The 120303-nt window shown below is 42.7% G+C and overlaps 1 protein-coding gene across 12 annotated transcripts; it reads right to left on the bottom strand.

Annotated features, from left to right (window-relative positions):
• Nucleotides 1-32403: 32403 nt before the first annotated feature.
• FGFR2 (fibroblast growth factor receptor 2) lies at nucleotides 32404-112548 on the bottom strand. 12 transcript variants are annotated; one of them, XM_082764984.1, is made up of 18 exons: nucleotides 112140-112548; nucleotides 107724-107980; nucleotides 92630-92896; nucleotides 91870-91944; nucleotides 85099-85268; nucleotides 78450-78573; nucleotides 62735-62925; nucleotides 61857-62004; nucleotides 57839-58035; nucleotides 49400-49551; nucleotides 46008-46129; nucleotides 45316-45426; nucleotides 44372-44562; nucleotides 40789-40911; nucleotides 39488-39558; nucleotides 37511-37648; nucleotides 36582-36687; nucleotides 32404-32923 (listed from the first exon to the last, which is right to left on the bottom strand). In XM_082764984.1, exons 2-18 carry the CDS (start codon nucleotides 107896-107898, stop codon nucleotides 32759-32761), a joined length of 2526 nt encoding a protein of 841 aa, XP_082621110.1. In that variant the 5' UTR covers nucleotides 107899-107980; nucleotides 112140-112548; the 3' UTR covers nucleotides 32404-32758. The 12 variants fall into 12 exon arrangements, with proteins under 12 accessions (XP_082621110.1, XP_082621111.1, XP_082621106.1 ...); XM_082764985.1 differs by lacking the exon at nucleotides 61857-62004 and adding an exon at nucleotides 60058-60202; XM_082764980.1 differs by having other exon boundaries at nucleotides 57833-58035; nucleotides 107724-107977.
• Between the last annotated feature and the right edge of the window lie 7755 nt (nucleotides 112549-120303).

Below are 120303 nucleotides of genomic sequence, written 5' to 3'. Positions count from 1 at the left end.
TATTCAAGTGATGGCCTCTAGGAATGAAAGAATAAAACCAGAGACTGAAGAGGCCTTATTTATTCTTAATGGCTTTGCATCACACTTCTTTCACTGGCTCACTGTTTGGGGATCTCATCTATTAATCATTATTTCACCTTGCAACCTACTGTGACTATTAATTCCTTGACTTTTAGATTCCTTTAATCTCCCTGGGTTGCTTCTCTGGTTGTCCTTTCAGAATATATTAAATATGGATAATATATAACTTTTATTTATTTTTCCATTCATACCAAATGATACATTTTAAATTGCTTTATTTTCCTGTGCTACTTTTATTTACCAGTGTAATTGTTCCATGGACTTACACCATGTAACACTAGGGCATTCGAGAATAGCATTAATCCATAAAACTAAAAATAGAGAACATTTCAGAAAAAGGTTTCAGTTCTGAAGAATCCAAATTCTTCTGATTTCCAAATATATTTCAGTAAACTGTAGATATGTTGTGGAGTCTGTCTAAGCAATTTTTCAGCACCACCTTCACATTGCACAGGCTAGCCACACATTCCACTTTGATCTTCTGAAATCAAAACTTCACTGGCCTCATCACCCCACTTAACTAACCTAGTGAAAACACACTGAGAAATTGCTTTGTTTTTGAATATTTATCTGTTGAGTCATATATCGAGGCTTAATTCTGCAGAAGGACTCTCAACTGATTAAGTCACCTTTCAGGATTTGGCACGGATCAGACAGAAAAGGACAGCTATATTTTGAAAGAGATTCAAAGAAACAAAAAAAAATTTAAAGAAATTACTTGGATGTGTTCATAGCAAGATGAGTATGAAAAATACAAGTTTTATAAAATCCCATTACCCTCCTTGCCCCCCCCCCCCCCCCCCCCCTTTTTTTTTTGTTACATTTAACGTGCCATATTAGGGTGATATGAACTGTGGAAAACAGATGGTACCCAGCCCTTGGTGTTCTAATTACTGGAAAATTTGCATAGCTGAAAGTGACATAATCCAGGTGAAGAGCTATTGTACATTACCATTCGAACATTATTCAAAATAATAAACATACTGAACAGGATTGTCTTCCGATTAAGTAACTAGACAGGAACTCAGGAGAGCATTACTGCTCTTCCCAGATCTGACACAGGCACCTTGTATCACTGGGCTTGCTAAACTTTCCTGTGTGCTACCAAGCATGGTGCAGCCCCAACCATCAGATCAATGTGGGCACTGATGCTTTATAATTAGCATATCACAGGGATTCAACATCATTAGCAAAGGTAACGACCATATTGACATGCAAAATCACCAACCACCTCCAAAAGCTTCACATCTCTTATTTTCTAGTCTGAGTTGTGTTAGAAAAGTATTGAGGGAGGCTATGTGATTTGGAAGGTAGCTCCTTAGCAAATATTTTGACTGTGCTCAGTAAGCAGATGCACAGACACAGCTGATGCAGGTGTGTGTCTGTTTTTCTGTGTTTTAAAATCTAAAGTCTGACTCACAAGCCTTTATTTCAACAGAGGAAATGTTGCTGAAATCAGAGTTTGGGGCATTGCTCTGTTGGGTTCATTTTCTTAAAGCCCTGTGTCCTAGATACTTTTATTCCTGGATCTCAGCACGTAACACAAGGCAGATAACCAGCTTTGACTCACATAGGCTGATATTTTGAGTACTTCTGAGCTCTTTTGTATTCGCTACGTTTTGCTTCACAGAATGCTATCTCTTGCTCTCGTTGCACCTCCTCAGGTGCAAAGTGTCCTGGACTCAGATGTCCTCCTTCATGAAAATGCTTCTTGGCATCTGATACCTCAGTGTATCTGTGTAATGGACACCGTGTTATCAGTACTGTTCAGCATAAAGAAGCCCATTGTTTTGACATAAACGACGTTATATATAAATTATTCTCCAAAGAAGGTGGCTCCAAAAAAAAGTAGTATATATGAACATAGTAACAAAGTACACATCCCATTATTTGGGGGTTTGTTTCAAGAGAAAACAGAAAATTGAAGATCATATCTAGACAAGAGTAAACTCTGGCTCTTATTATTGCCATAATCTCTGGCAATTATTAAAGAAAGGGAGGGGGGACTTTTCAGGGTCCATTAAGCTCTAATCATACCTTAGATTAAGGGGAGAAGGGAAAACCACAAGTCTAAGATTATTTAAAGGGTAGATTTCATACTATTAAGAAATTTAAGACAGACAGGTCAGGCTGAATTCTATTTAATTTAGAAGATATTCATCTCTTAAGTGTTAGTCAGAGGTCTCAGGGTACTGTGTACCCTTCTTATACCTACACACAGAAAAGTGAGCAGAAAAAAAATCAGAAGAGGAATACAGTCCTGATTAAGGCCTTGTTTCTTCCAATCCTCCTCTCCCCCAACCTCAACTTAATAGTCGAATTTACAAGTTGCTCATCCAAAACATGCATTTAAAATATATTTAACTTCCCCTAACTTGCCAGCTGACTATGCCAACAAACAATACATGCTGGGAAAACATTTACTTGAAACAGCATGGCTTTCCAGAGAACAGATAAGTTTTAAGAAATTATTTTAATGCCAGCTGCTGGGGAAAGGCAGAAATCATGTGGTCTTACATTGGTGCTCTGTGCTACTCCTCCAGAGAAAAATGTTTGTTTTCTTGCAGAGGGAAGAACCTCTGTCCGAATTCAGATTTATGACAGACAGAGAGTTATGCTTCAGTGCCCCATGTAACATTAGTCTGGGCAAGTTTTGCGGCTCCGTAGGAGTATTTGTCTTGCATTACTTCAGCACTTGTGGAGCTCAACCAGGCAGTGGCCATCTGCATAGGTACACGCTGCACCAGTGCCTGCGGACATGACCATGATCTGCTCCCCAGGGCCTCCTCTAGTATAAGATACATTGCTGTGCTGTTGAAGTATTGCCTCCTACTGAAAATAAACCTTTCAACTACTCAAAATTTTTTGCAATAACTTGCAGCGATGAAGTTCTTTGATCAATTTTTGTTGAACGAGATAAGCAGGAAAGTGTTAGAATTAGCCTGAGGGATTTAATGATTTAGTGTAAAAGGCTGGCAGCCTTTTCAGAGCACAGGTAGGTTACCCAAGGGCTAACAAGCTGACTGGCACCCTTCTCTTACCAGCCTCAGCACCAAGTGATCCCTTGGTCAGGCACCATCAGGTGCAATCCCTTGGTCAGGCACCAGCCCACACCACCTCTCCTGTAGGCAGAGTATTTAATGGCCTGAACCAACCCTCAGGCAGACCCACAGGTCTCTCTCCCCAACTCCCAGCCATGCCAGACCAGGCTTTGCTGCCACTTATCAAATCCCCCTTCTGTGTAAAGACCCAACCAACACACACCAGTGCTGGGACAATTACAGCTTTCCGTTCTGCGGGCTTGTTGAAATCATCTCAAGACAAGGTCAGAGAGGGAAATGTCGCCTCTGAAATGGAAGGAGGTTTCTGTAGCACATTATCACATAATGTAGACAACAATGACGGCACAGGCAGCAAAAGTTTGCAGCTGCGTTATAAACTCACTTCCATCCCCCCTGCCTAAGAATAAGTCATCCAAACAAGTCCTGGCAGTTTTGACTGCTCAAGAAACTTTATGGCTGAGAGCTGCACAGATGATTTACTGCTAGGTCCCCTTTCCCCCTTCAGCTTGCATTAAACTAGAAATTCACAATTGTTTAATGGACAACAGCATACTTGCCTTTACTTTTTTTTTCCCCCCTTCTCATGAGAAAACTTGTTTTATAGTGCTTGTGAAAGAATTTGTGATGCCCGATTACAACACAGAGCTATAAATTCAAGTCTTAAAAAAAAAAAAAAAAAAAAAAAAAAAAAAGCACAGTGTCTGTCTTTTTGTGCTCAGCAGTAACACTTGTTTTAATGAGCCAATCGTCTAGGTATGAAAACACATGACTGCTGAGAAGATAAGACAAACCACCCCACTGCATCCCTGACGTCGTCGTGATGGATGCTGTTCTAACAAAGCACATAGCTGATGCTCAAAGCTGTTTCTAAACTTCAGGGCAGCTAGCTTCTGCTTGTGAAACAGCCTGGAGTATAAAGCCAAAAGTAGGCCATGATGCACTAGGGTACTTCAGAAGATAACTGACTTCAAGAACACAAGTGCAATGCTTTCAGTGGTCAGAGATTTAATTATGGAATTATTATAAGGTTCTCTCTTACTTTATCATTCATTTAGCCAATAAAGACAATACAAGAAAAAAAAAATATTTCTTTGTTGACCTGAGTACAAGACAAAGGTAATGCAACCATCACTTTTATGGAAACAGGCACAAACAGTGAGAATCAAAATGTCACAAGGGAACATTAACATCTATTCAAAGGGAAGTCTGCAGGCTATGTACAGACCACCAGTTACAGACCCTTCTGTCACACAGGCAAGCTTTTATAGCAAGCACACTTCCAGAGAAGCCAACAAAAGCCAGCCAGGGTCAGCCCACAAAGAACTGAGTAAAGGCACGAGATTGATATTTAACACCATCTAGTAGGCATATCATTTCTGCTTTGGTTTCCTAAATCAATATCTTTTTCTTTAAGCCAGTTGTCAAAATAAGATTTAGCAATAACAGACTTAGGAAAAAAATCCCTTCCTACATTGTTATACAACAGAAACCTTGATAAACGTGTTTTAGGTGTTTTAGATTGAATATTAGGAAGAACTTTTTTACTGAGAGGGTTGTGAGGTATTGGAATGGGCTGCCGAGGGAAGTGGTGGAGTCACCATCCCTGGAGGTCTTTAAAAGATGTTTAGATACTGAACTTAGCGATATGGTTTAGTGGAGGACTTGTTAGTGTTAGGCCAGAGGTTGGACTCGATGATCTTGAGGTCTCTTCCAACCTAGACAATTCTGTGATTCTGTAAAAATTATATTGACATGTTTCCTCACAGGCATGGCAGGAATGAGCGTCCGGCAGCGCCGGGCACCTCCCCTCCCGCACAGCCTCATCCCCATCCAAAAATGTCTCTTCCCAAGCACTGTGCCGTCGTGGCACACGAGGAGCACAGTGTCCACAGGCTCCATCACCCAAATTTCTCTCCGCAGACGGCTCTGGGGGCTCCCACAGGCCGTGCAAGGGGAGCCCGAGGAACTCCGGCACTCAGGCAATACCAGGGGTTGTGTGGGGACTGAGGGCAGGGCCGGGGGGCTGTGGCAGGGCAGGGGTGCGGGTGCCAGCACATAGCATATGTTACAATAGGGGGACTGCTTTTAAGGCAGCCACGGGCAGCGCTGCTTCACTTTGTCCTGAGCCATTGGCGAGGTGAGTGAAGCAGCGGGGGGAAGGCTGGGCTGGGCCAGGGCCGGGGCACAAACACCAGCCCCCCGAGGGCTGCTGAGCCTGCAGCGAGGGCCCAGCCATTCAGGGCAGGGCTCGTGGCTGTCACCGCCAGCCCCGGGGGTCTGCGGCTCCTGCCCCGCCTCCCTCAGCCGCCAGCCAGCTCCCACCCAGCTGACCCCCTTCTCTCTCAACTCTTGCAGACCATGGTTTCGGAACTCTTCTTCGTGTTGACTTTCCTGGGCTTAATTCAGAGCACACAGAAAGTTGGCGATGAACTGGATGAGGCTACAACCGCGCACTTCCAGCAGCGTGCAGAGGAGCTGCAGGCTCGCATGATGCAGCTGCTGCTGGAAATCGAGCAGATGGAGCAGGAGAACGGCTGGGCGCGTGTGGGAACCCTGCTCCTGTCGCTGCTGCAGCACTGGCAGTTCTGGGTTGTGACCGGAGAGATCGTCCTGTTCTTTGTGCTCTGCCGCACGCTCATGAAGTTCTGCCGTGAGCGGCGCAGTGCAACCAGGAAAGACACCTCTGGAAGGAAGGACGATGACGACTCCGAGGAAGACCCCAATGACATTCTGGATGCCCGGAACACCTCCAATGAAAGCCTCTCCATCGAGCTCGTGCTTGGGGTGAAGCAGGACGATTCGGACACCTACCTAAGCTTCGAGTAGTCAGAGGCCAGCGTTCGCAGCAGCATGAGATGGCCCCAGAGCTGCGCTGTGCCAGAGATGCTGTTCTTCAGGAAACACCTCGGCATGCTCGGCACACCTTCCACCTCTGACATCTGCAGCTCTGTGTCTGTATGCTGGTAGGCACCAAATTTGCCACCCGTGCCTCAACGACCGCTGTCACCCACCTCCTGACCTAACCACCATCATCATGGCAAGCACGCACAGGAGGGATTTCACCAGCGATGATTTCGGTGGCTGCCAAGCTGAAGGAGTGACACCCTGCTTGCCACATGCCCCAGAGCTGAGCACACTGCCCATGGAGACGATGCTGATCAATTGGGAATTGCTCCTCCATGTCGTCTCCACAGCAAAACCACCCCTGGGGGAGGCACACCCCATGCAGCTGAAGACACCGCTGCAGGGAAGCTTAAAGCAGAGACTCCTCTTTCCACCTGGACAGTGACCATCTGGGCTCCTGGGGAGCGTCCACTCACTCCAGGAGCTCTGAGCTCTGCAAAAATTGCAATATATGTTGTAATTTGTATTATATTGTTTATATATTGTTTATTATTTATTGTAATATTGTTAATATTGTTATATTGTTGTAATATTGTTAATATTGTAATATTGTTATTTGAACAAACGCTTTGTCTGTGAGTGTCTGTACCACACCGGGTCAGTAAACACGGGCGTGAGGTGCTGACAGCTGGGCTGCCACAGCCCCGGGGAGCATTTAGCTGAGGAGCTGATTCCGTGGGCTCCAATTGCACTCCTGGAGCTACAGCTCTGCTGCCTGTCCTGGCTCCTCCAGCAGGGCAAGGAGAACAGCTCAGCGCACTCCTCAGTGCCACGTGTAGCCGGTGTGCTGCATGGAGTCTGAAGGGGAGACTTGTGCAACGCGAGGCGAACCATGCCCTGGGAGCCCAACGGCTCCCATCACAGTCCAAACGCTTCTTAAACTCCTGTCCCAGTGTGTGACCACCCTCTTGGTGAAGAGCCTCTTCCTGATGTCCAGCCCGAACCTCCCCTGCCTCAGCTTGACCCCATTCCCTTGGGTCCTGTCACTGGTCACTAAAGAGAAGAGATCTCACTAAAGAGAAGAGATCTGCCCCTCTGCTCCCCGTCGTGAGGAAGCTGTAGGTCGCCATGAGGCCTCCCCTCAGCCTCCTCTTCTCCAGGCTGAACAGGCCCAGTGGCCTCAGCCGCTCCTCGTACGTCTTCCCCTCTGGGCCCTTCACCATCCTGTAGCCCTCCTCTGGACACTCTCCAACAGTTTCACGTCCTTTTTGTGCTGTGGTGCCCAGAACCGCACACAGTGCTCCAGGTGAGGCCGCACAGCACAGAGCAGGGCGGGACAATCCCTTGACTTCTCTTGATGGACTGCATGGGTGATCTGATCAAAAAACAAAACCAAGTTTGTTAAACAGGACCCACCCCTCCTGAACCCATGTTGGTTGGGACCTATGACTGCACTGTCCCCCAGCTGTGCACCAGATAACTCCCAGGAGAACGTTCTCCATAATTTGACCAGGCACTGAGGTGAGACTGACAGGCCTGGAGTTGCCAGGGTCTTCGTTCTTGCCCTCCTAGAAAACTGGCACAACTTTTGCCAGCTTCCAGTTGACTGGGACCTCTCCAGATTCCCAAGACTGTTGAAAAATAATTGCGGGAGGTCCCGCGAATAGGGAACACAAGGTTATGACAGACTTCTGCTGGGTGCTCCTGCAGGCAGGACACTCAACATTGCAATCGCGAATAAAACAGCTTCACAGAAGATCCGGTCTGAAAAGTCGATGGGGCCAGATGGGATCTACCCGAGGATACTGAGAGAACTGGCAGAAGAGCTGGTCAAGCCTCTTTCCATCATTTATCAACAGTCCTGGCTATCGGGGGAGGTCCCAGTTGACTGGCAGCTAGCAAACGTGAAGCCCATCTACAAGAAGGGCCGGAGGGTAGACCCAGGGAACTGTAGGCCTGTCAGTTTGACCTCAGTGCCAGGGAAGCTCATGGAGCAGATTGTCTTGAGTGTCATCACGCAGCACTTACAGGGCAAGCAGGGGATCAGGCCCAGTCAGCATGGGTTTATGAAAGGCAGCTCCTGCTTGACGAACCTGACCTCCTTCTATGACAAAGTGACGCGCTTGGTGGATGAGACTTTCTAGACTCTAGTCCACCCAACTTCCTGGAAGCCCTGCACAAGAGCAGTGGTTGTCCTAACAGTGTATCTGATATCGCACAGACTGAGGCATCCCACAGTCTTCCTCTCTGTAAGATTTCCAATCCACATTTTCTGAAGTATTGATGTACGAGATTTATGAGTAATATTTTACAGTATAATATTCTTCTGAAGTTGTATGACCGAAGTATATATCAACAAAAAGCTAAGATGCAAAGACTCATCACACCACATATTACTAATAGCAGAATATTCCACCACCACCCCCAAACCCCAGAAGAGGTGCAGAAAGAATACACTCAAAATGAGGCAGTTGAATGAAAGTTCCATCTTACAAAATATTTTTCTCTATTAGGAGAAAATAAAAGAAGAAAAAGTATTGCTGTACCCATAGCAGACAGAGCTGCAAGGGAAAGAAGTTGGCAAACACCTAAAGAACTGCTTTGAAATTTTTCCCCTTCATTTTTCACTTAATAAAATGCTTCAATTTCAGCTCAAAATATTTCAGCTTGGCTTCTTAGAACTGAGAAATGTTATTTTTCCCATTTTCTGGTTTCAGGTTTTCTTCTCCCTCCTGTTATTACTTTCCCTTCTCCAGAAAGGGTAAAGAGGTATGAGATACTAGGAATACAAAGTCAGACTTTTTAATTTGTGTAAGATTTTAAAGCTAGAAATATATGTTTTATATATTATATATATATATATATTAAGCCAGTGTAAAATTAGGATTAAAGAAAAGGAGGTTTTAACTGTTAATCTCTAGATTTTTATTAAAAAAAAAAAAAAAAAAAAAAAAACACACTATGTACAGATGCCTTTCTGGAAAAGGGAAGATATAACCTAATCAATAGCATTCCCACCCAAAAAGAGTCAAATTGATTAATTTAGTTGATGAATATTTTATTCAAGTCTAAATATCTCAGAGGTCTTGGGGGAAACAACTTGTTTCTTTTTCTATTCATTGTGACAAATGCTTGGCTACATCTGAGTTTTTGCTGTTGATATTAACAATTTCTGTTTCAGACTCATATGCTACCGCTTTAAAAACAACGGGGTCTTTTCGGTCAAAAAATATCAGTGGAACAGTAATACTTATTTACAACCTCTTCTCAAATTTGCTTTACTCAAGATAGAATGGGACATCAGCAATCATTCACAAACTGTAGGTATGGATAAGCCTAAATGATTTTGAACAGCAGTGAGGTGTTCAGAGCAGAGATGATGCATCAGAGATGATTACTCCAGTAATTAAGATAGTAGTAGACTGTTTTCCTCTTACAGATAAGCCATTAGAGGCTGCATGGTCATATGCATGTAATTTTGGATCTGCATTCAAAACAGACTTTTGGCTGTGGTACCCCATATTTGCCCATATGCAGGAGTGACTGTAAGGATGCACAACAACATTGTCTCACACCTACAAGGTCAGGATGCTCAGACACTGTACTTTGCTCTTACCTTTTTATTCCCTCTCAAACACATTGTAAATACACATACTAGATCTGCACTACCTACTGGTCTCCCAAGCCAGCTGTACATGAAGTTAAGTCTTCTGTACTAACAGAGTTAGCATTAGTTGAAATAAAATCTAGGACTTCCAAGTCTTATTACCTCTCAAAAAATTTCAAAGAATTAAATATTCAAGGAAACAGAGAATGCCCTTTTTAGAAATGCATGAAGAAAGAAGAATCATGGCATGGTGGAGGAAAAATAGCATGCCTATTTGGAAGGGAAGCCATTAAAGTAAACAAGATACTCTCATTACAAAAGTATGCGAACAATGGTTAGTTTCACTTTAGTGAACTTTCAAAAGACTGCCTGTACTCATAATACAAGGTGTACCAGCCTTAGAAAGCCATCCATCAAACAAAGCAAGCTCAAGATCAAGCTCAAGCATTTGTTAGTCGAGCTTTTTGACTTCAGCTGCACGCTTCTGAACTAGAATCTGGTTTTAGCCTGGATCTACAACCTTTAAGGTTGAATATAATGTCCTGCAACCCACCACTCCATCCCCCCCACACCTCCTGCTTTCATAATACAGGCTTCACTTCTACTTGCGACTGGACAAATACTCTGCAGCACACATTTCTGGCTCCTAAGGAAAACATTAGGGAGTGGGCGTGCTTCCTTAAGATTGTATTGTGCTTAAAGATAAGCCAAGCAGAAAACAAAGAGCACATTATAAGCAACTGGAATAGTGGCTTCTGAAGTTTCCAACACTTAAATAAGTTTAAAGTATAGTGGATATTAATGACAAACTTTTTTGGTTAACAACTGTACCATTGCTTTTCACTGGATGAATTGGCAGGGGACAGACCTTTCTGATAATGATGCATTTAGCCAAGACTGTGCTTATGATACTAAGCAGTGAGGTGAAAATCAGTGATATTGTAGCACATGTCTACTGTAGGAAATACAACCTAGAATAGAGATAATACAGATACATTTACTTCGGTAAGCGAGACACCAAGTTTATTACTTTCCAATGCAGACCAGAGCTCCAGAAAACCTTCCAAGAAGCCCATCCATTGAAATGGAACAGTAGATAGATAAAATGGGTTAGACAAGGCATGCTCTAAAACTGAAGCACATCATTTACTTATTGCATAGTCATTATTAAGGAAGCCTAGCAAGCCCTTTTCAAAAAAAAAAAAAAAAAAAACACACACAGAACTCTGATGTTTGCGAAAAGCTTCTGACAGCTGGCAAGCAGAGCATCTTTCTAACTCAAAGAGCCCTTTTCTTTGTCTCAAATTCTTTTCTGTTCACATTGATATGAAATTCTTAAAAATCTCCATTTCCTTTCTCTAGTCTGCCAAAATAGCTATTAAATGCAAAGGTGGCTGATTAAGGTCTCAAAGGAACACAAAGTTTGGCATGATTTTAGTTTTAAGTGATAGACTCTGCAAGTTAAACCATTTGTTTTAAATTCCATTATCTGAAATATACTACCTTAGAACAGCTTGTAACACACAGGGAAGATAAAGAGCAGAGATTTTGGGAAAAAAAAAAAAAAAAAGAATTCTCCACCTACGAAGACTACATTCAGATCTGCTATTTGGAAAAGGAAAAATCTCCTCTATCTCCTCCTACCTTTCCACTGTACTGGTTTGTTTTTGTTGTTTTTTTTGTTTGTTTGTTTGTTTAAAGTTCACAAATGGAAACCATGAGGGACAAAATGGAGGACAAAAAATGTAGCTTCATAATTTGGTTACATGCCTTTGAAATGTTTAAAATACATCTCGTAATTCAGGTAATTATACATCAGATAATCCACACGGACTCTGTTTTGGGCATGTTATGGGGGTACTATTGTCAAAAGAAAGATTGAGAACAACTGACATGGTGTAATAGGTGGTTCTTTGCAGCCTGCCAATAAGCAGAGCAGGAAAAGACTCAAAAAAAAAGTCACATTTTAAAATTAATGGCAAAGGAAATTTAAAGTGTCATGGATTTAACTGTATTAGAAGGAAAAAAAAAAAAAAAAAAAAAACATTTCTTAAAACTTATGTTTCAAATGTCCACTAGACAGAGACAAATACTGATTTTGAGAGACAAGACATCACAGAGAACATGCAAAGGAAAGCACTGTGATTAGAAGCAAGACAGTTTTCCCTACTCCACCAAAACTGCATTGAGTCCAAACATTTATCACAGGCAATCTAGGAAGAATCTTTCTTGCCACCATACATCAATTCTTTTACAAAGGTCAAAATCACTGACAGGATACTGGATGTTGGATCTATCATTTTCAGCAGAAAATCCTGAAGAAAAGGTTTTAGATCTTTAAGTATAATAAAAAGGATCTAAGACTTCAGCTGGTCTAACACCTGGCTAAATGTTAGAGATAGGGGGGATGGACAAGATGTTTTATACATTCATGTTGAGCAGTACTGAACTGCAGTATTCATTTTTATCCTCAGAGGAGATAATGCTAACTACTACGCTGAGCACTTTAGATCCTTATCATGCCATAAGGCAACGTCCTGGCAAAATAAATAGTACCCTTTCAATAAGTACTCCTTCTGGGAACACACATAAGAATTGAAGTGATTATAAAGTAATTAAATATTTAAATCTAGTGTTCTGGGATTGTTTTGGCATTTCTTGTGTCAGTAAGAATTGCTCTGAGCTACTGAAAAATCTGGATTAGAAACAGGATATGAAAGAAAATCTATTTTGCAAACAAAGGCCAGGCTGGGATTTGCCACAGCTTGAAACTAGCCAAAATACTTCCAAATCTCACCTTGAAAGAAAATTGAGATTTGTCTGTCTGAGGAGAAGGATGAAAACTGTTGGTTTGCTTGCTACACACAGCCCAAACTCTCACCCTACCTCTCCCTGCATTTTTGTGCACCATGACAGCAATTCAGACCCCAGACACTCTTCTGAGTAACAGACATTCCCAATTTCCCTCTGCAGGGCCTTGTGTCCTCCAGATCTATGGGCAAGTTCCAAGTCCAGTTTCTGCAACAAGCCTGGTCAGATATGGCAGAGAATTTAAAGGCATGGCATGTGTGCACCTCCTCTGCAGAGAAAAAGTTCTTTGTTCAAAGCGTGCTGCCTCTTCTTCCTCTCTTCAGTTATCTTCATGTAGCTTTAAGTTATGGCGTATGTGCTCTTTGCACATTTCTTCAGCTTAAATATGTATTTATATCTGGCTGTAAGCCAGGTCTTTAATAATGAGATTTGTATTAAAAGCATCAGCCTGCCATCTAGAATCTAGTTTCTATGGCCCTGCAATGCGTAGTATAACCATAAGTAAGCTACTTTTGGTTTGCACTGTTGTCTTATTTCATCAAACTAAGACACAAAGTGAAGATCTCTTTTGTGCCTTGATACATGGGCTTCATTTTGCTGCCTATTTATTCCATGCCCCAGAGCAACACAAAAATGGTGAAAAGCAGATACATGGATTAAACTCACAGTATGGAAAGAAACGTTTGAAGCAAGATCGACTCAAGGGATGCTTTAAGGAAGCAAAAAGGAATGATCAAAGTACGTAACTTCCTCAAGTGTTATTTTGTTAATATTGTCATGGGTTGGAGAACTCAAGGTATTAAAAAGAAACAGCCCTTTTTAACGTATGAACAGATTCCAGGCAAAATTATCCTAACTGAGCCTCTGCACATTGCAGGCTTCACAGCTCCATGCTGCTGCTCCTCCCATGGGAAGCTTCAATAAAAAAAATTAAAAAAAAAAAAAAAGCTTTATAACCTCCTCCTTAATTGCCACTGCAAAGTTTTTTAAGGTGTTACAGTAACAGCATGGCATCTTCTACCACACTAGGGATCAGGCCTTTAGTCTAAAACCTGCTGTTTTACATGTTTAAGTGACAACTGCTTCTAGGAAGAGCCTCTGAGACTGGGGTAGAGAGAAACAACAGTGGTGATTTCTGTGTGTAAATCAGGGCAGCTTCATTCTTTCTCCCAAGCATGCTTACAGAAGTCTCTGTCCACATTCTCAGCTTTTTACAGAGTGATGAGGAGGAAAGGAGAGAGAATTTCATTAGCAAATCTACTCTGCAGAAGAATTTTAGGAGTTCAGACAAATATCCATTAGAAACCAGCCAATAGTTTAATTTGCCTCTTCATTGGAAAGGGAAAGAAATTGAAGTGTCCTAGATCTTTGTGAGGTCTCAACATCTCTCGAGCTTTCCAAATAACTGAACCTGAAAGACATGGGTGTCAAAATAGCTTGCATATTTTTCTGTTTACTCATAGTAAGTACAGACCACAGGAGCAAGTTGAAGTCCTGCTTTTTCTTTACCCAATTTTTCAAACGAAGCAAAAATTCTCTTTCCAAGGTGAATAAACTTAAGCCATAAGTAAAGTCCTGCTTAAATATTGACACAGAACAATATATTCTCTACTACCCACTGTTTAGTTAGCAATTAAAGTATTAGATAACAAGGCACATGTACACAGCTGGATGGAGAACCCTCAAATTTCTGAACAGTGTCCCAGTTTCAAGAGTCGGCATGGAATCAAAATGACCCGTATCTTGCCACTGCTAACATATTTAGATTAAGTACACAGATACTAAATTCCTCACATGATTTATTGACTATGTAATGCTAATTTTCATACCCACTCAATTTGTGCAGTCTCATTTTTTGCTAGGTACTGTGTGAAGCAATTTATCCAGCATATGACAATATTGAAGACGAACAGGGTCATTGACTTATTCTTGGTTTCTCCCCAGCCCCAAGAATAACCTGTGAATGTCCCAGTAACTGGACAAAGCATATGCTTTACTTTGCAGATCGATAGGCAGAGGACTTGAACAAGATGTTGGACTACAGAGTAAGGCCTCAGTCCCAGGGCACCTTCCAAAACCAAAGCCCTTTTCAGAGGTTCTTACTTTCGTGCCCCACACATGCACAGGCCTTCCCTATGCCCCTTGTTCATTGCTCACCACTTGCACTGGTGCAGCAACTTGCGATGCTATGCTGACAATTGTGTTAGCACAGTGATTAAAGTTAGAAAACTGAAAGCAAAATAAGGGGCAACTGTTGTACAGAGCTATTTCTGTTGAATGGGATTCTTAAGGAACAGGAGAGAGGTATCTATATTCCACTCAAATGCAAAGGGAACAGTTGATCTGATGCTTCACTACAACATAAAAAAGAACACAAATTTCAGCATAATTCACCCAATACTCTCATAATTGAAGTATTTGAGACTCAACATCAGAATATAACAATGCACTGAAGCTCTATTTCATGAGATATTACTCAAAGAATGGCAGCAAAGTTATAGTTAAAAATGACATATTTAGCCATAGTCACACTGATGAGGAGAGACAGTCGTAAATAACATTTATGCCCTGACAAAAATAAGGTTCTTAAATAATGTTCTTTCAGTGCTATTGAAAAAGCTAGCTTGCAGCTTGGAACGCACCAGGTTTCTGACTCATTCCTGTGAAAACTCAATAATTATTTTAAAAAATAACCAAACACAGGTTGTATAACAGAAATCATTGAAGTATACAATTCCCCAAATACAGCTGTGAGGTCAGGAGGTCAGACCCGCTCCCACTCACTTCCCTAGCTTTATACTGAAATATCTTTACCAAATTACACAGCAAACCAAGCACATAAGACTGTTTGATTATCAGTTGAGCATTTCACCAGAATTGCAGTGTTTAATAGGCTTGCGCAAGGGATATGAGGAGAAGCTGAGAGACTTGCTTAACATGCTTGTGTGGTGCACAAGTCTCTGAACTATGGGGTAGGCTTAGGGGACAGAATGACTGACTGCATGGGCCTTGCTGCCTCCAGCAGAAACGTCTGGTCCTCAAGGGAACATAAATTTACTGTTCTTGTTTTCATATCCATTTGTCACAGCAAAGAATGTATGTGGCCTCCTCCCAGTGCAGTTCAAAGCTACATGGACTGAGCGTGGTGTACTGGGGCTGCTACAATAAAGTTGGAATTGTTCATTCTCTGAACTCTGTGTTCACTTAAATAATTCGTGAAAAAGAGATCCATCACAGAAGAAGTCACAGTGTATGGTCCTATTTAACAGTGGGTCTTCCTTAGGATAGCATGAATTTCACAAAGCAGCACTTCAGGTATAACCAGGAACCAAAGGTAACACAGCACAGGATCAAAACCTGGTTTCTTCAGAACAAGAATTTGGCTTTCTGATGAGAAAATTACCTTGCAGCAGTGGGGGAGAACTTGAAAAGGGACAGCAAATGCTCCTCTACAGCTACGAAGGACATACTTTTGTTCTGCCCCTCCAGGAACCCTGAAGCTCAGGGGCAGCCCTCTCACAGTTTGCTCACCCTTAATCTTCCTTCAGTGCGGCAACACTTATTACACTTAATTAAAATCATCTACAAGCTACAGGGGTAGTCAGAGCAGATCTTTCAAGGCCCTGTGTGAGCTCTTTTCTGGCAAAGCCCCCATCCCAGGATACAGGGCTGAATGCTACTTTGACCTGGTAGCTCCTCACAGGACCACAGCTCTGAGAGCAACCCTGCTCCCTTGTCACCTACCAAGGGGACCCGTGAAGCAGCAGAATGAGCATTTCAAGCATGGCCCACATTCATGAATGGCTCTTCCCAACAGCAGTGGCCCCGGCCTGGCTTTGGCAAGCTTCCTTTGCTGTGACAAAGCAGCAAAGTTAAACACTTTGTAAGAGCCCAGCCAAGAAAGCCATTTGCAGATACGTGCCCTAGCAGTGAATCCCTAGCCCTCCATGCCCCCATACCTCCAGTCTCCAGCAGGGACAAACCCCCACACTGCACAAAGCCCTGGGGATGCAGTCTGTCACACTGACACAGAGAACACTGAGTTTACCTCTAGATGCTGCGTTGGCAGGAATAGTCAATACAAAGGGTTTGAATCTGCTCTCCCTCCTCCCAGTGAGAATCAATAGTAATTTAATTGGAATATAATGAGCCATTAAAGCCAGGATCAGGATGACAGGATGTATACAACAGAAAAAGCATAACATGAAATTAAATACTGTCTACAATTTATAATTGTTTGACAGGTCATCTTTGAATGAGCTCTAGGCACCCTAACCTGTGAAAACATATTTGTATGTATTACTAGAGAGCATGTCACAGCATTAGGTGCAAGCTTATAACAGAACACAACTGTAAAATACAAAGAGATGGATAAAAAACTGACTTAACAAAGAAACAGATCCAAACGGTACCTGGCTACTTGTAAATTCTGACTAGCTGCAATGACGCTTATCTGGCCATATCAACATCTATAACCCCATCCCTCAGAGAGGGATCAGATGAGCTATTCCCAAAGATCACTTGTTGTCTATCACGGTTTCACAGAACAGCTTGGTGACTAAACCATAGCCACTGCTATTGCAGTATTACGCCAGTTGCCACAGTGACTAACCTTCAGCAACTATCAAACACAAAATTCAGTTTTACTTCAGCACTAGTTAAAGGAATAAACTGATAGGAGCTTAGAAACATCATACTATTGCTACGCAAGAATAAAAGACCTATATTTATATAGCTGTTGTAAGAAAACATATTTACATAGCTTGCTTAAGTTTTCGTTCAAGAGGAAAATAGGTGGGACAAGAGGGTTTGATCACTTCACCGATATGAATATATAAGATTATCGGACATTAAAATTTTTACTTTCACATTCCAGAGTACTTATTTTCCAGCCCTGGGCCTCAGCAATATCTCCCACTTTTACAGAAATAAGTACTTCTACACAAGGCTTCAAGGGTCCTTCCCAAACAGGCGCCACAAAGCCAAGCTACTCAGTCCCCCAAACGAGCCCCCTGCCAAGCACCCACTCGGTGCCAACAAAGCAACACAAGATAAAAGCATCACGGCATGGAGCCAGCAGCCCAGCAGAAAGAGCACCTTAGGCAAACAGAGACCAAGCTCTCCAGAGCTGAAGCACCACCTCAAGTATGCAGAGACTTGCAGCACGCTCACGTGAGGATCTAGGGACCGGTGGGCACACTCACCTCACAGGCAGGTGGACGTGGTCCAGTATGAAGCAAAGCCAGTCCCAGGGCAGATGTGAGTCAGCCGTCCAGAGCCCCCTCCTCCAGGTGACCCCCTCCAACGTGAGGTCCTGCTTTCATCCCTGTTGGCATACAGCCACCACGCTTTAAATCTTGCAGCCCACGAGGCCAAGGCCAAAGCCAAGTTCCACTGTTACAAAGAAGAAAACAAGAACAAAAGAGACTGATCAGCTCAAGGAGAAAGCTCAGGTACATATATTACCACTCCTCAAGAGCCACTACTACACCTTACCTCCTGTGTTCCAGCACCACAGCAAGACAACGACCCCACAGAGGCAGCCCTTAGCCAGCAACATCCAACTGCAGCCCTTTTGCAATCACCAAACCATGCAACCCAGTGCACCTGCTCAACCTTATTGCCAAAACCCCCACCAAGGGGTGGCTGCTCTCTGCAGAGGCTTTTCACCCAAAATAAATAAATAAATAAATAGCTTTCATTTGTTCTTTATTTTACGTTTTTAAGAAAGTAGCTGAGAAGTGCTTCTTCTGAATAATAAATGAAGTAAAAGTAGACCTCTTTGTTTCTCTCTGGAATTTCAAGTTTACTACATAAAAGCATCAGCAAAGCAGCTGCGACCCAGAAAAATGAAAGACACCCCAACCTCTAAGTATTCCTAATTACACAACAGACCCTATTAAAGACACTAGGAACAAGCATCTGTTCTGAACACAACCTCATCCTGCTTTCAGCAAATACTTTTGATATCCATGTTGCTTTGGAGCTCCACATTGAGCTGGTGTTTTTCATTTGATTAATAGTAATAGATGCAACAACAGCTTTAGCATGTGAAAGATAGGTATAAATAGGATAAAAATCTAATCATGAGGAGAAATAAAGGGGTGTGACAAGGAGTTCACAAAATCACTTTTAATAATGGTTTAAAGCTCATATAGGGGAATATTATCAAACACTACAGCATGGCATCTGCAGTCCCTGAATATACAGATTGCCTCTGAGAGCACTGACTCAGACTGGCACTGAGGCCTGATTATACCATCTGGAAGACATCAGTAGATTGGCACTTGTTGGTTTTGATCTTTTTTTTCTCCCAATTAGCCATTTCCAGGAAAGACATCAACATGATTTTGCTTACAGAATCATAGATGCAAGAAAGACTTTACATGTAATCTAACATTAGTAGATGCTGAACTCTTCCTCAAACCCTGCACATTTAAAAGCTAGGTTAAAAATGTCTCTAAAAATAATCTCACCTCCCTTGAACTGTTTCAAAATGTACAGGCCTCCTGTTAGGCTGTCTTCCAAAAGCAAAAGCTTAGAGAAGATCTTGAAATCTATTGTGCTCAAAGTTATATTCAAAACTATGAAGTAATGATTTGCTTACTACTTGATATTTTCACAACAGAAGAAAATCCTGAACACCAAATACAGAATTTGTGTTAAAGACAGCTTTTTTTTAAAGATGGAATTAGTTTATAATCAAGTGGCCACAGACAGAAACCATAACAGCAACTTAAGCCTGCTTTAGACACAGAATGTAGGAGGTACAGCTGGTACTAAGTACTTTTCACAGATTCAGTGTGCATGCATTGATGCAGCCTTCTTTGTTATTCATTTATATAACTTTATTCATTCATACCTGCTGAAGCTCTCATTTACCTTGATAATTCAGACACTTAAATTGTTGGGCTTCCAGAGATTCCTTCCAACCCCAACCATTCTGTGATTCTCTAATTTTAATATGACCTCAGGATCCATGCCTTGCACATCCAATAGCTGATCAATACAATGATAACATGTGCATACATATTTCAACAGAGTACAGGTGAAGGCTTGTTCTTTGGCTCTGGGATACATTTGGTAAAGTTTGTGGGGTTTTTAATTTTTCTCCTCTGAAATATATACCTAATCTGGCAATTTGTGATTCTTGCTTCTCCAAAAGGATAAAGGAACACAGATTTACCAGACTGGAATTGGGATCCCAGCTTTTGGCCATTTGACAGTTAACTAGCTTTGAAAAGAATGCATACTTAGGAGTAGAACAAATTCACTGATTGCCCAAATGAATGCTTCAGATAATAAAGTATTTGACAGATTTAATTCACCTGAATTTAGAGAACCCATGGGCAGATTACAACCTGACTGGATGTTCTCATTATTAAAAACAGGACAGGATTTCTATTCTGACATTTCTCTTTTTCTCTTCTTTCACCAACTGTTTATAGAGCTGCTCAATGCTCTGTCCTAAAGCTGTTTCATCTGGCACTGACTTGTAAACACAGAGCTGCTCCCCACCCCATCTCCCCACCAATATTTTCCAGACACTGCGACCAGTTCTTCTGCCCCTCTCAGACCAATACCTCCAGGTGTTTGGGAGCAACCTTGGGAACCAGCCCTCCCCATGGCTTGAGACCAAGCACACAAAGGTTATCTACAGTAACCTTCTCCAGTGGCAGCAAAACTGTTGTCAAGGCCCTCTTTTCCAGTCGTGTGCCTGACATCTCCCACCCCTTTGATAGCACCTACTGATTTAAAAATTGACGCAACTGCTCTCTGAGTTGTTCATATTCAGCAAAAGAAAGGAGCAATTATAATTCTCTATAGTTTTCTTTTTTTTTTTTTTTTCAAAATTAATCTTGCGTTATTATTACAAGGGAAAATTATTGACATTAATCCCTTCCTCGTTATCACTTCAACACCTGTTGCAATCAGGCAGGAGTGCTGCATTCACATTTTTCTCTCTTCTTTTTAGGGAGCTGGGCAAGCATCCGCAATGCAAGCATGGCAAATGCAAAGCATAGCTTCTGCTGAAGCCACTGACTTTAAAGGTTGTTTTTCTAAATGTTCAGAGATGGTAAGAATTGAGCTCTCTTAGTGTGTGAGTGCCAAAGAGGTGGAAGCAAGGCCAAAGTGAATTCTATTCAAAATCCAAATAAATAATCCTGGAATATTTTGGCAAACAGTTGCCATGTCTAGTTCATATCTACATTTCACATTGCCAAACTGATGAGGGACTCCTGCTGTCTACAACATTGTCCAGGAAGACATCTTCATATATACTATGAAGATAGGAATATTCATATATTCCTATATATCTATAATATATATTCATAGGAATTCACATATATTATGAATATATATTATGAAGATGTCTTCCTGGACAATGTTGAATTTGGAAGGTGACTTGAAATTTACCAAAAAAAATAAAATAAAAATAAAAAAGGAAAAAATATCCAGAATTAATTGACAACCATTAAAATTTATTTCTCTATATTTGCTATGGAGCTTTTCCTCCTTGGGACAATTTTGGCATGAGCATCATTTGCATTGGCGTGGAGATGGGCCCAGGCAGGTAATCTAGGGCTGCAGGATGTCCTGCTTGCACTGGATTCATTCCTGTTCACAAGAAGATAACCCATTCCATGGCTATGGGTGGGCGGGGGGTTGCTTGACATAGGGCAGTCAAGATACCTAAAACCCCTTTCCCACAAGCCATCTCCTCCTCATTTACACAGAAGACACTAAAATAATACTGCTGATAAAGAATAAGCTAGATGTGTATACAGAACATACCTTATCCTCCAAAGAATGATTTATAGTACAGATAGGGTGTAGTGACTCAGAGCAAGGAGATAACCTTTCCCCTTCTACTTTAAAACATGCTAGCTCCAACTCATTCTCATAGCCATGGTTACCTTAGAATAATTAAATTGTTCTGTAATAGTTAAAATAAGGACAACTTCTTCAAGCTGGAAATCTGCTTTATATCCTTAACCACTTAGTTTTGCAACTACAGTCAGCTGGCATCACTTGTTTTACTTGTTAACACCACCTGATCTCAGTGTGTATGCCAGGTTATCAAAAAAAATAATAAATAAATAAAAATGCAGTCATGACTAAATTGCTTTGGATGTCTATTTAAACTTGCAGAGTCCTCAGCAGAGTTACTGCATTGTTGCTGGCAGAGAGCAGGATGCCTCATCCAGGAGCTGTGCACTGGCTCCTTTTAGGCTCATGAGGTTGCTGACATTTTTGCTGCACTATGTTCCAAGTTCATATTATTATATCTGTATTTTTTTTTTAAAAAGTCATAGGTATCCAGATATCCTGCTAGTCACTATTTGAAAGTGAACATCCCATGAGAAGAATTTATCTAAAGGCTGTTCTAATAACTTAGCAATCATTTAAAAATTTTGGAGTGTTTTTTGCATGTTCCTCTTACAACATCAGTGTTGAAACTACATTTTTTTATAAACTCATTTTCCTCTTTATCTAAAACAAAATGTTCTATGCTGATCAAATTGAAGAGCCAGTCTTTTCAGATACAAACAAGATGCTTCTATGCTGTGTGTGAAGATTACCTCCATGCAGAGAAGGCAATGCCTCCAGACAATTAATTCCATCCTTATCAATTAGCTGGTGGGGTGGAAGGAATTTTATCTGGTAGAATTGGAAAGGGAGCTGCTCTGAAAACTGGAATATTTTGCTAATTGACCTGACAGTAGGGACACTACTGTGTGTATACAAGATCTCAAACCATTTGAATAACTCCTCTGCCCAAATGTAAATAAAGCACAACAAAAAATGTCTAACAAGTCCATGAATGTTTATATTAATTTAATTAGATCTCAGTTTTAGGATGAAGTTAAGAGCCTAACAACACAGATAAAAGTATAAGCCCTCATCCAATGAAAAAGTCATCCAAAATATTTCTTTACACCATATCTTTCAGTAAGTCTCATTAGAGGAGCTGAGAAGAAAATAACTTCTCTAATAAAGCAATTATTCAGATATGGCAGTAATGGTAATGGTGTTCTGGTAACACATCGTATTCTTGAGGACCTTGTAGACCTTAGGAAAAGATGGAGAATTTCTTTTGCTCTTTGGCTATCTGCAGATCGAAGTGACAGATATAACAGCAGCATATGATATTGGTCAAAGAAAACTAGCCTCAAGTGGGTGCTTTTCACTGACTGCCAAAATGCAGCAGCCTTGAAATGTTCCTGTAAGAAGAGGAAGATTTAGAAGTGTCTCTCTGATTCCCACTGTTCCAGCTGCTTCTCAGACTTATGGCTTCAAACTACAATCCAGCTGCTGGTATTTTCATTCCAATTAAGTTCTGAGTGTTTTTTAAACAAAATATTTTCATAGAGTGACTATTAAGAGATTTCATCATGGTCTGATTTCAAACAGCAAACGCTTACTGAATTGCTGAGACTGAGTCTGAGAGATGAAGAAACGTATGTTTGGAGATTATAAAAATGCTAAAAGGATTTAACTTGGCAGGCAGAAGCCTGAGAGCTAAATTTGACTCAAGGGATGCCAAAGTATTGAGGGCTGTGATAAACAGTAACCCAGACCTCGTCTGTAAGCTGTCCATTAATAAGGGACCTGAGGGACACATTATGAAATTAATAATTGACAAATTTAAAACATGCATGCAGAGCCCAGGTTATATGGTCAACACAGTAGCAGTCTTTAGAAGATCATATTGCAGAGGCACTGGAAGGTGGTTATTTGTTCTAAAACAAAATTGAGATTCATTTTTAAGGAGGCCAAGTGGCAGCCAGTCTGGCCAGGAGGAAAGCTGCGTGCTCCTGCAGCCAGCAGCACTGACATGGGTCAGGTACATGTGACTTAGGGAGCTTCAACAAGAACAGGGGTCCCTTTGGGGGAAAAGAGCAAATGTGAGAGAATGCACTTCTACCCCATCAGCTGCTTCTTCCTCTGCTGCTGCTGCCGTAGGAAGAGCAGCTGTGGGTGGCTGGTGCTGGACCAGGGAACAGAGAAGGTGTTCACAGAGAAGGTGTATATTATAAACATTCTTCCAAAGGACTTGGTTTTGGACTTTTAGTGCCTTTTTCCAAATCCTCTCAGCAGCCTCTCTGTGGAGAGACAGCAGACATGCTTACCATATCATACCAGTTACCACAAGATTCCAGGAGAAACCAACTCTTAAATCTATTAAATCTGAGAGCCAATAACTGCTGCAGCAAGGCAGCTCCTTTCTGTAACTCCTGACTGTGATGCCCAGAGCCACGTTAGCTAGGACACAGCATGGCTGTCAGCTCTGGAGCATCTTCCACACAGCTGGGGGCATTGTGTTTCTGTAGGAGTGGCTGAATGTTTAAAAGAGGTCGTTCCTTTCATGTGAAGCTTCTCTGTAACTAATTATTATCATGAAATGGCCAAGAACATGGGTGATAAATACACAGTGATAATTTCCTGCAGATTGATGGTCTCAGTATTTAAGATGGCTCACAGCCATCTACATGCACATGGCCATTCCACCTTCAGGAGAAGTTTACTGGTATGTGATGCATGTTTTTCAAAATAGTGTGGTAAGAACCAAGCATCGCACCCTTCAAATCTTCTTTGCCTTTCAAAGAATAGCACAAAATGGGGATTTTGAGATGGAGACAACTTCCTTACTGCGTCATTCCAGCACCATAAAAAGCTTAACCATTGAGCTACTGGCAAAAGGCCGACTTCCAGTGGCATCAAACATACTGAGATTTTGCTGAGTGAGATCCTTATTACTTTTTGAAGTTGTCTTGATTACTTGCTTCATAGCAGATTCAAAACAGGAGTTCAGATAAAGATGGGATTATAATGAATAATACATTTTCAAGCATAACTACTGATCTTTCATGACTATCAACCACAGAACTAGGTGCCAGAAACACCAAAAGATTTATTAAGTGACCTAACACACAGATCAAGAAAAAGGCAAAGGTGTTTTGTCATTGTTGTTTTCTAACTTTCCTTGTTCGTTTTGGAAGTTGAGCCTGACCTTTCATTGTCAGAAAAGCACTGGTTTATTTCCATTGGGTTTAAAACCTCTTGGGATATCCCTTTCCCAGTGTGTGCACAGATATATTCTTGATCTCCTATATAAATTCAACTCAGTATATGTAGCCAGCATAAGGTTCACAGGCACTAATATTTCAGTATCTTTCCCTTTTGTACTATATGAGGAGTACATTTTAATTTATACATGCTTCTAACTGCAACAGATATAGCAACAGCAACAACGCTATTGACACTGCATTTGTTAATGCGTCTAACCTGAAGGAATACCAAGCATTTCTCCTCAAAGGTTGTATAATGGATGGAAGAATATAACCTAAAAATGCTTGGAAATCATTACATGACTATTGCAGCTAATTTGAGGAAAAATAATTGCATTCACTACTAGTAGTAGTAGTAGTGAAAGTAGTGAAAGTAGTAATTCTAATACTAATGTTACTTTCACTCTTCGGTATTTTTCTGGAAGTCTGTTGCTGGGGTATGGCTGTACACGGAAACACTGTGGAAATCAAGAAATCCAAAGCTATTTAAGAAAGTGTTTACAAATTCAGCGTGCTGCTTTGACATGTTGGGATCATATCTTTGCTATGAATTAATTAGGTAGGAATGTTCCCCCCCAAAAGGAACATGCCATTCATGCTTGCTGTTCCACTCAGAGTGAAAGCAGACATTGTGCCTGCAGAAACCATAAAAACGTAGTGACTTCCCACTTTGTCATTTGGTGTTCCTTTTACCCCCACTTTTACCCCAGGAGGGAAAGCAAACCCCTAGCTCTGAAATGGCGAAGAGATTCTTGGCCCTTTATTGCCTAAATAATACTGTTAGAACCATTTTATTTTATTTTATTTTATTTTATTTTATTTTATTTGGAGTGACTGAAACAATCTGGAAAAACTTCCATCTTTTGTTTTCACTCCATGCTTCTCGAAGCCCCTGCTCCAATGATGTTTGTCAAAGATTTCACTCGCAGTATCTGGAAACTTCAGCCGAAGCGGCTGATTGTGCTTAATTGCATTTTGGTTTCATAAACGCGGCGCCGTAAATCTACCGACTGTCAAACAGAGGGGGCTGATGAACGGAGCAGCGGCTGTCTGTAGTCGAGTTACAAAGAAGTCTCAACACATACGCAAGCCTTTGAGGCCGTATGTTCCCCAACTACTGATGTGGCGTGCGCTCTGGCAAGGGCTGGGCCTGCGGGTGTGAGGGCGGCAGGAGGAGGCTCCGCAGGAGAGACAGCAGGCCCAGGGCTGCGGCCAGCAGCTAAGCATTGCTGCCGTACTTCTCATCTGCCTGCAACCGGCGAAACAAAGCACGAGGAAAACCACAGCAGATTTTCTCTTCTTGTTTATTGCCCTAGTAAAAGGGAGTTCAGCTCTGGTATCATGAAGCTGCGAAGCCAGGTTGTATACGTGGAAAAATACCAATCGCAGGCTTTTAGAGAGGCCGGGGAATCGATGGTTTCCTCAAGCCTGGATCCGAGTGACATCCTTTGTCTTTAGGACAGTGGAGATTGAAAGGGAGACGAGGCACGAAATTCTGGGGTGATTTTAAGACTGGTTGGAACTGCCCTGTGTGTAACTGTTGTTTCCCAATTACTAAGCCAGATGAGGATCCGCAGAGTATTTGTGAACAATGATGCAAAAAGTCAAATGAGAGGAGCAAGCAAAGCACTGCCAAATACTAAGGGAAAAACTGCTTTTAACTTGCATAATAAAAACATTTCTCCTTCGGAATTTCTTCTGGTTAGTTACATTTTTATTGAATCTTCCAAAACCCTGTCATGATTATATCTATTATATGACTACCGAACATTTAAATGACATTAACATCATGATTTAGCAATCTATAGGGCTGGACCTACAAAAATTCTTATACAGATCCAGTCTTTACAGATAATTAGAGATAAATAATCCATTTCTACTGGAAAATAGCCCCAAAAGGCTACAGAATATTAAAAAACAAACTAATGGATCACACTTCATTGAACAGCTGATAAATAAGTAGTACATCTCCTCTCCAGTGAGTAAAGGCTTAGATTACATCAGCTGAAGAAGTCTGCCATTTGCTATAACATCAATCAGGAAAAAAAGCCTTGGAAATTTTAAATGAGAAAAATAGAAATTTAGGAAGACAGGCATATTTTTTGAATTTACAGTTCTTAGACGAATTCAATTTCTTAGCAGAAACCCTTGTTTTTCCCACAAATCTGTGATCTGAGAAATGCAAATACTTTTTCAAAAATCTTACTGAAGAATAAAGATAGCTACTAAAGCTTGAAAGAAGAACGTGGATTCATGAAAGAAAATGCTTCAGAAAAGTTGGATACAACAGGCAAGTTATATGCTTATTTTAACCCTGTTGGCAGTTCCACAGGAGATGAGCACAGAGGCACTCAGGTTGGTGGCTTCCCAGAGCTGGTGAGGAGGAAATGAGCAGTTTCACAGGGAAACACTTTGAATTAAGAGCCAGTAGCAGCTGTGCAAGGTTTCTTCCCTCACCTCATAACGTATTAGCTTTTTGCTTGCTTGTTGCTGACTATCACTCTCCTTCTAGTTGAAAGCCTCCGCATGTATCTTCTGCACCACTGGTATGATGCCTGCACCAAAACCATCCCTCATCTCCCAACTAGTTTTGTGCACGTGGAAATCACACACTGTGGGCCCTGTCTTCTCCAGAAATAACAGCAGTACTTGTAATAATTTTGGTGGCAGGAGGCAGCTGCTATTGAGAAAGCTGCTACAGAAAGCTTGGGTGGAGGAAATTTATAAGAAGTCAGCGAATGCATTTTGTGCGAAGAAATTCAGTTCTCTTTCAAGGACTCCAGGTATGATCCAGCCATTCAGAGTGAAGAATAAAGGTGTCCTCCTGCTGCTGTGCCCGTTTGCTCTCTGGGAAGCCTCAGCAGAGGCAGGCTGCAGGGCCACGTGGCCAGCGTTTCCTCAGATGCACTGGCACGAAGCCTCTACCATGATAAACTGTTCCCAAGTGCGACTGGCACTTAGGGCTTAACACATCACACTTGAAATCTTTAGGAATGATTGTCAGGGATGATGTAAGAAGATGCAACTCCATTTTCTCCAGTGGTGTCATGCCCTCTCCTTCCAGACGTGGATGTAGCCCTGACCATCAATCCCATCTCAGATCCCCTACCTTCTGAATTTAGTAATATAGCAGTATTCGGCTTTCAGTTTGTGCATCTCTGTGGCAACAAACCTTTGGAAAGGAAAGTAATGTATGCTGCTGAATAGACCAAAAAAATAAAAATAAAAATTACAGCTGTGGCAGGGAAACATGTCTAGACAAAATACTGCACCTTGGCTACCTTTTCCTGAGATCTCTTTAAAACTGTCCTTGGCAGTATTGATTTTTTTTTTCCCCATAAATTTTAATTCACTTTGGTTCCAGTATAACAGGCCATAGATTTCTCCAGAAAGCAGTGACACCAGGGCTCTTGTTTGCTGCTCTGTGTCTCCATTCTCTCCCTATTGCCTCAGACAATTCAAAGGCACGATGCCATAGCAGAAGAGATGAGTTGCTCCACTGCCTCAGGGAAATATTAGTCCTCCTTGGAAAGCCTCTGTGTCTTTGGAAAAGCTTGTCCAGTAATGCAGCACTGCCAGGGCACATGGTGATGGTACCAGGCTCCTCACAAACCCTCCCGAGGCACTGGCTGCTGCCCTCACTTCCATCAGGGGTACTGGGTATATTGTGCCACACCTGGTGCATCAGAAATTTCCTCAAGAAATTCTGGTACTTGGAGGGGGGAAGGGGGAACAACAACAACAACAACAAAACCGATCTTCAGCCTGAACTGGAAAGAAAACATTTTAAAAGCAAAATTACTTGCAGGACTTGCATGTCACTTTGAGTTAGTCTTACCATTCTGTTTGGACAAAAATCAAAATACTAAATTTTTACTTTGGCTTTATATATTATCATCTCCTATTAAATAATTTCAACATAAAGTGACATCATTTCCTTCTGACAAGATAACTCTGATAGAGTCATGCCATTCTGATAAGGTCAAAATACTTTATCTTTCTCAAGACACTCATACTTTAAAGTTTTTGACAAAAACTGTGCAGTTTTCCACTGCACAGGAATTCAGTCAGAAAGTCTTTGGCCTGCTGTAATAATCAAAGGCAAGCCAGGATCTGACTCTTAAAATTCAAGTGCCTTGATAGAGGACAATCTCAGTTTCATTAAGTGCATAACTACATTGAATGTACTGAACAATACATCCCCCTGACAAATTCAACACGAGCCATTCCAGCTTTCAAGAATTCCCCTGCAGACCTGGGTTACCTATAGCCAATAATGCAGATTTGCAGAATCAGAGAAAAGGCTAACCTGGAAGAGACCCTGGAAATCATCTTGGCCAACCTTGTGTTGAAAGCGGGGCCTTAGATGAGATTATCAAAGCCCTGTCAAGCCAAGTCTTGAAAATCTACATCGAGGCAGAATTCATCACTTCTCCAGACAGCTCATCCCAACGTTACATTGCTCCCACCGTGAATCTTTTGTTTTATAGCACCAGACAGAAATTCCCTGAACCAACTGGTGCTTCTTAACCCTTGTTGTATCTCCAGACACACCTGTAAAGGAAACACCTCAATCTTCTCTCCTTTTAGGAGTTTCATGGAAAAGATGGTTAATAGGAGCATTGTGTGGGTGGCATGCTCCATAGAGTCTACCACATTTAAGCTGCACGTGACATTCAGGACACACATTGGTGAACGTTCAGAAATATACAGACATGTTTACAGGCCCAGAAGGGCTGACAGCCTCTCCAAGCACAAACTGTTGGAGGTAATTTACGCTTTATGTCTCATCACAGCAAATTTATTACATTTACTTTGGGGGAAAAAGAAAAATCAATGAAATATTTTTATTATAATTAGATGAATTTATGCAGATAGAGAAAACCTCCTGACTACAGAATGGACAGATGACCTTCTAAAAGTACATGTTGGCTGGCTTTTTTTTTTCCTTCTGTAAAAAGCAACTTTTTTGTTTCAGTTTTTCTCTCAAGTCTGTAAGGATACTTAAAAGTAGTATAACATAAGCTTTCCTATCACAGACATGGAGGACAGGCGAGACCACTGCAGCCAGCTCACCCGATTTCTGGATTCTGCTCACTGTGGAACCACAGAGGACCATGGGGCAAGCTCAAGCTTTCACTAGAAAGATGCCCTCCAGATCTCAGAACCTTGCGGTGCTCTTTTCTGAATACCCTTTCATGGATAAATGGAAATTACTGGCTTTCTACAGTTTTACACGTTACTTCCAGAAATAAAATGATAAACCTACTTGTCCTTTGACAACTTTGAAACACACACATTTCAACTTACTCTTGTAAAAGCTTAACATAAAACAGACACTGAATGATATCACATCAACAGATAGCATGACAGAAGTTGTCTTATCTACTGAATATAGCCCATGCTACTTGCTGTAGTACAGTAAAACAGTGAAACAAAAACAAAACAGGCAACAGGAACTTATTCATGGACTTACGCCAAAATAAACCTGGCTTCTATGTCTATATATTCTCATACAAAAACAGAGTTGATTTGAATCAATACCTAAATGAGAGACAAGACACAATTAGATGCTGCAGGAAGCAGTGATTATACACAGAACATAATCCTTACTACCCACATCAATATAAACTCATTTTCTGACATAGAACTATTCTTCATTGTTGCTCCTATGTCATCAATGGCAACTATTTTTAGATGAGACAGCAATCCAAATTCCTAACCTCTCCTTCTCATGAAAGAGCCAAAGGTAGTCGTGGTAATAAAGAACGTATCTTCTTTGGATAAGCACAAATGCTGGGGTTTATTTTCTGCTGCCTAGTTTCCTCTTGCAACTCCATGTTCAATTTTCTGCTTTTCCAGCAGAAACTGAGTGCTTCTGTGCCCTACTCTCCAACCAGTGTATTCATAGAAGGAAATTAATCAGCAGGCAACAGAGAAGAAAATCTTTAGATAACAGAAAAGAATAAAAGCTTAATCCAGGGATTACACTATAAAATTGGAAAAGGCAAATGGTGTAATACACTTCAGCCAACGTTTGCAAAATTGTGGCCTATCTCCAAGGTGAAAATCTAACACTTTGAGAGCTAAAACAAATATGAACAAGGAAAAAAAAAAAAAAAAAAAAATACAAAAACCTATAACTAAACCAGCTCAACTACACAAACTTCCATTATTTAACAGCTCCTTTCCATTAGGTTTGTCTTTACATACTTTTATTTTTAAAAGATATGGAAATAGTAAGCTGCTTTAAAATTCATCTCAATATGAGCACAGCAAGATTTATGATCTCCTCATGCCCTGTAAGAGAACCTTAAAAACACCGTGTCATTAAGAATACTGAGGTTTCTGTTGGACAGTAGCTACCACTGCTGCTAATAAGGCTACAGCTGACTAAATAAACAAGGGAATATATTTTGTCTACACCACGAACACTTCCAACCTTTCAAAGCATTTTCCAGCAAATGCTGCCTCACCTCACAAATGCCAGAGATTGTACATATATTTACTCAAATAAGCCATGTTATTAATAAGTCGACATTTTATAAGGCAGAAGCAGAAATATTATTCCAGAAGGAATTGCTTGGCAATGGAAGATCTACGATAAGGACAGAAGGAAGCATTTCTGGATGTGTTCCATCACTTGGTGCTCAGGAAACCACTTTGTATGACACAAACGATTAGGAAAAATAAGCTGCATGACATTTATTTTGTAATTTTAACATTAATATTTGTAGAAACATTTTATTGTCAGTACAAAAGTTAACAGATTTTAATACTTTTTACCCAATTAAAAAAAAAACAAAAAAAAACATAAAACAGTGTAATTTGCATTCATATTGCATGGCCGTATCAGTGTAAGTGTTCTGAAAGTAAAAACACAAGACTTCCGTACAAAGATACAAACAACAGTGATATTTTAGCAGAGGCCAGTGCTATACCTACTGTTATGGAATGGATCAGAAGGAAATACTGGAGTCAGCATGAATTAATCCCTTAAAAAGATGCTGATATTCTATGGCAAATTGTCATTATAAACAACTTCTCTCTTTTTAACTTAAGTTACAATAGAGGGATAGTCTAAAATGCAAAAGATCCAGGCCAAAAGATCTGGAACCTATTATTCAACCCAGAGAAGAGAAATCTAGTTAATTTGATGCATGTGCAACTCAGGGTAGAAGCTCAGCTCCTTTTAGAGCAGTATGTTCTGCTATGGTTATAGACAAATTAATGACTTTCATTGCTTTAAAAACCCATTTTAAGTTTTTCTTTATTTTTTTTTTTTTTTTTTTTGGTGAAATGATTCTTTTTTTTTTTTGTCATTGCCTAAAGAGTTAAGTTGTTAAAGTGACAGGTTTTGAGAATAAAAGACATTCTTGTTAAAGGATTTGGTTCTGATAATAATCATTTGACACTGCAGTTTTTAAACACAAATAAATCAAAAGTTTAATTTCCCCAAATTAGTTATATACTGTAAATATTTCTTTAAAAAAAAAAAAAAAGATCTGAAAACTAGTAAAGTCTGAGCAATATATCTACTAGTTCTCTGTGCTGCCTGCATAGAAATGCCATTTAAATTACAAAAACACAACAACCCTATAAACGATTAATTGTTTTGTACATTACCAATTAGTTAATAAATTAATGATATACCATTTTCCCTGAAAGCAAAGTATTTTCCACCTTTGGATGGTGAAAATTAAGAAATTCTGTGTAAGAACAGCATTTAGCAAATAGCTGTTAAAAAAAGAGACTAATTTGCTAGGTGGATTGGGACATCCATTTTTAAATCAATACAAAAAATAATTCATTGTAAATATATATAATATATATTTATACATATTTTGAATATATTTACATACATCCAGCACCTATATACTGCATTTGTGCTCTGTAAGTGTGTGCCAACATATATTTTCTCCAAATATTACAAAATAAACAAGAAAGGCAGACACAGAGTTTGCCTCAAGTCCAACTTGTCCATTGTACAAAGTCTGTTGCAGCTTATGGTAAGCCAGAAAATTGAGAGGGATGAGGATCTAGATATAGCTCATAAACATTCTTCTTTGTTGGGAATATTTATTAAAAGTTGCAAATTTTGAGATTCTTCTGTAGGATCTGACTGCTTTCCTCCAAGTTTTCTTTTTTCCTTTTTTTTTTTTTCTTCCATATTTCATATGTACAAGCAGAAACATTAAGGTCCTGGAGAAAAGGTTTTGTTTAGTATATGGTAGGTAGCTTGATGTTCTTGTTCCTTTATTCCTCTGTATGATTCCTTTTCATGTTTTAACACTTCCGTTCATGTGTTGGTACTTGGGAAGACAAGGTTCGTAAGGCATTGGATCGGGAGAAAAAACAGAGTCATCACCTGAAGAACACGAACTCCTTGTGTCAGGGTAGCTAGGTGAATACTGCTCGAGAGGTCCACTGAGGTCCAGATACTCCTGCAACAAAATAAATTGCATTTTTAAACAGTGCATAAAACTGGCAAAAGCATGTAACTACTGCTCAGATTTGGCTTGATCACACAGTGGGTAAAAGAACAGTTTAAAAATGACAGACATTTCCTTAAAGCAATTGCATTCAAAACTGCCTGTTGCTCAAATATCTAATGAAACAAGGAGCTCGAACAAAGAAAGAAAACACAAACCAATAACACAGTACTTTTGTGAAGTCCAACATCACCCGCATTAGCCGCGTCAGTGGAATAAACATGCCAACCACATCAAAAGAGGACTTCTCACTTACAATGATAAAAATGAAATTTCATCCTAAATAGAACCATTTTTCTTTAGCACATGGTAATGATTTGGAGAGGGAAAGATACTTCCAACTTTATATTCCTTTGGTCAGTTTAAATATCTGTTTTATATTCTGTGATATTAGATTTGTGTTTAAACATGCAGTGGCATATGTGCAAAAAAGAATTAAAAGGAAAAGAAAATTAAATTCTCTAGATCTGCCTTCTTCTTGCTACATTTTCTTCTGTGTGTGTGCACACGCCTGCGTCCAAGAGTAGCCATCACCAAAGCAGTCATTAAAAAAGGAAATAATATCTGCTGAATCCAAGTTTTGGGTTAAGGCTCTTTTGCTAGAAACAACAGTTTTGGCAGGAGAATAAAGTTATTTTTCCCCTTGAAATGTTCCTTCTCTTTCAACTTCTAAAGGCAGCTGCATTCATTTAAATGCAATCTCTTCATTTGCTAAACCGCAAGTTATGATCATACAGACGAGACAAGTCTTCCACCTCAGTCACTGTTTTATGCTGCTGTGCTTAGGTTTGGGGTAATTTTGTTCTTCGGTTAACTTTTTTTTTCCCTAAGTCAGAAATTCAATCATTACCATATTACTCCCTAAATATGGGCATCATTTTAAAAGGGAGGAAAAATAGAAGTTTAAAAATGCTCACAAAAAAACAGTCAGCAGCAAGGGAAAGCAGTTCAGATCGATGATTACTTCTATCTTGCTGCCTAGACATTCAGAGATCCACAAAGCCAATCTTGGCATACATTTATGTATAAGCAGCCCAGTCTTATGTGACCAGAAATGATCGAGCACTTTCTAGACAGAAGAAAGTATTCCAGCATTTAAAGAAACAGCTTTCTCTTGGGCTCGCAGACACAGCTTGTCGTATCAAAAGACTTAATATAATCCAGCCATGAGTTCAGAACTCACAATGGGACCCTTATCTCATCTCCAGCCTCTCCATCCCATGTAAATGGCCACAGTCCCATTCAGGGGCATACGAAGTCCCCAACATCAGGATGGTTCCTGGTGCTGATACAAAAACACAGCCATGAGGCTGACTCTTGGTGACTTCTGCTTATGCAGCTCTTGGAAACGGTGGGTGCTACTCTGGAAACATGGGGAAGAGGGAAAGATTCAGCAGGGTGAAGAGCAAGACTCTTAAGCAAAAATAATCACTTTCAGAAATTCAGAAGATGCTGTTGGGTGACCAGTTTCAGAGTTGATGAGAGTTTTTCAGGCTGATGCTGTATCAACAGTGTCATTTGGTGGTGGGGTGGGATGCAATTGTGGAGTGGATAGGCAGTACGGTCACACCAAGGCATGAAGGAGCTGCCCTTCAGCAAAACTGCAGATTACTCAAAATCAGTGGTATCAAAACCGCAAAAGCTACAGACAATGGGACACACTGGAGCTCTCATCAGACACAGTCAGAACATGACAAGGTTTCAGGAACATCAAGTGTGCTGCAAAGAAAAGTGAAGTTGTTTGCTTTCTTTATCCAGCATAAACAGGACAAAAACAATATCTTAAGTTGAAGGCTTAGATATTAGGAAAAAGACTTCAAAAGGTAAAGCTAATGAAACAGAGCAAGGGACTGTCACGGGGTGATGCACAAACACAGCACTGGAGATCTTTAAGGACAGGTTACACAAACATGTCAGGGATGACAAACGTATAGTGCGTCCTGCTGCACTCTGATCAGATGGACTGGATATGTTCCTGAGGTTTTTCCAGTCTGTTTTCCTATGATTTGAGCCCAAACTAATTTACATAACCTTAAAGGCCTTTTCAGGTTACCTTTGAGATCTTTCCAGGTCTACAAGCAGTGCAAAATTGGGAAGGCAAGATGGTTAAACACACAAGAGGAAGAAATATCCTCTCCCAGGCTTAGAATTGCAGCCCAGAACCTCCCTCTTGAATTCACAAATGCAGATCCAGTCCAAGCCACCAAGCACTCTGCAGTGGCAGCCAGCCCACCGCCAACTGCCCTTGTGAAATCGTGTATAAATTAGGCAGAAAAAGATTCAGCTGGTATTGGATGAAGGGAAAATAAACTGTAATGGTACACAAGCTACAGGACTGGCTCAGTCAGGAGTATGTACTCCTGCCTCATGCCTGAGCCACTGCTGAAGGTGACACTTTTTGGAGTAAGCCTTAAAACAGAACCCAAATAAATTTATAGCTGCTACTGAAGCCAAAGAATCTTTTCAAACAGAAACATAAGCCTACTACACTAGGCTAATGATGTTCATACAAAACGGCATCTTCTTACTCAGGTTCTCCTGTCACGTCTATAGCATAAAGGCTTTCCTAAAGCCTCTTATTTTATTTTTGTTGTTGTTATTTTCTGACAATTCCGAAAAATCAGAAATTAATATTGGTGACACATATCATGTGATCCAAACCTTCTTTTCCCCTTTTTTCCCCTACATAAAGAAGTGCTATAATCACAGCAAATACAAAAAAATTGTTCTGAAATGGTCAAAGAATTTGTTGCAGTGCCTTGTCCCCCTCCTTCTCATTATCTGTCATTATCATTTGTCAGAAATCACAGGAATTTGTAACGCATTTCTGGGACACCAGGATTTTCTCTCAAAAAGTATCTACCAAAAGAATCAACATTTCCATTACTTGTGATCTTCCTCAAAGGTGCGTGTGATTTAGCGGTACGAGAGCCAATTCCTGTGTGAATACACTAATCAGCATGTTCATTGCTAAAACTAATAATATTCCAGACCTCTGTAAGAATGCCATTCAAATGAAACCTTTCTGCATTCATATATCCCAACCTGAAGCAGTGTGAGGCAGGACCTTTGGATAATTGGATGGCTGTTCACATGCTCCCTGTGGGTTCTTGTTCCCCGCTCTCCGCTGAGAGCTATCTCAGTGAACCTAATTCACTCTCAGACACACAATCTGAAATCTACCATTGACGATTTCTTCTCTTCTGACCTAGATATCATGGCCGGGAATCAGACTGAGCAGATAAATGAAAAACACCATGAACAACTCTCCTCTCCGTCACATGAAACTCATGTTGAAGTATAAACATTGCCTCTCAATCTGCCACGTGTATTCCTTGGATACTGCTCCACTAAAAACATCAAAAGATGCAAAGAGAAATAAACAAAAACATTTTAAAGATGTGTTTGTTTTGTTACATAAACCAAGGCATAATGGCAAGAGACTGAGTATTTCATAGGATGCATAGTTTAGCTGCGTGTAACCTTGGAGGACAGCAACAAACAGAACAAGAAGAGAACTTGAGCAGGATTTCATAACTGAATAAATTCCATCTGTCTCCTGAACCGTTCATCCTGATCAGCAGCTTATGGAGGGAAACAATTTACCTACCTCGTTAGTTGTGAGAGTGAGAATCCGATCCAAGTCTTCTACCAACTGTTTAAAAGTTGGTCTCTGTGAAGGCACAGCATGCCAGCAGTCTCTCATCATCATATAGCTGTAAGAAACGCACATTTTCTTGGGTTAATTAAAATCACACGTCCTTCTCATAAGCCTTTTCATATGCAGCCAGTGTTCTTCATCACAAGTAAGGCAGTGAGCAGCCCGCAGCCCTACACATGGACCACTGTCTTTCCCAAAACCATGCAATGCTGTCACTTCCCTTGAAGGTGCATTTCTATTTCTGTTTCTCTACTTGGCTCAGTGTCTAAATTTCCTCTTTGTGGACCCAATTCCATAGTCTTCTGTGACATTTCAATGGTATTAAATTACATGTGCTTAAATATTTTGTCACGTTAGGGATTGCAGCCTTTGTGAAGAAATTAAAATGAGGGGGGAAAAAAAGTAAAAACAGTCAAGGGCTATACTGAAATAAGAGAAAGGGAAAGCTCTCTCACATTAGCACTAGTAGATAATGCAATGTTAATGCAGTTCCCAACTGCATTTTGTTAAGTAAAAAAAACAGCCTGATGTAGCTTACACAGGATTAGTGGTGTGTGCGCCATTTCAGAATTTTCATATGTTATGAACTAAAACCAAAAATAAGGGTGTAAAACCACTGACGAAGTTTAGATGATCTCTTCTCTTTTCGAAGGGATACAGAAGGGTGTGTAAAGAATTGTCCTCTATCAGAGATTGCCTGGAGACCCTTCCACGCCGTTTCTTTATGTATTTATACACATGCACATATATCTACATGTATATGCTCATATATCCACAATTTCAGAGGCAACAATTCTGAAAATGCTAGGGGTGTGAAATGTGTGATTGCAGGACGGTTTGCACCCCTCGGTCCTTGTACAGCAAATAAGGGTCCTTACAGTTCATTGGTGCAGTTGGCAGGTTTATCCATTCGATGCCCTTCTTTCAGCAGCTTAAAAAGTTCCTCCACTGGGATTCCTGGGTAGGGCGATCCTCCTAACGTGAAGATCTCCCACATTAACACACCAAATGACCATCTACAAAACAAAGACAAAACTGCATTAGTGGATCTGCCTTACTGCTGAAAACAGAGAGGTTTTTTGCAACGGCTGCAATGACGGTCAAGACCTCTTCAAAAAGATCTAAGCTTCTCTTCATGCATCTGCTCAGCTCTGAACATCACGGATGGGACATCAACGTGTAAGCATATCAGGTGCATCGGCAGCACACAGGATAGAGACTGACCTGGGCACATTCTCAAACACATCCTTAGCCTCTGTCCGGTGTGCTCTGGGCACTCAAGTTTCCAGGCCTACTGCAAAGAACTACATCTTCACAGCTCAGCTATTACGGAACATCCATACTGTCGAGCTGGTTTGCAAGTATAAGGCGGGATATTTTGGAAAAAGCAAGCTGTTCAAAACTAAAATATTTTGCATTATTCTGCTCTTAAAAAACAACTTATTAATTTTAGTCAGGAAACAAGGGAGGGTTAATTTCAGAAAGTTTTCCTGCCTGCTTGCCACCTCCTCCACGCCTGCCCCATCACGTCGCGCTGGCAGCCAGGGGCTCTCTGGCAGGCTGCTTTGCCAGGTGAGCACAGCACAAAGCCTGCCCTGGCTCCCGAGCTCTGCAGCTCTGCTAGCTTTGCAGCAGTATTTTAGTAAACTGTTTGCACACACTTACAATAATATTATCCTTAGCTGCCTTCAAAGCCACCATGGGGCCAAAAGCCTCCCAGCTCCAGCCCTGAAATCCTTGTGCTCGGTGCCTGTTGTGTGCTTCAAGTCCTGAACCAGTGAAGCAGTTTACTTCACATTCACTTAAATATTTTGTCAAGATGTTATTTTAAAGCAAAAGTTTGATCCACCCTTAACGTGTGTATATAGTTCCCTTTATAAATAACATAAAGATGGCAGGAAAAGGCTCAGTAAATGCTTTTCTTAAGGAGAGAACAGCTTGGGAAGAACATCCAAGTTAAAGGCGGAGGAGACACCTCTTATTTTCTCCTTGCTGCTCTTTTCTATTTTAACTCTGTGCTGACTTACATAAGCTTTTACACCTGTGCTGGGCTGCATCCAGCCCTTTACGGTTAACAGCTTCTCTCAGAGAAATAAAAAACGTAAGATCTTCATCTGCACTGCATAAAGAAATACACATCTTAGAGCGTAACGCGTGCAAGCAGCGAGGATGGGCCTAGGGAACTTTAATGGGAAGCAGAATAAATCTGAGCTGTTGCATCAGCCAGCTACACCGCACACTTTAAAAGATTTTGGAGCAACAGAGTCCAATGATTTCCTACTACATGTGAAGCACTGCTGGGAAGCAACGACATCTCTAAAATCAGGGAAAACTCTTCTGGAAAACCCAGCCTATGTGTTACTGTAACTAGTCTTAGCACAAAGTTTGACAAGAAATGTTCAGGATCTTCTTTCTTTATTTTTTTCTTTTCCTTTTTTTTCCCTTTATTTCTTTCTTTCCTCTCTCTCCCTCCCTCTCTCTCTTTTTTTAACCTGTAGGAAGTGCAGACTATGTCAAAAGCCAAGCAAATTAGATAGACTCTTTGTAGCTGCACATCCGTAAATAAGTTCAAGGGGGGAAACTTCCGCACTGACAGAAGGAGGTTAGCATTTTCCACCTTTCATGTGCTTTGAAGCTGGGCAGATTAGTAACAGAGCACTGGTTAGCAGTCTACCATAAAATCCTCACTTTCTAAGGGCAAGTCCTGTTCCATCTATTAATATGTGAAACAGAATGAAAACACTTAAAGGTAAAGGACAGCAGGGAAATATATTTTCAAAATATCCCAAACTTTAACAAATACAAACCAGCTTCCCCTTCTGCCCCCCAAAAGGCACTCAAATAAAACCACTTACACATCACTTTGATGCGTGTAAACTCTGTCAAACAGAGCTTCTGGAGCCATCCACTTTACTGGAAGTCGTCCCTGTACATTTGGAGGGGAAGGGAAGAAAAAGTAAAATTAAAGCAATTTGCTGGATGATTTTAACACTGATTTAAAAATATATATATATTAATCTATTCTCAGGGATTAGTTTACTGATGCAAACAGTACATAGTTTACCTTTAAAATTTCCAGGGGAAAAGGAATAAAATAAAATGGGCAAAAAAAGGGCAGATCATTAAGAAAAATGGATATGACACTGAAAATAAAATTAAAAGCACTGAAAGCTCCAAAAATGTTCCCATACTGTTTGCAAGTAGAATTATAGGATAAGCAGATCTAAGAGGAAAAATCATTCAATTCCATTCCACATTAAAGTACAACACAATAAACCTCTGAAGAACAAGAAGCTGATTATTGAACCCAAGAATTTCATTTTCATTTCCACCTTCTGTAGTGGCCCAAAGCTTGCAGCCACAACTACCTGTTGCTTTACATAAAAAACTCTGCTCAGAACCCAGAAGTCACACCAAATTTGATATGAAGTGGGTTCAAATTTCCTCCAGCACCAACAAACCCATACCTGGTTGCTCTGCCTTTTGGAATTATGCAGACAGATATCACCATTAATAGCTGACTGCTTATTTTTCATAAATGAAACACGTAAGATGATTAAGTAGTGTTCTATATAAACACTATATACTATTAACAAAGTCTGAAGAACTGAAAGAGTTCTGCAAAGTTCCCATCTGAAACTTTGTTTCCTTGATTTGGTACAATAGTTAAAAGGTTAAAAATAGTGACAGAGGGGGATAGTAAAAATCCATTTTCTCAACCTCTAGCCCCCGTTTGATACTACTGCCATAAGTATTTTTACAGCAAGTACAGCATTACCACACATAAATAGGATTTTTATTACAGTTACTACTATCACTGTTTATACAGTGATTTTCAAGATCCAAGAGCTGGTGCAAAACAAGCTAGATTCAATTTTCCACTTATTTCAAGTGATTGAAGGCAGGGACACAGAAAATTAATACTTATATTCTAGCAATTATAATAAATCATAAAAAATAAAGCCTATTTGTTTATCTTTTAGCTATCCATCACTGTAGGAGAGGGACAGAAATGCTTGTCCTTGATCCCTGTTTTCTGTCTGTGATTAAAAGTGAGTCTGCCGGGCAAGAAGCCCATTAAGATTATAACCATAGTTTTAAAGTGAAACATTGAAAGAAACACTTGTTTCCAGAGATAAGAAAACCATCCACTTACATTAGTAGTCTTTTTATAATAATCTATATTGTTGATGTCTCTGGCTAAACCAAAGTCTGCTATTTTCATGACATTGTTTTCAGTTACCAAAACATTTCTTGCAGCTAGGTCTCGATGGATACACTGGAAGGAAAGAAAGACAAGACAAAAATGCGTACTGAAATAAACTGTTGTAAAAATTTAATTATTTCTACACCACAACTCTGTCTCCTTTATGGATTTTAACCCAAATCCCAAGGTGTGAATGCCACATTTACTGTAAGTCCATGCAATATGTATATTGTAGTTATTCCACTGCAACCCATCCATGTCCATCCAAGTGTTTCCAGGTGGAACAACTGACCAAAAGTCTCTTTGAAAAGTCTAATTTTTAAAAACTTGTATTTTACTAAGGCTTTTGGACGGCAATCCAAAATGTTTCAAACTGTTTGTGATTCACTTTTTATTACACATGCCCAGGTACAGGTATCATAGCATTTTCATTACAGTTTCTTCTTTTAAATTACATTGGATCAACAGGGTTAAAACCTGATAGTCTGGGTAGGTACAACCATTTTTAATATAAAAGGTCTTAATAAGAGATATATCTACATATATAATTTAAAGCCAGATGTCTAGGGTGTGTATATTTACTTCAACCATGAGACTACAACAATTTCATTTGGAAAAAAAAAATACAATACGGGCTGGACTGTTTGCTTTTTAAACAGCTCTGATACTGAAAGCAATACCAGTATCTGCTCAGATTTTTTCCTTCATGTCAGCATTATCCTGAAAACTTGCAACTGATATTCCTGACACTGAAAGGAAGTTGTGACTGCTTTACATACTACTCCTATGTTTTAGCAGCTTTAATGGGGTTGATACAGGGTGGCACAGCAGGGGCATTGTGAGAAACATTGCATTTGGAGTTCTCCCAGGACATTTCACTTCTTTTTAAGTTAAATAGCCTCTTTTCTCTCTCTCTCTTTTTTTTTTTCCCTCCTCAATTTTGGTTTATTCTTTGTGTTCTCCTCATTTCAGGATGTGCACAGACATGCTGGACTGAACCACTACAAGAAGAAAATTAAAAAAAAACAAACTTAAAAAAAAAAAAAAAAAAAAAAACAAAAAAAAACACCACCACAACATTTTACAACACTCAATGTTTTTCTCACATTATACCTTGCCCCAGCAATTTTCTGAGATCTCTCAGCCTGTACAGGGGTAAAATGAGTCTACAACGTTTCTGCTCCTTGCTGGGACAGCCTAGGGCAGATGCCAGGAAAAAACTGCTTCATCAGTGCCTTCATGTACATAGGACCAGACAACAGCACGTGCTTTCAGTGTCAAATCGAGCTTCTAATTCAGCATCAACAATGCTACGGTAGCAGAAATAACACAGGCTTCCTGCTTCCCTGCCCCAGTTCGTAAACCCTACAAGAGCATTCTCCAAGATACTAGAAACTCAATGCACTTGCCCAGATACAAGAAGCTAACATCCTCTGAGATGCCAAGGCATCTTGCCAATACTGCCTGGTGTGGCAAAGGATCTAGAGCACATCTTCCTGTTCCAGAATAGCAGACAGAGCATCTCAAACACAGTGCAACATTTCTGCATGAGTCCAACGAGGGAACCAAACACCAGTATCTCCTCTCAGGGTATCTCTGCTTTCTCACACCCCGCAATTTTGCAAGTGAGTCTCCTCCCGTCTTCAAAACGGTGCCATTATTGATTGCCATGCCTGGCAGGCTTCACAGCCAGCTTTCTGGCCCCAGTGATTTGCTGTCTTTTTTGCAGTGGTCTGGGTGAGCCCCTGCATCTTAAGTTTCCCTGTGGCTCTTGCACTCTACCAGCATGTCAGACAAGACACATCAACAGAATTTTAAAAAGCATTCATCCAACTTAGAAACAATACCCCATTTGCAATGTACAACTACTTGCAAGGCAAAAACTGGAGTAGGCACCCACGTATCTTTTTCACATATTAAAATTATATTCTGAGAGGGTACGGTGTGTTTTTTGGGTTTTGTTCTTTTTTTAAAGGGTCAGTGAGCAATTTATTAGATTGAAATAACAAGAACACTGCCCTTCTCACAGTTCCTGCATGGTGGAAATACCGTGAGAAGACCAGCTCTCTTATTATTCCAGCTCAGTAAATGGATCCCTAAGGGGAAAAAAATTGAGAAATACAAACAGAAATGGTGGGATATCTGAAGAACTGGAATGCACAGTTTTTCTATGTGCTGCCTTTGTTTTCCCTCTTCCCCGTGCCTTGTGCAATGCCTTAACACTTTGTCAAGTTCAGCACAGCACCAATCAGGTGTTTTTGCAAAGGAACTGGACCACAGATGAAATGATTCTGCCATGTGCACCTGTGGGAGCACACACCTTGAAGTGTCCTTCAACAGCACTTCAAAGCTTCTCAAGTTTTGCCAAAAATATATTTTATTCCTTTCACAACAATTTTTTTTTTGCTTGGGACATGGTTCATTTCCAGCCAAATGTTTCGCTAATCTTAGGAAAAGATATCCTAAGGTGCTTTACCTAATACAATACTCATGCTAACTCTATTAGAGGGTCTTGTCCTGGAGTCACACATCTCCAAGTTTACCCTACTGCACTGAGAATTAGTTTCCAAACAAAAGAATAAAAGCAAAATTGGACTTTTCTCACCCTCAGTCTCTACAAGCGCAGAAAAACAGCAAAAACTCATGACTGGAGGCTCACGATCAGCTCTACTCTTTGGTTAAAAACAGCCCCATGTTTGGGAGTGGACTCACCTGGAAATTGGTATAAATCCCACTAACCTTGCAGGAGGTGCTTAGCATCAACATCTGATGCTCTGGTTTAGACACTGGGTCCAAACTCCACCCAGGGTGCGTGTGGTTGCCTGCCCACCAAGCCACAGCATGCTTAGATGGTCATACAGGGCTAGTTAAGGTTCCATGACTGTAATTTAATCAAGGTACTCGTTGAAAAAACTGTTTGAAGAAAAGCTGAAGCAATAAGTGTCTAGGGACATGACAGGATAAATAAACTCTTTTGACAAGCTTTTTATCCTGACAAAGGCCAGCTTCAAGTACAGTGCATAATTTACAGTGACTAGTTCACTCCACTTATTTTTGTCTCTTCTGTTCACAATTTCTGCCTGGGCACCTTGTGATCTTCTGCACTCTGCCTGTTATCATTCTGTAAACCCTTTCAGTAACTGAATTAATTTATTTTACATCGTTGTGTGAGCCTATTTGATAGGTCTGATTGCAAACAGAATGCAAACGATGCCTTACTGTCTCATGGGTGGAGTAATGTGACTTTATAACCAAGTGATTACCTGTGCTTATGAACTCAAAGTGCAGATAGATATGCGATATTTACTTTAAATGATTGAATCCAGACCTCATTTTAGCAATGTTGTTAAACATTTGTATAAAACTAAGCGTATGAATTTTCCCACTGATCTTCTGTATGGATTATGCAACCTGTTTGAGAAAGGTCCTTCTCCCCACGAATTCTTGACCGTACGCAACACAAGAACAAAACCAAACTTAAAAACAAATATGCACCAAGTACTTTGCATGCTATTTACTGAGTTCTACCTACTTTTTGTGAAGCCAAGTACTCCATGCCTCTTGCCAGCTGGTAAGTGCAGGATACCAAGTCCTTGAATGTCATCTGTTCCTCTGGCACCCTGTTAATATCAAAGGAATACTCCATCCCAGGGGGGCGGCGTGCTCGCAGGTACTCACGCAGGTTTCCTTTTGAAGCATATTCCACAATCACATAGAGTGGACCTTTGGGTAAACAGAGCCATGGAAAAACCGGTGTAAGGTCAAAAGGTAAAACGATTTTCTGTAAAAAATCTTCCAGTGTTCTATAATAAATGAACTGGATTAAGAAATGTTTAACTGCAAAACCAGTAAGCACAACTTGAATGAAAAGGAAGTCCAGTGTTTGCTAAGTGGCTGGCCAAAGCTACATAGCAGCATAGTGGTAGAGCTACAATTAGCAACTGAAGGCACCTTAATCCTGACCCACTCAGCATCTATTCCCTCCAGACCATGCCATGGAAAGCAGACATTTCCAGACGCAAAATATCACTAGATCTCAAACAAGGTGAAAGTGTTACATTAAATTTTCTAATTTCCAGATTTTTCATGCCTTTCTGCATGACTTTATTTACATTACATAATTACAGTTTAACAAAAACACTGTGGTCTACAGAGAGTAAAATTACTCATTTCAAATTCAAGGGACACAAAAGCAGAACTGACAGTTCAGAATGACAGATGTGGGTAAAGCCACTGGAAAATGCCATTTTTCCCTACAGCAAGGGATTAGAGTTTTCATATGATATAGTACCCTTTCTCATATTAAAGCTGCAAATATAATGAGACACAGAAGTTAAAATATCGCTGCTAAGCTAGGGAAATATCTAAAAATCCCATCACGGCATGACTGTTTCCTTAAAAACTCTTGGAAATGATGATTAATGAGTTTCAGAGACCTGTGTGAAAGTTCTGGCTTACTTTCTTTTCTCTACTCACCATCCTGCGTACAGGCGCCAAGAAGATTGATGATATTTTTATGCTTTCCAATCATCTTCATCATCTCCATCTCTGATACCAGGTCCGACAGATCCTTTTCTGTAGCATCATCTGCACAAGACACAGGTGCAGTTCATATTTTCTATCGTGCCAGCTTCTCTAAGGCTCACCAGCTGCTATAAAGTGTGTGCTTCAAAATGTAGAATATGCGATCTGTTTCCTGCTATACATTGTGCATTATACAAAGTCATGTGTTATGCCCTAATGAAAAATCTCTGCCTCTTTGATGGACTGACTGCCTCTTCAGTCATATGTTAAGAGTCAGTAATACAAGACATAAAAATGCTGTCTTTAACTATCAACCCTTAATAACCGTGCCTTTCCTAAAAGCTAGCTTTATAATTAAATTCAAAGCAAACAGACCCCAACCACCTACTCTAGGATCTACGCGAGGACTGCTGCTGAACTGAGCTCAGCTAAAAGCAGGGAGACCCACGCGATGCCAATACATCCAAATACTCGCGGCTAAAGATAAACAGGCTGTCAAGAGCCCAGATTTACACCGCAAACCACCGAAGGCTGAGGTCAGCTATGTGCACTTTGACCCCCCTACACTGACAGAGCTCAGATGCCGCAAAGGAAATTTTCGTGGCTAAAAGCAGCCTCGGACCCTGCTCGGCCAATTTTCTTACCTTTCAGCATCTTCACGGCCACAGTCACCGCTTCTTTCGGCCGGTCTTTGTCAATCCCCACCGCTTCGGCCATGACCACTTGCCCAAAGCAGCCTTCCCCCAGGGGTTTACCCAGCGTCAGCCTGGAGGTGTAAACAGGAGATTAACACACAGCATCTGGGGCAGGGGCGCAGGCAGTGAAATTCCAGAGCTAAATATAAAAACCTTTCAACAACTTGCTGCGGCACGAAGCGCTTATCATATGGAACTAATGAGACGCGCGGCGCGCATCGGCTTTCACGCACGCTGCGGTCTGTTTTCTTAGGGACAGAGCAGGGAGTGTCTAATACAGGCAGATCAGTTGCTAAACCCAGCTTTTAAGCTGCCCTTGTGCTTGTAACGGGAGAGGCCATGCTCAATGGCTGGCTGGAGGGATGCACTGCTTGCAGGGGAAGAGCTTGCAGAGAGCATCGGGCTGCAGCCGAAACTGAGGATGCAGGAACAGGCAGCAGCACCCCAGCCTCTCGTGTCATCGTGGCCTGTTTTCTTCTTTGTATGTAGCCCACAAGGAGATGGAAGAAAGGTTTCTTTGCGCACGCTGCCATGTGTTTGCTGTCAGGCAGCTGATGGTTCGTATGGCAAAGGGTGGTATCAAAACCAGGTGGATGTTTTAGGTTTTACAAACTCCTGTGGTACAACAGCAGAGAGGAAACAGTCAAATGTACTTCCAGATAGCCTAATTTTAGCTCAAACTTCACATCCTTGCTTTCTGTTTGGGCATGCAAACCACACACATTTGCTTAACAATGTCCTGTGCTGAAGGGATCACGCAGGGCAGCAAGAGCAGTGCAGCAGGCAGCAGCTGCAGGCAGTTATCACACACAGTTATCACCCCACTCCTCTCCCCAAAACTGAGGAGGAGGTCAGGGGCCGCCTTCTTGGGAGAAAGAGGAGGGAGGACGATGGTGAGCGGGGAAACGAGGCCGGGGATGGGCGTGCAGGGAGGGGTTTGTCCTTGGGGGATGCTGCCGTGAAGGCACTTGGCAGGGCTCGGCGTCCCCTACACGCTGCCGTCTCCGCATCCACCCCGTCCACAGCAAGATCGCTCTTCTTACATCTTCACGCATTTCCCCAGCACTTTGATCCTTTAAGGGGCGAGACGGGAGCCTTTATCCGCCCACAGCTGGCTCTGCTACAGTCTGTTTCTTGGCTGCAGGCTCACTGCTGCCACGGATGTCATGGCTGAGGGTAGCAGAAGACGCCTCCTCCCTGCAGCACCCGGGCTCTGCTCAGAGCGGGAAGCAGACTGGGGGAAAGTGGAGCCCCGTTATCATCCTGTGTTGATGTAAAGACCCTTTTAAGAGGAGCAGTCACTAACTGGGCCAGCTGCCTATGCCACTGCACTTTGTGGAGCACATCCCCGGTTGCAAAACTCAGCTCTAACAGACAGGCTTCAATCCCAACTCGAGGAGGATAAAAAGATAAAATACAAAAAATACAAAATACAAAAAACGTCTGAGCCTCTAGGCAAGATCTATTTTTTGTTCCAGCACAATGCTCACAGATTCTGTCTCCTTTTGCCACAAAGAACATTGTTTAACTCCAGAAGCAGGGCTGAAGCAGATGTCATGGAGAATGCTGAGTGAACTTGATCCAGTTAATGTTATCCAGTGCTGGGGCCAGACTTGGACAAGCACTTTCATATCCAAGTTCTTACGGTCGTGGCTTCCCATAGCCAAAAGCAGGATTCACAGATCCAATGCAGGTAGGGGCTGGTTGCCAAAAGCACAGACTTCTGTCCTCGCCCATGAATCCCAGGGGGTTGTCATGCCATCAGCAGAAGGCTGTTAGACCGAGGCTAAGTGGTTTGCAAACCCTCCTTGCTTATCTGCTCAGGGAAGAGAGAGGAGCGAAGGGCGATTCCTCCCCAGGGCAGCCCACGGACACTTTGTCAAGCACGGTCTCAGCCGTGGTGAGAACTCCTCAATCTGTTTTGGATTGGTTTCTAAAGCAAACGCTGGTTTAAAAAGGTGCAAAGACTGAAGGGCAGCATATGCTATGCTGAGGTCATCCTGCACTTTATCCAGAACTGAAATTGAATTTAGGATCTTGGCAGAGAACAAACATTTGCATTGGAAACTGGTTAATTTATGTGCTATTGCCCTGCTAGGACTAAAGTAACAAACCCCTCATTGTGTGCCTCTTGCCCCCCAACCTAATAAACTGCCTCTAAATAGCCTCCTTTCATTGGAAATCTGCTCCACCTACATTTGTGCTGAATGTCGGTTTTTAATGTTTAGCACTCTAAAATTTTCCGCATTTAGTGTATCCCCCAAGGGTATGGGCTGACAGAAGTATGTATACAGGCCCCCACTGTTGACTAGAATCCTGCAGGTGGCAATTACTGCTTTTTGCACTAATTTTCAGCTACATAATTAAAATAATTTCCAGAACAGTTGTCAGGAGGTTCAAAATTACGGCTCTGCTATCCAAAAGTTACAGTGCTGAGCTTTCAAAGAAAACTGTTCATGATAAAAGGTGTTAGTTTCTCAAATCCACCTAAAGACTTCTTAAAATTAGCATCAGGTTTCATATATAATCCTGGCTCTACCTGTATTACTATTATCTCTTTTACATGCCAACTTTATATTAAGCAATATGATCATAGCTCTGATTATTCGGCAGCTCATTTTGTATGTTATTCAACAGACTTCAAAGAATTATTTAGCCCTGTTAATTTAAATGTATCAAAATTCAGTACATTCTGCTTGAAACCTAGCCCTTTTAAACCACAGAAATTGTACACACAAGTACATAATATGCAAAATGCCCTGCTAAATCAAAAATGATCACCACTAATATAGGTTAATACTAAAGCACCAGAAAAACCTTTCCATAAGATCTAAGTGAAAGAAAAGTTTTCTAATACCATATTCCAGACTTTTGTCTATCTCCTATTTGACATTCTATTACATATTTTATAAACATTGACCAATAATGTACCAAACTAAAAAACATGGTTTAATGTACAGAGGTAATGCTTGGGCAAATCTGCCCTTTAACTACGGTTGCACACTGATATCTCTCCCAGTCTAGATCATATACATGCATATTTTAAAATAAAGTTTCAGATTCACTCCTAACTGAGGAGTTAGATTTCAGCAGAGTATCTGAAAGCCTTTAAGAACTCAGAAAATAAATCAGAGCAACAGGCAGAGAAAATTCATCTTCCATTTAAAAAAATAATAATTCAGATAATTGAATTGGATCTTGATCCTCATAGAAGGTTCAGGTAATTGAGATTTTCTTTCAGCTAAAGAAACCCTGAGAGACTTTGGAAAGAAGCTCCCTCTCATACTGAGTCAAGTTGTATAGATACACGTAGGTAGCACTAAGGGAAACGGGCAACATACTTATCTCTCGGAAACTCCCATTTCGGGTCTTCTGGCAATTCGTATTCTGAGACTCCTGCCAGCATTGGGGCATCAGCAGTAGATGAGAGGCGAGTAGTTATCCTCACCAGAGGCGTGTTGGAGTTCATGGAGGAGCTCGAGTCGGCCGACACCTGTTGTTGCAATGCAAGATACAAAAAACAAAAAGGCAGAGATGTAATCTTGGACCAAAAGCTGAAAAACAGCAGTACATGAAAACCAAGCCAGCTAAGAACAGTGGTATGAGGGACTGAACCTCCAGTCTTGTTTGGAGTGAACTCTTCTCCTACATTTACACTGCCCCGTAAGCACAAAACTGACTGCAATCGCTGCCCTGTCAGTCTGTCCCATGAGCTGTAAACCACTGAACAAAATTCTAAAATACATTCAACTCAGAAGGGAATTTCAATGTATGTTTCTTATAATTTGATGAATTATTTTTTTATTTTTAATCAAGTGAGTATTTACATCACCACCCTCAGATACGTAGTGGGCAGCTTCTACTGTGAGCAGATAAGCTCTCTCCTACTCATTTCTAGCTTCCCGCGTCATCATTTCTTTTTTCCAAATCAGTACAAAATTTAATAGCAACACCTAGAAATACTAAAGTGAAAATTTCATTTTTTAATTTAAAAATGGCATTTTTACAAAGACTCCCCTGATTTTTCCACCAGTGCCAGTGACCAAGGTCACAGGCGTGTTACTGTGTAGAAAATGGAGGATATCCCTTCACATGTTTTCTAAATGTTTAATATTGAAAGTATCAAAAAAAGCTATCACAACAGTTGGGGTACCTCAGTTTTCAATGAACTACATTCTTAAGTAAATATTCTGTAAGCGAGGCAGAAAAGAGTTCATAAAAAAATCTTTCACGTCCAACACTTCAAAATGTAATTCACTTTGGAGAATTACTTGTCATCGTCCTTAACAAAAATACATTTTCCTGAGAGCATCAAAGGTAATTAATGATAGCTGCTTCGAAAGCAGAGGCACGAGCTATTCCATCCACGTAACAAAAATTCTGTTGGTGAAAATGGTGCATTGTCCATAAGGTTCTTCTCTTAAACCTGCAAACAGCCCGCTGTCGGCAAAAATGCATACAAAAAATGCTTGTATTGCCACCATGTCCCCTCTTGTAAGAGTAAATCCTCCTTCTTTCTTCAGGTCAGGAGAATCTGTGCCAAGCCTGTAGCTGGTGGCCACAGTGGGATGAAGGTCACGTTGCGATGCAGTTGGTGGTACCCATCCTCACGTCAGGTGGCAGAAGATGCTTCTTGTCCAGCATTGTCAGGACCTTGCCCCCAAGCTGGAAGCCTAGAGCATCGGTATAACCACCCCTCTTGACCTTTCTCCTTGTCATCTGGAGTCAACTTAGTCAACTTAGCTTATGTAAAGTGTCACCAGGTCACAATTTAGTTTCAGAGGTCGTAGAGCTAGGTAATAAAAGCTGTTATAGGCAAACAGATCCTAATAGCATTAAAGTGCAAGTCAGCGATATACAGTGATACGAACACAAAATCCTCTTGTCTCTGTGACACCTGGTAATTTAAGGGAGCACGATGTTGCACTCACATCCAACTAACAATTACAAACCACCGAGTTACTCGAGCTTCTCAGCATGGGGCTGAAAGGCTGTTGCAACCACATCGTGCTCTTACACAATGCATTTTGACAGGAGGAGGTTATGGCTCTCAGATTTCTCATCATGATTTTGACAAACGTTTGGCTTAGAGGTCTTTTTTCCAGGTAGACAACTCCAAGCCCATCCCATCAAACAGGTTTGGGTTCTCGGCACATTTTCCTTGGGCCACAGATTAAGACTGGAAAGGGGTTTCAGAAAGCACAACATGTTAAGGACTGCTTTCAAAAGATTAACATTGGTAACCAGTTTTGCAGCTGACTGACAGACTTTCCTTGACACCAGAAACTCCACCTTCTGCTTGCATGGAGATGTATGTCTAGGAACGAGCAAGTACAACCGCACAAATAAAGCATCCATTCAAACACGAGAGCTGGACCGCCTTCCCCCTCGCCCATCCCACTGTCGTTAGCATTAGTGTTTGCTTTCTGCAAATATAAGTACCTGGCACATTCCTCTAGCATAATAAATACAGTGACCACTTGGGATACAAACAGAAAACAGCTATTAATGTAGCCTGTGTAGCCATAAATAAACCAGTAAATGAATACTGAACAGAGCCCTTAGAGAGGGGCGCTGCTGTGCCCAGCCCACGGAGAAACACACCTGCAGAAGCTGAGTTGCTTGCTCAGAGCTGCACGGCAAGTCAGCAAGAGAACCAGGCCCATAGTTGCATTTTGACTTCTTTTTTTTCCCCTCATTTTCATGATTTCAGCTTTAAAATGATGCTGAATGAAATGAACCACCAATAAATGTACAAACAGCTTTGCAACTCCTCTCTCCCTGAAGTCTTCCCCTGAAGTCCAGTTCTCCTATTTCCAAGATTTTTATTCAAGATTTATTATTTATTATTTTAAACTTCGTGTTTATGTTCTTGCCTTCCTTTGTCATCATAGACAATGTTTTTGTGGGACAATATGAAGGCATGGAATTGAAACTGCAAAATTTAGATGATACCCCATGGGCACCAGAAACAGACCAAAATGTCCCGGGGTCTTTTTCTTCAGGGATATAATATTTTTATTAGACATTGTCCAGATCTCTGCAAAAGCTCCATCTTTCCACTAGCTCTTACACTCACAATTCAGAACCTTAGAGTAGTAAAAACTGGTAAATGTAAACATGCAATAAACCGAAATACTCCAGTGATGCATTTCAAACACAGAAGTTAAATAATAATAATGCTATAGGAAAATAAATGAAAGACTTTGCCAATTTCCCTTTCAACGCAATTGAACATGTTTACTTCACATAATAAATGGACAGTTGGCTGGAGAGGCTGCAGCTAACCGAAGTACATTAGCTTGGAGAGGAACGATGAGAAATCCAGAGGAACTACTCAATGTCTGGGAGAATTAAAATGGACTGCACTCCCAGGGAATATTCTTCTGATTGACTAACTGGAGCAGTGCAAGTGGTTACAGGAGCTGAAGGGCTATAAAAGTCTGCTCCAGAAAAGACTAAGCCAACCCAGGCTGGACTTCAGTTGGAGGAGATTTTCTGTTTTCAAATGGCCTTTTCCCTTTTATGCAATAGTAAAGAATTAACCTTTGAACTCATCCTTTAAGCATCTCTTTTCATTGCTTTAGAGTGCACTATAAAACAATGAGGAAAGCCCTACATATTTGAAGGTCAGTAGATGTGGTCAACTTTAATCTGCAAGTGTACACATAAGTAATAGCACGTAGAAAGCCTTTTTCCAGCCTGCAACTTTCCCCTTTCCACCTGCAGCACCACCCTCCGGACCCTTACCATGCAGGTTCAAGAAGCAGTGATGGTCCTGCGAGGAACCCCACATCTCTTTCTTCTTGCTTTCAAGTATGTGAGTGCTTTTTTTTGGTTTCAATGCAACAATTCAAGGCACGTAGGACTCAGGGGTAACAAAGGTCATACTGAGATTTTAGAGCAAGCTTTTAGTTATACAATATACAGACCCACGGCCACTTTGGGGTCTACCAGGTGCCATGAAGCAGCAGGTCAAAATTTGGTCAAAATGCACAACCTTTGTGGGCAATCTCCCAGCCCACCAAAACATGCCACTATGCTGTTATGTTGGGATGTGACAAGGGAACAAAGCAGAACTGGGACAGAGAAGTAAAGGTTCACCTTGATGTGGGCGAATGAGCCATCCGCATGCTCTACTCACTGCATTGGTAACGCCTGTTTTAAGCAATGATGCTACACTGAGAAGACATTTTGGGAGCTTGATTAAAGCAAGGAGGGCAGAAGTCAGCTCGACAGAAGCAGAACGCTGAACGGACCGTTGTGCTATATGTCAACCTCAACAGGAGGGTAGCTCTCCAACATAAAATGTTTCTTGTGCGCTTTCTTTCCACTTCTAGGAGGTCAGAACCAAGAAGAATATCAGCCTCAGCCAGATCCTCAGCCCCATTCCTGGACTGTGGAAGGAGAAAAGCCCACCGTCTCCAAACCTCATGTACCAATGCGTTGGGGATGCATTGTTACATCCCCATTTTAACTATATATTTGTTCTTCAGCCAACATGCTGTATTTAATCAGCTTTGAGATAATACTTCGCAAGCATTTCTAAGCAGTGGAGCATTTAAAACTTAAATGAATCTTTAAATGCCATGTGGCAAAATCAGCTGCAGAGCAGTGTGTAATTGTCTGTAATTGATTATGAAGGGTGTTTTCCTCCACTGATGATTTATACCATATCCTGAAGCTTAGATCTGTCAGTTCTGGCACTCATGCTGTGAGTTTTTAGCAGCCATGAAGTGATTTCCTATAATTGTCAGTCTTTTTGAAGGCTCTGCTATAAAAGTTAATTTGAAGTCATATGCATATATGTATATAAATATAGCTGGTAAGAAATGCAATTAGCTGTTGATAGAAATGCCCCATCTCAGCGACAGGATCTAGGAAAATATAAGGTAAATTCACTAGATGGAATCTAAAGATTCGTGATATAAGTACTAGCATTTGAAACACTTGCACATGCACAATCCTTTCATGAAAAGATTGACTTTCAAAGCACTTGCATAACAGCAATAACAGCAATATAACAAAGAGTACAACTAGGCAAGTCAACAGTCTTTATATAGAGAAACCCAAGGATAAAGCAAGAAACTAAAGTACATACTGCAGTAAATCCCTTGAAACACCTCCTACTACAAGTTATCTATTAATCTTTGCATTTCAGAGGCTATTCCTTGAAATGAATGATACTTTTACAGCTCAACACTACATGCAATACTATGGTTCTTTACTTGTTCCAGATTACTCTTCTTTTTCTCAGGCTCCAGATGCCACCATCATTTTGAATACAGATATCTGGGTTGGTGAACCTCAGTCTTACTTTAGACCAACCAGTCCTTGCTCATCACAAACATGTTCACTGTGTGTTTATGAACCACAGTACGTATAAATTAACGTGAATGTATTTAAAATACTAAGCAAAAGAGATCATTCCTCCTTTCTAAGACAAACACACACACGTAGTATGAGTAGTATGTATGAGTGGTCCAAAGTTCACAAAATCATCCTATCAACGACTACACTTTACCCTTCAGTTGGAAAAACCTCTCACATAAAGCCCATGGTGCAAACCAGCTTGCAATGCTCACTCCTGCAAATCTCTCTTCCCACCACCTCGCGAGCTGGTGCTCCCATGCAGAGCATGGCTAATCCCAAAGGAGCACTGCAGCTCTCTCTGCTTGCTAGATTTCCCTGTAAGCGGTTTCTGTTTCGAAAACCAAGTACCAGATCCGAGTGAGGCACAGGACTGCAGGGGGAGGGAACTGATAATTCCTGACTTCATCATGACCCTTCCTATGAATGCGGAGAGAACCACATTTTGGCAGGAAAAAATGCCTGCATGTGGGGAATGATAAAATCCTGTAGTAGCTCAGACTAAATAGTCAGTGTATGAGAATCCAGGCCTGCAAATCAAACCATATGTTACTCAGCAAGACTCTTATCCCACTTAGACGAGATGGCATCATGGCCATGCAAATGCCTCCTCTTGAACTGGTATTATTTTCATATCCAGATCCTTAGGGAACTTGACCTCGAAGTGGCGAGCTTCCAAAACAATATCACAAATACCCCAATACATGGCCTCATTTCCCTGGAATCCCAAGAAATCACATCCACTGGCCCCGGCTCTCTGCCACGCTCACACCATCTACCTGTCACAAGCACTTCCCCTGCTCACTCGCACTTATCCTCCCAACAACTTGGCCACTTTTTCTGCTCTTCCTCTGTACAGCACAGCACGCAGCCAAACGAGAGCCCTCTGCACCCACGCCTCTAAATATAGGGTCTGTGACAAAGCCCTACAAGGCTGTAAATACAGTTATCTGAAATACAAATAAACTCCAACCAAAAAGCAAGCCTGGTGATACAACAAACCAATCTGAACTACCCAGGAGAACACACCCATTAAATAAAACGCCTCCTGGATTATTTTTTATTTTAATTATTGATTGGTTTTGAAACTGAAAGCCATTTTTTGAAAGATGCAGAAACTAAACTGCTGCAGCCTTACAGACTGGCAAGACTGATAACTGAAAATCTACGAAATCTTCATGGTTGATGAGCAAGTTTCCAGGGATTGCTGGTCTCATCCTGCCTTTATAATCCAGAACAATCAGTGAGATGACCAGTGAAATCATAGAAACAGAAATACAGATTTCTTCTTAATATTTATAGTAGCTGTTTTCCTCTGTAAAAATATGACAGCAGAGAGCCCTTGAATGAGAAACTCCTGTAAATGAAAGGATAGTCAGGAGAATTGAGGGTGATGGAATTTTTGCTCCTGGGTTGAAATAGGATTCTCACTTTCAAATGTGTATTATTTTTCAAACAAATAGTCCCACTTTTAAAAGCAAAATGCCTTTTTTCCTGCTAAGAAGTTTGAGGAAAACAAAGTTAACCGATAAAAACTGACCTGACAAGCATGTTATAAGACAGAGATGTTTCCCTCTGTGAAAACAATAGCTTTGGAGAAGTTCCATATTGCATCATTTAATGATAAACAGCAAAACTGTGGGCAGTGGTTGGCACTGGAGTCACACGCACTGAAATAACACTTTCCCCTCAAGGAACCATTTTCAACGGACACAACTGAGCTCACACCAAACCCTGGGCATTTTTTAAGCCATCAACTTATCTCCGGGTTATGATGATGCTTTTATTTTCAGGCAGAAGTCTAACACATGCCTTTTATCTAAGCAGCTAATATTTATCTTTCTCTTTCTACTTAAGCATACAACATTTGAAAAGCCGCCTTTGTCCAGAAATCTACATTGAATTTTAGCCACGGAGATGTGTAAGCTGAGCTGAGGGCTTCTCACTCTTTGCAATATACTCAGAGTACCTCTCCTCTCCAGTGATTTTCAAGCAAATGCGTAAAATCACAGAATAAATTTAAAATATGGCAAAGCAAGTAAAACAAAATAAGAATTTTTTGCTAAAATATATATATATATATTTTTTTTTCAGATTGGACAAAGCTCCTGTCCCCCACCTCAAGGCTTTGTGAGACGCCACCCCTTAGAGGATGACAGCTGATGCATTACAGGAGGGATTCCTCTGCTGTATTTCTAACCAAGTAGATTCAGAAAACAAAAACACCACTTGAAATCACAACACCAAGCTCCACCCTAACTCTAAGCACATCCAAACTTTTATATACCCACCTCTATTGAAGAACTAGTTTTAAGGTAGGGTATTACTGTGACAGCGCTAACGTGCTGGACAGGCTACAAGAACCACCTGCAGAAATGTCACCCCACTCATTAATGTTGCAGATGAACCAAACCCTCAGATCCACACTGCCCTGACCAGATCCAAACCCCACAAAAGGTCCCTGTTGTTAATAACGAGGTGAACCAAAGCCTCAGCTGCAGACTGCCCTCAGCCTCGCAGCGCTGGCGGTCTGGGTGTGGGTCTAGCTGTCTATTCTGAAGACTCACTGCAAGACAATCAAAACATATTAAAAGAAGTCTTTAGGAGACGATAGTATGTGGGAATCAGGGCTGTTTTGGCAAGCGATAGCCTGTGACAATGCCAAAGGCCTGTTACTTGTTCAACTGGTTTGTTGTTCGTGGCGCTGCCCTCTCCAGAAATGCTTGCTGCCAGTGACAAGCGATTGCAAAATCTACTTCGTGCAATCCTGTTGTGTGCATCTTACATCTGGCATTCGCTTTTGTTTCTCACTCAGAAACGTCAGAATCTTAACCAACTGCCTGAGATCTGATTTAGTGTTTCCCCTATTTTTATTTTATTAGTCTTTCTATTTTGAGGTGGATTCTGGATGCTGAGCTATGAAATTCTCTCCCCTCCGTTCTTAAAATTTTTTCCCGAAAAACACCTCTCCGTATCTGGTACCTAGTTACTACAATAATAGTCACCTTAGAAACATTATAAATACACAATTAAATAGGATTCTGTTCCAAAGTCCATTTAAGTCACTAAAAAATTTTCCATTGACTTCAATAAGCTGTGGGATCAGGCCCCAAAATACTTCAAATAGATTTTTTTTTCCATCTATAGACTGCTAATACAGAATGTATTCCTTTTTTTTTCACATTTCTGCTCTGACATCCCTGATTTCCTTGCCTTGAGACACACACTGCTGCACTGAGACGTGCTTTCTTCCCATGCCAGCCTCCTAGGTGCCAGCCTAAAACCATCCCTAAATGCGGTTTGGTTTAACGCTCATTCATGCCCCTTCCAAACAAAGCTCCCATCAGAAGGATGTGCTGGCTTTGTGCTTTGGTAAAAGTTCTTCAAACTCTTTATCTACTTTCTGTTACCTGTCTGCGCAGAGGGATTCGCTTTGTCAGCTTGTGGACAGCCGGCTGGCTGCTGAAGTCGGGCTTCTTGGTGGTGTTCTTCATGCGGCACAGGATGACCGTCAGCACCATGCAGGCGATCAGGAAGACCCCTATGCAGTAAATTGCTATTTCCAGGTAGTCTGGAGATGTCGGATATTCTTTCTCTTTTTCAGGAGCTGGATCGCAGGTTTTCGGGAGGGAACAATCACACCACAGAGTTAGCACACAGCACAAGTATAGTTCAGCACAGTGCTTGGAACAACATGACATGGTAAAATATCAGCAGTTCTTGCCGTGACTTCGTGACACTCAGAATACTGTGGATATTTAGGCTATTTTGCAATCTGGGAACAATGCGTCTCTCCAGATCACTGGTTTAACTTCTCATTTTGCTATCGTGTGTGCCTGTGTACCTAAGTAGGCATAAATAGACACGTACTTGTGTCTGCCTGCTCAGGTAGACAAACACACATCAAAATATTGAATGATCAAGTCTAATTTCAGGGGAAAAGAAGGAACTGAAGTATTCAAACTAGGTTCAGGTTCATTTTGTTGCTCAAGTCAAACTTCAAAAGCACTGTAATTATTTTTAACCACATAAAGGCACATTTAAAGATGTAATACTGAATTTGCCAGCCTGAAAGAATGTCTCAACTCGCAAACAGAAGTTGGGGCTTGAGTCTGCATTGCTTGTCTATCCAAAATTCTCTCTGGGAGCTTATAACACAGAAGGAAAGTGGGATGGTCCCTCACCATGTTTCTAAAATTTCGCTGAATTGCTAACAGCATGTCTTAGTGAGTGCTCCTTTGTCAGCCACGCTACGGCTGGGTATTTTAAGGAACTTCAACAGCAGTTGCTAGTCTATGAGATTAGGTTTTAGTGGGAGTGGTTCTACCTAGCTGTTACTGTGACTGAAACCATTTTGAAATCGTCTTTGAGACAGTTATATGTGCAAACACAGTCCCCTAATCCCTTATCTGGGATTTACCCCCCAGATAAACAGCATTCCACAGCAATCAGCAGTCACTCCACAAGCAATGCACGTTCAAGCTGAAATTTTCTTGTGCTTTGTTTGAGGCTTATAAAATATTCCATTCAAGAAAGTCGGTTAAAGTATGCTGTTCAAGCACTTGCAAAATGCAAACACTGCTAGCAAAGCAAGCTTTACACTGGTACTGCCTGCCTGCTTGGTGACAGACCACGCAGGCTTGGTGTTCACGTATGAGTGAAATGTAGTAATGTTGCCTCATTCAGCGTATTTTAAAAAGGGGTAAGAAATTATCTGCAGAAAGTTTCACTCATGTACAATGAATCTCAGCAATATGCACATGCAGGTTTTGTCCTTCTTACTCAGGATTAACAATTAATAAATGGTAAGCACAAGATGACCCAGCAAACCTCAGGTGGTTCACATTTTTTCAAAGGAACTCTTAAGGCAGCTGCCAACAGTTATAAACAAGAACATTTGACTAGTGTCAAAACCAACTATGGTTACATCTTCTAACAGCTGATAACAATTTTCAGGCAATAAAGCACATTGATGTTTGTTTCTTTTAAGGACAGAAACATCATCAACCCCAGAACAGCAAGACATGCTTTGCAGTAAAAGCAAATGACTACTTGTTTTCTTAGTGCATGCAATGTTTAAAGATGCATGGAGCTGATTCCCAAGATATGGAAGGCACTGCTTCTGTACATAATCCATCGACATTAAAATTAGAATTTTCATTTAAAATTTGGATGATAGGTAAAAGTGAATTTCAGCATATTGAATAGCTTAGGTACTTTGACAAATTAGTACACGATTATGGCCAAATCAGTCCCAAAGCTTCTTAAGAAACTCTGAGTTTCCTCCTCTTGAAGTTTACAATGATTGATGTGGTGATTTTCAGTTATCACACTTAAGTGAGAAGGAAGCGCAGCTTCCTATTGTTTTTGATGAACATTTAACAGATGTAAAAAATAATTAACTGCAATAGCATTTTACTCTTTAAATGTTTTTGGAGTTGCAAATTACAATGTCACAAGACAATCCATTGGCTTGAGACAAGTGTCTTTAAATAAATATTCATATAAAATCATTGTAAAAACGTTGAGGAAACCTGAAGTCATTTTCTGAGACAGAAGCTGTGCTAATTCTGCAGCAATCAACAAGGGAAAAAAAGAGGAAAAACCACTGAAAGAGAGCAGTGTATACCTGGCAGAACTGTCAACCATGCAGTGTGAAAGGATATCCCAATAGAATTACCCGCCAAGCATGTATACTCCCCAGCATCCTCAAAAGTTACATTCCGTATATAGAGAACCTCAATTTCTTTGTCCGTGGTGTTAACACCGGCAGCCTAGAAAAAAAAAAGAGGGAAGCAAGAGAAAAAGCTAGACATTGAGAGAATTCTTGTGGACAGGGAGATGAAGCCACAGGGCTTTGCACTTTGGAAAGGCAGAGGTGGAGAGATGCAAAGCTCCTTCCCCATCCACAGTCCCTCATCCAAAAGGCGTTTACCAACAGGTCCCAGCTCACCTCAGAAAGTCATCAACACCCTTCACCAGACCTAGACTCACCACCTAGACATGCATGCAATCAAATGACATGGAAAAATTAACCCACAAAAGGTTTTTTTTTTTCTTCTTTTTCAATAAAAGAGTTGAAAGAAAAACAGAGAGAAAACACAGTAGGACAGAACGTGGCATCCTTCACATGTAGTTGCCTGTTTCAGAGGAATAAAAATATATTCTGAAAGGATGAAAGAAGGTAAATTCTGCTCCAAAGGCTACCACTTAACAAATGTCTCCAGCAATCTGTGGTACTTGCATCATCCACTGCACTAAAATGCTGTACATTTTGCAGTGTTGCCAGATCTCAGAGTTCAATCTGAAATCCAGTAATATTTGATGGTTTGCTTAGGACCACAGTGGACAGGTCACGTAGGAAGGTATCTATGCTCGTGTTCAGAGAGGATCAGTTGTGGCTCTCAGATGTAGAGAGAAACTGGATCCCAATGGTGCAAGAACCAGGGAGGAGAAATATATATTTTTCTAAATCTTAGAGAGAGAGAGAGAGAGAGAGAGAGACAGGAAAAAAATAGACTTTCTTTCTGCTCTTATTCTGGACTTGCTAGATCTCTGTCGTGACAGGTCATTACATGGCTAACCAGTGAGTGTATCAGTCTTTATCCAAACTTTTACAAATAGATTGAATCCAAAATCCAGAGGCTTTTAGACCTGGGACTTTCCAGCTGTCCCAGGATGTGCACAGCAGGGCATCAGTGCCAATGACTCTCTTATGGAGACTTAGGGAAATTATTTTAAAAAGAGATGCTGTTGGGTTTTGTCTCTGTTCCATTGCAAAACATCACTTTGAAGTATGTGATGAGAGAATAAGCAAATTTTTACTAAATCATTTTCAAGTAAATTTAGTTGTGAGTCGTAGACACATCATTGCCAATCTGTATTGTTCGCGAAGGATTATAATCCAAGCAATAATGGGCAAATACAACTGGGAAACACTCCCAGCCCTGCAGCATTGCAGGTGATGTAGGAGGCCATAAGTGACTCAACTGACCTGGCCTATGCTTCAGTGGCTACTTACGTGAATGTTTCATATCTATATATATATACACACACACACATACACCCGTATGTGTGTAAAATAGGTAAATACACCAATTAGACTGTAATTATATTTCCAACAAGTACCCTGTATGTGAATTGCAGAAGTATGCAGAATTAAGAACAAAACTGAACATAAATGTGTACACACAGAGAAAGCAGATACAAGACAGAATGAAGATCAACATCAGAAACCACAGCTTGTGGTGCACACAGAATATTGTGGGAATTTTTCCATGGCTGCTGGTTTAATACCAGTTGCATCACCAAAGGAGGATTACAAATATACCACAAGGCCAAGGAGTTATCCTACAAGCTGCCTGCAGTTTCCCAAATCACCATTTTTTCCAGCTTCTACATCCAGCTTTCTTTAAAAAACATTGTTACCTTGTATACTCGGCAGAACAGAGAGCCAGGCAGACTGGTTGGCCTCCCCTATATAATTGGAGACCTTACAAATATATTCTCCAGCGTCCGCCTCTGTCACATTGTACAGTGTCAGCACTTCAGCATTGGAACTATTTATCCCCGAATGCTAGAATAGACCAATAACACAGGAGAACAATGTAACTGCTGCCCAAAAAGGACACAAATCTGTCTACGGTCCCACCACCAACACATCATATGAACACGCCTTCCACTTCACGCAAGCATCAGGGTCAAAACGTTGAGGGTTTGGGTTTTGCTTGTTTTCTGCTTATTTTTTTTGTTTGTTTGTTTTGCTTTTAAATCCAAAGCCACACCAACCAGCTCAGAAAACTCCACAGTGCAGAACAACCCGGTGCCACTGATATGCCACATCACACTGGGGAAAAACAGACATCTTTGAAGGCTCAGCATGCGGAAAACCCAACCCTCCAACAAACTTTTGGCAGCAGGTGTCACGTAACTACACAGTCTTTGAAATAAATAGGCTGAGGGAACATGAAAGACATGGAGCACATACTCCCAGTATGTTATGGATGCACTCTAACAATATATAAACGTCAATAAAGATCCTTAAGAGGGTTTTTGTTATTATTTTTTTCTCAATAAGTCATTCCTGGAATGTTTAGATACAGGACTTCAAGGAAGTTTAAAAAAAATGTGTCTATAAGCTGCATAATTAGCATTTAGACTACCAAACGTTTATCTAACTTATTTTGTTTCTGACAAACACTTCCACTTTCGAAAGAGGTTCAGATCTCAGAATTCTTGGATTCACATCAACGAAATACAATGCTTTATAGAAGTTGTCACCACCGCTAGCATCTGCAATGCCTCACCTTTAAAACCTGGAGATACGGCAGTCCATCTGGTCCGTATTTACTGCCATTCTTCTCTACATGCTTTATCCACTGAATATGAGGTTGAGCATCACTGTAGACTTTGCAGACAAACTCAACGTCACCTCCGACTACTGCAGAGGCGTTTGCAGGAAGGCCAGCTTGGAGGATAGGCCTGTGTGGTGATCGCTCTGCTCGGATGGGGAGGGCGAGTGAGAGGGAGCAAGGGAGAGAAAGAGAGAGAAATAAAGATGCATAAATAAGCAGAGCTGCCAAGAAAACTGTAAGTGAACTCGAGCCAAAAAGCCCTGTAAGCCTGTTGGCTGACTCCTCCGAAATAACACTGCAGCCAAAACGTATAACAAAAACTGCAGTTCAAAGGAGATGACTTGAGCACTACACTTGTAATATAAAGAATAGCTATTTGGGGGGAGGGGAAAAACCTTGCCTAAAAGGTTTACGCGTTTTTCATAGTCCAATCAAGCAAGAAATAAGTAAAATGCCTTCTTTTCTTTTTCAAGAGTTACTGTAATAAGTACCTCAGAGTTTTGAAACATACTAACTGGACTAAATCTCCACAAGTTAGGAAGGAAGATTAATATATATATATTTTAAAATGAATCAACAAGGTATTGAAATAAGAAGGAATTTCTCAAAACTAGCACAAGCCTCAGCACTGGAAGGCACCATGGAGGACACATACCAGATAGCTCAGCTTCTCAAAGCACTGATCCATAAAACAGCGACAGTAAAGCATGAGCAAAGCATGGATGGGAGGGAGCCTTGCCCTCAGCTATGATGATGAGGCAGCTTTCCACCACCCTCACCAAGCCTGAAAGCTGCTCAGATCTCCTGGGTGGTAAGCAGGGCACCAGCCCAGCTCCCAGTTCTCCAGGGCCACCAGCAGCCTTTTTTCTGAACAAGGCAAGTGGGCAAAGCAGAAGGACTTTTCATTTGACCATCACATAAGGGAAAGCCCTCCAAATGACAGCACTAATTACCAAATCTTTTTATTATCCAGTGAGCAGTATGGACAACACCACCGGCCCCCCAAAAAAACCTTCAGAAAGATGTGGCTTTTCATCATCTAGGTGGGAACTCCCTCTTCATGAAAACTTAACTCTGCCTTTTCCTTTTACAAGAATAAAAAGTTAATAATGTCCTATGTACACATTCAACCTATGAATCTAAAGTGAAGATCCCATTGCTCATCACTGCCTGAGCTTCTCTCCTGCTCCAGGAATTCTTTCGAAGATCAGGAAAAAAAGAGAGTGAATCTAAATATTTATTTTTAGAGGCTGTACACTGGAAAAGCTTTGACGTTAAGAGCCAAATCAACTGAATTTCAAATCAAGCACTCCTTAAACATACTAGTTTCCAATAAACTGTTTCACAAGCAAACATTGCGAGTGTAATAGCAAATAATGATGCCCTTGGAACAATGGGATCTTTCATACAGTCCAATATATTTGGCATGCAGCAAACATCTACTGGGAATTTATTCACCGAGGCTACGCTGGCAGCATACTACAAAGCAGCAGTCTTATTTTACTTGTGGCAAAAGTGCATTTGTATTGCATTTATTAAATTATTCCATGGCTATGCATGTCATTTTCAAAAGATCTAGGAATGATTTAACCTTTTTTTTTAATTTGTAAATTACAGTAGAACATATAAATTGCTATTTTACAGTTCTGGAGAAACCTTTTTAAATTTTCTCACCTTATGCTAAATAAGCTCTAATTTCACCTCCCTCACTCCTTCATTTGGGTACAAAAACAGCAAGCAAAATCTCTCTTTAATAGAAACCTTACACCATCTTCCAAAACTTATTACAGCTGCCTTCAGTATAAAATGAAACCTTAGAGAATGTTATTTAAAATGTTTTTTAGAAGTCAGTAGGCCTCATGTTTCATTTCTCCACATCAGGGTTTGATTTCCTTTGTGACCTTACTTGCTGCCCTTAAACAAACCAGAGAATGAGGCCCGAAACATCTTGGAAAAGTTCCTACTATGCCAGCATCAACACACGAAATGTGTTTAGTTTATCCCGATAGCCATCAATGATTTAATCTTTTATTGATGACTGTCAAACGTTTCCTCTACCAAAAAAAATAAAAGGTCAAGCAAAGAAGTAAAAGGAAAGTTCTTGCATTCTTGTCCCAAATTCCTTAAAGTCTAAAGAGAGTGGGTGCACATACAGGTAAAACACTTGTGAAATTTCTTCTGAGGGTAAGAATTTAAAAAAAAAAAAAAAAAAGTTAAAAAATGAGCTTTAGTTACCCTCCAACATGTAGAGCATTGATTACTGATTGCTCAACTCCCCCACTTCAGCAGAAGGGAGTATTCCTGCACGCACACAAGCAAGCACAAAAGACCGTAACATCATGATGCAAACTCAGTGGGGTTTCATGACAAACCTGAAGTCCAAGGACCCCAAGAAAGGCCATCAGCATCAGGGAAAATAATAAAATATGGACAAACTTCCACTAATTACAAACGACCAATGATAATTCTGTACAGAACCATTTCATGGCAAGTCATTTCAGAATGTTATCCTGTCTTCGCTATTTCTCAGCAAACCATACACATTTAAGGACTCTGTTTAAGTATAGGTACTGTCACAAACCATATCCATAAATCTCACATCACTATTTCACATTTAAAATACAACCCTTACATTTGTAAGCAGCTATCACCACTCAAACAACTGGCTACACTAATATTGGATGGAAGTAGCATTTTCCTTTTTATTACACACCAACCAAAGAGTTAAAGTTGCCTAAAAATATCTTAAAAGCCAGTAACACTGATTTTATCACTTGCCTTAAATAATACAATGATCATAATTAGGATCATCATGAAACTACAGTGACTACATACGTCTCTAGTCATTTCACTCAGATAATTTTTTGATATGAAACAAGTTGACAACCAAGCTTGCAGCTCTATCACTCTATTGATCTCAATATTCCCCTTCACTCACTGCTGCTGAATTGAATCCGAACCTCAAGAAATAAATATTTGCTATCTGACCGCTCAAAATTTAGCATTCTACTTTCACTGCTAACACAACGCATTTCAAAAATAAGTCAACAGCATAAGCTATAACACGGAAAATTGCCCCATAGATTAGCTGTTTTCAAGCACAATGAACACTACATCACAAAGACCATAAAAAGTAGTAGATAATAATTTTACTACCATAAATATTAGTTACTTAGTGAACTACAAACAGATTACAAGATTTTTCATAGATATGCTCTGCTTGCTTAAACAGTCTTTTCTGGTTCAACTGAAAAGTTATGGATGTTTAAAAATGAAGTATATTTTCTGTATATTGACCTGAAAGTGAACCAAACTAATAATTATGCATACATCTCAACACATTATATTTCATTTTTGTTAGCATTCTTCCCAAAGAGTAACTTTATAAGACTTTTAGACAGAAAGCATGCTCGATTTTGGATCCCACTTTAACAAGCAGACACCAGTTTGCTTTCTCCAGTTTGCAGTTTGACGACAAAAAAAAGGACAGCTCCGTTTGAGGAGTCAATTATCTACAAAAGGCAGAGTGGAACTGATTGTTCGTGGGAGGAATATCATATTCAAGGCTACAAATATCTAACTAAATTTTACACCACCATAAAAGTATCCAGGACTTGAGCATTTCTGCTCAGAATTGCTTCAGTAATTCTGCTTGCTTATCTATAGGCAAACAGACTTGCTATCGGAAAAGACGACTGGCAAAGAGAACTGCTCAATGACTCAGAAGAAACTGCTGTTTAGGCTGTTAATGGCAAAACTTCAGAATACCTTCCTCCAGGAAAGGAAGCTACAAGGAATCCAAGAAAGCTGGAAAATACCAAGTTTCTTAGAAATGCTCACAATGGAGGGAGCTGCAGAGGAATCTGCAAGCCCTGTAGGACACGTGGAGATGGGTGGGAAGGAGCTCATCCTGCCACCAATGGTGGAAGAAGAGGATGGAAGAGCCAACCTTGATGTGACTCCTGAAGCCCACACACTTCCCAAGGAGGTCCTGAAAATGTTTAAAGATCCATCTCTAAAGCCCCAAGAGAGGTGGTTCCTACAGAAGCTCCTCATCTTTGATGGTTGGTTTCATCTTCCCCAATTGTTTTGCTGACCAACTGCAGCCAACACAGAGGGAAATCAAGGAGGTGAGAGACAGGAACGGCACGATGCAGACGCATGAGATGAAGATGCCAGGGGAGGGAAGACAGTGAAAGGGGCCAAAAGAATTTCACAGCCAACAGCAAACGGAAGGCCAGATCCCACCACCCCAGTCCTAGGGCAGAGGGGTACAGGGATGGAAACACAGAGGGAAGAGAGGCTGCCTGTCGAGCGTGCCAGCTGCAGGAAGATGTAGGACAGGACTTGTGGCTGCCAGAGGCTGAAGGGGAGCGTATTGTGACTGAAAAATTGCCACTGCCGCTACTGGAGTGCGCTGGCAGGGAGAGGAGACAATAACCCCGGAAGGGGTGAACTCCGGGTCCTATCCAGAGGCCAAGTCTCCTTAGCAACCTGGCTGTGCCAAGGGCTGAGAAGAGCTCTGGTAATTGTCTATCCAAGCCTCCCTGTCACCCCAGGACAGACAGTTCAGGACCTTTCATGGGAGCTAAAAGCCAGAACCAAAGCCCATTGAAGTCAGGGGAATAACTCACATGGAATTCAATGGGCTTTGGAGGCTTTGGATAAGGCAATTGATTCATTTCAAAAAAATGAAAACTACTCTTATTTTCTCCTTTTGAATGTGCCTGTTTCCTCTCCTTGCAAATGTGTGATTCAAGTGCAAGCTAAGGAAATAAAAGCTGAATAGCAAATGCAAGAGTTCTGGGGACAATGGAGAGACCCTCCATTAAAATGGGAAAATAAAAGAAAAAGTAATCCGATTCTTTTCCACAATTTTTCATTGGACAGACACATTCTCCAGAGCCTTTAATATCAATTTTGAAATGTTACTGAAAGCTAAGGAGTCATGACAGCTGACACTGTCAGAGCTCCCTCCAAGGATGCCTCCAAGTGTGGCATCACCGACCACTGTGGTGTCAGTAACCACTGTGGATCAATAGCCTTTGGTAGAGGTTCTGCATATCCAGCCATCATGCAACATCTATTGCTTTGGAAAATGTCAATTATCCTTTAAATGATGCGTGTCAAAAATCATCCTATAGTCTTTTATGCTAGACTGCAATCACATGCACTTGCCATGGCTTTGGCTTCCCAAACTCGCAGGACTGACTCTTCAGCCTTTTCATCACAGGCTTTTCTACCATACATTTGGACTGAAATATTTCTCCCAAGTTTCATTTTCACCCTGTAGGCAGATGTCTCCCAGTGCTCCCACTGAGCCATGTACCTAACATGGGAGGTGCCAGAAGGCAACCTTCAGCCACAGTTTGAGGGAACAATTCGCTCTACCTACACAAGTCACTCGTCCCTATGCTCATTCAATTTTTGGCATCCCTGGTGAGACTGTACACATGCAAACTGTTACTGCTGGCTCTGATGATTTTTTTTTTGGAGGTGTGGATACCTACCATCAGGTGAGGGCATATAGTAAAGCCATTGGGCTGAGCACAGTAATGCCTGTCTGTGATCACTACCAATATGGGTTAAATAGCAACCATTAAAAAAGATAAATTCTTATGAATCTCTCACCATTCAGTGAGCAGAGACCATTCATGTTTCTGTCCTCTTCTGCCTGACAGACAAGGAACTGGTTTGGAAGGAGAGGCATGAGCGTCACTGTCCTTCAGGAAAGACTCCTCCTAAACAAGCTGCTAATCCGGCCTCAGTTCACCAACACTTGGAGCCTGGATTAACTATTGCTCTCTGAATTACAGAGTGCCTTTGAGGAGAGTTCCAGAAGCAGCCAAGGCCTGAGGAACTGCAAAACAAGTTTCCCTATAAATCCAGCATTATCCAAGTTCATGTGAAGGACCTGCCTTTAAACGACACTTGCTTTCCATACCTCTAGGTGGAGTGGCATAGGAGGGGTCTAACCAAACAGATGTCAGAGTCCCCACAGGAATTTCCTCCTTCGGGGTAGTTTTCTACACACAGGCCAAGCCAAACCTTCACTTCCCTTCTCCAGCAATAAGCAATTGCTTATGGGGGCCTGTGCTCTATGAAGGGCTGGAAGGAAAACACTGCTACCTCCACTATTTGCTCAGCGGTGCGGAGGAGTAAGGTTGGGCGCTGGCTGCTCTTGCAGAAGATCAGAAACAACCGAGCAGGTGTAGGCAAAATGCCTCTACTAATGAATGTCATACACGGCGTATATGTGAGCCAGGAGCTGAGTAGCTTCTACCAGATGCACGTCAGTTTGGTTTCCCTTCTGCATAATATGAAGCGCGGCGTGTTGTTTATAGCCAATTCAGAAGTGCTGCTGAACTGTCATGTTCCATTTATATGAACATACATACACACCCCTCAAATCACCACCCCAGCGGTAATTTATACACACCAAGGTATCATCCACAGTGTGTCAGGGACCATGCTCTCTTCACAAGCTCTCTGCAAAACCAGAAGATGCTTTAAGGCTACAAGGAGTAACAGATCACTGTCATTAAGAGATAAAGACCATCCCTGGCAAGAGCACTTGACAAAGAGCAGGAGCCCTTCAGACAGACGAGCAGAACAGCCTGTGGATCAGACCAGCATTACCAGTGCTGATGAAATCATGCCTTACAAATTTTGGCATCTTTCACCAATAGGTACTAGCCAACAAGCATTTGTGCTATCCAGCATTCCTGTGCAGCAGGAGTCTCCCTGTGTAGCATTTCCTATCAGGCCAACGCTACTCAAAGAAGCAGCCGCAGAGCCAAGAGCTCCAAGGGGTGTCACTGCAGCTGGAGCTCCTGGCCCACACACGTCAACCCAGCTAGGCCCAGAGCAGCACAGGGACTTGGCCATGGGGCTAGTGATGGGGCTAACCCCCTCAACCACTTCCTATTCTCCCTCTCTGCTCTAATTTAGGTGCCTTTATATAAAGTTCTTTCCACAACTGTGTCGCACACTTCGTCAGTGCTAATTACAGGGCCCAAACGTCCGTCAGGGACCAGAATCAGAAATCAGCCTGAAGTAAGAAACCTAGGGATCAGGCCCCGTATATTCCCTGCTGTCACTGAACAATATTTTCTCATTAAATTAAACATTTTAACAGTCATTATTAAACAACTTGCATCCTAAAGGCTAACATTTTGTCACAGGCACCACAAGCAGGCATCTTCCTACCGTTAGCAAAGCGTTTACCATCCCATCCAACCTCCTGTGCTACCTAAACCCTCCTTCTAACCAAGAGCAGTCGAGTAGAAGGCAGTGCCTTTTTAAATCTTTGCAGAAACAAATCATGTATTTTCAAACTCTTTGTCCTTGGCTTTACCACCTTCACCTCCAACTGGAAGTAATGGCAGTGTTTTTCCAGCAGGCAAAGCTCCCGCTGACGTTCTCCCATCTGTCTCTTTGGATAGCTCTACAGCGTAGCTTTCACTTGCTGTCCTATGTGCATTTTAGCTAAAATTCATCTCTGCATAACACCTTTACAGCATCGGTTCATCTGCACACCTTTTCTCATATGGCAGCAAGCCGGGAGGAAAAAAAAAAAAAAAGCTGCAGCAAGATTGATTTGGCTCGGCACAAAGCTTGATGTCGGTGGAAACAGTAGAAAAATCACAATCAGGACTAGCTAAAAACTATCCCTTCAGCTCACACATATATGGGGGGGAGTTAAATGAGACAGAGGAATCCCCAGCAAGACGAGGGCTAAGGCAGACGACATGAACGATCTTGTTGTAAAATATGAAACCATCAAAAGGGCTTTAGGACCAGTTTGTCCTTGTTGTCAGGCTGACACAGCATGAGTTTCACCAAAACTGTGGGACAAAAAAAGTCACAGCAGAAAATTGTACAGTGCTAATCCTGGGGCTCCCTTTCAATACCCCTCACATAGCACATGCATAAGCAAAAGCTTCATGCGTGTCTGAACAAAGAGGGGAGAGTCCTCACTTTGGTGTGAGAAAAGCATGGGAAATGGAACAACGAGGAGCTGAAATTTTCATTGAAATTCTTTCCAATGTGACCTAAAAGAGACTACAAGAGAAAATGAAAAACTATTTGTAACTTTCTCACAGACAAGTGGTAAAATTTTATTGCTCTGGCCATTTCCAGAGATTGCATTAATTTTTATGTGTGGAGATATCCTTCGTACTGTGCACAGCTCCCAGCACTCAGATGGTCCACCACAACCACAGAGACAACTCTGGGGTTCAGCACGGCTGCTCTGGGCTCCCCAGCAGGCTCTGCCAAAGGTTTACCATATGCCTGGCAAATAGCATCTCTCCTACAGGGATGATGCCCTCTCCCAGCTGCAGTGGGTTTAACTCATCAGTGCACCCACTGATGCCATAAAGCATGCAGCAGGAGTGACTTTTGCTGCTGTTATTGTGACTTGACTGCATAGTTTTTCATCCTCCAAATTTCCTTTCCTGCAAGCAGTTCTGCATTTAAAGTAAAAACGAAAAAGATTATGTAAACCTTCCAAAACTTTTTTTTTTCCCCTGCAGCACACTCACTATATTGAGGTACAGAGGTTTGAAATTATCACAAGGACATCACAAGGGATTTTACCATCACATGGACGAATGTCCCACCACAAGAATGGCAAAAATGGTAAAAATGGCAAAAAACAATTCTATTCCAACTACTATAAAGTTGTATTGAGTTCTTCATTCAGATCAAACTCTGATAGTATTAGTATTTTTTCTTCCATGAACACAAACAGTCAAATTTTTTAACACATTCATGCAACCTTTTAAATAGCAACCTGAAAAAATAATCATAATATTTTATATTTACAGAGCAGTTCAATATTCAAAAGTGCTTAGCAAACTATGATTTTTAATGTGGCTTTTAAATTACATTTGCATTATATTTTACTTCATTTTTACGTTTAAATGCAGCAATTGCTGTTAAAGCTGCACCATGGGAGCACGAGTAACCCAAAGATGACCTAATGACTCAAAATCCAGAAAAGCTATAAAATCCAGCCACCTCTGGAATTCAAGTGGCACAGTGGTTTGCACAGCAGCGAGAGGAGAGGACACCCGCGTGCAGGCTGTCAGGACAACCTTTTCTGTACCAGCCACAGAATTCCACATTTCACTGATTTGTGCACCCTTTGGTACTCCCAGGTGTCTCACACTCTTATCTATCTCCCTCCGGTACCTTTTCATCAAGGTCTTTTCTCTCCTGCACTGTGAAACTCTGGGAAGAGCCCTCCCACCTTGTCACTGTAGCATTTTTCCAGTCCCGTTGTCCCCAGCCTCACTGCAGCCATACACAACTCTTGATAACTATCACTTCAATCTACAGTTCAGTGCCATCTCCATCCACTTCCACCACTGCTACACCTCTTTTACCCTTAGTTTAATCCCCCAAACCCAACCTTGGGGGTGAGTGTCCCTGGAAACACTCACCCCCTAGGGCGAGCATCCCAGTTAAAATTCATCTCACCAGTGGTGAGTGGCAGTGGGATTATCTGCAGGCACAGATGTGGCTTTCGACACGTGCCAACTGCACGTTGAAAAACACAAGTCTGCCTAGCATCTTCAGGCAGCCCCTGCGAATTCCTACTTGTATTTCCACGAGTGTGATGCTGCATGAATTAGGAGGCATGATTAAAAATGATAATAGCAGGGCTGAAACAATATCCTGTTCATCATTCATCAAAAGGAAGAGAAATACCTGCCTTGGGGCTGCAATAAGACAGAAAGTGGGACAGGGAGACCAGTCCTCCCACAGCAGGCTCCGCAGGAAGCGCTCCAAACATGACAAATGCAGTGCTCACCCAGCAGATGAAGTAATGACACCAGTATTTGTCCATAAAATGTAATTTAGCCAGACTACTCCAATGAAATCAGAAGCTCTAGCGCTATAAAACTAGGGTTTGGGAGTATTTTTGCCTTATTAAGGAAGGCGGGCGGGGGGAGGCGCGAGCTTGCCTTTTCCCTCAGCTGAACCATCACACTGCGGCCTTTGTTTTCGGGAGCGAACCGCACAGCCTCCAGCACTGAACAATTTGCGTAATTTCGTCTCAGCTACGCGCACCTTGCCAAAAGCCTAGTGCCAGGTGTAAAGTCCACACTCAGGCTTATCAGTACATGAAACAAAATCTTCTTCCCTCTCGGCCTAACCAAACACCTAAGGGCAAGCATCGGCGTGGATGCCTTCATGCTTGCAGCCCCTGTCTCGTCATGTCCTGGGCCGCAGGCACCTGGGTGAGGATGTCAAGCCGAAGCTTGTCTGTGCTAGGATTGTCAACAACTACAGCCCCATCTGCTAGAAACACAAGCTGAGGCTTGGTAGCAATACCTGCATTTAACTCCTGACAGGCACCAAGTGATGCAATGCACAGTGCAGGTATCTAGCTGGTGTCAGTGTCTTTTCCAGATGTAACCTGAATCCTAAAAACAATCTCTGGAAATTAATGTTCTGTGGTTAAACTGATTCTGAATTTTGACAAAACAACGTCTTGGCAAAACCAAATGAATGAATTCAGGAATGACAAAGTGGAAACTTCTTTAAAAATAATATTTATATATATATATGTATCCATATCATGGTCACAGCTAGAGACTCTGAGAGCATAGGAAAACCCAGAAATAAAAACTAACTAGAAATAAATGCAAGCCAAGTTTTTCTTATGCCTATACTAAAGGAAATACAAACAGTGAATAAGTGTCAAAATCAAAAAGAAGATTCCATTTTAATGAAATCTTGTTTGTTTAATAACATGCTGTAAAAAGCATGAGTAAAATTCACCCTTAAGCCCCCTAAACCTCCAAGAGTTCAGAATACAAGTGCTTTTCTGCACACCCACCAGGAAAACCACTCATATGCAGAATTTCTAGGGCACAAGCTTTAAGTTGAGAGTCATTTAAAATGCTTCCTGGGCTAGAATTTATCCTTACCATGTTTTTATAAGAAAATACGAACTACTGCTAAGGGACAACTGCATGGTACTATTCTACATCTGGAGCTCATTCCTGAGTGACGTGAACCGAAGGCATGGCTATCAGGTGAAATAGAAACTCAATGTACAGCTAAACTGGTTGCAAAAGGACTTTATATATATATATGTATGTATGTATATTATATACATGGTATATCTTATATATTATCATGTGTATTATATATATATATATTATTTGTGACACGTTATGTTCGGTTTTATAGTAAACATTAGAGTCTCCTCACTCCACATTCTTGAGAGATGTGTCGTGCCATGGCAGCTGCGTGCAAGACCCAGTAAATGAGGTAATGTGCAGAACTCCATCTGAAACCAAACCAATCTTTTGTTTCCCTGGATGATGACATTAAATAGGACAGAAATGGCTACCTGCACCATGCGTGTTAAAGACTAACCTTTTTTGCTGTTAAAATATAAATTCAATTAGTTACTTCCATGCTCAAACAGAACTGCCGCTGCTGAAACAGTACTCTAGCGATAATTGCAATCCAAGAGTGATCTAATTATGTACAAGTCTCAGTGGCTACATTCCCACGTTGCTTCCTACAACCCGGATTCACTACAATACGACTCATAAGTGCAAACCACATAGTTTTCAATCATTCTCCCTTAAGACTGTATGACTTTATATATGTTTAATGAGAACCGAGTTAGTCTATTAGCAAGCTTACTATAAAAATGTGAGCTTCTACCTGCCATTAAACGCACACACAAAAAAAGAAAAAGGCACTTGAGCTGCATGTAAAAACCAGCTGATGGGCTGAACTTTACAAAGGAAATAATTCTTTTAATTAAAGAGTTGGAGGAGGATCCAAATACTAGCTTTCTTTTTTGTTCTGCCACCAGCTTCCTGTGTGACCCAGGGCTAGAAATTTCAGCGCTCCACAGCTGGTTTTTCATCTATAAAATGGACAGTGACGTTTCCTTCCCCCCAGTCTCTGCATTTAGGTTGTAAGTAATTACTGTGCACTGGCACAATGCCTTGGGCAACAAATATCTGATATTAATTGAAGCCTCTGGGTAGTACTCCAATGAATAGCTGGAGACCACTCCTCTTCCTTCCCAACAGCGTTTTGCATGGCCACAGTTCGCCACTGGTACCATCAGCACATCTGCAGAACCTGCAGCCTGCTCCAGTCCTTGCTTAGGGCAGGAGGGGCGAGGAGAAGGCAGCCCATGCAGGTGTCCTGAACTTTTAAAGAATAACATCGTCCAGCACAGAATATCCTGTCCAACTTCTCTGGACTGTTCCCTGCTCACGCTGTCAATGCAGACAAGTATTTGGTGTTACACAGAGGAGCTGCTTTATTCGGCAGTATTTTCTACTCCCATTGTAAAAAATTCAGTATGACTCTTTTGCCAGGTTTGTAAATTTGAATGAGACCATCTGAGCAGAGCTGACTGTTTTAAGAGAGTTCTTGCAAGTAATTACAAGGTAAAAACGAGAATACTTCACACCTAACATTAGGGCTGAAAAACTTCTCAGCCCTGCTGGCTCCAGGCTTTTAACTGTCGAAAGAGTTCAAGGTTTGGAAAGTAATTGGCATCAAGTAATACTGGATATTCCTAACTAGCATTGTGTCATTATTTGGCACGATTTTTGCTGGGATACCTCCCAAATCTGTGACATAATCAGAGGGTTCTCTACATTACACCATATAGTCAGATGCTCGTGTTCATATAATACATTACCATGTTTAATACCATTTGCTATTACTTACACTTAATCAACTCTGGAATCAGTTAAACCATGTAGGAAAAGCAATTGCAGAGGCTTTCAACTGACAGTTTTCCACACACAACCTGGCCTAAAATTAACGACCTGAAGTTTGTAAGATGCGGTCTACATATGCAATAGCCTCTAAACAAACATCCATAACTCTGCACAACCCTATGGGAATGGAAAAATCATATGAAGAAAAAAAAATAAAAAATAAAATAAAAAAGGCAGAAAATTAACTTCTGTAGAACTGTCTTAACTAGAAAAAACAGTCAGAGTTTCCCCTTCTGGCCTGTTGTAATTTACTGCTTCAGCAATTTCTTGCCCAACCTCCACAATTATTGAAAGCTTTCAGCAACAGAAATGGACAAGCTCTCTAGCATCAATGCCCCTTTCAGATTAAAGTCCCTGCGCAGCATCTCTTGAGAGACTCTCAGTAAATTCAATGCACGGTATTAGTTATCTTGGGGTGCACAATCCCATGTGTGTGTTTTCAAAGTAAACTAACAATTACACCCTTTCACTCAAACTAAATGCAAAAAGGGAATAAAACGATGAAGCATGCTGAGCTCCAAAACGCCAGCTGTGCTTTGCAGAAGTGACTTCTGGACATTTGCTTTCCCATCTCCTAGGGTCTAAGTATCAGAAAATGCTGAATATTCCCCCAGGGAAAATCAGGTCTCCCTTGGGTGCCATGAGTAAGACATTCGTACCCAGCACCCCCAAGTCGCCAGTTGCTTTTGAAGAACTTGACCTCACTATTTACTTTTCTGCTTCCCTATAGGAAAGGAATAGACATTTAAATAAATGACATAATCCTTATTGCCATTCCATTCATTCATGCAGGTCGCTATAATTTACTGCCAGGAAAAATAAACTCCTGCATAATATTCCTCAATGTAAGGCATTCAAAAGGCTCAAAGGGAGAAGAGGTGAGAGGGCTTCTGACAAATATTTGCTCAAGTGACTGCATCATCCACGAACACATTTGCTAGAAAGAAAAACTGGGTACAGAAATTTACAGTCACCATGACTGGGACCTCAAAGGCAACAAGGAGAAGGATCAAGGGACAGAAGGAAAGGGGGATTTTAAACTATTTTTGTTTGAGCAAGGTAAAATCCCAATATTGCAAGAAACTTCTTCATCTCATGCACCCTACTAAAAGCATCTTTTAGCAAAACCAAAATTGAATCAATCTAGGATCCTCTAAAGGATTAAGCAAATAGCAAAAAACCTCCACAAATCCCTCAGCTAGCCACTCCCTTACATTCTTCCCCTGTAAGTCCAGCCAGGGCAAGCAGCTCCACACCACAGCGGGGCACACAGGGAGCTGTGTATTCCCAGCTCTGGCAGCCACTACTGTACCATCAACAAATGGTATTGAACAAGTGTTCAAACAAGAACACTTGTTTGACCTCAACAACACGCATGGCTCATCCTACTGAGGGATGACAAAATATTGCTAATGCTATAAAAATCCTCAGTCTGTTTTTGGTGTTATCTACCTAAAGAACAGGGATAGGAGGGTTGGGCGGTTCAGACCGTCTTTGAAGACTTCAATGTACAGGTAGGGCTGCAGTCTCACAGCATCCCCATCACAAAATTCTCTCCCTCCTGCTCTGCTGCACAAATCCCCTTTAGATTTGGGGATTTCTGGAGATTTAAGTGGTCCAGGACAAAGTAAGGTACTAGCAAAGAGCATCTAAAACAACTCGAGGGAGGCATTTTCATTCATGTAAAGAAACATTCTACAGAATGCAAAATGAAAATTTTGTCACTGCTTTGTCCAAATGCACCCAAACTTACGATAAGATTTGCTCTAGAAAACAAGTTGGGCTTCCAATCACCAGACAAAAATCATTTACAATAATCAAATTTATTTTTGCTTTCAGTACTGATTGACCAAAGTTTTATCCTAGAGACAGTGAAGATCAGATCACCCCACAAGCCTGGGGAGACCAAAGTCCATTCAGATACACTTCAGAAACTGCAGCTCAGATCCCCAAAATTACTACAGTCCTGTTATAATAGAAATCACTATTAGTCCTGTTATAATAGCCAAACTGATTACTGTGGATAGCAATCCCTGCAGATTCCATAAAACTACTCACACCCATCCAGGCTAATCAGCAAGACTAGGGGTGAATGGAATTAGCTCCTGAGATTTCAAGCCCTAATTTAGCTAAGCACTTTAATAAATGTGTAAGCCTTATTAAAGTCAACAGGATTTTGGTATTAAGTTAATATTACTAAGCATGTGCTTAGTAGTGCTGCTAAATCACAACACTGCTGGCTCCTAAGAACTCACACAGCTTTTTAGAATTTGTCCTCAGGTGAAACACATCTTCCCAATTTTTGCTGTCTGTGTTTCGGGAACGGCCCATAGCCCACCTAACAGGCTGCATTCAGATCTGCTGCAAATGCCAAGTACCTTCTCTGCAACTCCAGATCTGCCTTGGCTTCCCTGAAGTCAATATCTAGCTTTCCTAAGAGGATTATTTCAGCTGTAGTAACCAGCCATCTCAAGGATCACTTGACAGTTTTCACAACTGCAGTTATTAAAATTGGTGCCAATACAATCGTACCAGTAATAATTAAGTTGTAATACTAATAATTAAAATTGCATTAGTATTTACTATTTGTTCTTCAGGAATACGCCTTTAGGTGTATCCCAGCAATGAGCAATTAACAAGAGCTTACTTGCACACACAGATATTACAGCTTTGCCTAGGTACGGGCAGATTGGTCATACAGACACAAATGAGACAAATGAATACATTAAGTTACACAGGAATTGTTATGCAATGGATTCCTACCTTCAGACTACCATCAAATCATCTTCAAAACTGACACAAAATGTATCAGCCTAGTCCTAAATGTTTTCTTGAAGAAATGCAGCCATTAATTAAAAACATCCCCACGCATTTGACAGAAGGTTACTTACCGACAACGTCAAGGTGGTACGTGTGATTGATGGAGCCGTACTGGTTTTCCACGATACACGTATAATTTCCTTTGTCAGATGGGACTACGCTCTCCATGATGAGACTCCAGTGCTGGTTGCGGACCTGGTGGGGTTGCAGACAGAAATTGAGATCTTCCCTAGCACAGTGTCCCCATTTCACCCTCCAAAACAACAGTTTTCGCAAATAAATCCATCTTTTGTAGTCCAAGTTTAAAATTAGTCTCTTTGCTGCTCGTTTTTACAGTTCCAGATATTTAAATGCTTTATTTATGCTTGATCAGGTACAGCACAAGTACAGCAGTTTTCATGTACCCCATTATAAACATATCTCCTCCCTAATTTGAGCACTTCAGACTTCAGTGCACATCCAGTCCTACCAGGCTTACGACGATGGCACCAATTAGCAGCAGTCGTTGTACCAGGTTTACCTCTCAATCCACTCCAATGTGAATTCACACCCTCCAGATATTTCTCATCTGTCTCCAAACAATCATCCTGTAATATTAACTACCCACAAGCAATATGGGATGGATATGATCCCCTAACATCCCAGTCTGCTTTGTGCTCTAATAGCTCAATTACACAGCCCGCATTTTGGAGAAACCAAGTACAAAGAGGGGCAACGCCTGGGCTCCCTCCTAAAGAAACAGCGGGGCCACATCTCTTACTGCTATAGGGCTGAAAGAAATGAAGGCCTCCTGAAAAAATGCTTGAAGGAAACCCTCACTGAAACAGAATATAAGGATATATGCTTATTTCATACAATCCTTCTCGGACACAATGTATTAAAGGTGCTGATTCCTTTCCCATTTGAACTCAAAAGGAGCGTTGGCAATGGTCTCGCAGAAAATAGGATCCGGCCCAATACTGGAAGGATATAGAGTCATCCAGTACACATATATATTCTCTGCATCATAAATTGGCTCCCAGAATGACCTCTTGCTGGCTATCCATTAATCCCTTGTTTCAGCATTACATTTTTGACAAAGTGCTCAAAAATCTTAACATCATGTAGCTGTAATGTACAGCTTTTAAACTGCGAAGTACATGTTTTAGCAAATGGAATAAAATACAATCTGGTACAGTAATTTTAATCATCCAAATGGAAAGTAGTAATTCAGTGCCGTATACCAGAAAAATTTATTGACCATACAGTGACACTTCCAGTAACTACATGTTCATGAAAGTTTATTACAACCACAGGTTTGAAACCCTGTTTCGTGCTCGCCTATTGTATAGGTCTTCCTCCAGCAGGAACAGGCTGCTAGGGCTGCATCCACGCTGCCAGCAGCCCTCACACCTGCTGGAGTAAAAACACCTTCAGCCCAAAGCTGAGAAGAGCCCTCTCTAAGGGTCTCCTGCTAGCTAACGATTGCCCATGGGGGCTTTAAAAAACAAAGAAAATGTGGGTGAGCCCCCAGCAGTAGGTAGAGGGCATGGATGGTGACCAAATGTCAAATAAATGTTTGACAACAGGACCCCAAAATCTCCAGCCCAAACTTAAGAGTCCCTCTCCCCAGCTCCCCCTTTTGGTGGTATGCATCAGACCAATACATTGGTGTTTTTTTGTTTTTTTTTTTCCACAGCATCAGGAGCTCAGAGAGAAGTTTACAAAGCTAGAGTTTATCAATACTATTTTATTATCTCCTTATTCTACTAAACGACACTCAAAGACAGCATTTGGTCAGGAATAACTGCTATCATAAAGCGCTGGCAAACAAGAAATACAACAGCTATATATATTGCATATTTTACTGTATGAGCTCTTTTGGCAAAGACTTGGTCAAAGTTACCTGAACTTCTAAAATTTGTAACTTGCAATGGCAAAAATTCAGAATTAGAGCATTTTTTAACATATTTGATTGCAAAACAGGAGAAACTGAAGACGGATCCAGAAAAGCTACAGTTTTTGTTGCACTTTAAGACATCAACTGACAGGAAAATGCAAGAAATTGTGTGGCATTCAATAAGAAAACATAACTTACAGCCACAAGTGGATACACTGGATGGCAACATTAAAAACTATTTGTGTAATTTCCCTTCTCGCAACTCCAACGAGAAAGAGATAATATCTTTATAATAAAACAACAGCTTAGGCCTCTTTAGTTTTGAGCTAAACAACTGCTGCGAAGGCCCAAAGCATTTATGACACATCGTCACACAACTGGATTTATGTCACGAGTCTGGATTCAACTAGATTCAGCCTGCTAGCTTGCTGCTTTCTGGTTACAACTGCAGAGCCCAGCTGAAGGCGCCTTTTCTTCCCCTGCTGACAGCTCCCAGGCTGAGCCCCTCGGTCCAAGATCCTGCCACGTCCCTGCAGCCACCCCGTAGGTGACACCGTGACCACGCAGGCTGTGTTAATGGGGCCTTGTAGAATAAGCAGCCCTAACCACCTAGCCCCAGCAAGGGCTCTCTTCGGTGCCGTTACTGAAAAGCATCACCAAAACCACACCAGGTCATGTAAAAGCTCGTTTCAAAGCAGTGCTTCAGCAGCACCCAGACCCTGCTTTCTGCATCTGGATGAGCTGCAGCAGGGATGGTCTTTTTGGGAAAAGCAACCCAAAAGAGCCCCGTGCCTGATGTTGCAGAGGTTAGAGGTACCTGAAAGGTGCTCTCTTAGGGAAGGCAGGTTAAAGCCCTCCTGGTGATTTCCCTGGGTAATAGCAGCTGGGTCCATTTAAAAAAAGATGACATGAGCTAGTCTGGAAGGCAGAACATATTGGGGAGTTTGTGTGAACCAATCCACTAGAAAGGGGAGGAAAAAAAAAAAAAAAAAAAAAGACAACACACACATGAGAACAGAAACAAATCACTGAAGGTGGGAGCATCCTCACCAGGCAGATGGACTCCGGGAAAGTACAAGTGCCCACAGCCAGGGATTTGTCACTTTTAGAAAACTTCTCCAGTTCTTCAACCTGACTAAGCCAGTTATTATCCAGTTATTTCTGCTACTTTGTTTCCTGAAGCCCTGCTATTAAGTTTGTTCAAAACCCTTGAGAATACCCACACAGCCCATCACATAGCCTTCAGAGTAACCCTTCCAATTTGTCATGGCCTTTTCTTTAAATAGGGCAAAATTCGGGGAACAACTGCATTCCAAGTATCGTGAATCATAGCTTGACCCTCCAAATGCTTCGTTGCCATAGTGTAATAACTGTTTTTGCACTGTCTTAAAAAAAAAAAAAATACCATGGTATTTGCAATACCATTTTCATGTTGCGTCCGTGCTTCACAGGACTTAACCCCACTTCCCAAGAGGGCACTTTCTCCACAAAGGCGTTAGGATAGTAAATATAATCTCAGTATGGGTTTTGCTTGATCAGGCATTGACACTGCTAGCATATTACTGAGATGCTTTTTGGGGCAATTTCCTGCACAAATCTTTTTTTAACCAAACCTTCCAGACAACCTCTCCAAACAATTTAATTTTTAAACTAAATCATCAGTATCAAATCTATACAACTGTATCCTTTACACAGAGCTCGGCAGTGAGCAAATCCAAACTAGAAACAAAACGTAAAAGGGTGAGGAAAATCTCATAGAAATACTTGGCTTTTGGAGTATCATATAAAAAAATGTGGAAAGTTCTGCTTAATTTTAAGAACACAAAACATCCCTAGTAATCGCATATATGATGAAAAGTTATCATTTAGCAAAAAAAGTAATAATAATAATGGTACAAATGGATCAATTTTAAATGAATTTTTAAAAAAATCAACACAATGGCAGAAATCAAAATCTGATACCCCACAAGAATCAGCACGGTTCAGGTAAGCTGGTACAGCTCAGGGAAAGAGTACACGTGCAGAACATCCACACAAAAGCCCCAGGTTTCTGCGGTTCCTATAGAGTCACCTTTCTTCCCTTTTCTCTGTATTTGCCTGGCTGAATTTAAACGTGTTAAAGACCACTGCAGTGATGAAGCTTATCAAAATGCATATGTGAAAACACCCACCTGTTAATACTTAAACAGTAGCCACTGACACAAGTACATTTGCTTTCTGGGTGGTGTACAGAAAAGCGAAGGCTGCTGTGGTCTCACATAGATTATGTGGTCTCACGTAGAATATACACCCTAACAAATCTTAAAATGCCTTAAAACACACAAGCAAGAATTATCACCACTTTTGAGAAGGCATAAAAAAAATCTAAAAAGGGTTTGGAAATTCAATAACCATTCCCCTTCTCCTCACTGGGGGAACTTCAGATATGCCTTGAAAAATCATAAGAGGTTCGATTTTGAATTTCACCACCCAGAATTAGTCACAGCGGAGGAATTTCACTCTGGGAGCTATCTTGGCCAGCGCATACGCCCTTCTGCTAGCCTGCCTGAATGTAAATTGACTCAAGACATTCCCCAGTCAGAGGGACAAAGTGCTACAGGCCACTATCTGATTGCGATAAAGAGCATACAAGGAAGAGATTTCCTAGCAGCAGGAGAGAGGTGGCTGGAGGATTACGGGAAAACTTTGCATTTTCTTTCCCTTTCTTTGCTCTTAAAGTCATGACCATCTCTTCTGAAAGGACCGGACAGTGTTAGGTCAGCTGGTAATGGCAGCATGACTCAGGACAAGCCGGTGTACAGGAATTATCGTGGGTTGCCATTACAGCTGGCTGAACATGGGCCAAGAAGGGAAGACTCACTCCTTTCTGAGGATTCCTTCACTGTAAGTTTGTTGGTAGGCGGTTAACAAGAAAATATAATTCTCCCCATTCCACAATAATTTTGGCTAAGCCCGAAGAGACCACACACAGCCCCTCCATTAAATAGAGGACACAGCCTCTAGAAGCTCTGGAGACCTCATTCTTTAACAGACATCCATTGGAAAAAAAAAAAAAAAATCCACCTTAAAAACACAGGTATTCAAGACACCAACTGAATCTGGAACATACTTGGGTTTGGTAAGCAGAATGACAATAAGTAAATGCTTCCCGATCATTTTAAATGTGATGCATTTACAAGCAACAAAAAAGCCTAAAATCCACAGCTGTTCCCCCTCTTTTTTTTTCCTCTAAATAGATGTTAGAAGTTTTATGATTTAGAATTATAGGTATATACTTCACTTATCCAGCTGGCTTTAAAAATTAGCATCTGTTGTTTCTTCCCAGAGCACATACATAGCTAGGAAATTGTACACATTTCATATACAAAACCAAAATTTAATTTGTGCCACTTTGTGTGTGTCTGTAGCAGAGTCTGAATGAGCTTACCCAGGTGCCTGACACAGGCTAGCAGTGGCAGTAGGTTTACCCCACCACAAATCAGTCTCCCAAACCAGAGAGAGATCAGGTATCTCCATCCTGTCTTGCAAGACACTGATTTTCCTTCACGGTTTTCAAGAGTAATATCTGCATTTCCCCTTCATGAGACGTAAAGAGTGCAAACAATGTCTCAGTCAGTACTGAAACAGTTACTATTATTTTCCAAGACAGGATTAAGGGTTTTTTTAATTGGCTTTTTTTTTATTTTTTTTAAATAAGCACTGTGAGAAAGGTGAAAACCACTGAATTGTAGCCAATTCGTTAACACTCCATAGCATTATGAAAGGCAGAAGGTGCTGCCAGGTGTACACTCATAAGCAACAGCAATTTATGGTGTAAGCAAACAGATGGAAAAGTCTACTTAGATAATTAGTGTTCACGCGGGGAGATTTTCTGGGCTTCGTTCTCTGCTAACACAAATGCTGGAAAAATTGACACTTTCTACAGTAAATCTAGTTAGAGAGGAAAGGAGGCTATGGCTTGTCCTCCTCTGCACTGGAAAACATATTTTTTTGTACCAAGCAGGATCTGAGTCAACAGCACACGAAGCAACATCCACGTTCCCTCCATCAGGGCACCAGGGGCATGAGGAGCCATGGATGGAAAGCTCCCAGAAGAGATCCAGGTAGCTCAGAAATCTGGGACAGGATGGTGAGGGGCACGTATGAACAGCAATCTGACATCCAAAGCCATGCACTGCCATTCCAGGGATAAGATGACCCAGTTCTGACTTCTGACCTGCCCTAGGCAGATACCTGGAGGTTAAAGGTCCGTGCACTAAGCCAGAGAAAGAGCTGGCCTCCCCGAACCTCTCTCTTAATCAGTAACCACCAACTTCGAATGAAGCGTCTAATCTGAAGCTATTTAAAATTCAAACAAACCCCTGTAAGTAATTGCTGTTACTTTCCCTCAAATTCTGCTTCCCATTTCAGTTTCACAGACCATAAACTCTATAGAAAATAATAACTTTTGACTTCCGACCCTTCCGTTATTAAACTGCCTATAATCACCACTGCAGATAGTCATGGTTTTAACAATGCAGCTGAAAACAAATGGAGTAAAGCCTTCACGTTGTACTGTGTTTTGCAGTGTCAGTCTTTAGTTTTCCAAATAAGTCTTTATAAATAATCCTTAGCTGAACTGGTATTGAATTTAAGAAAAAAAATAAGTTAAAGCTCACCAACAGCCAGAGAAACCACCCACCCTTCCCCAGAAGAAAACAATTACTTTTTTTTTTTTTGCTTCTAAATTTGATCCAAGCCCATTAAAAAAGATTTTCTGTTGACTTCAGCAACTTTTTTTGATTTCTTATTCAAGCCCTGGTCAAGAACAGCAATTGCAAAATAACATAATGAGATCTTACCTTATAGCCGCCAATACGATGTTCTTGTTTAAATTCTTTCCCATTTTTCAGCCATCGCATGGTTGGTGTTGGGTTTCCCATGGCTGGGCAACGAAACTTGACAGTGTTGGCCGCTGGCACTGCGTGTAACCTTTTCTCCATTTTGTCCGTATGAGTCCAATAGGGTGCCCCTGTCGGAAAGAGAAGCATCCAGAAATGTCAGTGCTCAGCACCCGAGCTCCCTTTCCAGCCCCTTCCGCAGATGGGAAGAGCTGTCCGCACTTGTTTTAGTGGGGACAGTGTGGTTTAGGAATGGAATATTTAGGAACAGGAACGGAAATCACATGCTGCAAGTGTCGACCAGAATCTTGCAAATGGCTCAGTCTGCAGCTTGGAATGGATAATTTATGACAAAACTCCAATAACTAACCACAGATATCCTTTGTTTTGTGGATGTCGAGTAAGGCAGTTTTCAGCAGACCCCACTGATCAGGGAGGCTTGAGACCTCAAATTGAGTTACTGAGAGAACTCAGCAAACTTTGAATTCTTCGACCCCAGTTTTGAAGAGAGACAAAGGCAGAAGACCAAAACGAAGCTTCAGTCCTAACCCTCTCCCCACATGTTTGAAGGGAGATCAGCACACCAACCTGCCTAGGAGCCTGCTAAAGCTTACAGACCAACACGGCGAACCTAACTGTGCTGGTGAGAAGCCATTAAAATTTATTTCCAAAAGGAATATACTCTGAAATACTCTTAACCAAAGAGGAGGAAACCAAACCAGAAAGAGCAAAACTCAGCAACTGATTTTGTCATTTTTGTCAACGCAGCGCATCAAAATACACATCTGCCCATCTCCTTTTACCCAATAAACTTTCACTCAAAATATCCAAGATCGCCCCACGCTCCGGAGCCACGCACCACTTTGGCTACATTGCACGGTACCTTCCTGGCATTGCTTTGGTTGTATCCCCATAACAGCTGAAAAAAGTTAAATATTCAAGATCCGTTTAATACTAGGAAACATTAATTCCTTCTACAATGGCATTTTCCTGAAGCAAATCAGATTAGCGTGGAATTTTTAGGACTAGAGGGGTCCAGAAAAATAACTCCATTTCTCTCAGCCCTGTTTCATTTCCTTCATTAGCAGCCTTACACTCCACTATAAATAAACTCTTCCGCTCCTCAAATATTTATTGCCGTTCTTACAATCAGCGCAAACTCAGAAATCCTGCCACCCTCCTCCCTAAATAAAAATACAGCTGGATAGAAAATACAGGAATAAATCCTTTAACAACATCTCTCTCTGTATAAAGAAAACATTCCAAAAGCAAGCCTTAAAATGATGCTAAGAACGATAAGTGATTTTTTTTTTGCCCGAAGTAGCAATTAGTGTTAAAATTAATGAAGTAGAAAAGCAAAGCAAATTTGTGCATGTAATCAAAACAGAAAATCAGGTAACTATTGGAAATTTAACTACCGCGCTAAGAAATTGTTACATGGACTAAAGTGAATTAAGAGATGCAAGGAAATTCACCGTTAATGCTATTTGCTAAAACCAGGATCGCATTAAAACAACAGAAGCCTTTAAACAAAGCCAACCAAAGGAATTACCAACTACACGCGAAGACCAAATTGCATTAGGTCTGTACCAGGTGAAGGCAATTACAGGTTCCTACTGATACATTACAAGGGTATTTTCCTTGGATGGTTAAAAACATATCACAGGGCCTACCCATGGTGTCCATAAAGCCAACCGAGGCAGCTCAGGTCATCAACCACCCCAAACTGGTTATACTGGAGTCTCAGAGAGCCCAGTACAAGAAAGACACGGGCCCAGCTCAGTGGGAAGCTCCCAGCAGAGCACAGCCCAGGGCCAGGGCATGCGAGTTGGTCAGGATCTGGCCACCAACAAGCAGCTCCCAAGGCCAGGCCACTCCACGCAGCCAGGTTTTATACAAATAGTATAAAAGTACCAGCTTGCAGTGAATTATGCTCCAGTTGTCTGGCACGTAATCCCTTGTCCAACAACCCCCACACCCTTTGAAAACGCTCGTGTAAAGAAGTGCCCAGGTAATCCTTGTATAGAAGAAACACACGGAGAAGAAATACTTTGCTCCATAGAAGAGGAGGGAGCAGAGAAAAGGCTGGGAAGGTGCAGGCGGGGATGAAGAGAAACGGACAGAGAGAAACAGGAGGGAAACTCAGGGCTGGGAGGAAGGACCGTGCTTGGAAAGCTTGCACAAGGCTCACATCAGCAGGCCCTGTAATGTTCCTGAATTACAGGGGAACTCTGAGAAAAAACATGCGGACATCACATTCCGAAACCACGGCCTGCAAGCACGTCAGGATACCCTGCCATTTTTCACCGGGTAGCAGCAACGCGTACTGGCAGCTCACCAGGGTGGTTAAGGGAAAAAGAGAAAGGCAGCGATATCTGCAAGCCCTAACGCTCACACCCCTTTCGTGACACGTGGCATTTCTCCTCACAGATTAACTTCTCAGTGCCTAAAAGCACCTTTTCTGCTTTTATTTCTCTTGAGGGCAAAACCACCCAGATTTGCTAAAACGAAGAATAAACGTAGTTTACCAGCACACACCAACCGCTGCTGACCCCATACAGACCATTTCCATCCCCCCTTTGCCTATGGGACGGGTGAAGGGCGGCAGCACCCCTGGTAGGAGTTCCCACTAACATCGGGGCCAAGCCCGGCACAGCAGCAGCGAGCAGCAGGGGAAGGGGTGGGAATTCCTGATGGCTTTTCGAGCTCTCATTAGGGAAGAAAATATCCTGCTGACCCGCACCGCGCTCCGCTGCAAATGCATTACATCTAATCAGGCAAATCTCCTGCTTGTGAAATTGAAATTAGGCAGCCCAGGGGACCACTTCACTTCAGGATTCCCTGATTATTATTTTTTTTTTCTGCACATATCTAATACGAAGAAATACAGGAGAAGCCAAACCCCAGCCTGCCTGAGAAGCACCTTGAGCACGTCAGTGCACCTGAAATGACCACCCCAAGCCACCCCAAGGTTTTCAGTACACTTTTATTTGACCTTTAATTAAAAACCACTTCTAGGCAGCATCCAATTTTTGCTGCTCCCTTGAGTGGGTTTCCACTCTGCAGGATCTGATGAATTTGAACCTTGTTTTATCCTTTCTGAAATTCTTCAAGGCATGAAAAGCACAGCATGTGGATTACATTTAGATACTTTTTGTTCTCAGTGCCAATTTACCGTTGCTTGGCCCAGAAGAAATTGTTTAAAGGGTGATAAGGAGAAAAAAAAATCCGCCAAGCTTCCAGTCGCCTGAGCAGAGTTCAAGGCGGAATAGCAGCATCTTCAGGGCTGCTCTCTAGAAAATTCCTGTCGGTCTGAGCAGCTCAGCCTGAGCGCAGCCATCACGACAGCTGTTGCCTTGCCAGCAGTGAGCACAGAGAGCCAGGACAGCAGCATCCTTAAAGTCAGGTCATGATGACGATGAGGCAACAAGTACAAACACAGCTTTCTTCACTGCCAGCAGCAGGAACTGACGGCCAGGCTTTTAATAGGTCAACATCCATAGAGGTGAACCCCCAGCACCAAGCTAAAGCACATCTTTAGGGCAACGAAGGTAAAAACTGAGTTGCCAGCAAAGCCGTTTTGGGGAGAGAGAGGCCTGTTTTGCAGGGGAACCAACCCTGCACCTTTGCCACGAGCGCTAATCACTCCAACAAAAGCTGGAAGTAATAAAAAGCTATTCAGGATGCAGTCTGGAACACATCTAGCACGGTGTTTTTTCAGACAGCTGAAATCTCTGTCAAGCTAGGAGGACACCAAACGCAGAGTGAAGTCTTCTGTGAACGCCTTTTACTTAAAAACACACACAGGCCGAACGGGCACGTGTACGTGCGAATGCTCTCGCCTCCCTGGAGCAGGCTGCTGCTGAGCCACCTCCAGCCTCCATCCTTCGGGAGCACTTTTATTTTTGGGGCAGCCTTGAAAAGCAGCCTAGATTTCCTCCTTGGTCCCTCTGCCTGCCTTTGAAAACCTTGGCCTCGGAAAACAAAACATGTTTGTAACGGAGGCAAAGCAAATTAAAAAAAAGCTTAAAAGAATACTTCCACTCGTAAATAACACAGCTCTAAAAGGTTTGCTTTGGTTTTAAATATGCAGGAATGAGAATGCCAAGGTTGAGTTTCCTGTGGAAGGCACTACAGCCATTTCCTGCCTCATCACATCATAATTAACATGCCAAGACAGCTGGACTTTATCAGAATTGTTTCATCAAAAAGCAACAACCTTTGAAGACTATGGCCTTTTGTTTCCATCACTGAAGACATAACCAGACCAATTTCCACCGCTTATCCTTAATGATCACAGCTGTAATTTGCATGTAAATTATCAGTTAAACGGTTTTAGATCTGCGATGCTCAAACTGTGATTCGGGAAACCCTCCAAGAGCTCTCCTCTCAAAGAGTAGCAACCAGGGACTGGTGGGACTCTGAGGTCCCCAGGCTCTGCCCAGGAAGGTAGTAAGGGATCTTTGACCATTTCAGACCACTGCCACCCCACAGCACTCTCAGGATGGACTTAGACCACTCCTCAGCTCCACCTTCACTCTGCAACCTGTCCTGAAGTTCAGCTTCCCAAATTAGATCAGACCTTCTGGACACGGCATAAAACCTAGAAGGGGAATGGCCAGGAATACTGGTGGGAAGGCTTACAGGATATCAGGCTCACAAGCTTCAGCAGCTTGCAAAGGCACCAAACCAAGTCCCACCCCAAACTATCATGCGCCTCTGATCTTGCCAAATCACAACCATCTTTCAGTAAAGTCGTATTAATCCGAGTTACAGCGATGCAAGCTTTCATGGAAAACTGACTGTTTGCAGGGCTGTGGTGCCACAACCCTTCCTCTGGCTCCCGCTCTCACCGCTGAGAGCTCAGACCCCAAAAGGCCAGTGGTGCTGTGCCCTGCGTACATCTGTAGCCTGAAAGAAGAGCCAAAGCCTGTGGACACCTTACTGAAGGGCACTCTCAGCAGGATTTGCTTCCTTAGTTCTACAATACAAGGGTTTTTTGCACGCTCACCGCCCCCCAAGATGTTTGAACACACACGTTTCTGAGGCATCTTTCATTCTGAGCCGGGAAAGTGTGTCTGAGCCCTGCTAAAGCACACAGCCCATCCCCGGCAAACAGAGGCAGTCAAAGGCTTTTCACCAGCTCCTGACTACGGATGGATTAACAGTAGCTTGAAATGATGCTTGTATTACAAGAGCACAACCGGTGTTACAGCAGATACTGCAGGATAGCTCTCCCCGTTCAGCAAAAGGCAAGGAAGTTACCATGATGTCACACAGCAGCTGCCTTGAAATCAGGTCCTCGTCTTTTTTCTCCCACTATATGCACTTTAAAATCTGTTTGCTCACTGTTCATCCCCATTAGCACAGCTTGGAAGCACAGCAGTATTCCCTTGCACACCAGAAATATTGTAAGCCCTTTTCTGACAAGCACCAACGAAACTCCGAAGCCACAACAGATACAGGGATGTTTCCTAAAAGGAATGAACCCATGAACCCTTTTCAGGGAAACACTAACGCTGCCTGGGCTTGGGGGTTTTGCCTATACAACTCCTTTTAAAAGCACTGTCCCTTTTCCAAACTCGCCAATTATCTCTGCCACCGCATTCCTTTGTCCGAGCAGCCTCCAGCTGCTTAATCTCAGCCACTTCAGGCCGCACCTGTGAATCGGGCTGGGTTAATCACACTAACAGATGGCGGGGCCACGCCGGCAGCTAACTACTTCTATCATTTTAAAGAGCATCTAATGTTTCACAGCTTCAGAGCAGGGGCAGTCGTATACAACAGTAACTAACTAGGGTGGCTGAAACGAGGCTCGTGCTCCATCATCCGAACAAGTGGCTCAAGTCCCAAGGATCGCCGCCGATCGCTACCTGGCTGAGGAGCAAACGCACTGCAGCCAGCTGACATCTCTAACGAAGGCTTTCTGTGCTCACGTTATCGACTTTCCAAAGCACGAGCAACAGCAAACGATCAGCCAACCAAGGGGACTTTGCAATAGCGCATGGGGGCATAAGGAACCAATATGAATTTTACTTTTCTTTCCTTAGTGACTGTTCCATTTAGAGCCTATTAATAGCTTTCTAAATTCTCCAGAGGGACTGAAGTTTAACATCCAGCTAGGTTTAAGACTCTTTTAGCCCATTTTCATCATGCGTAAGTAACACTAAATGTATTTTTAGTGCTGGATTGCTTTATTTGTGACAAACCTTGAGGTCCTTTTTTAGACAAAAGAATCCCATTGTCTCCAAATCCATCCTCCCCAATGAGATTTCTGCTTAGGTTAAAGACTGAGGGATTTGCCTCGGTGCAACTTAATTTTTAAAGTTTCCATGCTACCTTTTAACGAAGTGAGTTGGATCTTTGTTTCTTCTGTTAGATTTCAGTCCAGGTTCAGGGAAAGGGAAAGTCAGATTTCTCAAAGATCAGCTAAAACAGACAAAGACTGAACTTCTATTTAGGAAGATGGGAAACTTCAGAAATGCTAGCAAGAAGGGAGACAGAAAGTACAGACCAGTAAAGCATGTTTAGAAGAATATTAGTTTATTTTTTTCTTTTCTTTTCCAAGTTATGAACCATGTGAAACAGAAAACAGGAAAGGACAAAGATACCACTACTTGACAGCACATGCAGCTAACAATCGAGAAGCTCTGAAGGCAGGAGAGCAAGCAACTGGACGTTATTTTCCACGTGGATCTTGCTAGTCACCTCCGGCAGTTTGCTGTTACTTACTCATCTGGTTGCTGTCATTCACAAAGTCTTCAGACCCATCATTGTCATCTTCATCGTCCCCAGAGGAAAGAGCATCTGCACATTAAAAATAACCAAAACTTTAAAACAGCATATTTTACAGACAAACCAACATGCTACATCTTAGTTTATCTATCAAGGAGAACAGATGTCATGTTAGTTGCACAGGTGCTATAGTAAAAGAAAATGCATAAATTTATGTTATTGTTATAAAATTCTAACCAAACTAGCTAATAATCCTTACATGCTACAAAGCTTTGAAAGAGAGCTTAATTCCAAAAAATCTTTCAACTAAAAAATCTTTCTTCTTCCTTAAGACATTCAGCTGACCAAAACTGAACGACTCTAGAGTAATTTGTCTCTAAACTTAAAGCAGTGCAAAAGGATGTAGGACACCCCTTTTCCTCTTCTGATGGAGGGAAGAAAGCTGACATTCATTTTAGTGGCTTTATTATCATCATCACCACAGTGACCATCATTTAATCCTGTCCACAGAGGCATAGAGTCAGGGGGCTACTCATCAGTAGCATTAGTCAGCACAGACCCCATTAAATAGAAGGGGTATATACAAACGGATGCCATTTCAGAATCAGGACAAAGGGGAAAATACCCAAAATACCACAACTACAGATCCAGCTGGGCACAGTGGGTTTAGCTGAGTTTGTTTCAAGTTATATCACAACGTGTCTTTACATCACATTTTACAGCTTCTACATGCAAAACCTACGTTTAGCTCACTCACCTGTAACATTTACAATGAAGTACAGAGTATCACTGTCTAGGGTCCTAACAGCAGTGCAAGCATAGAGGCCCGAATCTCTGGGTGAAGCATCCTTAATTTGTAAGTACTCCCCAATAATCACTGTCCTATTGTCAGGCCCCAAAGGGACCCCATCCTTAGTCCAACTGATCATGACGGCGTCTTTCAATTGACAGCGCAACTCAAGTGGTTCTCCTGGAAGTGCTGAGTGTACATCTGGCTGAGAGATTTGGTATTTGGTTGGCGGCTCTGCGAAGGTGGAAGGAAAGGAGGAAAAAAAGAAGAAAGAGGGAAAGGAGAGAATTTCCAACACAAGTCAGTGACGACCCTTTTTATCCACAGCAATCAAGTTACGTTAAATAAAAAGTTTCATCCAGATTAGCCCAGCCACCTGTCTTGTAAAACTGAACCGCATGCAGGTAGAGGTAGGCTTTATTTTCAAAAGGTTAACCACACAGAAAGCTCATTCTCCTTTGAACGGTGTCTGGTAGTGTCCCTTGTCCCAAATGCCACACAAAGTCACAACTCTTCCTGCCAGCCACAGCGAGCCAGCCCCAGAGAGACGAGAGCTGCTGGGCCTGAGGGCTCCACAGGAGCTTGGAGGAGGCAGGAAGAGTTCAATAAGCAAATTCAGTTCTATATCACAGCGTTTGTGTCTGAAATTCAGTATTTATCCTCCCTCATCTGACTGTAGATATAGGGTTTTCTTAAACTTGGAAAGAGCTGTTTTAGAAGAAAAGAGTAGCCAAAAAAAACACAAGGCCTCACTGAGCCCGTAAACGTGAGGTCCTATACACAGCATATACGATGTCCTTTATTTTTCTCCCTGCACCTTTTCCAAAGCCTCTACACTTGCCTTCTGCACTGCCAACTCTGCTCCAAGCGACAGTAATTTTTTCCTTTATTTTTTCCCTCTTTTCTTATTTCACAGCCTCTCCTGAGCAGGCACAGCAGACGCCCAGGAACACAAATGAAGCTTTCAGAGGCATTGTGTACCAGACGTTCAGAATGAAACGGCTCATCCATCAGGTCCCCTTTGTAGCCAAGTGTCAGGAAGGATATCAAACCACAGTCTTTTTCCAGAAAAAAAAAAAAAAAAATCCTTGGAAAATGACATCTGCCTGTAGTTACCACAGCTTCATCATCCCCATGGGGCAGTGGGATGGCTTGGTATGGGGTGGAGGGACTCCCCCAAGCCACCCCCATGAAGCAGCCAGGCTGTGCCACACATAAGGACTGTTTTTTTCACTGGTTTCTCCTCAAAACCGCAACAGCCCTCTCCCAATATCCTCCTTCCAAGGCTGGCATGAAAAGTAAATAGAGGAGAGAAGCAGGAACACACTTTGTTTGCTCCTGGGGAGGGTCACATCACCCAGTCAGCTGCTGCCCAGCTCTCACCCCCACACAAATCCTGCCACAGACACCAGCTGTGCAGCCGTGTGTGCACACAAAAATAAAACACACCGCTTTCTGTATGTTGCCCAGAGTCTGAGGGAACACTAAAATAGGCAACTCCTTGGTGCCCACCCTTGCTTCTAAGAATACCGAACCCGGAAAGCCACGTCCCTCCTCAGCGTGCTTGTTCCTTGCATCACACCTCCAACAGAAGACTGAAACAAATATCATGTCTGGGGTAGCCTTTAGGTGAGAGTTTGGTCATGCTGAAGTTGTCCAAACAAGCAGCAGCCACCAAATGGGACACTTGGGCACTTAAATATTTTGCTGATCTTGAAGTTCGCTGCACTTGAAACCAGGGAGCCCAATTTCTCCTCCCACTCATTTGGGAATCACATAATTTCAGGGAGCTCAGAGGTAGCTTCCCTGAAGCAAAGAGAGAACAGATCCAGGGATGTGCCCCTACAAAGCCAGCAAAGCTTCTCAAGCCTCCTTCCCTACGGCGAGTTTTGTCAGACAGACCTGGAACACATCGCACTCAGACGGTGGCCAGGAGAGTCCTTTAAGCAAAACCTGAGCAGGACCATTGGTGGAAACTGTAATGCTTCTCAGATTCAGGTTTTATAACTGGATCTCTACGTTTTCTGGAGTGCAAAATTCCATCTCGAAGCCCAGGACAAGCTACAACACAGCTTTACACGTTTTACAAACTCATTGAGCCTCGCCGATGCAGTCAGGAATCCACGGATCTGTGGTGCAGGTGTTTTACCGAGAACCACGCTGTGCTGGTCCAAATCTCATTTCCAGCAGGAGCACGGCCCATTGCTACATATATTTCGTATCAGTAAGGAGTATGCTGGAGAATATTTTTAATTCATATTCCACTGTCAGATTAAAGTTAAAAAAAACAAAGGAGCTGAAACCAGCTTGCTAATTTACTCAGAAGTTTATAAGACTTCTTTGCAAGCACTCTGCCTCCAAAGTACATTTCTTTTACAGAGTTTACACTGTGCCAACAATGTACAGGAGTCTTTTAAAATGTCTTTGTTTAAACTTTTTAAAAGCCACCATGGGTGAAGATAGCTCAGCCCTCCTTCAGGTGCTTTAAAGGCTTTGCTGAGCAGCCCCAGGACACTTGTAGGGTGCTCACACGGGTTGCAGCGGCCTCCTGTGCAGTCTGCCCTTCTTCCCATACAATCACAAGGGAAACTATTTTGTACCTACCACACTTGACTTCATCTCTTTTTAAATTACTAACCCCAGGTTTACTCTTTCAACACAAATCCAAATCCAAACTCAAATGCAGCTTTAAAAGGAAAATTACTTGCAAACCAAAAAAAAAAAAAAAAAATTAAAAAGTCAAGCGGGTATTAGAGTTTGGTAAACATTATCCTCCTGCATTTCTTTCTCTTTGGAGGATCAGGGAAGATCCAGCGCTAAGTGTTGTCATGAAATAATGAAGTCATGTTTGGAAATAGTGAGCTCTTTCAGGTGAGCATTTGTGTTGCCAAACTCGAATGTAGTAGCACTTAAGACTGTCACTTTTTATAATGTTTGCCTATAAACTTTTCCAGTGCGGGTTTGAAATGGTGCCCAAATGCAAACAGAGAACAGGTGGGATTCGGAGGCATTAGCCCGTCCAATAGCTTCACAAAGCAAACCAACGAGTTGAAACTGTTCACAAATTCCCTGCAGCACATAAATGCCTAACCCTGCAAGGCAGCTCCCACAGGACCCTGCACCCGTTCACAAGCATTTGCACACTGGTCTGGGATTTAGGGTCAAGTCCTGCCTCACTTGCACCTATATAATCCCAGCAGTGCTGCCCCTGAGGCTTACATGAGGATTATTCCCCCATTTCCACATCTTCTGAGCATAGCCAAGAAGCTCAGCCTGCACTTGTACCCATCTTCTGGCATTTGCAGAAGCATCCCCTGGAGTCTTCCCAAACTGTAGGATCCTAAGTGCAAACAACCAGCTATGTCTGAGGAGCAGGAGATGGCCCAGCAGAGGCCAAGCAAGGCCTGACAACCCAGCACCACTTTCATGCTCTTCCTGCCTAAAGCCATCACCATAAACCTTAAGCCACCATCCAGCACGTTGGGCTCCCCACAGCCCCAGGACGGCAGGGCAGAATTCCTCAAAGGGGCTCCTGCAAATCCTATAATTGTGGCATTAGTTCCTACTGCCAAGGTGCTTTAACTCCTGCGAATAACACCTGCCTATCACCCTACGAAAACAATCAAACAACAAAGGCATGTGTAAAATTTCTGTTGATGTTCTTAAACACTGGAGGAGGGAACCTTGCTTCTGCTGCTGTTTACTCTCAGCTACATCCTTGTTTGCAATAGTGCTGCACACAATGTGAGCATATTTAAACTTTAGAGGTGGAGCTATCAAACAACACCCCATGGAAACCCAAGCCGCTGTTAAATAAGCAGACGAACTTTTTCTTTGCCTGGTCATACGGTCTCGCAGAATGGTTTATGCCATCCAGCCATCAAACGGAGTAAATATTATTTGTATAAAAGCCATGACCACAATAAGGGACTGGGACATTCTGAAAGCTGTATTTCATGTTATTATGAGGTTCACAGTTATACTCCAAATCACGTCTCTATTCACGACTGGTCACTGAAACGAGAGATTTATACTTCCTTAGGTTTTAAATTATTATTATTTGTTTCCATTTATTAAAATGTTAACAAAGAGCTACTTATCTCAAGGCTCAAGGCATTTAGTTACTTAGTTACAGAGCCAAATAATTAAACAATCAGCTAATAGCTAACCCCAGCAAAGATTCTCACACAACTCTCCATAACACAAAAGCCTCAGACCCCATCAAGCCACTTTCACTTCAAAAGGCTTTAGTAAATAACTAAACGCTCACTACAGCATGCCCAGAAGGGTCAACAAACCTGACCTGTCAGGAATCCAAGAGGTTCATTGCACAACTGAATGTCCCCATGGGGGATGCCAGGCTGCCAACCACTCCTGCTGCTTCTCCTACCCCTTCTCCTGTACCGGTTTATCCTGGAATTGAGGAAGATCCAGCAAGACCATGCTGGATGAGCATCACAGAATGGGATGTTGAACTAGGAGAACAGCCACAGGCCCCAAACCACGCTCTCCCCAAGAGAGGACAAGGAAGCTCAGGTGTTGATCTGGTTAGCAACTTTCTCATCTGTGGTACAAGCTTCGCCATCATTAAATCGGCAGCCTAATATGAACAGTAGATTCGTGCCTTCTGGTAGGATGATGGATGGTAAACTCAACCTACAAAGGCAAAATCCACTGGTTCAAAACTGCAAAGAGTCATTCCTGGCTGCTGTGACTATCTCTTGTTAGCTAGCAGCAAACTGAAGTCACAAAGGCTGAGCACGTCTCCTTACACAAAAGGGGACAAAATAGTGTTTGCAATTCATCCATCTGTTCCTCCAAAGTCACTGGATTCCTGCTGTCTCATTTGTGTGGCGTTTCCGTCAGCTAGCTGCCAGCTATGCCCAGCTCTGCCTCGGCCAGGCACAATCAGGAAGCCTCAGTGCTCTGATAAAGTACTTTCCTTTCAAAGTTACTCAAGTTCCTTCCATAGTTTTAAAGCACAAAAATCCCTTGTCATTATGAACAACGCTCCAAAGAGTGGGAACCATTCCCCCTCTGATGCTTACAAATGTTAATTTTATGCCTGACGAAAACGATCCAGGCCTTGCAAAAAACCTTCACCAAACACACGGCACCAACAAGCAGGAGGTACTTGTGACAGCCACAGGTGGTGGGGTCTAAGTCTTCAGACCTTTCTCTAAAACAAGTTCCCAGCTTGCTCTATTTGAAAACACAGTGACTTCCACAAAATGTTAAGCAGCAGACTCTCCAAAATAAACTGAGGTATTTTTTCCTGGCATCTTCTTTAACCCTATTACCCTCTCTCTATAAGGACCGAGTCCTCTGATGGCTGCACGAAAGATGAAACCAGGAGACAGAGAGGGGAGATCTGAGGAGCAGGAGGAATCCTTAAGCCCTGGAAGTGAAAATTTGCAACCTGAAGCAAGCATTGCCACATCACATATGCGTGGTACTCTAGCAAGTGTAGAGCTTCCAGCTACCCTGACCTGCTCCAGGCCTACAGCATCATGTCAACTCCTATCTAGTGTTACATATACTAAGACCATTAAAAAAAAAAAAAGAATCTCCTCCAATTGAAACACTTGCCAATGTCATCACTGGTGAGGGAAAACATTACACCACACTAACGTGTTTTCCAAAGCTTTGAAGACTTAGAAAAATAAATAATTCTGGTGAGCAACGAGGAGTTCCGTCCCTTGCGGATCCCCCGGTCATGAGAGAAGCTCTGCAGATGCACAGACAGGAGTTACCCCCACGTGCTTACATCTATCTGCTGTGTGTCATGCCCTTTAGCAGGTCAACAATTACAGAACTGTGGCTCCTCTAGGTAACCACCCCTGGTGGGCCTACATCAGAACAAAGCAGTGGAAGCAAAAACGGGCCGCAGGCGGTGCCCTGGGGCAGGCCCCACTCTCTCGGTGTGTTGGCTGATGTGGCACCAGGTCCACGAGGCATTACAGCACAGTACCGATGGCTGCAGAGCAGCTGGGTTGATGTCTCACACCCCATTTCCATGTTTACAGAAAGTAGGCTCCTTCTCAAAAGCAAAAAAAAATAAAATAAAAATTGTACATGTCTAGGCTTCATGCAGAGATTAAAATTCCTACGGCTTGTTGCCTGCTTGCTCCTACCTGTCTTTATAGCTGTGATCCTTGAGTTACGGCTGCACAGCCACGCAACACACGTCAAAAATGCCAACTATCACATGCTCATGGGCTTGGCTGTGTGCTTTATGCTTGTGGAAGCCAAGCCAGGGAAGACTCGGAGCATGCCAAGTTCAAAGTAAACAGCAGAGAGACCAGCACGGCCACCTCCTGCTGCTGGGAACTGCCCTGCGATTTCTTCCTGTTTGTCCCCATTCTTCACAGTCTGCTCCTTACAGGATGAAGACTTTTTTACACAATAGACACCGTAGGACTTGTCTCCAGATACGGGACAAAGCAAGAAGCAGGGTAGCATCAGTACATCTTCTGCATAAAGGCTTTGTAACAGGGAGGGGGAAACCACCCCCAAGTGGGAGTTGCCACACCAAAAACCCTAAAATCATTGCACTGCATCTAATACATCACTGGTACAGTGAGAAGCCAGGGGCCATCTTCAGGACTTGAACCTTTGGTTCCAAACATGAAATCTTTGCAATTTCTGTTCAAGTCAGAAACTCCATTAGCTGCACAAAGCAACAGAGTGCTGGCCCCTGTGCTAAGTAACTGTACTGGGGAGTACACTATAAACCTAACACATGTAACACAATCTCAAAAATAATTAACTAATCTTCAGACTCATTACAGAAGATTCTTCATGTAATCTATTATACAATACAAGGGGGAAATGTATCACTTTTTTTTTTTGCCAGAAATTCAAATGAAGAGCTAAGGAAAAAAAAAAAAAAAAAAAACACTTCTATATCTTAAAGGTAGATTCTAAGAAGAGACTGGGATCATTTCCTCACTGTTTTTACTTTCAGCAACAGCAGAATATCAAATCATCCTGCCCATGTTCTGCATATACCCAAGTAGCAGATCAATTTAACCAACTCCACTGTCCAGCTTAGTATTAGAGTCTGCTGGGAAAGGCTCTGTATAGGATAGGAAGCCTTGGGAAAGGTATGAACATGTATGTTTAGCTGCACAGGGTTTACTATTTTCCATATTTTCTTGCATCTGTTCCAAAGTATAGCTTTTTTTTCCAGGTCCCTTATTTGCATTTCAAGAACAACATAAAAACATGACAGAACAAAGCACAAATCCAAACAGAAAAACACAACACTTTTTTTTTTTTCCAGGTTTGCCAAAGGCTGTGCTTGGGACTATTACTACTCAACATGCAAAAGGAATAAATTACAACTGAGAGGTTAAAAATTGCACAATTTCATGTTCAAGTGCTAGTTCTGGATGCAGAGAACATCCATCCAGATTCCCTATAAGCAAGTCAGCAGTTGTTTCTTTTGTACGCGGTCCCATTTTTACTTGACTATACAAATCCTCTTAATTTTAGCAGCTTGTCTGGAAGTCTCATCTTGCTTATTCCCCCCTCTGCCTCTGAAATCCATCTTCCCCCGCTTCCTAAAGTGAGATTTGGAAAAAGAGCCACTGGAAACAATATCCCCAAAACATCCCCTCAGCGCTTGTATAACTCCTATCCTCATCACGTATAAACCGTAGGATGTTCTCCAAACACTTCAAAATGACCAAGCTTCAAGGCATACCAGGCTCCCTTTGAACTGAAAGCAGTATTTAGTCAAAAGGCATCCCAAAGCAGCTCGGGGGTCCCTGGCAGCTCGGAGGAGAAGCCAAACAAGCCCCGAAGTGAAAGGCAGGCTGGTGATGTGCGCTTCCAGGTGGCCACAGCCATTTAGGTGACAAGGGTTATTTTTAACTTGCAGGCACCTCGGCCGCTCGTTGTTGCAGCAGTCACTCCTGGGCGCTCTGCCACGCTAATGGAAGATGGTTCGGCTCTTTCTGAATTGTTAGGAGAAGGGCTATTAGCGAGCAGCGGCACGCTGCAGATTTATTACGAAGCCTCCACGCTCAGTCCTGCACATCTGAAACACCTGTGCTCCCCTGCGAGTAAACAGTATCAGCTAAATCTGGATACTTTCACACTAATACCTAAGCGTGATTGTTTTGCATGATTAAACAACGCTTAACACAACCGAGCTCGAGAATTGTTCAAAATTAAACTTTTTTTTTTTTTTAATTATTATTTTTTAAAATGGCTGTGTGGCCTAAAGCAACGCTCAGAATTATAAATGTTACTTTCCTTGAAACGAATTAAACATTGCAACACAGAGACACTGCACAGGGCTCTGCGCAAACTGGCAAAGCCGGTCCCATGCAGCGCCAGCTGCTCACCACGCACCTCTCCGGGCCATCCCAAAGAATATAATGAACCTTAAGCAGTTTTTCTGCACCACATCTTTCCGTTATGTGCAAGAACTAAGTCGCAGCTCGGACCAAGTTCTCTTCCAGCCAACCATGATTTAACCTCCTACGGACTTGTCCTGGTCAGTACAGACTGCATGAGCACGCCTGGCTCCGGCTCCAAATTCCAGCCCAACTTGGCCACGATGTGGACGAGCCCCCCGGGAGAAAGCCTGAGGTGATAACTACTACGTCTACTATGTCACAAAACTCTCTTCCAAACAAACTCATGAAAAGCTAGGAGGGGAAATAAAAAGAACAAAAAAATCCGGATTTTCTCCTGCCATCTCATCCTCCCTTTCCTCCTCTCCAGTCGCCCAGCACGTTGCAGTGCCCATCCTAGCAAACCCTCCTAAATGAAAGCTGTTTCCCTCGTACAAATGGATTTTCCCCTCCTCTTGGTCCACGTGGGTTTGCGAGAAGGCTGAAAATCGGTCGATGTCCCAAACCGATGAGCCAGTTCTTTTGCGGGGGAGGAAAAGCAATAATTACACAGAACTTGCAACAACACGCGAGGCAGGGAATTAAAGTAGGTCACATCTACGAGCTCCTCAGCTTCTCTGAGGTTCACCAAATATGCTTGCACTACAGTGATTTTAAGAATACAATTAAAATAAAAATAGCATGACAGCTGAAGGAAGCCACACGGTAGAATTCAGCCGGCGCTGAGCTTGCCCTCCTGTCCCTCTCTCTGATACGGATATTGTCATTTGTGAGGAGACGAGCAGCAAAAGGACCTGAGCCAGCAGAAAGTGAAGTCCATGGGGCACAGCTCCGTACCAGCTGCTGACTGCTCCGAGGCTCTGAAGCAGAACCAGGAAAACCAAAGCTCAAATACTCCCGAATAAAAGGGTTTCCTCTTACCAAAACAGCAGTGATACTTAAGAGATGGGATGGGACACACCGCAGATGTACGTTAATCAGTAAGTGATTTATAGCCTGTTTTTAGAAGTTTTAAAAATATATATATCTACATAAATATTTACTCCTGGTCCTTTTACCGAGCATCTCACCCAGCAGCTGGCACTCGTCAGAGGCGCAGCCCCCAGTGCCCCGTGCCTGCACCCCCAGCCCCACTCCCACAGCAGCTCCCCGTGCACCCCTCCTCATCATAACAGGAGCCTCAGATCTGCTCTCGTTTTAGGATGTGCCTCTATTCAAGGTCGCTCCAACTTCACTGGAAATCAGCTTAAAAGCCAGCTCTGCTCAAAGGTAGCTCTGATTCTCGGGTACACGGTGACAAATTTAAAAGAAAAAGCCACAGTCAAGGGGCACAGTGTGTGCTGAACCTCACCTCCAGCCTGTTCAGATCGCATCCCAAATTGCCGTAAGGATAATTTTACCCCGCAGGCTCCGTGCCAGGTCGAGCACTATCTGGCTCCCCACTGCCATCACAAGCACACGTTAGGGTACTGTGACCACCTGCACCAGAACTGCTCACGCCTGACCCCAGCCAGCAGCACAGCACAGCCAACACCAATAACCAGGGATCCAGGCCCTCATTCATGTTGGCGCAGCCCCCTTCATCATTTCAGACGTGCTTTGGGTTCCTGCTGTCTTTTCCGCAGAGATTTTGCACTTAACTCCACCGATATAAGGATGTAAGTGTTCTCTTCTGGTTAAACCAGGTGCACCACCGCAAGGAGACAAGACAAAACTTGCCTAAGTGGGAGATGGCTCTTTGAAAATCCAGATTTATGCTGCTGCGGAGTGCTGCTTCCAAGAAGTCTGTTTTTAGCTGCAAAGCTTCAATCTTAAGGTCTCACAAAACATTTAACAGTTTAAAATCTGACAGCTAAGGGTAGTTAATTACTTCTCTCACGTTTCCATCTGTACCTGAACTTGATAGTTACTCTAAGAAAATGCTCGTCTTTGAATTTAATTCCTGAAAGGCAAGTGAGCATTTCTACTGAAGCTGGATACAGAGACACACTCATTAAGAGCTACACCATGGTTGTTATTACAACACCAAACAGTCCATCATCGCATGCATACACAACCTTGCATAACTGGAGTTGTCAGCATTTTCATGGCTAATTCTGCTTTCGAAGGCTTGCAACTTGCCTGTAAAAAGTTACTACAGCCTGAAATTCACCACGTGCTCTCTGCCAAGGAAGAGTTATTACTAAATTAGAAAACCATGCTGCCATTGGGTCAGTCACTGGTTAGGGGTTTTATCAATACCTGTGTTTAAATAAAAAATAAAATAAAAATAAAAGAGGTAAAAACTCAGCAGGTTTGAAAATCTTCAGGCTCCAAAAATCACTCAAGGAACCCAGTTCTTCAGCCTTAGCTACCCCCTGCTGCCCTCTCCCCCAAAAAAAGAAAAAGCTGTGATTTTAAAACATGGCAGATAGGCCTGAAATGTCCAGTTATTTGTGCTAGTTTACCAAACTGTTACCATGCTGACACATCATGAGCTTGCACCAACACCACTGGTAAATAACAACCCTACCCACGCCTCATTAGTCTCCAGCCCATGGAGCTGCTGAAGGATGGTGGATTGGACCGATTTAATCTGGCTGCTTGTCCAGTTCCCCACGATCTCAGCTAGCAGTTCCCGCACTGGGCCAAATAACTTAGTGAGATGTAAGCTGTGGAGGGCATCCAACCCGAATCTGTGCGGGTGTCACATTCCTCCGTAATGGGCTGTGATAATTGCCCTTCCTTACAAAAGGAGGAAAAAAAACACCCTCTGATTTAACTAATCAGTTTGAGTTGTTACTCATAACTCGGGCAGATATCAAAGCCACTGCTCTTTAAAAAAAAAAAAAAAAAAAGTAACATTGCACAAGAATCTTGGGTGGATTTTTCGCTTTATTTGCCCTACCAAAGCAGAGAAAGCATCCTGGTTCCTCCCAGATCTGCGACCTCGTGGCAGGGGCAGGGAGAGGACCTGGGGTGGACACACCTGCTGCAGCCCTGCAGGGTCCCTGGGAGCCTGAGAAACACCTCGCAAGACCCCACAGCCTCATCCAGGTGGCTCACGATGGTTAACGAAGCATCTCCGACCAGCCTGTGCTGGGACCACGTGAGACATTAGCTTTTGAGCACTCTCCTGTGGATAAAGCAACTGTTGTTTTTTTTTAATGAAGACGTGTGTACTGCTCTGGGTATGGCACTGAACGTGTTTGTATGTTGTTCCGTGTCCACAAACGGAGGTAAAGCTTGGGTGACAGAGCATTACTCGCTTTGGAGCCCAGCATAAGCACGCCACACCACTCATTACGGAAGGTCTCACTCGCTGCAGCTCCTAGGAGCCTCCCAAACACGCATTTAAGGCCACTTCAAACTACCGTGTTTTTTCGCAGGACGCGGAATTAGGCTGTCCCTTGTGGAAAGCTTAAATGAGTCCTTTGAAATTTGACCTAAATTAAAAGAACTGAAACACATTGTTATTGCACAAGGCGAGGGCTCCGAGCGGGTGCTCCAAGGACAGCGTCAAGGCACTGGATGGGGGAAGAGACTAAATTAGCTGCCCAGCAGAACGATAACACACAGCCTGGGCAAGGGAAGGTCAAGGGAGAGCTTGCTATTTATCAAATATATGTCTAAACTAATTATTCAGTTCACAAAGTAACCCTTCAACCTATGTGTGCGGTCAAAGCCCTTGTGAAACGTTGGCTGTCAAAGGCCTTCGCGGGCTGGGTACACAGAAAGAGAATGGCTCCTTTATACACGCTGGGGTAGACTTATTTCTAAATATTTAAAAGCAGAAAGTCTTTATGCTCCCTGGGATAAAAAACCAGTGCTGTAAACACTTGATGCGAGACAGAATTTGATAGCTGACGGTCCCCAAACCAGCTCCTGCAGGCCCTGTTTCGGCTCTGGCTGCCCACCAGCCTTGGGTTTTCCTATCGCTGCATGAGAAAAGAAAGCACCACAACCACTAACAAACAGATTCAGCGCGTGTCCGCGATAGCAATATTGACATTATCATTTACAACGGCTCACGATACCATCTTCAGGGTAAATATTTTTATAGGTACCAGAGTAGTAACAGCTAATGGTCACAGTCCCGGCGCCCAACGCATCCAGCAATTTATGACAGCACCTTAGGGAAGCGTGCTCCCAAAGGGATCAGATACACTGTGGGTAACCAAAGACAGCAGGATCTATCTTTTGGGGTATCTATCTATCTGTGTACACATGTGTGCACCCAGCCACGCAGCCGGTTACCCCAACATATAGTTACTGCTTGTGCTAACATAGGTACGTAGCCTGATACTCAAGGAAATGGTTGCAAATATCCCTAAAGTTGTGTTTAGCTAAGAGCCGACAGTGTATTTTAACCCGAGGTTATTTATTGCAGGCAGCAGAACAAAAAGCCACGCTCTCAATTCCTGTTAATGGTGCATACGGCTTCTTGAATATTCTGACTCACTAAGACAATAAATAGCAACAATAAAAGCACTTAACACCAAAAAAAGACAAAATTCGGGGCATGCCCATGAAGGAACAGATCAACATATGTCACAAAAGGTCACAGCCCTGGCGACCTTCTCAGCTGGTCCGAAATGTCACTGCTCTAATGACTGCACCGTCAGCAGCCCCACCGAAAGCACACATTATTGGAGCACCTGACCCCCCTCAAATTAGCTCTGACCAAAATGTTTGGCATTTACTAAACTAAAAATAATAATAATAATAAAGCAGCTTTGTCTTTGAAGAGATTTTAAAGTTTTTTTTGGGTTTTCTTTTCAGCTCAGAGAGCTTGTGGGTGGCAGTGATGGAACCCAGAGAAGGTGATTATTATTTTTTTTAAGGGGTCTAACGAAGTACATAAAGGAGGTTTTATTTCCCAAATCTCAGATATAAGTTCTACACAATTCACTGTATTCTGCAGCATAAAAGCTCTTATTATACCATTAACTTAGAAACCTTTTTTCCCCTTTCTGGTAATGATTCAGGTTCTCACGTCTAAAATTATCTCATGTAAGTTAACATTCCTACCCAGGGAAGAAGTTTTAAATAGTTTTTAGCAATTTACACTTTGATAAAACCCAGATTCCCACCCACTGGATATTCATTGTGGAAGAAGCGTATTTTTAAAGTGTGCTTTTTAAAATAATAGAGCTATTCTTTCCCTGAAAAGTTATCAGGCATAAGTCAAAAATGTTACTCTTCTCCCTGCAAAATACTGCACCAATCATGCAATCACATTCTTTCTGATTTAACCCTAAAACGAGAGGACCTCACTACAAGCAGCTAATCTGAAACCAGAATTATTCCTGATTTTGTCATCCCTGTGAAAAGCCAAAAAGGCACCAGATGTGCAATTAACAAATCATACGGTAAGTGGTGATGAGAGTTGGGCTTTTTTTTTTTTCTTTAATTCTCAAGTTACCCTCAGAAGGGGAGGGGAAGAAACAAAAAAGCCTCGCTATCAACAATCTCCGTCCATGACAGATGACAATATTGCTATACTGTGTTAATTTTTTCAGGAATGCTTGCTAGGGAGGAGGGCTCATCGTCTCTACATAATTCTTCCCCTGCCATCAATAAAAATGTACTTGGAACGGATTCTAAAAATGCGTTAGCTGGTGACGTCTATTTTTAGAGGCAGTGGATAGAAACAAATACGTTTTGCATGAAAATGGATTAAATAAAAACAAAGCTGTATCCCTGGACATGAGTAGCAGAACATGTAAAGGCCAAACTCTCTCCAGAACGCTCGCCTGATGAAAAATGTTTTATGGACAATTGCATTGTTTTGACAGTTGAGTTATTAGAAATGTAAGCACTCTTCCAATGAGGGATAAAAACCTTATGAAGGAAGCCTCGCTTTCCCCCAAGGTGTTCAGAGAGCAGAAAAGATCCCCCATAGCATAGTAAAATCAATCTTAAATACAATAAGACAATGAAAATAGCAGCCCTTCCTTAGCTCTGAGAAGAAAAACAACTTGGAAAGTCTGAGAAAGGGATATACCTACAGGAACGTACCAACAGGTGCAGGCTCAAAATAGGAGATTTTATCAAAACATCTCTTTTAAAGCAAAGATTTCAACAAGTTTTCGCTTTCACAGTAATTAGCTGCTATCCTTGCCGTTCGGATCTCCACGTCTGCACTTCCAGAGTTTGCAAACCAGACAGCGTGCCAGTTGTTCTTGGATATTGACAACAATAGGAAAACCTGTAGCAACCAGCTACAAACAATAAAGCCATGACACCTGCTTTTGCAGAGTGCCCTGCAAAATTAAACAACCACGGCACATGATTAAAAGCAACTGTGATTTTTTTTTCCCCCTCTCTTAACCTTCCAGGTAGCTCAAATCACAAAGACATCCAGCCGCGTCCTTGCCTGAGCAATCCGCTACAGGTATACAAGTGCAACAGACCGGTTTCCTTAAAGACCCATTCCTGAAAACTTTCATCTGTACACTTTGATTATACAACGTGATGACAGTCCCAAGTGAAATCACTGACACCACTTGCTTGCACAAGATTAAATAAACACATGCTTGCATGAACATAGCCCGCGCGTGAATAGGAGAAGTTGGAAAACGTAACTGTTGAGGACTCGTCTGTTACTTGCCTGGTATTTACCAAAGCATAGAAAGGTGTTGACTTTAATTTCAGATGTTGAGGCATTTCGAAATAACTTCTTTTGCAGAAATAAGCACTCTAGAGTGATTTACCTTCGGGTTCCAAAGTGGCGTCTTCGACAACTAAGTTAAATGACGGTCGAGCCAGGGAAATTCCAGCCATGGTGACCACCACCAGGCATATAAGGCAACCCGAATCCCAGCCGACCATCTTTTTAGAGTAAATTCCTGGTCCATTTCCATATCTCCATGTGGACTTTAATCCCATCTGAGCACTTCTACAGAAGCATGGACAGGACGCGGTGCCTTCGGCCAGGGCAGTGCCTCCTCACCAGGAGCGGCGGCTGCTGCTGCAGGGAGGAGAGATTTAACACGGTCAGTGCAACCATCCTAAATGCAAACCAAAAAAAAAAAACCTTACAAAGCCCTAAAAAGAGCTGAGGTGAGAGGGGGAGGAGGAGGAGGATGGGAAAAATAGTTTTCCAGCTTTGAGAATATGTGAAAAGTGAGTGACTTTTCATTTTCTGTTAGCAGTTTCCATCATCACCTGAGGCGTAACCAAGTCCTCCTTGTTTTCACAAAATCACTTCTCAGCACATATTTAGAGAGCTATTTTACTGACAGAAAGATATACAGTTTACAAAAAAAAATAAAGGCACACACATGTGCAGGCACATAACCTGTAATGCTACAAAATTACCACAATTATACAAATTATGTTCGTGTTATTGTTTGAAGGTTTATGTAAGTTTGCCTTGTTTTTCATTCCTTTACCTAGGCAGTTCTGCAGCCAGCTGAATTTTCACTAATTCAGTAATTTTCCGCTATAAAACGGCTGAAAAAAATACTCCTTAGGCTCTGATAATCCATAAAGCTTCATTGTGCCTCAGCAGTTCCAGCTCTCCTAGGGATGCACCTTCTCCTACCTCAGCTCAGTGTCCTCGCGACATCTGAGAGCCCCATACAGGTAAAAGGGTCCAGTCCTTGCAGAGGCACTGGTTAAGACTGGTTAACTGGTTTAACTAGCAATTAAAATCCATTAAATGTTGGGTATGGGTTGCACAGGAGACCTCCCCAGCACCGTTTTCCGTTCACACATGCTGAACTGCCCAGCCTGCTCACACAGGTTGCTGTTCCCTCTCGCTCAGAGATGCTTTTTAATAAATGCTTTTCAGTTGGGGGGCAAAAAGTTTAATTAATTCCCCATGAAACTAATTTAAATAGATGGAGGTGACTGCTCGGTATTGCTGCCACAGGCTGATGGAAGAGAGAAGAGGAACAGTGCCAAAGCAGCTTCAGGGGACCTGCTGGCACCACAGCAAGGAGCTGGGCGGGCGGTGAGAAGAGAAGAGCATCCTCAGAGGGTGACCCAGCAGCTCACCCAGACAAGCACACCTTGTTCTCCTCCCCAGGAATAAAAGATGGTACCCCTCACGAAATGGGTACGTCAAGGGACTGCAGCAGTCCTTCTGATCTGGCCAGTGATTCACCTGAGACGTAATGAAACCCAACTGAGGCTCAGAGAGCGCTGGTCTCGAGGGAAAGACCAACGTAAAACCTCTCTTCTCCCTCCTGCCCTCACCCTTTCAAAAGGAAAAACAAAAAGTAAGGAGCCTGTCATTTGGATGTGCTGCGGGTCCTCAGCATCCAGTACTCAGAAATGTGGACAAATGTTCCCTTTTTGCTGAGCCAGCCTTTAAGGGGTTTATTTGGATTTCCTTAACCTTCAGCTGAGAGCTGGAACACCCAACCCCTGTCCCCAGGGCTACGGGCAGATGTGCTGTGGAGGTGTCTTGTACCTGGGGTATGCAGAAACCTACAGAACTCCTGGGGTCAGCGGGAAGGGGTTTTAGAGGATATAAACAGCTGAGGAAACAGCTCACACACAGTGCTCCAGGGGAATCCCCGACACTTTGGGGCAAGCTTGTCCCCCTCAGCCCCACGCTCTGTCCCTGCGGCAGGGGCTGAAGCAGAGCGTGGCCATGAGCTAGCACCCACCACATCTCCAACACCACCACCACCAAACCACTGCGCAGACACTCACGAGGAGCTCGCTGAGCACTTCTTGAAGTGAGGGCAGAGCAGGTGTGGAGGTGGCCCCGATGGGTCTGCCTTTGGTGAGGGACCCGAGCGAGCCCTCGCGGCCACCGCCACCTGACTGCCTGACAGCCCCCGCTCTGCGGCTCAGTTTATCCAGCTGTAAAGCGGGCATAAATCCTAATTAACAGGCTGCCTGCGATGCTCATTTCATTTCCATAAATCATCCTGAGAAGCCTGATTAAAGGCTACGTATACAAATGCAAAAACTTACTCACATTTTCGCCAAAAGACAACATACCAGAACGCTCCCATACACCCCAGACTCCTTTCCCAGCAGCATTAATTCCACCTACATCTCGGCGGAGGAAGATTTTTAGGCAGTGCTCGATGCTGCGTAAAGCACGTACAGGGCTGCAGCCCTCGCCACAAGCCGCGGACTATGGCACGAGGCCACCTGACAAGGCGGCTCCTCACCTGGAGGTTTCTGCCCACTTCTGCACCTGAGCATCTGCCAGCAGCAAGACGGGGCTCTTCCTCCGCGGGGCGACAGAAAAGCCAAAGCCGAGGCTCGCGAAGGTGCAGCAAAGGAAAAACGGGAGCTCGGGGCCCATCCGTGGAGCCGCCAGGCTTTACCACCGCCACTGCGACCGCGGTGCGAGGGCTGCCCCTTCCCAAACCGAGCGGAGTCCAGCGAAGATGAAACGAACCCAAATTCTTTTCATAGCTCAATCGCCACAGTTGCTGGGGGACGACTCCCTGGAAAGACCTCCTGCGCCGGGTAATTATGTACCTCTATGGCAGTGTTTGGAACACAGCCCCAGCATGCTTTTTGGCCTCCACAATTCTGGCTTCCTGACTACAATACCATAATCCCTCCTGGAGTCTCAGACTCAGTGAAAGCCACACGTAGTGTTTATTTTTCCCCTTGAAAGGGAACTCTGTCTCTCTTCTCAGCCTACACTTCGGGGAGGAGTTGTCAGCCTCCCGTGATTGATGGCTCTCCTTGCCACTCGCTCATCAAGTCAATTTTCACCTCGTCACATACCTGCCCAAATTTCTTTGCCAAACTGACAAGCATGGGAAAGCAGACGGGTTTGGGAGCCCAACCAAATTCCTCCAAGCTGTACTTCAGTTTGAACGCGCTCGCACACAAACAAGTAGTACTTGTTCAGCAGTGGCATTAATTAAATTCAATGCTCAGTGTTCTTTTTAATCTACTTCCATTGTTGTTTATAAGATGTTTATCACTCCCGAGGGAGAGCACAATTTGTAGAGTATGTTAACCAAATCAATACAGGGCTCCTCTACGGCTCTTTAGCATCTTTCTCTGTTGAGCAGGGAATGGGAAAAGCTGAATGAAACGGGGCTCACACCCCACAAAGCAGCACCCAGCAGCCGAGTGGCTTCACCCCAAACACCCAGGTGGGTAGAGCTCTCAAACTAGCACTTATTTATTTCAATATTTACACCTATTTACACATCGATGCATATATATGGATGCACACACGGATATATCCGACTAGCCTCCTCATCCCGGTTCAGCTTCCAAGCAAATCTGAGCATCACAGCTATTAAACATTAATTCTGGGGGACTAATGGGAACCGGCTGGCAGCTTCAGTACTTTTGCATTGTTTGAACTTCTTTCATTTGCTTTCCAGGACTATCCTGTTTTTCTCAAGTCTTTTGCCACTAAGAGATGGGGGGGGGGGGGGGGGGGAAGAAAAAAAAAAAAATCTGCATTTTAATTGACATTCCAGAGAGAGAGAGAAATCCAGAGGCTGCTGATTGCTGTCTATTCAGCCCAAACAGGCTTTTCAGATGAAAATGAGTAAAGGCCAGTGGAAGATTTACAGGGATTTGGTACAAAGGAGACAATGAAGTTTTAAATGTTGATAGCGTTTCACACCAAGCGCATAATGGCTCCCTGTTTGAACGGGCCGCTTTGCATTTAAATCTCTCCATATAGCCAGATAGAGCCCAGCCAGGGCTTCTCGCCCCGGGACGGGGCTGTTCCTTGCCGCCGGCCCCTCTCCGCTCCGGGGGGCTGCTCAGCTTCATCCCATCCCGATCCCATCCCCATCCCCATCTTCATCTTCATCCCCATCCTCATCCTCCTCCCGTCCCGTCCCGTCCCCGTCCCGCTGTCAGCGCCGCGAAGCGTCCCGCGGGGTTTCGCGGCAGCGGCAGGGAACGGGCGGAAAAGAGGGGAGAAATACAGCAGAAATAAGGCAGAAAGTGGGAAGAAAAAAAAAAAAAAAAGAAAAAGAAAAAAGAGGGAAAAGAACCGGCAAAAAGCGGGCATGGAGCAAACCCCGGCCGGCAGCGGAGCCCCGGGGGACCCCAGCCCCGCATCCCGCCCCCCGCCGCTCCCCACCGGGGACCCGCAGCGGGTCCCGTCCTGCCGGGGTCCCCCCGTTTTGCGTCCCCTCGTTTTGTCCCCTCGTTTCTTGTCCCCCCCCCCCCGTTACCTGCAGGCGCGGAGCTCCGCGGGCGGGCTCGGCGAGCGGCGGGGGGCTGAGGGGAGGCGCCGGCCGGGGCAGGGGCGCTGCTCCTCAGCGTGCGGGCAGCCCCGGCCGCACAGCCCGCAGCCCCTTGCGGGGCTCGGGGCTGGGCAGGGAGGCGAAGCAGCGGCCGGCCCGGCGGCCCCGTGCCCTGGCTGGGCTGCAGCGGCTACCGCCTCACAGGGGCGAGCCCGCCGTGCCCGGCGCCAGCAGCCTCCTCCCCCGAGCGGGCATCGCCGAGCAGAGCAGCGCGGGGCCCGCTCCGCTCCATCCAGCCGCCCGCAGCTTTGTCAAGCCGACAACCCCCTCTTTTTTTTTTTTTTTCTCTCTTTTTTTTTTTTTTCTTCTCTCTCCTTTTTTTTTTTTTTTTTTTCCCCTCCCTCTTCTCTCTCTCTCTCTCTCTCTCTCTCCTCGCACACACACACACACACACACACACTCCTTCGGCTCCTTCCTCCCTCCCCCGGTCACTCCCCCCGCTGCAACCCGAGCCGTTTCCTGGACGGCGCTGCGAGGCTCTGCCCAATCGCGGCGGCCGCGGTGCGGAGCCCCTGCCCCTATTCCTGCCCCTATTCCTTCCCCTAACCCTTCTCCTGCCCCTTCCCTTGCCCCTAGCCCTTCCCCTGCCCCTGTTTTTTCCCCTGCTTCTGCCCGAGCCCCTGCCCCCGGACCTGGGACGCGCATCCCGCAGCCCCCCACGAGGGGAGAACGCGGCCCCAAAACCGGCACGGCCCCGGGATGCTGCCCAGGAGGGGTTTGGGATCGGAGGGTTTGGGATCACAGAGCGCAGCTGGCAGCCCCACAGCCCGCTCTGACGGCCCAGACAGCCCAGCTGCCTCGCAGTGCCCTGGCATTTCGGGCTGACCCCACGCTGCAGCTTGCTGTGTGATGGCTTTGCAAACAGGATTTGCCCGGGCACCCAGATTTAGAACAGTCCCTAATATTACTATGTAAAATTCGGTATGACTTAGACCGATATTTTGCTTTGCAAAACGTCGACTTGAGATAGCATTAGCTAAAGGGTTGCTAATACAGAGCCCGTGTTGCTGCTTGCTTTGTGGAATCAGCTTGACAGCCGAATCGATAAGTGGGGGCTGCCTCAAATTAAATCACTGTTGATCAATTTAATGTTACTTTATTTAAGCATAGCTCGACTGTGCATTTTATACACTGCACGCAATATCGATCGAGGGGATTGTCGAGGGCTGTGGCTGCGCCGCACGGCGTGACCCCGTATTTACATACTTCCAGGCACCAAAAGCACAAAAACAAGTTTCCTGGGTAGTACACACTCACCTCCCAGAAAGTACTTTCCCACTGTCACCAGCAGCAATGCGAGCTTTTTGAGGGGCAGCAGACAAATTTGTAATTGATTAGAAACACAGGTTTAATTTTTTTTTTTATTTTTTTCTGTCGTTCCTAAAGCAACAGACGTTTGAATGTTCTAATTGAGAAGCTGCGATGTCACCGTCAAGATCCAATTTTCCCAGCTCCAGGCATGTCCACTGCCCATTGAAAACATTGTTAACGCATTCTCACATAAATTATTGTCCGGCACAGGAAGCTGCGATACCTTGCCCCATTCATCGATATCTTTGCATGCTCTGAAAGAAAAGGAAGCATTCCACTAAAAATGACAAATCAGAACACCTATTCCCAATGTCTGGAAGCACTTGGCAGAATTTATTCTTTTTCGGGATGAAAAGATAGCAGTCTATCAATAGCACCCTATTCTCCCCAACGAGCCACATTCTCTTAAAGTGGCCCACAGCAGCCGAACTCCTCCATCGGAGAGAAAAGCAGAAGCATGTTTGGAATTAGAAGGGGGGGCGGGCGGGGGGATCAATTCTGTCATCATATTTAGGCTTCAAGAGATCTCAGTGGGCCCAGGGAGCCTTTCATAGCAGTTAGGCTGCTGAATGAGAGCATAATCTCTTTACAGTTTTTTCCTCCTCCTCTCAAAGTGGCTGGGATCTTTTTTGTGAGCCCTCCTGCACGTGAATGGTGTGGCTAATAAGCCTATTAATGAGGTTCCACAGAGGAGTGTGAATAGGTAAATAAGCCCCAATCTGTTGAGGTTCAGGAGCAAGGGCAGTAAAGCCATCATGAACTAAAGGTGACAGTTTGAACTGAAATAGGAACAACAGCTCCAGGTTTCAAGCGAAAGAAAAGACAGACAAGGCGCACATTCAGGCTCCTTCTACCCCCTACCGAGTTCTATTTTCTTTCCCATTCTTCCTCCTTTATAAAATGTCTTGAGTAGTCACCCATTTTTTCAAAAGCTCTTGAGACGTCCTTTTTCATCCTGGCAATGATACATCAATAGGGAGGAAGGAAAATGAGGACACCAATGCTCCTTTGCCCCGCCGGTTTCAAAAGCACGAACAGTGCTGTCCCCTCGCATATGGGAGCGGGGGAGGAGAAAGCAACTTAAATTGAATCTTTCAGCGCTGCCAGCCCTTTGTCACTGCTGTCAGCTGGGCCCTGGTCCCCCTGCCGCACCGCACGCAGCCAGGGATGGGGTAAAATGTACTCCAGGGGCACGGCACCAGGCAGCTGTGGGGCCACGAGGCCTGGCTAGGCCCCGTGAGCACGGGGAGGTGAGGAGGGCGAGGAGATGCGCTGGTCTTCACCAAGCATCGCCATTACCCAACAGGGTAACCCATCCTAACCCTAAGCACGAACCCATCCTAATATAAAAACTGACTTCAGGCTGCCCCTGGGCTGGATCCACCAGAGCCCAAGCGAAGCACTTTGAGGAGTGAAGGTGGAAGTTTAAGCAGAAGACAACTTGTGTCTGTTGAGATGAGGCGAGGCAGGCAACCAATTCCCTCAGATAATGAGGGAAAGGTCACCTTAGAAACAAACACAACACGCAGCTGCTGAGCACTCCTCAGTCCCAACCCTCACAGAGTCTCTGACCCTTTGTGAAGTGCTGGTGAAGTCAGGACCCACAGAGACCTGGTCCTGCACAGGAGCTGTGCGAGGGAGAAGTCACAGCTCCCACCACACCACAAAGGTACCTGATGGAAACACATTCCCCAGTGCCAGCCTATTCTCCAGCTGCTGGACTTGCTAACACCCAACACTTCTACCAGATGAAATAGGAACACAACACAGGAAAAAAGGAAAGGAAAAACTACACATTAAAGCTTGAGAACTACTGGGAAAAAAATTATCTGCATCCTAATTGAGCCATGAACATGGCTGAGGACTTCGCTTCTCCACAGACGATAATGGGAAAGCCACATTTCTTCCCTGCTATTTCTGTCCAGTCCAAACATTTTCTTGACCATGCTGGATACAATTAAATATTTGTCCTTTTTAATTATTATTTTTTTTTAAGTTCTTCTGAAGCTAAGTGCCCAAACACCAACAACTGTTTCCCAAAGTGTTTATGTCTCCTTTTCCTGGCAGCTTTGAACTGTGTTTTTTAGGGTGCCAAAGGAACCCACTTCTGAAAATCTGGTCTCAGTAGATTGCATCCTTTAATTTTCAGAGATAGGCAAAGTTGCTCCGTGTATTTGTCTGAGTCCTGAGGGAAAATCACTTCATGCTGATATAAACACGAACCCATCCTAATATAAAAACTGCTACTGAGGAACTTCCATCTCTAGTCTTCTCTATGTTACTTCAAGATGCTGCTTAACTGAAAAAATGAGATAAGAATTTCTTTCATGTCACTACATTCAGTAATTATCCATGAAAGTACGAACCATTGTCTACCGAGTTCTTTTGCAGCAAAATGTGCATAGGAAGGGGGACTGCCATAAAGGGATAGTTTTACTGGGTGTTTATCAACAACAAAACTTGTTTTGGTTGAACTACAGCATGTGGAAAGTTAACTTCTTTTGCTTATTGATTTTTGATCTTCCTCTCCTTTATGCACAGCAGAATCTTCTAAGAGAGATTAATTCAGGCAGTACTGAGAAAAGAGATTATTTTCACCATTGTAGTGATGTTTTGTAATGGCACTTAATGCCAGCACTCCCTCCAGATTTTTATGCCCTGTAGCCATGTAACTTCTCTGGTACGCCTCTCATTTTGTACGTCTTAAGGAAAAGATTCCAAAAAATACTTGTTGTTATTAATAAATGTTGTGAGATATATTTAAACAGGAAATGTGGTGTGTTATGATCAGGGTATTACACTGGGGTACAGGACATTTGAAATTTTCTATCCTTCTACATCAGTTTTCCTATACAGTCCTGGGAAAGTCACTTAATCTGCCTATGTCCAAACTTTCTAGCTATGAAATGAGGATAATAGATGTTTCCTGTCTCCCACCCTTTATTCATCTCATCCATTTAGATGGTAAGCTCCTCATTTCTGACCATGCTTTTATGCATGGCTTAGAACAATAAGACACTGAGCTCGGCTGGAACCTCCAGGCACTTCCATAATGCAGATATTGAGTACTAAATTATCAAAATAAAAGAAAATCCTCAATTTATTATGTATTCCTTCATAAAAAAAAAAAATAAAAATAAAAATGTTAGAGTGTCCTGGTAGAGCATCTCTGGCTGCTGTGGTATAGCATCTCTTCTAAGACAGGGGAAAGAAGCACACGTTGGAGAATAACTTTAAAAAGTGAATCCCCCTAAGCAGAAACCATGTGAATAAAACCCTTCTCAGCGCTGAGCAGGGCACAGCAAGACAGAGGCAGACTTACAAAAATGAGAAGACAAAGGCTGCAAAGACCATTTGTCTTTCTGTTACAGATCTTGAATACATTTGGCTTGTTGGCCCGCGCACTTTCTGTTTCCAGTTGATCAATACATGCTGGTTTGTTTCACTAAAGCTCTGTTGTCTGACTAGACCAACTGGTGGTTGTGGCAGCTTCCCTTGCAACGTTACATCAGATGGGATTTTTCTCTGGTGACACCACAGGGTTCAGTGAGCGAGCAAGAGATGACTTCCAGGCACAACCTCAGAGCAGGAGGTGCTCAGCGGGGCTTGCACCAGGGCTCCTGTTACAGTTTAAGCCCTGGGAGTGGCAGAAATCTCGATGGCAGGGATCCACGGGGCAGGCACTGTGCTCTTCCTCATGGGCAGGGTCCCAAACCCAGGGCACCATGTCCCTGCAGACCCCTCCTGCTTCTCACCTCCTTCACTGGAGAGCCACACTTCACATCTCCAACTCTCTCACAGAGGCCCAGTCACAGCCAGGCATGGAGACTGCAGAAGTTCAAAAAATAACATAAAAGTCTTTTTTTTTTTTTTTTTTTTTACTTTCTACAGCCCTGGAGCATACGACAGTAATGCAGTACTAAATGCCTGAGACTATTTCCCTGTCTCATTCTCCTCACCCCTCCAATGGCTGTAAGTAAGAAGTCTCACCTCATGTTCCCTCTTCCCTTTCCGGCCTTCACACATAATTTCACTCCTCCGTCTCCTACCAGAGTTTTCGCAGGAATTTGCTTCATCCCCTGTGTGTCTCCTCCAGTGAAAGCCATGCCTTTTGCCACCCCAGTCCCCAAGGTAAGAGGAGCTCCTCACCCCCTGTGCCAGGTGATTGAGGCACCCACCATTTCACCTGAGAAACCGGACTGCCTTGGAGAGAAGCCACTGTCCTGCCCAAGAAAGCCTCCGTGTAAACAGAGGTGCCTCGAGGTTTAACAGCCCTTGTTTGTTAACTCCGTAACCACGTTCACAAGTCCAAAAACGAGGTGAAAAGGTAATGGTCTGGCAGACAATGCTCGGGCACAAACAGAGATTTGCTATTTGATATAGACACGTGGAATTCCTTAAACAACGGCCGTAGGTTTTACCCCAGAAAGGTTTCCCAAGTCACCGCAGGCCCAAATCCGCCTTCGTGCAGACCCAGACACACTTTTTTTCCTTCATGTTTCTGTGTTTTAAGGGGAGGATTAGAGGACAGCTCAGTTTGCATGAAATCTAGACTTGGATCACTGAATATTCATGCCCACAGCAATGAACGTTCTTATACCTTTGAACACACAGCAGCATTTCAGGCCTTGAAGAGAAGGCCTGCTTATGATTTACATGGCCAGGTTGAGGTCCCAAAGACCCTTCCCGTCTCTCAACAGGTAGCACCGTTTGTATCAGTGCTTGCTGGATGAGAAAACCCAACAACAATCACGCAGCTCTTCTGATGCCAGCTGAGCAGAGAAACAGATACTGCGGGAGGCTTCCAGGGCTGCTAAATGCAATGGATCAGGAAATGTTTTACATTGTGGATACAAGCGAGGAGGCCAGAAACTTGATTACAGGGGAGACTTAGTTAAATATTCACTGGGATTCATTATGTGAAAACCACTAGAAAGGAACATGTTTCTACAGGAAGGGTTGGGCTGCTTTATTCGAGCTTCTGTTGTAAAAGGCTGCTGATGGCTGTGTACAAGAGCTACCGTCCTCTAGTGGAAGGAATATGGCAGGTCTGGTGGATGTGCAGGAGCTCTTCTGCTCGCTCTTATTGTTAGCTAGGGTTACCGCTCCTTTAATTTGCTAAATAGAGCCTCGCAGAGCCAACGGGGCTTGATTATCTGACGGCCTTACATTTGACAAGCAGGTAACATGAGCATTTTGGGCAAAAGGAATGTTATAAACAAGATTTCTAAAGTCTTGAGTCTGCTGCTCACTCAGTCTGAAATAATCTCGAGCGCAAAGGCTGACAGCAAGCTGCACAAAAGCTTTGAGGCTGAGAAAGCCACACAGCACCCTTGCTTCAGCCCAGCCATGGAAAAGTGGTGTCTGGGTCCCTTCATCTGGCCCCGCCAGCACCGTTTTGGACAGATGCTGGTGGACAAGCATGGTGTTTATCCCACCTTGCAGCGCCTGCTTTCCCCTTGGCCATGAAGTGCTGAGTGAAGACCGAGTGCTGAGGGACCTTGCTGTGTGCTGCCTTCCAGCTGGCTGTGTACAGCAGGAGCAGAGCTTCCTGGCCTGCACTGCTTGGGAAGATCAGGTCCTGAGAGCAGAAACACAGGCAGAGAGGTAAAACATCCCCGAGATCCCCCACAGTGGGGACACAAAGCAGCATTGCACCCCCAGTCACAGTAGCACTAACAACAGCTTTCCATGGCGTGCAAAGGGTGAAATGCCATGCTGGCCAACAAGGTGTCTACCCAGTTAAAAAATACAAGGCAAGTCCTCTCCTTTAAATTTTATTCCCTGAAGCCTTACATTCAGCAATCTATCTTCTGAGGGAAAAAAAAAAAAAAAAAAAAAAAGACTCCTGGTCCCACCCTGCTCAGCATGTAGCAACAGGCTCCCAATTAAATTCTGGAAAACAGAGAGGCTGAGACATTTTAAGCAGAAACTACTGTGATCTGCAGGGTAAAATGAAGAAGGAGCTAGGGGGAAAGCAAGAAGTGAAAAATTAAACCAAAAGCAAAGGAGCTGCATTTGGAATTGTGCTCAACGGGAAAAAATAAAAATAAAAAAATCACTTAGAGATAAGCATTAACACACTGTTTAACCCTGTCCCCACAAACAAAGAGACGCCAGTAACTACAAGCAGTAGTCAGCATTAAATTCATTTGCACTTAAAACCTTGTATATAGGAATAACCTGGTGTAACCATGCTGGAGATTGCCCAGGCAAATTAATGTCCAGAAGGGTTTTAATTCCACGCAGGGCAGAAATGCAGGTTTGGGTCTTGTCTAGAAAGGAAAAAGAGCCTGCGAGAGTTGCAAGTGTTTGCTCCATGGCAGGTAAAAGGATGACAAGAAGTTTACCAGGAACGAGAAACACATCCTTCTGCTCCTCTAAAGCACAGGGTGGTCTTTGGTTAACCCCACCTGCCACAGGCATTGACTTGCAAAAGATCCCAGTGGAAAATTATGCTGTGGTTCCATCATGTTAGAGAGATCCAGATGCTTCGTCCTCCAGGAAAATCTGTCCAGCCCTCAGCTACATCACATCCAAGCTTCAGTACCGAGGCCTCTCCTCAACTGCTGAGATCACCAAAGGGGCCCAGGAGAAAACTCCTCCTCGTGCCTTGTACCCAAAAACCTGACAGAACTGTTACCCACTTAGAGCACTTCTATTAATGGTGAAGAGAATGAAATTAAAGTGAATAGAGGGAAAAACAATTTTCTAAGATGTAGTTGTCCATGTTCTTGCCTGCTGCGCAGAGCTCCAGCAATGGGAAACATTCAGAGCCAGA

This window comes from Aythya marila, assembly GCF_965140915.1.
Source record: "Aythya marila genome assembly, chromosome: 7".
In the NCBI taxonomy this organism is placed as follows: Eukaryota; Metazoa; Chordata; class Aves; order Anseriformes; family Anatidae; genus Aythya; species Aythya marila.
Note: the sequence above shows the minus strand (reverse complement) of the source record. Positions and strands in the feature narration are given on the sequence as shown.

What these genes read in the sequence shown, in the direction of transcription:
- FGFR2 (XM_082764980.1), bottom strand. Translation starts at nt 107,898, where the DNA reads ATGGGATTAAAGTCCACATGGAGATATGGAAATGGACCAGGAATTTAC. An exon ending in GAATGACAGCAACCAGATGA is followed by an intron (nt 85,269 to 91,869) that starts GTAAGTAACAGC and finishes TCTTTCCGACAG; the next exon opens with GGGCACCCTATTGGACTCAT. An exon ending in TGGGAGTTTCCGAGAGATAA is followed by an intron (nt 46,130 to 49,399) that starts GTATGTTGCCCG and finishes TTACACCTCCAG; the next exon opens with GCTGACGCTGGGTAAACCCC.